Source organism: Puma concolor, chromosome B1 (assembly GCF_028749965.1).
Source record: "Puma concolor isolate L17-30 chromosome B1, mPumCon1.1.hap2, whole genome shotgun sequence".
Classification (NCBI taxonomy): Eukaryota; Metazoa; Chordata; class Mammalia; order Carnivora; family Felidae; genus Puma; species Puma concolor.
This window is the reverse complement of record NC_141670.1, coordinates 73,127,290-73,271,468: the sequence shown is the minus strand read 5'-3', so window position 1 is coordinate 73,271,468 and position 144,179 is coordinate 73,127,290. Positions and strand designations below refer to the sequence as shown.

The 144,179-nt window shown below is 37.7% G+C and overlaps 2 protein-coding genes, 1 long non-coding RNA gene and 1 pseudogene across 9 annotated transcripts; 3 read left to right on the top strand and 1 right to left on the bottom strand.

Annotated features, from left to right (window-relative positions):
• Positions 1 to 39,809: 39,809 nt before the first annotated feature.
• LOC147581691 (uncharacterized) lies at positions 39,810 to 52,382 on the top strand. Its single transcript, XR_015250165.1, has 6 exons — positions 39,810 to 40,119; positions 46,597 to 46,694; positions 47,504 to 47,603; positions 49,617 to 49,764; positions 49,927 to 50,052; positions 52,182 to 52,382. It is a non-coding gene; the product is annotated as an uncharacterized LOC147581691 (long non-coding RNA).
• LOC147581690 (uncharacterized) lies at positions 49,335 to 130,133 on the bottom strand. 7 transcript variants are annotated; one of them, XM_086704027.1, is made up of 6 exons: positions 129,558 to 130,133; positions 128,773 to 128,892; positions 124,100 to 124,192; positions 96,776 to 96,895; positions 95,971 to 96,035; positions 94,066 to 94,469 (listed from the first exon to the last, which is right to left on the bottom strand). In XM_086704027.1, the coding sequence occupies exons 1-3, from the start codon at positions 129,978 to 129,980 to the stop codon at positions 124,178 to 124,180; spliced, it is 558 nt and encodes a 185-aa protein (XP_086560153.1). In that variant the 5' UTR covers positions 129,981 to 130,133; the 3' UTR covers positions 94,066 to 94,469; positions 95,971 to 96,035; positions 96,776 to 96,895; positions 124,100 to 124,177. The 7 variants fall into 7 exon arrangements, with proteins under 7 accessions (XP_086560157.1, XP_086560155.1, XP_086560152.1 ...); XM_086704029.1 differs by lacking the exons at positions 94,066 to 94,469; positions 95,971 to 96,035; positions 96,776 to 96,895 and adding exons at positions 78,952 to 80,225; positions 80,624 to 80,738; XM_086704031.1 differs by lacking the exons at positions 94,066 to 94,469; positions 95,971 to 96,035; positions 96,776 to 96,895 and adding an exon at positions 49,335 to 49,409.
• LOC112858513 (large ribosomal subunit protein eL21 pseudogene) lies at positions 95,936 to 96,448 on the top strand (annotated as a pseudogene).
• Positions 128,875 to 137,922, top strand: NPY2R (neuropeptide Y receptor Y2). Its single transcript, XM_086704024.1, has 2 exons — positions 128,875 to 129,851; positions 134,772 to 137,922. The coding sequence occupies exon 2, from the start codon at positions 134,781 to 134,783 to the stop codon at positions 135,927 to 135,929; it is 1,149 nt and encodes a 382-aa protein (XP_086560150.1). The 5' UTR covers positions 128,875 to 129,851; positions 134,772 to 134,780; the 3' UTR covers positions 135,930 to 137,922.
• Positions 137,923 to 144,179: the final 6,257 nt, after the last annotated feature.

Genomic DNA, 144,179 nt, shown 5'->3' with positions numbered 1-144,179 from the left:
ATATATATACATATATACCACATCTTCTTTGTCCTTTCATCAGTCAATGGGCATTTGGACTCTTTTCATACTTTGACTATTGTCAATAGCGCTGCTATAAATGTTGGAGTGCATGGGCCCCAATATAGTACTCCTGTATCCTTTGGATAAATTCCTGGTAGTGCAATTGATGGATTGTAGAGTAGTTCTATTTTTAATTTTTTGAGGAACCGCCATATTGTTTCCCAGAGTGGCTGCACCAGTTTGCATTCCCACCAGCAGTGCAAAAGGGTTCCTCTTTCTCCAGGATTTTTTTTTTAATTTAGGTTTTATATTTTCTGCCTTGGCTAGTTTCATTAATCGTTAGGTTGATGTAGTTGAAAATAATTTAAAGAAGTATTGAAAGGAGCTCCTTAACATTAACTCAGATAATGTAATTAAGAGTTTGGTTCAAATCAGTATATCCTTATTTTTGTGAATAATCAGGGTGTTAATCACATTACTGCTTTATAGTAATCCAGTATATTCAGGATTACCTCTTTAAATAAAGATGATGCTTCGCCCCTGTCCTTGGAATCTTGTATCCCACATGTGATTCCAGCCACACTATTGGGAACAGTCTCTTCTGCTATTCCTCCACCCACCCTCTTCTGACGTCTCCCAAGAGAGGGCTAATTATCTATTAAACTAGGCAGATCTGGGAACATGGATTGGATTCTGTTTTATTGGCTGGGATGGGTGCATTGCTGTGGCTCCGTGATTAGTACTTGCGTGTGACTCTCCTGCTCTTTGAGGGATACCCAACAAGGTTGCTCTCTGTCGTTCTCTTTCTTCTGGTTATATAGCTGAGCATCCAAGAGGATCCATGTTCCATTGGTTCCTAGCTCTTTATGCTGAATTAGCCTAGTCCTAGGCATACTGAAGATTTACTTTTAGAAGAGTGAAGAATGTAAGAGTCCTACTTAGGTTCCTGTCTGAGTCACATACTCCAACTCAGCTTTCAACAAAAGGCCCTACTTTGACAGTCTGTAATACTGGCTCACTTGTAAATAAATACTTGCTTCACCATATGACTAGTCTTACTTTCCCAAGTTCCCTGGGACACATAAGGATGAGTAATAATAGCTCAGCACTCAGATATTCCTGATTCTCTGATAGAACATTCTCAGAATAATATCATTTTTTTAACTCACAACAGCAAGTGTTCCACACCTTGCTTGTCTGACTGACTTTTGCTTTTGTCTATATTACAACGGAAAGCATACTGACTTGGCTGTCCTTCATTCTATTCTCTTCCAAGCTAAATCTCTTACTCCTTCTGTATCTTTGGCCCTTAATTTCCTTAACTGTAGAATGAAGAGGTTGAGCTGGATTCTTTCAAGGTCATCTTTAATCTTTGACATTACCTGCTACTGAAAATGTCCCTTTTGTATGTTCAGAGCCCATTTAGAACATTTATTTTTATTTTTAATCTTTCCTCGGAGTTTCCTTTTGAGTCTCAGTCTCTCTTATTCCGTCTCACTCTCTCTGTATTTTTCTGACACACACACTCTTAAATATCAGTGAATTAAATACATTTTCTGTGAATGGAGAGCAAAATTTACATGACATGAAATGCTCATGGGGAAATGGAAGAAAACAGCCAGAGTAATGCAGGTCTCACCATATTTAGGAGAGCTTTTAAAAAGCAGCTTCAAGCCAGATCTCCTGGTGCCAGAGGAAGTAGATCAAGCAGCCTCTAATAGGCCTCATTTATAGCTTTTCACATAACCCAAGGTATCATATTCTTTAAAAGAATGAGCCATGCTGCACTCTGAAAAGAGCTTAATGTTTCTGTGAATAACATAATTAAAATGAAGATTCATATCAATGACTTAATCTGGGCCATTGCTTTATGAAGAAGTTCAGCAAGAAGGATTTATTCAGAAGGCCTGTGGAGAGGGGAATAAAAATGAAAATATGACTCGGCTCTGGAGCTGGAGGTTACAGGGTCGTGGAAGATAGTTGCTGCATCCAAGCTGGATGAAACACCTCTGCTTGGAAACACAAGCCAAGTGGACAGGAGAAAAATTGGACAAGCAAAGAAGAGCAAAATCTGAGACAGGAAATTGAGTATCTCAGCACCAGTCCATTGGGCTCCACCTCCATACCTGTAGAACCCAAGAGGAGAGCTGGCAGGAGCTCAGCACCTGTGACATAACAGAGAACAGAGCAAAATGAGTGGAAATTCAGCAACTATTCTATGTGGGCCTATGCTATAAAGTCTTCTTCTCCTTTTGTCTTTGCATCTTTCAGCCAAGTAGTATGAATGCCATCTTTCAGACAAGGAAACCAAGACTTGAGGACATTGCGTGGTACCCTAACATCACAAAGTATTTAAGGAACAGAAACAAGGTTGAACATTTAGGGTCTGACCTCAAAGACTCCTCACTTGACATCACTTTCTGTGCATTAGAGGGATGGCCCAGCTAGAGGCGGAAACTGTCCTTCCTACTTGGCCAAGAAGAGTATGAATTTGATTCTAGAAGGTCTGCTTTTGTAACACAACACCATTACAAGGGCTAAAAGTAGAGCTACCAGACAACAGGGATTCGTGTGTGTTTAACCCAAGAGGTTTCAAGGGATTAGAATTGGTGGTATTGTTTGTGTAGATCTTCAATATTATCTTCATACCCTGGGGGAAATATCATTTGCTCTGTCAAACCCTTATTTGATTTCACACCACGCTCTCTGTTGAGTACCTGGTGCTTTGTGTGTTTTGCTGCATCACCTCATGTGGAGGGGAAAGGTCAATCAGAAGTGGTACAAAACGAACCAAAGTTATCACCAACTTTTATCATCCCAGAAGAAGTTCTATTTCATGCACAAATTGCTTGGCACACATTATTTATGGAGTTACCCAATGAAAATGACAAACTCAAAAACAAAATAATGACTTCTATTCACACACGGAATTTATCTTCCAATTCTAATTATTATTTGGAGAATTTAAGGGAGTTTTGGCCCAAGTCAGTGAATGTAGGTTTTTTACTAAATTCTTTTGCATGTTTGGGAGATCATTTTCCACGGATCACTCATATTTCTGTGTCTTATGACAGAGATACTAAATGCCCTCTCATTGTTAGCTATCTTTTACTGTTTGTATAGCAAACAGCCTTGAAAAAAATAGTGTCTTTCTCCAAAGGCATACTGAACTATAGAGGGAAAAATAAAGTCTCTGTAGAGCAAAGGACAAGTATACATACTGCCAATTATATAAGGTTAAGGCTCCTTTTCTTTAATGCAAACCACTCTGGGCACAGCCGTGTATTTGGGCCCATTCGTGTCCCTTCTGGGGGACTTGGAACAAGGGGGGGAAATGTAAATATGCTAATACTCATGCTGTCTGCTATGCCATGAGTAAATAGAGTCCTTTGCCTCTGACCCAGAAATCCTATTTCTTCTGCTAGCATCCATGAACTGCTAATAAGTTGTGGCAGCTTTTTAAAAAATGAGCACTAAAAAAATATAACTTCTCGAAGCAGAAGTTTTAAAGATTTACATTGCCTTCCATTGTGATTATTGAATTTGAAATGAGCTCTGTGCAGATGTGAAAGATCAGCTTATTAAAAGTGGAAACAGGTAGAACTACACAAATGCAGAAAACACTGAAGTCCCAGGGAATATCTGAGTGGCAGTGTAAATTATTTAAAGAAATTCTTCAGGGCCAAACCCTTACCTAAAGCTCAGTTTGATCTAATATGTAGTAGAAATATCACTGATGTTTGTTAAGCTGAATGAAATAAAAGCCATTTTGCTTCCCTCAGTACACACATGATACCCGTGGCCAGCATCTAGTTAAACATTTACAAAATTTGTCAACTTCATTGATGGAAAAAAATCTAGATTTTAGATATGGAGAGAGAGACGGGGAAAAAACAATATTGCAGAAGGACTTTGAAAGGCTGGGAAAATACAATTCTGAAGAAGGACTTCCAGCACAAATATGATTTAACAATAGAATAATCAATTTTCTCAAAGAACATGAAACTTCTCTGAACTATTCTTATCATTTAACAATAGGAGGAAGAGGGTGATATATGTGCATGTATATCTACCCACATATGCTTCACATTTGCAGAACTAGACTCAGACGTGTTATCTAGGCCTGGAGTTGAGGCTGATAAGCTAGTGTGCAGGCAGCTGGGCTTGCCAAACCTTTAGGTTAGGGCTTTTTTGCAGAGCCTGTTTTTATTTGTAAATGTGCACCTTTGCTAGGAGTCTGACTGCTTGTACCCGGAAAAGGTTCCTTCCAGCTCCATTCCCATCACTCAGTTGATGCACCCCAAATTGGTCTCATTCTTCATACTCCAATAAGGCTATCCATATAGTTTAGGACTTTTATAGAAAGGGCTTCACCTTATTTTAGCTGCTGTTTATTATTATTTTTATTGTCCTTTATGCTAATGGATTTATTATTTTCTTCATTAACTTTTATGCTTATTAACTGTCCATGTCCCAGGTCTCTACCTTATTTTTTAAACTTTATCTTTTATAAAAATATAATTTCTCACACACTCACATATATGCATATATATATGTAACATGTTGTATACAGATGCGTGCAATAAAAATGTCTGTGTAGTCATCAAACAGATCAAGAGAATTCTGGAAAATTCTGGAAGCCTCCTTTATACTTCCTTCCAATAAGTACCCCTCCCTCCTCTCAAAAGTAGTCAGTATCTCGAGTTCTTACATCAGATAGGAGTTGGTCTTTTTTGAACATGATGTAAATGGAATCAGACAGTATGTATTCTTCTATGTCTGGTCTCTGATTTCAAATTATATTTGTGAGATTTATCTGTATTATTGCATATAGCCATTGTTCTAGTACACACACACACACACACACACACACACACACACACACCATGCTTTTTACAGTCTACTGTTGATAGACTGTTGGGTTGTTTCCAACATTTGGCTAGTATGAATAATACTGCAAGAATAACTTTTACACATCTTTTGGGATACATATGTATATCATTCTGTTGGAAATATAACTAGGAGTGGAACTGGTAGGTAGGGTACATACATGTGATGTTAATTTTATGTGTCAATTTGACTGGCCATGGGGTGCCTATATTAAATATTATTTATGGGTGTGTGTGTCAGAGTGTGGATGAGATTAGCATTTGAATCAGTGAACTCAGTAAAGCAGATTGCTCTTCCCATTGTGGGTGGGTGTCATCCAATCCACTGAAGGCCTGAATAGAACAAAAAGGGACCTAAGGAGGAATTTGCCTGGCCTTGCTTCCTGCCTGCTTAAGTTGGTCATCTTATTTCATCTTCTCTGGTTCTCAAACTGGGGTTTAAACTGCCAGCCTCCCTGGTTCTCAGGCCTACCTATAAACCTGGACAGAATTAAACAACGGGCTTTCCTGGGTCTCCAGTTTGTAGAAGGTGGATTTGGGAACTTCTCAGGTTCCATCATCATATGAACCAATTCCTTATAAATTTCTCTCTCTCTCTCTCTCTCTCTCTCTCTCTCTCTCTCACACACACACACACACACACACACACACACACACACACAGAGTTAACTTTGGTCAAGTTTCTAACCTCTGCTAATTCTGGTAATATGTAATTAAATACTGGAAAATTATAGAGATAATTTGAGGTTCTAGAGATTTTATATTTCTCCAGCAAGAATTTATTTTTCCTTCTATGAGGCAAGTGTATATTACTTTAATGCATTTAGCATTTGAGATGATCTGAAGCTCTTTGTGAGGTCTGGCTTGTTTTTGCTTCATTACTACTCCTAGAGTATAGATTTTCTGAAGTCTTATCTAAAAACCTTGACTGCTTAGCATAGTCCTTCCTTTTGGAGCTGCCAGAGTTCATAACAACAAACAAAATGATAAATAAACAAACAAAAAGACTGCCCAATTAATTTTGAACTTTGAATTTTTAAAAAAATTTTATTTTTGAGAGAGAGAGAGAGAGCACACACACGTGAGCAGAAGAGGGGCAGAGAGAGGTGGTGGGGGGGCGGGCAGAGGATCTGAAGTGGGCTGTGCCCTGACATTAGAGAGCCTGATGTGGGGCTTGAACTCAGGAACTGTGAGATCATGACCTGAGCTGAAATCAAGACTCAGATGCTTAACTGACTGAACCACCCAGGTGCCCCTGAACTTTGAATTTTTAATATTATATGAGACATGCTTATACTATCTTATATTATCTTATGATTTTTTTAAATCTAAAATTCAAAGCTAGCTGGTATCTTGTTTTATACCCAGCAACCTTACTTCCCCTTTTTCAATTTCCCATTAGCCAATGAGACTTTGAAGGTTCTGTTCAGCTTCTCTCCTACCAGTTTCTATTTAGTTTCTGAAATAGTGTTGGAAATAGCAACTACCTCAAGGGGAAATGTGGTGCTGAATATTGGACTCATTCGTGAGCTTCCCTTCTTTCTTGATCTTAATTTCTAAAGTTCTCACACAAATGTACAAATGTAACTGCCTGATATTTTCTAGAAAATGTGTAAATATTTTTAGATACCAGCAATTGGAATGCAACCCCCAGGTTGTCCACGATTCAAATTTTAAATATATTTACTAAGGTAACTATTTCTGGGGTGCCTAGGTAGCTCAGTCAGCCAAGCGTCTGACTCTTGATTTCAGCTCAGGTCATGATCTCACGTTGGGAGATCAAGCCCCGCACTAAGTGTGGAGCCTGCTTGGGATTCTTTCTCTCCCTCTCTCTGCCTCTCCCCCACTGTCTCTCAAAAATAAATAATCTTAAAAAATAAAGTTGCTATTTCTGATTTATGGCTATCATTAATAATAGCAATAATAGTAATAATAACAATAATAATAGAAGATAACATAGTAAGCACAAAATGTGTGTCTGTCAACATTTTAAGTATTTTACATTAATTGACTAATTTTCATAAAACTCTTTGAGGCAGGTACTGTCATTGTGTCCATTTTTCAGTTAAAGTTTTTAGCAAATCTGCATCTGATGTCTGTTAGGGACCAATAAGCACAGCCACAGAGAATTTATAAAACATTTACTGCTCTCACTTGGAGCTTGGCACAGTGCCTAGTATTCATAATCACCCCATAAGTAAGAAATTACGGTCACTGGACAGTATGCTACTCAGGTGGTACAAATTATGTTAGCTAATTGAATTTAGTTGGCCTTAGGAATGCCCACCTCATTTAGGATGCTGGTCTTTCAACATCATTATACTTTTGTTGTGTGTTTCCTCAGACAATTTTGGAACTACGTTTTTCATACCCTGTTTCAGCAACAGTAACCCAATATCCCGACCACATCAATGTTATCTATTCTGGGTGAAGAAAGTTAGAGTGACAGAACCAACTCAGTTATCTTTCTTTCTCTCCTTTGTGAACTTAAAACTGTCTAGAAATCTCCAGAGCTCTGGGGAAGCATGAGTTTTTGAAAAATGTCCACTCTGACTCCAACCTGATTGTTCTAGAAGTTTCATAATACTAAAATATGATTCCAGCCCATGGGCATGGTTTATTGATCCAGTAGTGGAAACCTGGCACAAACTGAGTTGATTTGAACTCTTCTCTAACATTTTGGGAAAATCAGTTGAGGAAGAAGCTGAGCTTTAAGATATAAAGGAGCCATTTCTTGGTCCCATTGCAGATGGCCTGGAGTTTTCTCCTAAATTTGGGAGTTTCCTGCTTGGAAACATTGAATCTTTATTTATCCTAAGAGAATTTAAGCAGAACTCTGTTATGAAGTATTTTGATGGGTTTTAAGGTTCGTGAGGGCCTTGACCATGACATTTTGCCACTCGCAACCTTTGCAGTGATGATCCTAATTGCACTCATGTTTGTTGAGGACAGAGCAGGAAGTTGGAAGAGGTGACTTTGTATGGCTTACTTAGGAACAACTGGTTTAAACACATAAATTCTTCTTTACCAGTGCACTGGTTCTTCAGTGAACTTCAGAGGGTGTCATGTAATCTCTTTGGACCAAAAATCCTCTTTTTTCTTTGCATTTATTTACAATGTAGAAGAAAGATGACACAAAATCAAACAGAAAACAATATAGGTTCACAGCTGCAACAAGTCAAAAAAAATCTCACCAAAACAGTGACATAAACAGGGACGACTGAGGGTTTTTACAAGAACCATAAAAAGAGTGTACATAGAAATCTGAATCTTTCATGAGACCCAGAGCCTCCATCCAATACAATTTTTCTTACCTAAGAAAGTCTGGTCGCTGAAAAGGAAAGAAAGACAGAAGGACAAGAGAAAGAGTGACAGAAAGGGAATGGAGGCAGTGAGGGAAGATATACAAGTCTTATAAAAGTGTCATGCAGAGAACTTGAGAAATCGTCAAAGCAGAGGTGACTTGAAGTAACAGGTGATTCAAGCAGGATGGTTTCAACACACAGTAATATCATCAAAGTGAGGGACACAAGTAAAAGTCAGAAAGAAGACAGCAATTCTGCTCTCCGTCAGAAAGTCACCTTGGGTACATAGATCCAAAAATGCAGAGGGCAGAGCTGAGGAACATTGCTCATGGATCAATATGACTGCATCATTTAATCAATGACATTTATAGGTGACATTCTGATGGCCATCAACACGAATTTGGAGCCAGAGAGACCTGAATTTAAAACCCAACTTTCTGCATGTTTTCTTATCTGCAAAATGTAAATAATAAAGTTTATCTATTTCTCCGTCTCCATCTTCATTTTGTGGTCAGGAACCAGAGTAACCAAAGACATGAACCTGTCTTGAAAACAACATTCTGGGAAGCAAGGGGTGGATCTTTGATGCTGTATGTAGTAGGGTCCCATTCTCTCTGCTGGTATTGGGGATATTGAACACAGTGTCCCTTGGTCCTTAAAGACTTCACTTCTAATAGTAATATTATGAGATTCTGATCATACAAAACTTTTCATATATGAAGTATATATGTTCTGAAGTGTTCAAAAACTGGATATAAATAAAGATGACGGGATCTATCAAAATGCAACAGTGCAGACACACCTGTGTCTAATGCTACCTTTTTTTCATGCTTTTCTATTTCTAACTCAGTAGAGCATTTTTTTTTTTTAAATTTTTTTTTTCTTTTTTTTCAACGTTTATTTTTGGGACAGAGAGAGACAGAGCATGAACGGGGGAGGGGCAGAGAGAGAGGGAGACACAGAATCGGAAACAGGCTCCAGGCTCTGAGCCATCAGCCCAGAGCCTGACGCGGGGCTCGAACTCACGGACCGTGAGATCGTGACCTGGCTGAAGTCGGACGCTTAACCGACTGCGCCACCCAGGCGCCCCAGTAGAGCATTTTAAAGTCAACTGCATCCAAACAGTACCATTTCATGTCACAGAGGCTAAGTCAACTCTCTAAAATAGAGAGTGCCACCTCAAAAAAAAAAAAAAAAAAAAAGCTATTTGGGAGAAAGATTAATTCTACTTGAAGAACACTGGACTAAAAAAATCAGAAACAAGACCAAAAGAAGGTAAATGTATTTCCTCAGGCAGACTCTGTAGTGCATTATTTATTTTACTTCCTCTTTCAATAAATAAGGAACTTGCCAAAGAAGAGATCTGCTTTTTACACTTGACCTTAAGGACTGTGTATACATTTAAAATGAACACACTGCCATCTTCTTGAAGGAATTCTAGTATGATCATCATTTACAAATGTTTTGCTTAGAGAATAAGGCATGGAGTGGTGTTCTGTTCACTGAATAAACCTCTGTTTATTTTTGTTTGGTTGGCTGGTTGGTTTTCCCCCATTGCTTCTTCCACAACCACCTACCAATTGTAGTAGAGATGTTCATGTTGCATTTGCGCCTACAGAGACTTCCTGTCATTGGATAGCATGGAAAGTCAAGAATATTAACTCAAAACGTTACACTTTTACAGCCTATTCATTTCTCAAATTTGTTTTTGGCAGGAGACAGCAACATTTTCGCCATTGCTTCAGTACGAGACTGAGGAAATTACTGTTGAGTGCATCTCTGTTGTCCAAGGTCATTTCCTAGGTGATGGTATCCAATTTAGATTATGCTGTAAGCAGCACAAATGTTAACTAAGTAATAATTCATACAAAGGCATGTATTAAGATAGACAGATGGAAGAGAAGAAACTCATGCCAAAGAAATAGCTACTAAGCTGCTTATTGTGGTTCCTTTTTCTAACTCATCCTGGAAACACTGAAATGTGGTTTGAGGCTAATGTCCCAATTAATAGAGGGGCCTTTTTATTGGCATTATTAGCTATCTTGCAATACAAGGATAAGCATAGAACACAAGGATAAGCATAGCTGGGTGAAATTCTACAGTCTATAGCAGGAATAATGGTAAAGGTGTCAATTTGCTGGCAAAAGCAGGATAGTGTGTGACTGCATCTTTTCTTTATGTGCTTTTATTTTAAATTAAAAAAAAATTTTTTAGTTTTTTTTTTTTTTTTGAGAGAGAGGAAAAAACGTGCATGCGTGTGCATGCATGAGCAAGGGAGAGGCAGAGTGAGGGGGAGAGAGAGAATCTTAAGCAGGCTCCACACCCAGGATGGAGCCCAACCCAGGGCTCTATCCAAACCCAAGATCATGGCCTGAGCTGAAATCAAGAGTCGGCTGCTTAACCAACTGAGCCACCCAGGTGCCCCTCTTCGTGTCGTTTTATGTCCTTTACTTCTTTTCTCCTACTATCTGTGTATTGAGAAGTGCTCCCAAAGAGGCCTACGATCAAATCAATTTAGGAAATTGCATATGCCAGGCTCCTCTTGGATATTTGGAATGAGCAGAATGTCAAAGGATTGAGGAGTTCTGTGTAAAGAACATATTTAATCCAGCTTTGTCCTCAGCTGTTTGACCATAAAACAGTTTTGATTGCTTTTTGTCACATGACATTTACATGAATAGTAGAGTGGGGAATCTTTGGGTTTTTTTTTTTTTGTTTGTTTTTTTCTTTTTTTTTGTAAACTAAAGTAGCAGTCAAAAGCTATGGATTTTTAACTGTTTTTTTTTTCCTTCTATTTTGCTGGTTATGTTTTTTTTGTTTTTGTTTTCTGCTGGTGAGACAAGAGCTCCAGTAGTGGTATTAAACATTGAGTGAGCCAGTGTCTCTTTCCTGCCAGGTTTCTCCAGGTCTCAGGGTTTGTCCATGACCAAAGCTCTCCTTTTCTCTTCTCATGGTGCAGCCCCCCTGCTCCCATGGGCACCCACTAAGGCAGAAGGTGAGATACTCTATTGTTTTGTGTCTCCTTAGTGCTCTAACCCAGGGATCAGAAGTTGGCTTTGGAGGCCTGAATGTAAATATTATATATTATTCATTTATTGATGAATACAAAGAAAAATTTTCCAATTTTTTTTTCTGGTATTTATCTCTGCTCCATCTCCCATGTTTTTCAAGTCAAAATTAAAAAAAAAAAAATTCTGGGGGCACCTGGGTGGCTTAGTCGGTTGGGCATCCGACTTCAGCTCAGGTCACGATCTCACGGTCCATGAGTTCGAGCCCCGCGTCGGGCTCTGGGCTGATGGCTCAGAGACTGGAGCTTGCTTCCGATTCTGTGTCTCCCTCTCTCTCTGCCCCTCCCCTGTTCATGCTCTGTCTCTCTCTGTCTCAAAAATAAACGTTAAAAAAAAATTTTAAAAAATAAAATAAAAAAAATGCTGGATTGCAAGTAACTTGTTCTGTGAGTATTCTTCAAGACAAGCAAACATTTCTACTAAATTTTAACTTGACAAATGAGCGATGTCTTGCAATACCAGTAGTACGTGATGCTGAATGTCACATGATCACAACTGAGTCAATGGTTCTTGAAACTCGCTTTGCTATACAAGTGCTTTGGATTGCAAGCATGTTTCTGGAACATATTATGCTCACAAACCAAATTTTTACTGTATTTATAAGTTAAGGTAATGCTCACTGCAGTAACAGGAAAACACCAAATCTCATCCACTAATCCAATACAAGTTTACTTCTCTATTCATGAAGTTCAAAGTAGGTTCTACTATGTTGTGGCTCCATGATCCCCTTTGTTTGGCTTCCAAAATCTTTGCAAAGGGAAAAAAGAAAGGAGGGTCACATTTGGAGGTTTTACAGACCAGGTCTGAAAGAGGCACCAATCACTTTAGCAGTCATTATATTGTCATGGGCTACAGTTCAGTCACACAGAACACACAACTGTAAGGAAGATCAGGAAAGATAGTCAAGCCATCTGCCTGTGGAAGAGGAGGAATGGGTCCATTTAACAGCAACCTAAACACTGTCATGACATTGAACATCTCTAACCCCTGGGGGAGATTGCATTTCAATTATTTTGGGAGGAATTTCTAGCTGGTAGCAGAATTAAAATGAAAGGCAAAATATTGTATTTCACCAATGCCAATGCCCTTACATGTTTCCATGAGCATAGATCTTCTAACCCAAAAAATTTGTCAAGAAGACAAATGTGATAAGCAGTGCAAAGATTACGTTGTGAGCTTGATCCCGGTTCGATAGGAAGATGAATAATGGAGAAAAGACAAATATTCATGAAGTTTACACAATCCTCTGAAAGAGTCATCTTTATGTAAGCAATGATCGCACTACATTTGTGTTTCATTAAAATTTTAATGGACAGTTTAGGCTTTTAAAGCTTTGTCTTATTATTTTTATTACAAAACCTGTACATCTTACTTATAAGCCAGTTTCCTGACAGCAATAAACTTTAAAACCTTGCAAACGTTACATTCCATTTGCTATACATGCCACATTGCATTCTTAGGAGACAATTTTGTAATGAACCTCATAGATTTAATATGCTTATTAAGAGGGAAAAGTTTTCAAAGTCACCACCTTTTCGAGTATCCAAAACTTTCTCTAGATTCAGAGAAATAAAGGAAAGCAATGTTATAAATATCTTCATAAAACAAAATATATACAGGATAATGTGTTCTCTCACTGTAATTGATAGTATTAAGAATAGCAATTAATGAGGAAAATTGGGGTTTTGGTTTTTAGGAAACTTTACTCAAGGTTTAGATTGATTTTTTCTTTTTTTTTCTTTCCAAGTTTTTATTTAAATTCCACTTAGTTAATATATAATGTAATATTAGTTTCAGATGTATATTTTTGTGATTCATCACATACATACAACACACGGTGCTCATCACAAGTGCCCTCTTTAATACCCATCACTATTTAACCCATCCCCCTGCCCACCTCCCCTCCCATAACTATCAGTTTGTTTCATATAGTTAAGACTCTGTTTCTTGGTTTTCCTCTCTTTCCCTCACCCCTAGCTTGTGCAATTGTTTTGTTTCTTAAATTCCACATATGAGTGAAATCATATGATACTTGTCTTTCTCCTACTGACTTATTTTGCTTAGTAAATACTCTCTAGGTCCATCCACATCTTTGCAAATGGCAAGATTTCATTCTTTTTATGGCTGAGTAATATTCCATTGTGTATATATACCACATCTTTATCCATTCATCAATCGATGGACATTTGGGCTCTTTCCATAATTTGACTGTTGTAGATAATGCTGCTATAAACCTTGGGGTGCATGTATCCCTTTGAATTACTATTTTAATATTCTTTGGGCAAATACCTAGTAGTGCAATTGCTGGATTATAGGGTAGTTCTATTTTTAACTTTCCAAGGAGCTTCCATACTGTTTTCCAGAGTGGCTGCACCAGTTTGCATTCCCACCAACATTGTAAGAGAGTTCCCCTTTCTCTTCCATCCTCGCCAATGCCTGTTGTTTCAGATTGATTTTAATAACTACTGGTTTAGTTGCTTTCAACAGTTTATGGTTCAATTATGGAAATTACTTTTAAAAAATAATGATGCTTACAGGATTTTTGCTTGACATTTTCCTTCCTTGGTTCTTCCTTCTAGATTCTTCTCTTCCTTCCAAATTTCTACTAATTCCTTTCAAAGTTCTTCCAAATTTCCTTTTCCTGACCTCTTAACTAAAAGGTGCTGAATCTTTCTCTAGGAAACATCTTCATATTCTAGGCTCAAGCATAAAGTTAAAAAACAAAAAAAAGCAGAGTATATGTGATTCCTTATGGTACGTTGACTAAATTAAAATTTGCTCATTCCATTTTTTTCTTAGTTTGTTCATACATTGGCCATACAAAGACCAAAACACTTTATTCCCAGGCATCTTGGCTTTTGCAATCATTATGACTATGTTTTGTCTATTTGGATGGATAGTCTTAGAAATGTTATAGCCATTTAAGGCCAAGTTGTAAAGTTGTCCCTTTTTATGCTCCCCCTTGACACTCTGTGGTTTATGCAGAATACAGACTGGTATTACCAATATGCCATTAGTTGACCAGTGCTATTCACTAAGAAACTTACCTAGAGGCTGACATTTTACTATTACTTATTATTATTATTAACCAGGATTAATCTCTCTGTATGGTCCATGTTGGGAAAAAAATCAAATTCCCTTGGGAAGTTAAACTCTTCCAAGAAATGGATAAGGAAACAGCTTAGATTTATTTTAATCTTCACTTCAACCTCAAAAAGAATGTTTGTTCTATGTGCTTCATTTTAATGTCTCTGCTTCTTCTTGCTAGGTAGAGTGTTCAAGACAAGTCTAAAATTTGGTATTTTTTAATAATCAATTCTGAATGCAGGTATAATGCTAATGATCATTTATACAATGATAATTCTCTAAACAGAACTAATTAGGAATTCAATTTTCAGATGATACTTGACCTATCAGAATGTAAGCATGCTATTCTTAATTACCTTATCTCTTAAAATCCAAAAGGAAATGGAATTTACCTATGCAGGAACACCTCTTCACAGATAATTGGTTCAAAATTGAGAAGGGACTAGTGGTTATAGGTGGGAGATTTTAGGCAATGTGAATGTTCTAAAAAAATGTTCTAAAAAATGTTCTAAAGATACAGTGTCAAAACATAGCAGAAAAATGATTGAAGGCATTTTGACTGTAAATTATTTTAGAAAATGTGGAATTCTCTTTGTTATGAGTAAAATATTAAATATTCATAGCACAATGCTCATTTATCAACTGTAATCAGCACTCTATAAAAGTGTTGTGAAATGATCAGAACATGTTAATTACCTAATTAAATACAGATTTGACTAAAATGAAGTATAGCATGTTTAATTTAGACCAATTTACATGTAATTATGTTAAGTTTAAGGGCGCTTTCACCAAATACAGATTTCACAACTCATTTATTCGCTCATCCATTTATTACACAAGACATTTTGTTTTGCATGAGATCAATATGTTAAGTTTTCTTTGATCAATCTGTGAGCACCCATCTATGGCACCAGGCACTGTGCCAGGGGCAGTTGTTATAGAGCAGTTCAGACAAAGGAAAGAAGGAACTAGCCCTTTTTGGACTTTCAGATTTCTGTCCAAATGTTCCCTCTGTGGGCTTCGCCTGACTGCCCATATAAATTAGGTTTTGCAGTAATTGCTACGTTAGTGCTTGTATGATTTTTATGTAGGACTTATCGCTACTTGTTAATTTGTCTACTTACATATTAGATCTCTGTTCTCTGCAATGTAAGCTTTATGAAGGCAGGCTCTTTACATGTCTTATTTATATCTTCAGTGCCTAAAACATATTAGATGCCCAACAAACAAAATGAATGAAAGAGATGTATTAGTTAAGGTAGCATGAGGTGGTTTAAGGTAGGAGTTTTTTTCTCAGTGGCATAGAGTACAGTTAAAATAAAAAATCTGCCAGTCTATAAGAACTAAATAATGTAAACCCATCCAAATGCAAGAGTACATATTCATAAATGTTATAGACATATATTTTAATGCATGTTATTCATGTCCCCCCCCATTCATATGTTGAAACCTAATCTTTTGGGAAGTGCTTAGTTTGTGAGAGTGGAGCCCTCATTAATGGGATTAATGCCCTTATGAAAGAAAACTCATTGAGCTACCCTACTTTTTTTGCCATGTGAAGACACAGCAAAAAGATAAGCATCTCTGACCCAGGAAGTGAGCCCTTGCCAGACACCAAATCTGCCAGCACCATCATCGTGGACTACCCAGTACCTTGACCGTGAGAAATAAATTCATGGTGTTTAGAAACCACCTAGCCTATGTTATTTTTGTTATAGTAGCACAATGGACTAAAACACTGAGGTACATATTAACACGTTATGGAGGTACACATTAACTCATGCTGTAGAGATACATACTAACCTACATCATGGACAGACATATTCACAATGTCATAGAGGTGCATGTTAACACATGTTATGGAGGTACATGTGAAGAGCTAAGGAAGCACAGGTATGGATCAATTAACTTTACTTAGGAAAAAATAGATGACATTTTATTTGGGTCTTAAATGACAAATTCGAGTTTTTCAGGTGAAAAGCATTAATATAGAGCACAAAGTTGAAAATAATCTAACGGGCTAAAAGTGTGATAAGAACTAAAAACAAAGGGCTTGTAGACCTTGCATTTCAAGTTTGAAAGAGACACCATCAAAGCCCTGCTGGTGGGTAAGATCATTTCCAAATTGCTGTTATTGAATCAACCAGAAACTATTCTACATTTTGTTTTCCTTAAGAAAAAATTTTTTAAGCTTCTCTGTATAACCATTGCAATTTCTTCTTTTTGTCTATATGTGGCACAAACCTGCAAATCCTGGCTATGGTGAGATTTATCGGAGAGTGGCAGAGGAAGTACTGGTCAGGTTTTGGTCCCCGAAGTTTGAATGGGAAGCACACTGATGACCAGGGGGAAGAGCAGGGGAGAGAAAGAACATGATGGTCACACTATAAAGAAGGTAGTAGTAGTAATTATGAAGGCAAGAAACAAGGGTACTCTCCTGGAGCCCTGTTTCTTTAAGGGTAACTGCTGATATCACACAGCGGGTAGACAGCAGCTCCGTGGAGGGTATAACCAAGTCTCTGGGAGGACAACCTGCCCTTGTCCATTTGGGCCATTGGCTATGAGTGAATAAAATGAAGTGAGTAAATGAGTGTTTGGACTTTGAATGATAACTGGGATTTTCTAGAATTTAGATCTCATAGAATCTTCAGGTTAAGTATATACAGTTTTTCATAGTGAGTACACTTCAGCCTTTACCAGTATCCTGAGGATGCATTCAAGTGAGGAATATTTGGCTTTCTATGGTAGTTTGTATTGCCTTGATTGAGTTGAGACACATTTAAACAGTGACCTCAGGCCTTGTGTTAGAAAAGATTTAGGGGCGCCTGGGTGGCTCAGTCTGTTAAGCGTCTGACTCTTGATTCAGGCTCAAGTCATCATCTTGTTGTTTGTGAGACTGAGCCCTGCATTGGGCTCTGTGCTGACAGTGTGGAGCCTGCTTAAGATTCTCTCTCTCTCTCTCTCTCTCTCTCTCTCTTCTCCTCCCCCAACAAAAAACCTTAAAAAAAAAGAAAAGATTTATTATGAGGTTTACATATATGTTAAACACAATCCCAAAGACTGAAGTACTGTTAAACAATCAGTCAGTCCATAAGTATTTTTTGAAGGTATGCTCTTCATTCATTTGTTTATTCATTTAAATAATTTTTCAAATTCTAGACACGCCTCTATATTTTTTTATGTTCAACACTTTACGGGTTTTTTTCTTAAAGGATAGGAAGTGGCCATTAATAATAGAGGATTTAGTCTCATAATTTTGAGGCAGTTATTGACACATAAAGTTGGTAATTATATATATGTTTTAGCCAGAATGTATTTGTGAGCATGTGTGGAACCAGTGTAGAAGGCATTTCAGCATCTCTCTCAGAGCAAATAATGCACAGAGTTCCTCTAGGACAAGAAACTTCAAAGAGGGAGAATGTACCAGGAGTGGTTTGGAATGACCTGTTTGATCTAATAAGTTTTAGATTTTGGTAGAGACATTTTTTTGAAAAAAAGAAACATGCTATTGTGTCTATATATATATATATATATATATATATATAGTAATGCTTCATATTGATGTAATGTAAAACTAAGCTCAGAGCAAATTGTTTTGCCATTACAAAGTGTTTCTTAAATTTATTATTAATACACAATGAGTTTATTGAGGCAGATCCTGGTGATACTCCAAACATCACATAAAAAGAACTGTACTTGGCACTGCAAAATATACCAAAATACTGCAAAACTTGTTTTCTACTCTGAATTAGGTTCATTATAGAATCCTGAAATGTTAATTAACTTCGGTATTTGATGTTCTTTGACCACATCAGAACACAATTGCATAGTGTATAGTGACATTTCTTTCATAGCCAGAAAATTGTAATAAAAAGGATTTAAAAAAAGAACTCTTCCGCGACTTAATCTAAATGTTAGAGCAGCTCACTCTTCATTCTTGTCTGATTGTGCAGAGCAGTAACCAGACACCCTCCTGCCTCATATGACACCTCCAGTAACACGTAGACACATTCATCAATAGTTGTTGACCACACATCATTTCAGTCAAGTACGGTATGCTTCAGGCATTCTTGCTCTCAGCTGATCTCTCTCTTCTTTTAGTTTTGCCTTTGTTATGGGTCCAAAAACCGTAAACAGTTTACTTGGCCGTGCTCTTTGGTTTCTCTTCAAGGTTGTGACTGTTTTTTTTGAGAGACAGAACAAGAATGGGTGGTAACAGGAGAGAGAATCTTAAGCAGGCTCCATGAACCCAGTGCAGGGCTCAGTCCCACTACCCTGAGATCATGATCTGCACTGAAATCAAGAATTGGACACCTAACTGAGCCACCCAGGTGCCTCTTCAAGGTTGTGATTTTAGATTTGCCTGTGAATGTTCAACTTTTGGCTACCTCAGATAAATATTCCACCTGAACCTCTCTACACCTGACAGAACTCTTTACCTCTTTCTCAAATTTGTCACCTGGTGAGGCTACCTGGGCAAATGTTTCCTCTTTGCAGTTCAACACATTACCAGTGTGTTGAATATTGGGTGTTTTCAATTTCTTTGGGAATTTTAGGTTTTGTAATCATGGACATAATAAAAGATGAGTAAACTAAGTGATATCTAAAATGTAATTATTTTTAAAAAGGAGCAATACTAGCGTACTTAAAACCTTGAGCTTCGTTAAAAAAATATTTGATGAAAATGGAAGATCACCATGATTTTTCAGGATACAGTGTCACTGAGGTTTATGCCTCTTGAAGTTCTCAGGTAACTCCAATAGAACTCAACGTATTGCTTCCACATTCTTTCCCAACTAAATTATCACTACAAATAAATGATATTCCACATATGAAGTAAAATAGTAAAACTGGGCCCCCTGCTTTCTCATTCTGGGAGACTTCATGTTGCCACTAAGAAAGTTACTCAAGGTATATATCAGATTTATTGGACTGAGATAAACTGGCATGAAATCTGATCTGAGGACCATGAAGGATTTACTAATGTCTTTGGGTGACCACAGTCTCTGGGAGAAGCTTTTGCAAGTTCTTGCAAGTCAAGAGCTGGAGGCAGGAGAAATCATAGCTGCATGGTTACAGATAACCACAAAGCCTTCCTTCCCCTGCATGTCAGCAGTCTCCTTGGCAACACATTTTCTCTCGTGCCTTTGAAAATTGTTTTCAAGTAGAAACAATTTGGGTTGTTTCAGCAATGAAGATGACTAAAACTAAGGACAAGAAATAAACGTTTTTCTCCCTAGTAGGAAAAGAGCTCTCCAACGAATGTAAGTTAGTCACTAATTAAGCATTTCACTCATATTTAATACATTCTATAGCTTTGTAGGGGCTCTCTTGCTGAAGTCTTATAAGCTAAGCTTGAAAATATTGTGGGGGCACCTGGGTGGCTGAATCGGTTAAGCTTCTGACTCTTGAATGCAGCTCAGGTCATGATCTAATGGTTTGTGAGATAAAGCCCTGTGTCAGGCTCTACACTGACAGGGAGGATCCTGCTTAGGATTCTCTCTTGCCTTCCCTCTCTGTCCCTCTCCTGCATTCTCTCTCTCTCTCTCTCTCTCTCTCTCTCTCTCTCTCTCAAAATAAATAAATAAACATTTTTTAAAAAAGAAAGAAAATACTTTGGAAAACCACGTGACTTCTTCCAGGAAAAGGGCAATTCAAGGTTCATTGTAAGAACTGATTCTAGCGGTGCCTGGGTAGCTCAGTCGGTTAAGCGTCCGACTTTGGCTCAGGTCATGATCTGGTGGTTCATGAGTTTAAGGCCCACGTCGGGCTCTGTGCTGACAGCTCAGAGCCTGGAGCTTGCTTTGGATTCTGTGACTCCCTCTCTTTCTACTCCCTGCCCACTCACGCTCTGTCTTTCTCTCTCTCTCAAAAATAAATAAACATTAAAAAATTTTTTCAAAAAAGAACTGATTCTAGGGAAAATAAATCAAGAAGGAAGTATGGCCCATTTTCTGCTTCGTTTTCTGTTTAGTGGAAGAAACCATAATCTTGTTAGTTACCCCCTAGAAAATGGAACAGTGTAGCATCACAATTGTTTCATATTTTTAAGAGAACACAAATTTGCTGAGTCTACATTAAAGTTGAAATTACTGATATAAAAATACCGTGTCAATCAAACACTTCTCTTGGAGTCTTGAAAGTAAAAGAAGTAAAGTATTCAAGTAGATGATGATTATTTACAAAATACTTGCCAGCCAAGAGTACAAATCAAGTGTCACCAATATTTCCCTGGCTCTTGGACTCACCTGGTAATGCATCAACTTTAACATTACCTAAAATCTCTCACAGAATTACTGCTGAGCATCTCTGGGCACATACATGAATGTACATTTACCCTGAATGTATTGTATATCATGTTCTGCTTTGACTCTTCTCAGATACTTATTTGTCTTTATGGTCCGTGAGAGCACCTCACAACTACTACATCTGGTAGCATCTTCCCTGGGTGTTGAGAATGTTGTCTGTATCAAGGTTTCTAGTTCTTCATGTTCCTGCGAAACCTCTTCATGTTCCTGATAAACCTGTGTATATTGGGCTCCTCCATGCACAGAAGCATGATGCTTTGTCTTGGGACAGCAAGGCTCCCACATCAAACAGAATCCATATATAAACAGCTATTTCAGATTCTATCTACAGGCTGTCTTGTATAGATTCAGGCATTGTTCCATGAGGACCAATACAACTTTAATTTAATGATGCCATGTTTCAACTCCTGAATCTCATCCCTCTAATCGTGCTTATGCAATAGACTTCCCTCCATTTCCTGTTTCAGCTGTTTGGTTCCATAAGAAATTTCTTTATTCTTTTTTATTAATTTTTTAACGTTTATTTATTTTTGAGACAGAGACAAACAGAGCATGAGTGGGGGAGGGTCAGAGAAAGAGAGGGAGACGCAGAATCTGAAATAGGCTCCAGGCTCTGCACTGTCAGCACAGAGCCCAACGCGGGGCTCGAACTCAGGGACCGTGAGATCATGACCTGAGCCGAAGTTGGACGCTTAACCCACTGAGCCACCCAGGTGCCCCGAAATTTCTTTATTCTTAATATAAATCCTTTGGAAAATTAAATAATGTAAATCAGTGGTTCTGAACATGTAGTCTATGTACCTCTTGGGGTCCCTGGGGCCCTTTTAAGTGGGTGCATCAGGTCAAATTAGTTTTACATACAAAAGGCCTCCTTTCATTTACAGTGTTCTGGATCTTTAGGAATTTTAGATTCCCAGCATGAATTGAGCCCCATTTATGTCCTCACCCATACTAATCCCTCTAAAAACTGAAAAATATGTCAGCGTTTACATGAGCTAAAAAAGATCCCGGTGACCAGATGAGAAACCCAATGTTAATGCTCAAAAGGTTTTCATTTTGTATAGGATGAGGTGACTGCCTGTTTTACAGGGCATGGAAACAGGCCTGTGATAAGAGATGGAGCAGTTAGGACTCATTTGTGAGCTACAGTACTCCCTCCTTGTGTGAGGTTTTCCTTTCTGTGGTTCCAGTTACCCAAGGTCAACTGCAGTCTGGAAGCAGATGATTGTCCTTTTGACATGCCTCAGGAGGTCAGTTGTAGCTTAACGCGACATCACAATGCCTACCCCATTCACTTCACTTTATCTCATCACAGGGGCATTTTATCATTGCGTAGCATCACAAGAAGAAGGTGAGTATAGGGACAGGAAGATAAATTTTGAGAGAGAGATCACATTCACTTAACTTTGATTACGGCATATTGTTGTAATTTTTCTATGTTATTATTAGTTATTATTGTTAATCTCTTACTGTGCCTAATTTATAAACATTATCATATGTAAGTATGCATAGGAAAAAAACATAGTAAATATAGGGTTTAGTACTATCTGTAGTTTCAGACATCCACTGGGGGTCTTGCAATGTATGCCACATGTATAAAGGGGGAACATTGTATTTGTCTGTGTTGCCCATGGAATGAGACCTCATGGTCCTGGCTGAGTGAGTCCTCCCCACATTGCCCAGGCAGAGCTGGCTGACTTAAGCTGGGCAAGCCAGAACCTTGGAACTGGGACAAAGAAGATATAACAAGTGTCCACTCGTGACTAAGTTGGCCATAATTGTGTACATACAAGAACAGTAGAGAATGCTTGTCTGCAAAGAGAAAGAGGGTTGAAAGGTATTCAGTGGAACAGAGATAATTGACTATGTGACCTTAGAAAGAGAGAGTCCCTGGGCATCTTGATATTTGATTGCCTTTCAGGTCCTAGTTCCAGGCTTTCACGAAGATGGGCTTGATTTCAGTTCTTTCATTCTAAAAAAAAATCCCCTTGTCCTTTAAAAATTTTCCATTTTAACTTAAACTAGTTGAGTAAGTTTTGTTCCTTAAGAAGCAAATAATTCCTGATGAAGACAAAATTTGATGAGTAAAGCTGCTCATCAACCCACATGACATTTTTGAGTGATTTTTTAAAAAGCACCTGTTCCTCAAATAAAATATATCTTAAGTCAGTATATTACTTACATAATAATTACATAAATTGTGTATGATTGCAGCAATTGTGTAATTATTATACAGCAGTTACAAATGGAAAAGAATTCTGGAAATACAAATACATTTTTTAATGTAAAATTTAATCACAGTAATCAGAAAGTCAAAGTTGTCTAGATATAATAATCATCACCATAAAAGAGTTATACATCGGGGCGCCTGGGTGGCGCAGTCGGTTAAGCGTCCGACTTCAGCCAGGTCACGATCTCGCGGTCCGTGAGTTCGAGCCCCGCGTCAGGCTCTGGGCTGATGATGGCTCAGAGCCTGGAGCCTGTTTCAGATTCTGTGTCTCCCTCTCTCTCTGCCCCTCCCCCGTTCATGCTCTGTCTCTCTCTGTCCCAAAAATAAATAAAGGTTGAAAAAAAAAAAATTTAAAAAAAAAAAAGAAAGAGTTATACATCTGCTTTTGTAGATAGAAAATTCTTTATGATAGTTTCAATGCTTAATTGCTCCATTATTGGATTTTTGATATAAATGAACCTTAATAGTCTTTCTTGTGATATTGCAGACCTTATGCACCTTTTCAATAATATTTTTGAGAGCTGTGTTCTCTACTGTGGACCAATTTTGAAAAGTTAGGTACAAATGAAACCTACATAAATATTTCATAGTTCTAGTGAACTATTGCAGTAAATATGTAAAATACTTCATTGGGGACCTTACTAAAATTTAAAACAATATTCTTTTAAGTTCATTATACATTGATGTACTTCAATAACATATTCTTTACCATGTTCACTAATTTTAACTGTTAATTTTTATATTATTGCACTGGCTTACATTCATTATAATTCTATTATATACTTATATCATGTATAACATGAAAAGACCATGATACCTTTTCAGATCATAAACATAACATTAAAAATGGTATAATTTTAGAAGCATCTGGGTGGCTCAGTTGGTTGCGTGTCTGACTTCAGCTCAGGTCACAGTCTCATGGCTCATGGGTTTGAGCCCAGCATCAAGGCCTGTGCTGACAGCTCAGAGCTGGAGCCTGCTTCAGATTCTGTGTCTTCCTCTCTCTCTGCCCTTCCTCTGTTTGCACTCTGTATCTCTCTCTATCTCAAAAATAAAAATAAACATTAAAAAAGTATATAATATTATACAACATAGAAAAAAATGATTTTAAAATTTAGTTTTAGATTAATGATAAACTGATCTTGGGATATGTAGTTGAAGTGAATTTCAACATTTTTTTTTCCAGCATTTTCTGTTTGAAAGCTAACTAAACATTTGGCATCAATTTGTTTTAGCCTCAATAATATACTTTCACAATATCACTTAAAATGGTTTCTTATTCCTCTCAATGTTTTGAAGGATAGTATATATATTGGATTTTTTTCATCATAAATTTGCTTAAAATATTAATTTTACTTAAAATATCATGTCAAATTGGTACTAAGTTAAGAAAGTCACAGTGGACATTTTCTAAAGTATATCTTATTTGCGGTCTAGAATTGATATCTTACTATCAGCTTCTCTAAAAGTAGGACCAAGCATTCAACTAAATTAACTTTTAAGAACTTGATGGTATCATCTTGGTTTTTCTATCGTACATTCTATGGTGGGTTCACATTGCCAAGTAAATGCCTTTCAACAAATACCAACGTTTCACTGGATAGCAATAAAGAATATCAATGATGGGGCGCCTGGGTGGCTCAGTCGGTTGAATGTCCAACTTCAGCTCAGGTTACCATCTCACGGTTCTTGACTTCGAGCCCTGCGTCGGGCTCTGTGCTGACAGCTCAGAGCCTGGAGCCTGCTTCGGAAGCATTTTATAGGAGTTCTCTTATATCTCAGGCTGGCATAGCCTCAATGTTAAAAGGGACCCCTGAACTGGGATTCTCCCACATCCACTGATGGATAAGGAGAACAGGAGGATCCCAACAACCTTCATCACTGAGGGCCCCTGTAGGAATGACTATACTTAGATAAGACACAAAAGAATTTAAGACAAAAGCTGTCTCTAGAGACAATGAAGGTAACTATATAATGATAAAAGGTCAATTCAATAGAAGGGTACAACAAATATAAATATGTGTACACTCAACATCAAAGCACCTAAATATATAAAGCAGATATTGACATATCTGAAGGGAGAAATTGACAGCAATACAATAACAGTAGGAGACTTCAATGACCCACTTTCAAAAATGTATAGAACATACAGACACAAAGTCAGTAAAGAAACAACTGACTTGACATCATAGACCAAATGCACCTAACAGACACGTACAGAACTTTCCCCTCACAGCAGAAGAATACACATTCTTCTCAATTGCACATGGAACATCCTCAAAGGTAGATCACATGTTAGGTCACAGAACATGTATTAAGACATTTAAGAAGATCAAAATTAATCCAATCAGAATGGAATACACCCAAAATCAATAACAATAAGAAATAGAAAAATTCAGGTAAGTGGAAATTAAATAACTATGTTATACTGGAAATTATAAAACACTAATAAGGAAGATTAAAAAAAAACACAAGTCAAAATGGAAAGACATCCTGTATTCACAGAATGAAATAATTAATGTTGCTACAATGTCTGTACTACTCAAAGTGATCTGAAGATTCAATGCAATCCCTATCAAAACCCAATGGCATTCTTTATAGAAATAGAAAAAACAATCATGAAATTCATTTGGAGGTACAAAAGACCCTGAAGAGCCAAAACAGTCTTGAGTAAGAAGAAGAAAGCTGAAAGAATCAAACTTCTTGATTTGAAAATACATTACAAAGCTACAGCAATCAGAACAGTAATATACCAGCATGAAAATAGGCATATATACCAATGGAAAAGAATATAGAACCCAGAAATAAATCCACACATGTACGGTCCACTGATCTTTACCAAGGTGACGAAAACACACAGCAGAGAAAGGATAGTTTCTTCAATAACTGAGTCTGGGGAAAACTGTTTTTCCATATATATAAGAAGGACATTAGACCCTTGTCTTATACCATATATAAAAGTCAATTCAAAATGGATTAAAAACTTAAACATAAGGTCTACAATTGGAAAACTACTCTAAGAAAACCTAGAAAACTTCTTACCATTGGTCTGGGTGATTTTTATAGATATGACACCAAAAAAAAAAATCAACAAAAGCAAAAATAGACAAATGGGACTATATAAAAATAAAAAGCTTTTGCACTGCAAAGGAAACAACCAACAGAGTGAAAAGGCAACATATAAAATGGGAGAAAACATTTACAAACCACATATCTGGGACAAGAGGTTAATATCCAAAATATGTAAGGAACTCCTACAACTCAATAGCAAAAAACCCCATACAAATAACCCCCTTAAAAATGGAATAGGATCTAAATAGATATTTCTTTAAAGAAGGATATAAATGGCCAACAAGTACACAAAAATGTGCTCAACATCACTAATCATTAGGAAAATGAAAGCAAAACCACAATGAGATATCACTTCACACCTGTTAGAATGGCTATTATCAATAAGACAACAGATAACATGTACTGATGAAGATATGGAGAAAAGGGAACCATTGTATACTGTTGATGGGAATGTAAATCAGTCATTATGGAAAAAAGTATGGAGTTTTCTCAAAAAATTAAGAATAGAACTACCTAATGATCTGGCAATCTTCCTTCTGGCTATGCATCCAAAAAATGCAATCAGTACCTTGAAGAGATATCTGCACTCCCATGTTCATTGCATTATTCACAATAGCCAAGATATGGAAACTGCCTACATATCTATTAACAGATGAAATGAATAAAGAAAATGTGCTATGTATATATATACATAATGGAATATTATTCAGCCTTTAAAAAATGAAATTCTACCTTTTGGAAAAACACGGATGGACTTGGAGAACATGATGCTAAGTGAAACAAGCCAGGAACAGAAAGGTAAATACTGTATGATCTTATATGAGGAATCTAAAATAGACTCATAAAAGTGGAGAGTGGGATGCTGGTTACCAGGATTGGGAGAGGACAAAGCATGTAGATATTGATGAAAGGGCACAAAGTTTTAGTTATGCAAGATGAATAAAGTCTGGAGATCTAATGTACAGCAATCTGACTATAGTTAAGAATACTGCAATGTATACTTGAAATTTACTAAGAGTGTAGATCTTAAGTTCTAAGTTTTTGTGTTCTCACCACAGAAAGAAAGAAAGAAAGAAAGAAAGAAAGAAAGAAAGAAAGAAGAAAGAAAGAAAGAAAGAAAGAAAGAAAGAAAGAAAGAAAGAAAGGAAAAAGGAAAATGATAACCATGTGAGGTGATGGATATGCTACTTAGCTTGGTGGTGGTGATTATTTAACAGTGTATACTTACATAAAAATACCAAGTTGTGCACTCTACGTACATACAATTTTTGTCAATTTTACCTCAATGGGGAAAAATAGTCAAAGCTGTTGTTGTTGTTATTTAAGGTGTCTTAAAACAACACAAATTTCTTATCTCACAAATTTCATATTTGGTCATCTAGACACAGGTTAGTTGTGTTCTCCACTCAGGGTCCCTTGAGGGAAAAATCAAGGTATTAGCTGTGGCTGTGTTCTCATGCAGAGCTCAGGACACTTCCGACCTCACTGGTTGTTGGTTGTCAGTTTCCTACAGTCAAGAGACTGAGGCCCTCAGCTTCTAAAGTCAGCCCCATTCCCTGCCACATGGCTCTTACTTGTCATGATGGTTTGTTTCTTTAGAATCTGTAAGAGTAAGGGCGCCTGGGTGGCTCAGTCAGTTAAGCATTGGACTCTTCATTTCAGCTCAGGTTATGATCTCTCGGTTCATGAGAGCCCTTACTCCCCCCCCCCCCCCCCACTGATGTGCGTGCTCTGTCTCAAAAATAAACAACAACAACAAAAAGAATCTATAGGAGTATATCTGCTGTCTCTTCTCTTTCCCTGACTTCTACCATCTCTGATTTCTAAATCCTTTTTTTAAAGAGCTTACTTCATTAAGTCAGCCCTCCTAGGATAATCTTTTTGGATTTTACTTTTTTTAATCTTAAGACTTTATATATATAATATGTAATGTATATTATATATATATTATTAGAGAAGTTTTATGTTCACAGCAAAATTGATAGGAAGGTACAAAGATTTCCTATATACTCTCTGTCCTCCCACATGCACAGCTTTCACCATTAACATCCCCCTCCAGAGTAGCACATTTGTTATAGTTGATGAGCCTGGTTGACAAATACGTATATCAAAACATCAAGTTGTACAATATACAATTTTGTCAACTAGATCTCAATAAAGCTAGAAACAAAAAAGATATTCTTTCTCCTGGATTTATAAAAAACATTTAAAGGGCGCACTCACCAAGAAATACAAAATGCCATAACGGTTTTTATGATAACTTTTCATTCTATCATTTTTTTTACAGTATGTTAACAGCATTGGCATATTCCTGGTTCCTCAATTTTTTCTTATATTTTTATCTAGATAAGGTTTTTGTAACTGTTTACATAAATGTGTGCAATCCTGCTTCTGCTGTGTTATTAGGCAAAATTCTTCACATTATTCTCAGATGGAGTCACTTGTATTTTGGAAGTTATAAGTCTAACTCTAATTATGATCTCTTTCACATTACTTTGCTCAGGGATTGTATCTACAAAATTGAGAAATATTTAGAATCTTTCACATTTTCAAAATAAATTTAATATATCATATCTTCTATTTAAATTATTCATTTTTATAATTTATTGCCTGCAAATATGTATATTGTTTGTTGTTGATTTTTGTATTCTGCACAACTGTTTTTCTATACCATCATCAAATTTTGATATAGTTTTTGCCTGGTATTGGCTAAGCATTTCTTGAAATAAGCAACCACGTAATCTCAGTGTTACACAAAGATAAGCATTTATTTTGCTCTAGTGACTCTGGATTCACAGGGGTGACCCAAACCAAAGTTGGACATTAAACCAACAGAGCCACCGAGGTGCCCCAAGATGTTATTACTTCTAACTTGTGATGGAGAACTTTCAACAAGACTGTCTTTTAGTTGAGAATCCCAGTTACATGGTTATGTATCTGGGACAGGAGAAAGTACTTTGGAGTAAATAGGTCATCCATTTTTTTTTTCCTTTCAGTTTTTCTCAAACTCATTAGATATAGTTGGTATGGAGGTAGATGGTAAATTTACATTTTACTCTATCAGTGACATAACTGTGCTATAGTTTTCTGAAGGTAATAGCTCTGAATTCTATTTTATTTTCCCCTGGCATTTCATCAAATTTCTCCAGAATGTCTTTTAATGACACAGAATAATATTCTTATAATTCTATTCTAACACCTCTGCTTTTCTTTAATCTTGACATCTGCAGTGAAGTGATATTTAACAATGTAGTGTTTTATCTTAAATTTTATAGCATTTTAAAATAATATGCATCTAAAGTTATTTAATTTGAAAGCAGTTTTATTTTAAATAGTGAAGTAATCGTAATAACAAGCAAATAATGCTATGCTATACTAATCAAACCGTTACAGAGTAATTCCTAATGTATTTACATAGAACACTTTAAAAATGAAAAAAAATATACCTTAGCCATTAAATAATGCTTTGTATTATTAAAGTACTTATATAGTTAATTTTAAAATTCAGCAATGTAATTATAACACAACTAAAGTAGAAGAGTGTATGAGCTACAATATTAAATATCAAATTTCGACACTGTGCTAAGAACAATGCAGGCTTCTAAAATTTTTTTAAGATATGGTAATTAGTATATTAATTTAAAGTGCAATTTCTTTGTTTTGAAGCACAGATTGAGATGTTAGATCAACAATGTCTTTTGTTTATCATATGTGTATATTATAATATTGGAATGTGTACATATATAATATTAGAACAAAGCAGTTTACTTCCTTCTATCTAAAAATTGTCATAATTTACTAATTTATTAGAAAAAAATTTTGTTGATATAATCTTTAGAGTTAAAAAACTTAATAATAAATCTCTTAACTTGAAAACATTAACAATGTGCACACCGTGAATTGCAACCTCTAACATGGCACTTTGATTTGGGGAATAACTAAAGCTTTCTCAGTAGTTTGATGTTTCACTCACTTCATAAAATATTTCCTGTGTGATTAAAATGAATCAATGATTTAAAATGATTAAATTGAATGAGAATTTTTTTGTTAGGTGTATATATCTAACAAGGCCAACAATGACAAGTAGTTCAAGTTTACTGATTATAGGTCTGCTATTTTTTGCCTCAGTTTTAGAGTGGAATGGACTGAAATCTCCAGGTACCATTGTTTTATCTATTCTTTTCCTTCAGTTCTGCAGTTGTTGTTTTATATATTTAGGAAGTATATCATTAGGTGCACATATGTTTATGATTGCTATAGCTTCCTTTTCTGTTACTCCTTTACCACAATATAAAATTTTCTGTATTAAGGTAACATAAGCTGAAGTTATAGATAATCCACAAACAGCGCTAATTTAACACACACACAAAATATTTTCTTCCTCACACAAAGCACATTCAACTCCAGGGGGTATGGTCATTCAGGGACCCAGGGTGACAGAGTCAACATTGCCTCCAATACGTAGAAGCCAATAACAAAATTATAGATCTAAAACTCCAACATTTTCCTTATTTTCAATTAGTGCTTTTATCTACTTTAGGAATTCAGGTTATAGAAGCCTTATAAAATGAGCTGAGAAGTTTTTCTCTTCTACTGTTTACTGGAAACACTTGTATTAGAGAGAAATTAACTGTTTCTTGAAAGTTGGTAAACTTATCTCTAAAACTGCCTTAACCTAGAGTTTAGGGAGAAGATAGCATTTGGTGAGTATTTTTAATTTCTTTCAATTATATTGACTATTCCAATTTTATACTTATTCCTGAGTTTTAACATTAAAAGTATTTTTCTGGAAAGCTATTTATTTAAACTAGATTTTTAAGTGAATTAGCATATAATTGTCCACAATATGTGTGCATTTATGGTTGTGTGTTTGCTTTTGTTTTGGAACATAATTGTGTGGGATTGAGTTAATCATACTTCCTCGGTTCCAGGTGCTGTGTCAGTTTATGGCCACACCAGACCACTCTGTTTTACTTCTTTATGTAATCTATTTTACCTTTTTCCCTTAACTATCTACCCTGCTCACTTTGACAACAATTCAAATGTGTTTATTAAGTATATATTTCTTTGTATGTTTTTTGCAAAATATATATTGTGTGCATACATATTTTAGTTAAAATAAACAGTATCATGTCATATAGTTAAAAGTTCTCCCTGAGCTCAGTGTTTTCAAGATACGTCCATACTAGTGCACAATAATCCATGATGTATTTCCACTGCATTTTACCTATCTACTGTCTTTTTATGGACACTCTAGAGTCTCCTACTCCCTGTCATCTCAAATGGCACTGTGATAACCATACTTACATGTGTCCTCTGAAGGGTCTATGTGAACATTTCTCAGAGTAAATGCCCAGGAGAGGGTGGGATATGGAGAATGTGTGTGCTTAATTTGACTAAGCATTTCCACATTGCTCCTACTGTATATGCACAATAGTTGTATCCGCACATCCCACCAACACTTAACATTATCAAGCTTTCTAATTTTTGACAATTCTATAGGTTTAAAGTAATCTCTTATTATAATTTCAGATATCTAATTATTAATGATTCTGAATATGCCAGTCATGTAAGTTTGGCCCTATTTGGGTCTTCATGTGTCATGTGTCAAGATTCAGGATAGATAGCGAAACATCAAATAGAACAGATTGAAGAACCATCTTTCTTTAAGGAAAAAAGGAAACTCACAAAACCAAGCCCAGAAGAAGATAAGGGAAAGTGTGGATTCCCCACCTGTTCTGCTTGCACAGAAAAAGAATATGCCAAGCCTGGGTGTTGCTAGACCCTCTGTAGTTCTGTCTTTCAGGGGAAGACACTTCCCCTTGTTATAATGCCAGCCTGAAGCAACCTTGTCAGCAAGGGACAGTGATCTAGACAGTGGTCTGGATTGAGATGGTAACTTTTTACAGTTGTTTGGGAACAACAGCTGTGTAATAGAGCCCTCGTACAAATCCATGGACTTGTACAGTGATACAACTTGGTCAGAGACTTAAGATAGAAAATTCATGAACATCATTCTGCTGATTCATTTCCTAAGCAGTGAATTGTGTTCTCTCCATTCTGCCCAATGAGTGATCTTTTCTTGACCAGCGTTATTAACATCAACTCTTGAGAAGCTATGTAGCAATCTACTGGTATCCTTTGTACTTGGCCCTGGAATGCTGAAGGGGCCCCTGTTTGCCAGGTATATTCGTCAGGGTCCAGTCAGGAAAAGAGAAACCAATTAGGTATTTTTTTAAGGTATTTTAAATGAAGGAATGTGATACAGAAATATGGCACTTTGAATTCACATTCTAATGTGCCAAGACATAGCTCCCAAATTGCTTTGGCCATCAATATTACCAACATATAGGGGATAGAAGGATCACATATTTTATAAGTTAGGCCTGGAAGTGGCATACTTCTTCCCATTTTCCCTTGGCCAAAATATAACCACATACTTACACCCTACCTCAAAGAAAGCTGGGGAAGGTAGTCTTGCTATGTGTTTGCCTCACATTTAAAAGGCAATCTGGTTGATTTAAAAATTATAGGTTCAGGGGCGTGTGGGTGGCTCAGTCGGTTAAGCGTCTGACTTCAGCTCAGGTCATGATCTCATGCTTGTGAGTTCGAGCCCCACGTCGGGCTCGTGCTGACAGCTCAGAGCCTGGAGCCTGCTTCTGATTCTGTCTCCCTATCTCTCTGCTCCTCCTCTGTTCAGTTTCTCTCTCTCTCTCATAATAAACATTAAGAAAAATTATAAAAATTATAGGTTCAAAGTTTATTTATTTAAGCACTTAAAAAATATTACTCCATTATCTTTTTGTCATCAAAGTTAGTGTTAAGAAGTCTCACATAAGTCTGATTCTTATTTCTTTGTGGAAAGCCTTTAGAACTTTCTGATGTCCTTATATATCATTAAAATTCCTATTTTTATTTTATATTTTTATAATGTTTCTATTTTCTGTATGTTGGTAGTTTTGTTTCTCTCCTCCATATCTCTTCATTTTTCTTTTATATTTTATTTCCTTTTGCCTTTCATGCTATCCTCAGGAAGTTTTCTTCTACAGGCATGCTAAGTTTTTCTACAGGCATGCTAATTGATTTCTCAGCTATTTCTACGCTACTATTTATTTATCTTAAACCGTTGAAACTGTCTTATTTTCCAGAACTAACATTTCTGCTTTCTGTTTATGACTTCATCCCACTAAATATTACTAAACATTCATTTTAATATTTTTGAGAACATTTACCATGATTGCTTAAAATTATTTTTCTATTCATTGTTGGTTTTGCTTTATTTGTTGAAAGGATTCCTTTAAGAGTCTAGCCATGTTGGCTTGTATGTTCATGTTCTCTTAAAATGGATTCCTGCTCTGACTTGAAATGTGTAATGGGGAAATACCGAAGCCCTGGAAGAACCTGTTTTCTCTGAGTTTTAGGAAAGGGCAGGAGGGGAAACCAGCACGTCCAGGCACTACAGAGCCACTAGGTGGGCCATTATATCTAAAAGATTCACCTTTAAAACCCCCTTAGATGGAGGCAGCTTTAGAAGGGGTCATTTCTTTGGAGTGACGTGAACCTTACTGTTTGGAGGGAAAGGAGGCAAATAATGAATGCCTGAGGGTAGCCAGTGTGCCTACACCTGTTTCTGCCAGCTCCTGGCCCCAGTGGGATTTTTGTGCTACCGTTGAATTCTCTTCCACATTCATCCCTTTCCTCAAAATCAGGTTGCCTAGAATTGAGGGAATTCCTGTGACTATGGGGCAGGCAATAATTGTCCAAAGCAATGTAAAGAGAAGAAAAAAACTTAATGTATTTCCTCCAGTGTATTCCCTCAAAGCTGGATGTTCGTAGCCAGATGCTAAAGCTTCCTTCTTTCCTTCCAAGATGCTATCAGTCTTCCCAGAGCTCTCAAAGGTTTTGAATAATTTTTTCAGCTTGATTCTTGTTTTCTGTGGTTTCTCTAGGGCTGATTCAAGGGAGGGAGTAAGAAGTAATCTAAATCTGATTGTTATTTGATTTAAATTATAATTTTGATATTTTTGCTGAATAAATTTTTTGAATGTTAATGTAATCAAATATTTTGTTCTTTTAATTTAAATTCTCTCATATTTTTTCTTCATTTCACCCCATTCAAGAGATACGCCAAGAGCACATTAGTAACCCTTTCAGGTATTGGTTCTCTGTATGTGAATAGGACAAAAGATCTGCCTAGGGGCACACACACATCACTCTGTGTGTGTGTGTGTGTGTGTGTGTGTGTGTGTGTGTGTAAAAGGTCTTGCCTAATTTTAGTAAAAGGTGAAAGATTTATACGATCTGAAGAGAAACCAGAGTATTGCCTAATTTTAAAATATTCTGTTCTGATTCAGGATGCTGTATACTATCTACCCTACTAGGGAATTTGATAATTACTAGTGTTGAAAGTCCTTTCCCATACCAAGGCTTGAGTTAAATTTAATATGGCCAAGTGAGTTATCCACAATGTATACACAGTTCCTGAGAAAATCACACAGGTAATGAAAAACAAAAAAGTTCATTAAGAGGTAAAAATAAAAGAATTAAGTATTCAATAAGAAGACTGAAAAATGATAATAGTCAAGTGATTTTGAGAGATTACTCCTCAAACCAGCCTATTTTAGTCATTCTGAGTGTGTGCGAGGTGGAGAATGAGGTGAGATGAAGAAAATAGAGGTCCTTTTTTTCAAAAGACATGCCATCTAGTTTGAAGGAGATGTGCATATATAAAATAATGAGAACGAGTCAACAGTATATAATTATCTGCCCCTCACATAGTATTGACCTCAAGGGCAAGAGAAATCAGAGATGAGAGAAAATAAAGTTATTATGAGTAGTTAGGGAAGTCATAAAAGACGTTCTCAGAATAGATTTTGATATGGGTGTGATAGATGTGGAGTGAGGTGGAGAAATGTTTCAGTTAGGGTTTGTGTGTGTGCATGTGTGTGTTTATTTGTGTGTCTACTGTTGGGGTTGTGAAGAGTAAAAGATTTAAATAATGAGTAATTGAATAATGAGTAACTGAGCAGAAGTATTTGGCATTTATTTTCTGGACAGCAGAGGGCTATTGATATTTTTTGAGTAAGGGACTGATGTGAGAATTGTAGTATTTTTGTCAGGTGTCAGAGTGCCGGATAAATTGGACAAAAAGATGATAGCGGATAGGAAGGCCATGTAAGAGACTATTTTGACAATCCAGATGTGAGTTAATACAGGTGTAGACAAGGGCAATAGCAATTCAGTAGAAAAGAAAGAACCGAATGAAATTCAAATACCCCTGACATTAGCACTAGGATGATTTGTGATTATATGTGAAGAAAAAATAAAAAGCAGTCATCATTTTACCAAAATAATATAAATATTAGGATGAGAGAACAGTTCTTGATGAGAAATGGTGAACATGGTATAAAATAGAAGAACAAGTTTTAAACGGTGCTATATGGATTATCATAGTTCCTTAGAAGCATGTCAGGATTTCTGAAAGCCACAGAACATAATTTAAAAATTAGCTATTGACACATTTTAATATAAAACAACACACTCACTTAAATGTGCAATAGATAAATTTTATCTCATTTGTGGACACCAATGGCATAAATAGGAGCCTCTGTGCTGACTCACTCATTGTACAGAACTTGTTTGTCTGTGTACTCAAATTCAAAATTCTTACAAAAGAATTGCTGAGAATTTGCTGCTTTTCAATGTCTTTTTATGAATTTAGACCATGGAACAGAAATGCAACCCAACTGTTACCCATAGCTTTTTATGTATATATGTATGTATGTAACAAAATGACCCAATTGTCACATTTAAGGATAAGTGTTTGCTGTTCTGTTAACTTTAAAGTGATAAAATATTGGGTTTCCATTTAAGACATGTTATAAAAAGGAGTCTGTTTGTAAAAAGTTTGAAAGCTACTGGTTCAGAACATATTAAGTTTGAAATTTTAGTGGAACACAGATGAAAATAACGTTTAGAAAACCGGGAACGTGGAATTAAAAAATTCTGTTGACAACCTTGAGTCTGGTGGGCAGATCTGAAAATAACTCACGCGGTTGAAACTGAGAGTGATTGAATTCTCTCAGTACCAAGAGTGTTTTCAGGAGTTTCCCGGGACGTGGAGTGTGAGAAGGAGCAGTAGCCAAGGCTAGAAAAGAAGGGAAATCAGGGGGTTGGAGGTGTACTGGTTCTTAAACATATTAGATTATTGGATCTTATTCTGAGAAACCAACCAAAAGAGTCTCAATCTCAAGTGAAGATTCTAAAAACTATATATGTAGACAATAAAAATTAAATTCCATAAGGAGCTGGTGAAGAAGAAATCTAAGATGTCTGGTAGAAGTCGAGGCCTGCCCAAAGGAAAGTAAATGCATGGCATTGCTTCTATGAAGAAACCATGGTCCAAAACAGTGTGGCTAGCTAATATAACATCTTTTCTAATTGATGAGAGGGAAGGAGAAAGACACGCACACACACACACACACACGCACACACAAACACAGCAAAAGAGAGAGAGAGAGAGAGAGAGAGAGTAAAGGAGAAGAGGGAGACACAGAAAGAGAGGGGTAGAGAAGGAGAGACGAGTGGGAAAGAGAGAGGGTGAGAAAGAGCGGCGGGGAGAGAGGGAAAGGGCGAGTGGGAGAGACAGAGGAGATAGAGGGGAAAAAATAATGAGTGGTATTCTACTTTACAACAACAAGTTAAAAGCAATAGAAATGAGGGAAAGAAAACTGGCAGATCTGACTGGATACAACTAAAAAAAGAATAAATGGAAGATAAGTCAAAGGGTAATTGAGCACATAAGAAATTTATAATAACTATAGTTCTTTTTGTAAAGCATGATGGAAATGGAAAGATGAACCAGGGGAGAAACAAAAGTGGATGTTCGGGTCTCCCACAAGGCATGTAGAAAAGGAAGGGGAATTTCTTTTTTTTTTTTTTTTTTTTTTTTTTTTTCAACATTTTTATTTATTTTTGGGACAGAGAGAGACAGAGCATGAACGGGGGAGGGGCAGAGAGAGAGGGAGACACAGAATCGGAAACAGGCTCCAGGCTCCGAGCCATCAGCCCAGAGCCCGACGTGGGGCTCGAACTCACGGACCGCGAGATCGTGACCTGAGCTGAAGTCGGACGCTTAACCGACTGCGCCACCCAGGCGCCCCAAGGAAGGGGAATTTCAATGAAATGAGCCTGTTTCCATTTTTCATGCTGTAGAAATGACTTTTATTTCTGCCCCAGATGTTGGGAACACTTATGCTCCATTAAGGATCCCAGGCAGCTCTTGTGAGAGTTTATATTTTTTCGCTCTCAATTTTTCTTCCTGATTGGAGGAAGTGTTTTATCTTCTACTTTAATAAACTGTGTAGAAGACTTGCTATTGAATTCTGGCCTCTTTCCTGTAAAAGGCTAAGAAGGGATTGCTTTGAGCTTTGGACAGAAGTAAACGCTTCTCTTTCTGTTTATTTAATTTTAGGAACTTGTTGCATTTGTCCATATTGCGTGAGAGTTGGCTTTCACGATGTACGTACGCATACAGACTCAATTCAAACAAACACATATTTTTCTGTACAGAGAAAGGAGAGTGCACTTGCGTAGAGCGTGTCTCTGTGTGTTCGTGTGTGTATAAAGATAAGGTCTGAGGGGCTCCGGTGAAGACAAGAATAGGTTCTTAAGTTCAGTAAAGTTCCCCCTAAGAAATGTGCACAAAAATAATCTCATCTTGAACTGGAAAAATCAAGTCAGAGGTGATGAATAGTTTTTTTTTTTTTTCAAGGACCTAATATAAATCTGAAAGTACACACTAAAAATCTCCACTAAGTTCCTGCTTTTTTGAATCCACTTACAGTTTTAGCGTACCCCCAACTGCTAGAATCATTTCTGATTTCAGGCCAGAAGGATTTACTTAATGCTATGATCTGGCACTAAACACACTGGGAGCCAATCAGGTGCTCACTCTGTGTGCTAGTTCTGATAACATTTCCGAACTGAACTTCCCAGAACCTTCAGACCCCTGCTGTGCCATTCTCTGTTTCCCTCAAAGACTGAGTGGTGGTCTTGCCTTGAATCCCAGCCCTGTGTGTGGGTACCCAGCTTCCTGCCGCCAGACCTGTAGCCAGCAGGCTCCACGTTAGCCCCTGTGTTTTGTTCTTCTCTCTCCGGGGGAGGCATGCTGCTGCGTCCATGCATGCTATGTGCCCCCAGTGATTGCTTGTGTGATCCAAAGCCCTCTGTCCATCACCCTAGTCCACCAGAGCAGTGGTTTCAGAGCTTTGGCCGCACTATCCAGGCTCACACTTCCACTCAGTTGTGCTGTGGGTTTCTGCATTCTCCTGGGTGCTTCCCCATCCTGCATGGCCTTTCAGTTCACCCAGTATCTCCTGATGTTGATGGAAATTATAACTGAACCAAAACAGTATTCATTTTCTGACTTTCCATTCAATTCTACAGATTTAGAATTCAGGATAATTGGAAGAGAGGTGAGCCTAAACTTTTATATTGTGTTAATTAAGGACAAAAACCTGCTAAACAAAATACTAAAGCATCAGGTAGAATACTTAAATTTCATGAGAGAATGAATTTTCCAAACACATTTAAACTCTTTTCGCCTATTTATATAAAATACTAACACATTATTTGGGAATCTCATGTATTCAACAAGGCATTCCCCCTAATGAAGGCTTTGCAAATAAATTTCACTTACTTTATTGATTAATAAGATTGTATGTCACTTAAAATTGTGAGCAAATAACATTTTTATTGATGCTTTTCAAACAACCTATTTCTCTTCACTTAGATAAAATTAGCAAGACTTGTGGAAATAGTTCAAAAATGTTAATCATGCTAACATTTATACATTTGTGAGTTTATGGAAGCACATGTAATAGAAAATCCAGAGGAATTAAAGCCTAAAAATGACGCAACTGCCAAAACAATATTTTTCCAAGGTCCATTGAAAACTTGTAGTATCTATGCAGTGTTGAAAACATATGTAACCGAACTGTGTGAGGGTTAGAATATGGCCAACTTAGGGGTTCTTGGGTGGCTCAGCTGGTTAAACATCTGACTCTTGATTTCAGTTCAGGTCATGATCTCATGGTTCATGAGTTCGAGCCCCACATCAGGCTCTGCACTAACAGTGCAGAGCCTGCTTGGGATTCCTGCTCTCCCTCTTTATCTGCCCCTCTTCTCTCTCTCCCTCTCTCTCTCAAAAAAAATAAATTAATTTAAAAAAAAAAAGAATGTGGCCAGCTTAAAATTCAGCTCTCTTTTCTGCATATTCTTCCTGGGCTCTATTTCCTTGCTTTTGAAACTGTGCATTAAGACGGGACATAAGGAAGTAAAGAGCCCAAGGAACTGCATGTGTGTGAATGAAGCAGCACACGAATGCCTGGTCTCATGGAGCTCTCCCAGGGACCCCCTGCATTTTATAAATGAGAACCTTTCAATGAAGGGCCCAGAACTAGACAGAGGAAACCAGACATGGAAGGACCTAGCCTACCTTGAACTCAGGCCATGTGCCAGGTGCTTTACAGACAGGGCTATTTACTCAGCTTGCTAGACTCCGTGTTGGACAATGAGGAAGAAGCTTTAGTATCGTTTTCACCACTGTCCTGAAAACTAGCTCTGCTGGTTTTTTTCATCTCTGAAAGTTAATCTTGCATAAATACCAGAGATTTGGGTTACTCAGATCTCCTTTTCCATTATTACAAGTCTGATGGATACTGAAGTTTCAGTCTGTCTTCAAATTAAAATCTTCTCCTCTCCTTGCTCTTAGAATTTCTAGGTGAGGTGTAGGGTGGGGTGGGGGGGGAAGTTCTGATTTTAACCTATTCTCCCAGGTCTTCACCCCCAGTTCTCACCATCCGGAGTCATTGCAAATTCACCACGTGCAGACCGCCCTCTTGGAAAGGATATTTTGTGCCTGAATCTGTCTGTGAAGTGTTCTGGATTACAACGCCTTCTTATCAGTTTTATCAATTAGAAAAACATGCCTCACCTTTAATTGTTTTGGATCATATTCAATTTTTCTTTTTAAATAAGGAGGAGAGCATTTCATTAACCGGCCCAAAGCCATAGCAAATGGCTTTCCTGGGATTTGAAACCACATATTTGGAATCTAGAATCCAAGCTCTTCTCATTGCCTTATAAAGCTTCTCTGTGAGTATAAACACAAATGAACAAATACGTTTCATACCTTTAATTTAGCTTTTTCTCTCATCAGAGGTTGAATTATTAGATCAACACCTTTTGGACAACTAATACCATTAAGGAACCAACAACAAAAAAGTGATTTATAAATACATAAATAAATAAAATGTTTATTTCTGTTTACTAAAAAGCACCCCCAAATATTAAATATTATAAATGAAGTAGATTTATATGATATTCTCTATTTAAGGGTAATAAAAATAAAAACTGGTTTTCTATGGATCAGAAAATAGATTGAGAGCTTTTAAAGCTTTGGATGTTTGGACACGTTGAGGGCAATCCAATAATTTTCAAACAAAAATAAAAACTTATGATAATTCCAGGAAGAAATATCAATTACTGAGGTGTTCTTGCAGCTGTTCGGGGCCATTAGAACATTGCACACATGCAGCCTGGATCTGAAAACTGAAGCGTGGCTGGAGGTGGAGAAAAGCAAAATCAGAGGTGGCTGAGAGACAAGACTATTGCTGATTTACCCCCTTTCCATACAACCCCCTGGGATTTTATTTGAGCGCTCTGCCTGACCTAAAGTAAGACACTGCACTGCCAGTGAAGGAGTGGTTACAAGTAAATCAGGGCTTTTCAAAACCATTTCCTTTGGATTCTTTGAAATCAGAGAAAAGATTTTTGAAAACCTAGGAAAACAAACAAACAAACAAATTTTGAGGGAAATTAATTGCATGTTCAGAAGACAGCTGAGTGTTAGGTTAAGTCAGATGCTTCCTAGCCTTCCCTTACTTCTCTGCCGAAATCCCCAGCCTCACCCCTTTTAGTCCAATATTGAAAGCTGTTTTACGGGCAAATAATAAGAGGGTGAGGAGGAAGGTGGTAGTGACCTATTAAATTATCATGACCTGTTTTAGAATTTTGGCTGTGAGTAATGGTCCCAAACTATAAGTGTTCCCTTACCGGTAGTATTTGCATGGGGGTAATCTTCAGATTAGAAATCTTTGCTGGAGCATCAGTTTTCCCTTGGCTAGCTAGGAGGAATTCAACAGCTATGCGATCATTTGTGACCACACTGGGTAATAAATTTAACCTAGTTTGTAAGGCTTCCAGAGCATCAGATCCTATAAGAAGTACCCTAAAAAGAAACAGATACTATTAGGAATATACATAGTGTTTATATCAACAGTAGTGGGCCAATCATTGTTCCTTTAATGTGAGCAGATTTTGTTTGTTTTTTTGTTTGCTTTGGCTGGAGGGTCCTGAAAAGAATACTGAAGATTTTAGCTATGATGGTGCCAACATTAGTTCCCATACCCGGTGCACTAGATTTTGTTGATGTGGAGTCAAGGTTCCTGTTTTATAAGGCTGAAGTGTGGCATGCATGATGTGATAGAAATTTAAGGACCAGAGAAGCCTGTAAGATGAAATCTACCTTCTGAAATGTTGAAAGCAAAAACTATTAATTTTTTTGTAGACAGGATCAGGTGGAGGTACAGATCCAGCAATGAATTTAATTCAGGAGAGTAGTTGTATTAGTCATGTTTCTCCAAAGAAATAGAACCAATAGGATATAAAAGGGGATTTATTTATTTATTTATTTATTAAAAAAAATTTTTTTTCAACGTTTATTTATTTTTGGGACAGAGAGAGACAGAGCATGAACGGGGGAGGGGCAGAGAGAGAGGGAGACACAGAATCGGAAACAGGCTCCAGGCTCCGAGCCATCAGCCCAGAGCCTGACGCGGGGCTCGAACTCACAGACCGCGAGATCGTGACCTGGCTGAAGTCGGACACTTAACCGACTGCGCCACCAGGCGCCCCAAAAGTGGATTTATTATGAGAAATTCAGCATGCAGTTCTGGGGGCTGACAAGTCCCATGATTTGCAAACTAGAGACCTAGGGAAACCAGTGGTGTAATTCAATCTAAGTCTGAAGGCCTGAGAACCAGTGGAGTCAATGATGTACTTCCCAGTCTGAGGGCAAGAAAAGATGAGATGTCCCAATTCAAACAATGAGACAGAAAAGAGGCACAAATGCCTCCTTCCTCCACCTTTTTGTTCTATTCGGGCCCTTAACAGATTGGATAATGCCGACCCACACTACGGAGGGCAATCTCCTTTAGTGAGCCCACCAATTGAAATGCTAGTCTCATCCAGAAACACCATCATAGATACTCAGAAATAATGTTTTACCAGAAACCTGGGCATCCCCTGATCCAATCAAGTTGACACAGAAAAATACCTATCACAGTAGCTAAGAGAAAAATAAGCAAGAGTTTGTTTTTCCTTAAGTGGCAGAAGACAGAAGATCTTACGGGGAAAAAAACAACAGAATGAAAATAATGGAGAGTATCTTGAAAAACCTTCATTCAGCTAATAGAAAGTGTCAAAGTATAATAATAAGCAATATTAGAAGTGAGCAAAGAAAAGTTATGCCAAGGACTCAGAAAATCTTACACTGTTGCCTTGGACAGAAGTAGTCTATCTCTGCAGTAATCAGAGAGTTTGGGAAGATACTGTTTACCCTCTGTAGCTGTCTGTTTCTGGGCATTTTTTTATATCAAATATAATTTATTGTCAAATTGGTTTCCATACAACACCCAGTGCTCATCCCAACAGGTGCCCTCCTCAATGCCCATCACCCACTTTTCCCTCTCCTCCACCCCCCATCAACCCTCAGTTTGTTCTCAGTATTTAAGAGTCTCTTAGGGTTTGCCTCCCTCTCTCTGTGTAACTTTTTTCCCCCCTCCCCTCCCCCCTGGTCTTCTTTTAAGTTTCTCAGGATCCACATATGAGTGAAAACATATGGTATCAGGGCAATTTTTAAGAATCCTCAGTTTAAGGCCTACTGATGGCATGGGCATCCAGTGATCTAGAGATAATGGTGTATGTATTTTTTTTTTAATTAAAAAGAATGTTTATTTATTTTGAGAGGGAGAGACAATGTGAGGAGGGGAGGGGCAGAGAGAGAAGGAGACACAGAATTTGAAGCAGGCTCCAGGCTCTGATCTGTCTGCACAGAACCCAATGCAGGGCTCCAACTCATGAACTGGGATATCATCACCTGAGCCAGAGTCAGACACTTAACTGACTAAGCCACCCGGGCGCCCCTGCTGTACCATATTCTTAATTAAGAAACATGAATCAGGGCACCTGGGTGGCTCAGCCATTAACTGTCTGACTTTGGCTCCAGTCATGATCTCCCAGTTTGTGAGTTTGAGCCCCCAGTTGGGCTCTGTGCTGACAGCTGAGCCTGGAGCCTGCTTCGGATTCTCCCTCTCTCTCTCTCTCTCTCTCTCTCTCTCTCTGCCCCTCCCCCACCTTTTCTCACTCTCCCTCTCTCTAAGATAAACATATGTTAAAAATTAAATTAAAAAAAAAGAGACCTGCATCTAAGGATCATCTTAGAGTTCTGCTGCCATGTGAATTGTTAACAGTATATGATAATGTTCTTTCCATCATGGTTAAGGGCAGAGTTCTCTGATGTCTGTCCCTGGAGACCAACTTTTCAGGATTCAGATCATGCAGGGGCTGCTGAAGCAGCTGTTCTGATAATGGAGCTTGAACCTGTTGGTGATAAAGCTGGAGGTACTGTATGAGTCCTTTGCAGTATTTAGTCATATTGGTTTGCAACTGGCAGAATGGGAGGCTGGAAGTGAAATTTCCCCACACACGGGATGGCTTCTTACTAACCCTTAGAAATATTTTAGGTCCCTAGAGGGAGTTGGCTTTGGGGCTGTCAAATCTAAACGGCCTAAATTTTAAGGATTTCTGAGAGTTTTTTTTTTTCTTAAGAGTTTTAGAGTTTCATTGGTTCTACTTGTTGGTTTTAGAAGAAAGGGACAGTGGAGTTTCAGAATAAAAGGCAAAAATTTACAGTTATGTAATGGCAATACCAGTGAAATGTGTGTCCCTGTCCCTGGAGAGCTAAATGAATCCCTTGACTCCACCACACCCCAGATCAGGAAAATAAAATCAACCAGCAATTATTATTATTATTATTATTATTACCGTTAGGATCATAGCTTTCTGGCAAGGAAAGCCCTCAATTCGCTCAGAGTAAGGAAACAATAACTGGGACATAGTCATAGCTCATTGCTCCTGCTATTTGTATAAAATCCATTTGGGGGTGTTTATAGGGGCTTCAAGGCTTTACTTCTTTTTTGGTTCCCACTTTACTAGTTTTTCAGGGATCATGTCATTACCAGGTAGGGCATCTATTAAAGGTATTCTCAGTTCGAGCCCCGTGTCGGGCTCTGGGCTGATGGCTCGGAGCCTGGAGCCTGTTTCCGATTCCGTGTCTCCCTCTCTCTCTGCCCCTCCCCCGTTCATGCTCTGTCTCTCTCTGTCCCAAAAATAAATAAAAGTTGAAAAAAAAAATTTAAAAAAAAAAAGGTATTCTCAGCAGTACCCTTAACATCAGGCACCAATGTTATTTTTGAATGGTTTACTATTTGTCTCTGCCACTGTGGGGCATTTTTGCTTAACTCAACTTGAAATCCTTTGGTTCAAGAGGTAGCCATATTTTGAGTGCTGAAGTTCTCTCCAGGTACTATGCATCTTAACCTTCGAGCGTTTTTTCTCTGTATCATGGGTTTGTCTCTGACAGTCAAAAATCACGTCTCTGAGTCCCTTTCATGTGTGTCTTCCTTAAGTGTTAATAGGCGTAATTAGTCAGATAAATGGTGCTTGTGAATCACAGTGGTCAGCTGCAGTGTTTAGTTGTATTTGTCCAGTCAGAAGGTTCCCAATAGATGACAACTGGATTTTGGCCAAGCTGCAGAGACATGAGGTTGTACAAGCACCGCTGAAATTTTCATGTCAGCTGCTGAATTTGAAGCTCTGCCTCCTTCAAGCTGAGCACCTGCTCCGTTTGGGATTTCTCAATTCACAAGAAATCTATTAGCCCTTAGGTCACACATCAGGGGGAAAAATTAAATTTCAACTCACATACACATTTTGTTGTTATGGTGGTCAACAAAACACTTAGAATCATAATAATGTGTTATCTTGAGATAAAACTGTCTGGAGTTAAAGGAATGGAAACACAAGGTCAAGGATTAAAAGGAATGATATGAAATTTCTGACTGTTAAAACAACGTTAATGGATTATTTAAAAGTGTAAATATCACACTGCTGTGTTCTTTAGATTCCTCCAGATACATTTAGAATAATACAATAAAATGTTTTAAAATATCAATATTTACAGGGTACCAGAGATTACATCTTTTATAAATATTTACATTTCCAATAAAAATTTGTAGGTCAACTTTCAAACGGGTCAGGCAACAGTTGCAAAATTCTTCTAGAGTGTTTAAAACAAAAAACTTTGGAGGCTTCAAAATCTAGAGCACTGATTCTCAATGCTGGCTATGCACTAGAATCATTCAGGGGGTGGGGAGGACATTTACGAAACACCGAAGACTGGATGCATTAATAGCTTCAGGGTAGGGCCCGAAGCCCTGGATCCGAACGAAGGATCTAGAAGCAGCCCTAGTGCTGCTGATATCACTACTGCAGACTGCAGTTAAGATCATTCTCCTGGGGCACCTGCATAGCTCTCTGTAGGTTAAGTGTCCGTTTTCAGCTCGGGTCATGAGTTCGTCAGTTGGAGCCCCACATCGGGCTCTGTGCTGACAGCTTAGAGCCTGGAGACTGCTTTGGATTCTGTGTCTCCCTCTCTTTCTGCCCCTCACCCCGCTTGCACTCCATTTTTCTCAAAAATAAATCAACATTAAAAAGAAATTAAAAAACAAAACCAAGATCATTCTCCATCAGCCACTAAAGCCTCTGCCTGGCTGGTGCAGACGTATATTGCTGCCTGCTGTCCAAGAAATTCAGGAAATACTATTAATCGAAAAGTAAGCTAAAATGGTTAGATGATAAAATTTTGACTAGCTAAATGTGTGTTTTTGGAAATGCAAGTATTGAAAGGAAATATACTGAAATCTTCACAGCGATAAAATTACCTCTTGGGATTGCAGATAATTTTTTTCTGTTTCTTAATACTTTCCTATTTTTTGTAATAAACATGATTTTTTTCCTAGCCAAAAAATAAAAAATAAAAAGAATATACTCCAAATTATGAGTGTTCCCTTAAAAATACATTTCCTGCATTTAGTTCCACCCCAAAAGCCCAGTCACAAATAGAAAATCACATTATCAGAACTGCTGCTTGTCTTGCTTTGTGTCTCATACCATATGATCCTACATTAAGCAAGCATATAAAATGAATAACATTAAGAATTTTTAGGTATTTTCCTTGGGTTTCTTTGGGATCATGACTTGATTTACTAATTAAGGATTAAATACTCACATAAGAAAAAATATAATAGGCACCACTTGTGAAATATGAGTCCTTATATTTATCAAGTTGTTACTATTCACTGTGATTATTTCAAAAGAAAATTTCTACCTTTTTTTATCTCCATGTTTTTCTATCAATGAAATTATTTTCCTTTCATCTAATTCCAAGAGGTTGTTTCTTCAAAGGATGAGTTTTCTCTGCTTGCTGCTCATGAGGACATTATCTCTATGGAGACCCACACTTGGAACCTGGAGGTTATGAAGATAAGGTTGTTTTCCTTGGAAGTGACCTAGTCTCCGCATGGCCCTCTAAAGATATATTGGATTTTGTTTACTGAAACAGAATATAAATCAGGTTCTTTGAAGATCGAGCTCTCTGAAATAAGTCAAAATGCCTATTTGGTGTCCTGATCTTAAATTAATGTGGTTAAATTTCTGATTTTTCATGAAAGTAAATAACAGTGTAGGATATATGTGCATAACATGGACACACACACACACACACACACACACATATAGTAAGACACTGTGAATAAAGGCTACCAGCACTGTCACAGGGACTTTGTGGCTAGTCACTTCTTTTGGTCTCAGTTTCTGGGTTCTGAAACTTTCTTTGTGAGGGCTACTACCTTGAAATTATAGTCTATGTCCTTAACGCATTTTGTTTTCTTGTTCCCCCAATTCTAGCTTTTTCATGACCCTACGTACTTCTTGGTGTATACATTACTCTCTTGAGCTAGAGGAAAAGTGTGAATGGGGTGAACACATGCTTTGGAGTCCTACATATGGGGTTAAAACTGTTTTTTCATAACTTAAATTAAATTAAATTAAATTAAATTAAACAGCCCTGGGAAAGTTATTTATGGTGCTTGAGGCTCCATTTCTTTATCCTTAATATGAGAACAGCAAAAATGATTATCTCCTAGAATTCTGAGACAATTCTTATGAAGGACTTAGTGAGTACGCAGAAAGCATTCAGTCCTTCTTTCTCTCACCCTGTCTTAGTCTGTTTGGGCTGCTACAACAAAAATCCAATAGACTGAATGGCTTATGAAAAACAAAAATGTGTTTCTTACAGTTCTAGAGACTGGGACGTTTAAGATCAAGGTGCTGGCAGATTGGGTGTCTGGGTGTCTAGTAACAATCTGCTTCCTGCTTCATAGACAGCTATCTTCTCGGTGAGTCCTCACACAGCAGAAGGGATGAGGGAGACTATGGAGTTCCTTTTATAAAGGTGCTAATTCCATTTATGAGGGCTTGACCCTCATGACCTAATCACTTCCCATAGGCCCCAACAGATACCATCAGATTGTGTTAGGATTTAACATATGAATTTGGGGGGCATACAAACATCCAGTCTATAGAACCCTCTGCCATTTTTATAAACACACAGACTTCAGGTCTGTTATGTTTTAGGCAATTAAAGGTAAGAGCGTTGGCTCAGGTATTCAGAGAAGGGGTGGCATGGGGAGCAGGAACAGTTCTTACCCCGTGATGATGGAAAGGTCAGGAGACACCCCAACCCTCTGACACAGGTGCTTCCAAGTTTCACCTGCCTAATTTTAACTTCAAAGATGGGAACGGTCACAAATTGGATGGAAATTTTGTCTGGGCGCAGGGTCAGAAATAGAGACACTCCTAGATTGGCCAATTCTTCCACCATAATTCATAGACTTCTTCTCTCATTTTGCAAATCCTTTTCCTTTATGCTTCTCAGCCTCACCTATTAAATTTCTTTTGTCTTCTCTAATGCATGTTTACTGTCAGAGTAACATAATTCAGAAGCATAATTACAAAAAAACCAGAGACATTTTAGATAAATAAGAAGCAGGATCCATTTAATGTCCCTTGCATCCTGCTACACACTGACTTTAATATAAATATTAAAAACATCTCAACCGTAGCATGACAAAGGCTCAAACATATGAGGCATGAGATGAACATTATAATTGTCTCGCCTTATTACTTACCTAGAGCTTAAACTTTCTTTAATTTCACTCCAAATAATTTACCCAGGGGTGATGCAACCATCAGTGGAAAAACATGAATCATTTAAAGACCTACTGAAGAACCTGAATAGAGATACTGTGAAAAACCCTTGAGGTCCTTTGGAAGAAAGAAGCAATATCAATCATAAAGTGTATCATCATTAAAAAGATTATCCAGGGGGAAAATTATCAATATTAATATTTCTATGACAGACCCATAAGTATTTTTTTCTGTACTACAACATGCAGTATGTTCCCATGGCTACCTTTTGCTTGCCTGAAAAAAACCAGCTGATAAAGGGTGCTTTTCATATTGCCCAGATTATTTAAATGCCAAATGCTAAATTATAGATATCTAAGTGATCTAAACTTTAGGAGTTGGAAGCAGCCTCAAAATTCAATTAAATCCTAATCATTTACTTTACAAATTGCTGAAATAAAATGTTTTCTTTACAAATGAAGTCACTAATTGGGGAAAATGAATGCTAGCAATTTATTTTGATTTAGCCATATTTTTACATGGAAATAGAATGGTGGTTTTAAAAAGTTGACAGTAAAGGTTCTCCCTTCATTTCATTTTTTAAAACATTGCGATTTCATTTCTATTTCATCTACAAAACGTTACATAGTGAACATGAACATGATACTTAGGTTGCATTTGGGTTCCAATCCCAATCTTAACTGTAGGTTGTTCAAGGGTAAAAATGGATCTCTTGTTTTCTTGCCTTTCTTGCTTATTGCTTCTTCATTCCATTGTTCATGATATTGGAAGGCGAGAAAGGAGAGAGACTCAAATGGTGATTTTTTTTTAGCACTTCTGGCTCAAATTGAATGTAAGGGGACATTGAAAACAGTAAAGATACGTGTGAAAAGATGGTAAATGAGGGAGGCTGAGGACTGGGACCTGGATCATACTCACCAGTGGGTTTTCTATGGATGAGAGGAGTTATGTCAGAAGTGAAGTTTTCAGAAGGCAGAAGAGTATAATCCAGGCACCTATGGGGGAGAGAAAAAATGAAATAGGACAGTTATAGACTGAACTTTGTCTCCCCCACTCCCTTCCCCAAAATTCCTCTGTCAAAATCCTAACTCTCACTACCTCAGATGGTGAGTGTCTTTGCAGACAGGGTCTCTAAAGAGGTAATTAAGGTTAAATGAGGGCACTGGGGTGTGACTTAATTCAATGACTGGTGTCCTTTTTAGGGGGAGATTAGGGCACAGACAGACACATAAGAATGACCAGGTGAAGACAGGGAGAAGACACATGTCTACAAGCCATGGAGAGAAGTTTCAAAAGAAACTAGCCCTGCTAACACCCTGATCTTGGATGTTTAGTCTCCAAAATGGTGAGGTAATGAGTTTCTCTTGTTCAAGCCAACTGGTCTGCATTACTTTATTATGGCAAACCTAGTGAAGTGATACAGGCGTCATTTACAGTAGCAAATTGTTACATATTCTTTGATCGTCCCTCTTTCCATAACTGTCACCCTAAACCTGACTCTACAAATTTTAGCAAAGTGACTAAAGTCATGAAGTGTTTGGATCCAGTGAAGCAGAGGAATGAAGATGAAAACACCATGAAAAATGAAGTTACACGCAATGCTACCCAGAGACAAGACAATTGCAGACAATTCTCAAGGTGGGCATTTCAACCTTTGGAGAAATCCAGAGGCCCTATTTTTCAATCAGAAAATAAAATGGGAAACTTCCAAACTCTTTGTGAAGTCACAGCTTGAGATTTATGTTTAACTCATGTTCCATTAAAGAACAACTTCTTAAGGAATTGGGATCCTACACATACAGACTTTCCTGAAGAATTTTTTTCTTGTGGTAAAGGTTATTGTCCTGAACTGAGGCATGACTTGTGGAGCAATGAGAAGGAAGGAGACAGGCACCTAACCCGCCAGATCAAGGAAGTGGACCTTTGACATCAAAGGAAGCTGAATTGTCATGGCCTGCTATTCTCGACCTTATTCTGGAGTAGGGCTTTTGGGCTTGATATTTGAAAGTAAGGGGTAAGATTTTTATTGATCTAGTTATTGGCTTGAAACAATATTCTCTTGGCTGTCCCAACATTACAAGGTGGGGCATAAGAAGAATCAGCTCCCCACAACTCCCCTTTCAGTAAAGAATGAACAGAATGAATCTCAAACGATGAAATATCCATCCTTGGGTCTTAAGCCAGCTGTGTCTCCATGACACTGAAATGCAATTGTTGTAAACTAGGTTTGTGGTCTGAATGATTGTAGGAAGCATAGCCTCCACATGGAAATTGGTTTGACCTGAAAGAAATTTGGGTGAAGCATACTGTGTCCATTGGAATGGTTAGGGACGACAGATTTATGATACACCAGACAAATCTGTTCTGCCGTACTCTTCTCAATGTGATACTATATACATCATACACTGTAAAGCCTGACACAGGGCTCCTTGATGAACCCAACAAACAAATTGGTAGGCAGCAGCTCCATTTAGAGCATCAGGGTGACAGTGTTTGCATATGCGAATGTTTTTCAATTCTGCTATTAAACCAAACTCATGAAAGTCAAAGTCACCAGTTCTCCCGGATTTGAGGACAACTGAGTAGAAACAGAGCAGCCATAGCCATTAGATGTTCAGGGTGTAGCAAACATTGATTTAATTTTTACCTCGAGCTTCTGTTAGCTTTAACTTGGAGGCCTTTATTTTTAGAGATGAATCTGAAAGTTTGCTATCCCTCCCCTATTCATTTTAGGGTACTCTCTGTGTAGCCAGGGGCCTATAAACATTCCATTTTCCTCTAAGTAAATAAATTCTTGTAAACTTTGAAAGGAAGCAAAGAATAATGGGAAAAACAAAGTAGGTTTGGAGTTAGAAACACCACTGTTTCCCAACTTTGCCACTTGTGGGTTGAATTTGAAATGTACTTAATCTTATTTTCTTCATCTGTAAAATGAGAATAATAGTCATCCAGTTCTTCGGGTTGTGATGAGGAACATTCAGTGATGTAATGTTTGAAAGCACTCAGTGTCATGTTGAGCACATATTAAATATAAAATAATTGATAATTGTTATCATGGACTATTGGCTTGGTCCATTTCAGTGTACCAGCAGGTCTGATTTGGGGGGTTTCTCTTATTCTTTTTGATTTGATACAAGCAATGTTTTCAAATTTTCTCAAATTATAATGCCCTTATGTTGTGGGTGAAATAAACATTAAAGTTTTCTCTTAGTCTATATCACAGCAGAGGAACATTTGCATCATTATTCGGAACTGTTTATTCAGTGTCAGTGAAGACAGTTATGTCACATCTGGTCTCTGCAAGACGGGAGATGATGGAAAAGTTGTGTGTGATCCCTAAGGTTAGGTAGCATACGTTTTGTTTCTGCTTGCCTGCTGTGTGTCCAGACAGGCAGCATTTTGGTAGTCTTTACATTTGTCTTTAAAGAAGGAATCTGGCTTAAAAGGCAAAGCAGAGACACTTAAAATAGCTTGAAAACAAGAGGAAAGTTAACAACAGCAAAGCACTACGTTACAAGAGAAATGTAAGTATCAAAAGGAGACAACAAAACTCCGAATCTAAGAGATTCCTGGAAAGGGTCGTTTGAGTCGAATTTGAAACAAGTGATAAACGTGGACTTGTCACAGAAGAACATAAATAACATTATTGAGCACCTTTGAATTGAGAGCATAACGGTAGGTCTGTTCCTTCACTCAGTCATTTCATTCATGGTTTATCTCATGTGCCAGTCACTGCTCGAATATGGCTTGTTTTGTCTTTCTTTCAGAAATTGAAACTCTGAGAAATAATTAACTTGGTCAAAGTTTCACACTATGTGGCAGATCTGGAATCGAAACCCAGCTGTTTGACCATAAACCAAGCTCTGCTTCGTAACATGTGAGCTCTTTGAAAAGAAAAAAAGTGATAGACCAGTGCCATAAAGAAAATTTTCCTCTCCTTAGTAAATCCTTCGATCTTCCAGTGATAAGGAGGTCTCTTTATGTTTTTACTTATTGGATATATTAGAGCTAGATCTGAAGGGTGAGAATCAGTGGCACAAGATTGGTGAGAAAAATAAATTTCCTATGATAAACACGGTTTAAAAAAATGGAACTAAAACAGTTTTCTACAAAAAAGAAATGCTAACACATATGCTTTCTAAACAAAATTTATAAATTTCGGCACCACAAGTCATCATTTTATGGAAACCTTTTGATCATAGTATTCAATTTTATGGGAAATTCTTTGTATTTCTCCAGTAAACAGACTTAGAAACTCAGCTTTGTGAAAAAATAGCAAATAAGTATACAAATAAGTATAGCTTTAATTTAAGTGCCATGGTAATTGGTATGTAAACACTCTCCAATGTTAATTTCTTGACTCTCTACATAAGTATAATGTTTAAGCTAACACTTTATCTTCTCTAAGCACTAGTACAAATAACATTATTATCATAATATCTCAGTAAATTTTTCTCATTGACTGTTAACTGAAACTTATGACCTTTGGTTCACATAGAATTTTGATCATGAATGAATGAAACATGTTTGGGCTTTAAAAACAGGCTTATAACATATACTATATGTGTGTATAAATAAAACTATCATCCATCTATGTATGTATGTATATATGTATATATGTATGTATGTATGTATGTATCCATCCATCCATCCATCCATCATCTATCTATCTTTCTACTTATCATCATCTATCCTGTCTCCTCCCTTTCCCACTTCTCCCTACAACCCCTGTTTTCCTACTCTTTAACATCCTCACAAATGTCCCTCTTTCTCCCATTTTCCTTTGGGTTTCCTCCAGGGCTTCAACTCTCTTTTTTATTTTTCCTTTCTTATTTTTACTTTTGTTTGTTTCTTATTGATCCTTCTCCCTCCTTGATATAGATTTACTTGAGAGTCTTCTGCTCTTATTTATAATACTATGAGGTAACAATGCAAATATTACCTAACGTGAGTTAACTAGATCCTTTTATAGCTTTTTGTTCCATAAAAACTTTTTGGCATTTTTAGTAAAGAAATATAATTCTTATATCAAAATTTCCAAAGATAAGAAACTCCCCTCAACATAAAACATTTTCACAAAGGATAAGGAATTACATAATTTGGTAAGCAGCAGGAGAGATAGGCAATTTGGAAAGAACCGTCTAATTCTTAAATGGTTTTATACAGCTTATGTCTGAGACCTGCTGGGTTTACAAATTGGTTCACGCATTCAGAGTCTAACCTTAGAAATCCTTCTAGAACAAAGATAATCAGATGCCAGACCTCCTGGACTGTCCAGGGTCAGTGGGTGAGATCTAAATTCTCCATATATTGACTTTAATTAAAGGGCAATATGCATTTTATTCTTAATTTAACTCTTATATGAGATGCTGATATATGGAATTATTACTGTAAATAATATGAGTACTTGAGAAATTTCCTAACATCCCCAAGCTTTATTGCTTCATCTCCAAAATTCGACACTATGGGGTTGTTGGATGACTAAATTAGATAATGTATGTGGATGGCTCAATTAGTTCCCAACTTATCAGTAAATATCACCAGTACTGATAATGATGATGATAAAAACAAATTCAAAGCTCTGGTACCCATGTTAGGTCTTCATATAATAAACATTCCATGCTCTTAGTTTCAGATATTCAGCTTCCCAGATATCTCATTGTGGATGCTCCATTGGTATCAAAGATTCAAGTTTATTTCAAACAACTTGTAAACTTCTATCCCTCCTTCCAGAACTTTTCACCAGATGATACTCACCCATCATCTCCCCCTTCCCAAACCTGTGCACCTGATTGCATTCTTATCTTGGTGCTTGACATCCCCACAATGCCATGAATCTGCTCCTTCACTCAGAATCATGGTGTCCTCCTAGGTTTCCCATGGCGTTTCCTCCCATTACCCACCCCTCCCATATAAGATCTGCCTAATCTACCTGCACATGAGAAGAGTGACGACTTCCTGGATTCTTTTTCCTTAGTAGGCACTATAATAGTTATGTTAGCTCCATATCACACTTAATCTTTTCAATAGCTCTTCGGTTTACAAGTGGAGAAGTAGTTCACAAAGCCTCCAAAGACGGCTCATTCCACAAAGCCACACTGCCCCTTGTAAAAATCTCTTGCTATCTCCTGCTGTTCTCCTTTGATGTCCGTTTTTATTTCCATTGGCCTATTTCCGAACTTTTCTTTTCCCATGTGGCCTTCTACCATAGACTCTTGATGGGTGTCCTGCAATTTTGCCTTCCTCCAGTCCATGCTCCACAAAACAATTATTCAGATGTGCACTTTATTTCTTGTCACTTTCCAAAGTCTACTCTGTAGTAGACCTTAACTGCTTAGGGTTCCTAAACATCCACCCTCCTACCCCCCCCCTTTTTTTTTTTTTTTTTTTGCTTTTTGGGCTTCTAGAGTTTTGCATGTGCTGTTACCACTTACCGAAATGTCTAATGTTGCTCCTGCTCTGCTCAATATCAGGTGATCTCTTTAAGAGGTTCTCAGCTCTGGCTGTATGTACGGATCATCAAATATCCTTTTTAAGGTATTTTAAAAATGCCTATTCCAAAAAACAATGTGATTTAATTGTCTAGGGTGGGTCTGATCTTGGCATTTGTTCCAAACTCCCCAGATGATTCTAATGTGCTCAGATGCTCCTTCCTCTTATGTTCCATTTATGTACTGTGATTGCCTCTATTATAATATTGATCACTTCTTATTATAATTTATTTTCAAGTTTAATTTCCCAACTACAACATGAACTTTTAGAAGGCTTGAGACCACGTCATTCATCTTTATGTTCTCTGCACTTACAAAACAAATATTTGTTGAATTAATGATTCTGTTGTCGGGCTCTGGGGGATATATTTATTGTGCCAGGTACAGACAACACCTACAAACCTTACATTTGTGCATTAAATGAATTTTTATTTTTCTCTCCTTTGGTACCTTTAAATTTAAAAGCAATTTAACTTATGTCAGATTCTAGAAATGTTAATTATTTTGAACAATTTTTGTTTTTAAAGCAATAGAAAAATAAATCTTAAGGAAACTAAAGTAAGTAATCAAATGTGTTTTCTGGGTGAAAAAGTTGATTAAAAATTATACATATTTCTGTGCAAAAACACACCAGCAGTTATTATTGTCCGCTCATCTCTGCCATGTTACCTAGAATTTATCACTGTCATATTGATCCTTTTTGAAGCCTCTACATCCAAGGTGTTATAAAAGCGACTCCAGAAGCACTTATTATTCATTCATTTATTTTTAAGCTTTAATTCACACTTGTGATTATATATTAAGAATTATATGTCAGGGGCGCCTGGGTGGCTCAGTCATTTGAGCATCCGATCTTTGATTTTGGCTCAGGTCATCATCCCAGGGTTGGGGGATTGAGCCCTGCTTCGGGCTCCATAATGAGTGTGGAGCCTGCTTAAGATTCTCTCTCTCTGTCCCTCTTTGTCCCTCCTCTGCTTGCACCCATGCATGCATGCTCTCCCTCTTTCTCTCTCAAGTAATGAAAAAAAGAATCAAACTTCATATTGGAGATTCTGAATTTAAGACCTTACAGTGTACTTCTAATGCTTTCAGTTCTAAACTGAAAAAAACAAAAAACAAAACAAAAAACAGCTCATCATTAGCTATGTTTATTGCAACACCATTCTTAGACTTTAAACTCAGATTTACATTTTAATCCATTTGATAGCAAGCTAAGTAATATGCCATCTTCAATGAGGACTGTGACCTCTGGATGTTTTAATATGCAAAATGCAAATTTCAAAGAGCATAATTTTATATTTATTTTCTGTGCTTGCTTATTTTTGGAAGTAGTTAATTTTAGTGCAGATACGTATTTTTCCTTAGCTCTGCTGTACCTCAATAAAAAAATGTTCAAATGCATTTCTAGTAGTTAAATTTGAACAAACAGAATCTTCTCAATTAGAAGAAAATACCATGTATGTTGTTATAAAAATGTCTTGCTGTTAGAAATAATGATAATTTATCAATAATTAAATTTTTCAGGGAGACAGCAGGACAGAGCCACACAAATTATCATCCTGGGTTTCCTGATAATGTTAACTTTTGTTTCCCTGTGCACTATTGGTGGGAATGCTAACTGGTACAGCCACTGTGGAAAAGAGTGTAGAGTTTCCTCAAAAAGTTAAAAATAGAGTTACCCTATGATCCAGTAATTATACTCCTGGGAACTTACCCAAAAAATACAAAAACACTAATTTCAAGTTATACACACCCTCCTATGTTTATTGCAGCATTATTTATAATAGCCAAATTATGGAAGCAGCCTGTGTCCATCGATAGATAACTGGATAAAGAAGATGTGATGTATACACACACACACACACACACACACACACACACACAGTGGAATATTATTCAGCCATAAAAAGAATGAAATCTTGCCATTTGCATTGACATGGATGGAGCTAGAGAGTATAATGTTAAGTGAAAAAGTCAGTCAGAAGCGGACAAATACAATGTGATTTCGTTCATGTGGAATTTAAGAAATAAAACAAACAAGCAAAGGAAAACAAAAGAGAGAAAGAGACAAATAAATAAGTAGATCTTAACTATGGAAAACAAACTGATAGTTACCACAAGGGAGGTCGGGAGGGGAGATGAGTGAAATAATAGGGAATGGGGATAAAGGAGTACACTTAACACGATGAGCACTGAGTAATGTATAGAATGGCTGAATCACTATATTGTACACCCCAAATAATATGACACTGTATGTTAACAATGGAATTGAATAAAAAACTTAATAGAGGGGCACCTGGGTGGCTCAGTCTAAGCGTCCGACTTTAGCTCAGGTCATGATTTCACGGTCTGTGAGTTCAAGCCCGCATCCGGCTCTGTGCTGACAGCTCAGAGCCTGGAGCCTGCTTCGGATACTATGTCTCCCTCTCTCTCTGACCCTCCCCCGTTCATGCTCTGTCTCGCTCTGTCTCTCTCTGTCTCAAAAATAAATAAACATTAAAAAAAAACTTAATAGAAAAGAGCAAAGTAATAAAGGTAATAAAAAAATTAGGCCAACTGAGCCTTAAGATTTATATTGACTCTAGCCATATTCTCTACAATCTCCTCTTTCACCTCGGGCTTTTAAGTTTATTTTGCCAATATCATTTATTTTTGCATGTAATTGTTTCCTTGCTGACCATAACTAAAGAAAACATTCTAATTTTAAGAACCATCTCAGATCTTATCGCATACATGAAACTTCCCCCAACTCCTCAATGTAGGCAGAGTGGATCATTTCCTCCTCAATGCTCTTACACCACTCAGTTCATTCTTTATTGTAGAAACTATATAGTTTCGATACGGTTATTGGTTTAGGTGCGTCTCCCCCTCTTGGAACATAAACTATTTGAAGATGGATTACTCACCTTTGCACAGCCAGAATCCAAAACATTGTCAGAAACATGGTAGTTGACCCAAACTAAAAATAATTATTACATTCAAATATTCTGCAACACCCCTCCCCACAAATACGCATAAAAAAGATACCAAATGCTGTTTTTACCCTATTTTTTCTAATGTCCTGAACTCTTTAGTTTATGGAGTTTAGTAAATGGAGAAGCCACTTAATTTCCTACCTGAGACTGAAGTCACTGCTAGGCTGAAGTCACTACAAAAGGGCAATTGCTAGAGTGGGTTTTATTTCTCTGGATGGAGCAGAGGGTAATCATGGCATAGTACTGGTTTCCTAATTTATTTTTTGCCATGTGAACTGAGAGCTATACAAGGTGGAGGGCTTCAGAATCTACGTTGGTTGACAACATACACCATGGGAGTGAAATGATCCCTAAATCATAAATGTAATAATTAAGAGGTCATTATTGTACCCTATTATATGCCAAGGTCTATAAAAGATGCTGGATGATAGTGAATATCTCTCCTTTTTATTTTCTTTATTTTTTCACCCTTGTTTTAGTAGTTTATTCCATATTCCTTCTGGGTCTTGCCTTAATTTTTTCTCTTCAGCTTATATTAATAAAATAATCCCATTTGATTTATTTTCATGCTTTATTAAATAAAATTAAGACATGATAACGCTGGCATACTGAAAAGCTGCTGTTTCCCTTAGAATTTTGAAAACAAATACATTTCTTAGGCTTGTTAGGCTCTTGCATTTAAGTATTTAACAATTATTGGGGCGCGGGGGTGGCTCAGTCAGTTGCGCATCCGACTTCGGCTCAGGTCATGATCTCACAGTTCGAGAGTTTGAGTCCCACATCGGGCTCTGTGCTGACAGCTCAGAGCCTGGAGCCTGCTTTGGATTCTGTGTCTCCCTCTCTCCCTGCCCCTCCCCCTCTTACACTCTTTCCCTCTCTGGAAAATAAACATTTAAAAAAATGTTTTTGAATTTTAGCAATTATTTAATTTACAAGTCAATTTCTCCTCTCAGCAAAACTGCTTTCTGGTGCTTTCCTATCCCATTCCTTCCAAATCTTATCACCAAACTTGTTACTGAGTACAATTCTCTACCTCACATACAGTGGGTAATGTGTGAAGACATACTTGTGTGAGGATCTTCAAAATCAATTCTTGTTGGCTGAATATAGGTAAAGGTAGTAGGGTGTAAGTTGATATTTATAAATGCCCCAGTTGAAATTTCCATGGAGGCATGGAGGGATTCTCCTTAAACCAGACTGAGGCACTTTTGACATCAAGGCTAAATCTTGAAAGATAATCAAAGACTCAATAGTACCAGGGAGCCAGTCTCTTCAGAAGAACCTTACTGAAGATAAAGGAGAAATCCTGCACCTACATACTTCTAAGAGTGGAAGTGAACCAGGATATCAGAAGTGTTTAGGAATTTAAGAATGGCTGACCAATAAAATACCTCAGAAAGTCACCCATGGGAATGAACACTGCTGTATCCAGGATGCATTAATGACAGGATTTGGAATGTGTGAGACTGAAGATAGGCTGGATAGGGAGCTGCTCTGAACGATGTGTCTCCATCTCACGTTGTGCATATGAGTTGTGGTTTGTGGCTAGTTAAAATGAATGTTTTAAAACTATGCTGACTCCAGTTTATTGTACTAGCTCTCTATTTTGCTGAGAATTTGTGCTGTAAAACCTTATGTGGCTTGGATTTGGTCTTACTCTAGTAGCTAGTCAATTTCTCCTTTCTTTTCTATTTGCAGTCTTCTTACAGTTTATGGTAGATTTTTACAAAAATAGTTACCGTAATTTCTTATCCTATGTCTATACCTTTTGCTAGTGCCTTTCCACACTGACCCTGAACTTGCCCATGTGACTTAGTGACCCATAGAACATTAGGTAACTTGAAAGAAACATTATGTTGAAAGTGCTTGTACATCGGGGTTCACCCTCTTCCTACTCTTGGAACTCTGCTATGTGTGGAAAACTATGCTAAGTGTCAGTGTGAAAGGCCATCCTTGGTAATACACCCACCAGCTGCCTTTCCAACTGAATGCAATGCTTGAGAGGACTCAGGAGAGATCAGTTTATTTTCAGTGTGTCATAGATTGCCACCCCAGATCAAAGAACCACTAGCGTCGTCTACAAAATAGTGAGCTAAAGAAATGGCTTTTGTTTTGAGTGACTATGTTTGGGGTAATTTTTTTTTTTTTTGCAACAAAAGCTAACTGATAAAGAAAGTGATACCTAGACTTGGGGTGTTTCCATAACCACCACCACCGACAACAACAAACACGTGACAGTGGCACTGGAAAGCATTCAGGGGGCAGAAGCCATAAGATACTTTGCGAAGTCTGGAAGATTGGCAAGCCAACTGCTAGTGGAAGATGGAAAGATTGTGACATGTGTTACGTAATCTTATGAAATAACTCATAAAACTCTTGCCTAGGGTAATTTAGAAAATAAAACATGGGAACCTTGGCAGGATCATTTTCAGAGAGAGTTTAAAATTCCATTGGCTTCTTTTAGTTGTCTTTGAAAGTGACAGGGAAAGAAAGATGAGCTCTAAAGAAAGAACGGATCAGCTTGCAAGAAGAACTTATGTAGAATGTAGAGGAGGTAGGGTGTGCTGGATTAATTGGTTTTCATTTGCAGTCTCTCCAGCCAGTAACAGTCCCAATGCAAATGAAAACCTGAGAGTGTTTTAAAAAGTCAGGACACTCCCAGTAAAACATGGTCTCTTCATCAAGATCAAATCAAGAATACATCTGTAAGAACCTTGTTAGGACTCTAAGAAAAATCTAAGGTGATGTCTAGTGGAACTTGTCAGGTAGATAAAGGACTTCAAATAACTCTAAATAGGACTCTAAAGAGACTCTAAATAACATTGCCTCATAAGAAGCCTGAAGTAGAGAAAGGCCTGTCTTGAAAATAATTGTGGGAATGACTTTTGTTAAAAGATGCACAAAAAGCACACAAATGTTTGAAGGAAGTTGTATCAGCAAAAGGACTGCTAACTTAGACTAAAAGAAATTGAGTCACTTCAAATGAAGAAGAGGTCTCTGGACTCTCAAATTTCTATTGGAGGCAGACTTAGAAAGTTACTCAACTGCCAACTTGGGCCATTTACTTTTTACAGAAAAGGAGGATATATCAGAAGGAGAAGCCAAAAGCCAAGAGGGCAGAGCTAAGAGTCATAGAGAAGAGATTGTTTGCAAAATGACGGCTAAAATTCCTATTCCACTCTTAGTTCTTCTTGGTAGTTCTTCCCACACTGCCTTGGGGCTTGTCATGTGACTTCTTTTAGTGGATGTGACATCAGAAAACTTGATCTAAGTAGAGGCTTAAGAGTGCTTATTCACTGGGGCCTGTCCTTTTCCTGATCTTGGATCTCTGCTTCGTCTACATAAGGAAGTGTGGCCAACCTATTTGATGAGTAACATTTGGCCTAGACCCTTGTCACTCTACGTGCCTCCACCAACCACTAGACCTCTGAGTGAGATTCTATTAAAATATCAAGTAATGGTCAGCTACCCTCTTAACTAACACATGGGACACTCCTGGGGAGGTAAGCTAGAACCAACCAGGCAATCTACAGAATCACAAGCTAATAAATGGTTATTATCTGAACCACTAAATTTTAGGGTAGCTTGTTATACAGAATAAGCTAGGTGAAGCACACTTTGTCTAAGGCATTTATATTTTATATTTCTCTTTTTTAATCAAAGTATAGTTGACACACAGTGTTACATTAGTTTTAAGTATATGACATAATGATTCAAAAGTTTATACATTATGCTATACTCAGCACAAGTATAGCTACCATCTGTCATCATACATTATTGTTAACACAGTACCATGACTATACCCCCTATGCTGTACGTTTTAAAAAATTTTTTTAATGTTTATTTATTTATTTATTTATTTATTTATTTATTTTCAACGTTTATTTATTTTTGGGACAGAGAGAGACAGAGCATGAACGGGGGAGGGGCAGAGAGAGAGGGAGACACAGAATCGGAAACAGGCTCCAGGCTCTGAGCCATCCGCCCAGAGCCTGACGCGGGGCTCGAACTCACGGACCGCGAGATCTTGACCTGGCCGAAGTCGGACGCTTAACCGACTGCACCACCCAGGCGCCCCTATTTATTTATTTTTGAGAGAGACAGAGACAGAATGCTAGTGGGTTAGGGGCAGAGAGAGGGGGAGACACAGAATCTGAAGCAGGCTCCAGCCTATCAGTACAGAGCCCAGACGCGGGGCTTGAACCCATGAGCTGTGAGATCATGACCTGAGCCAAAGTCAGACGCTCAACCGACTGAGCCACCCAGGCACCCCCACTATGCTGTACTTTTTATTCTTGTGACTTATTCATTCCATATCTTATTATATTTTAATTGCTTAGAGGTCTGTAACTACTCCTGTGCTATCGTCACCATGCTTTAGTAGAGCACATCATGTCTTCGTCACCCCTTTATCCCTAGCAACTGGTATAGTGTCTGGGAGATAATTAGGAAGGGAAATGTGATTGCCTTTGAAAAATATAAAACTGATTATGTTGCTTCCCTAATTAAAATTCTAAGCTCTTTGCATATGCATCCAAGGTATTCAATGCACACTTTTAAACACACATGTTAAGCTTTTAACATGCTTTTTTTGTTGACAACTATTAATGATTCTTCTCCACCTCCATCTTCCCCCAGCTCTAAGATGCTTACTTTGAATTCATGAACAATTTATTAACAGCTACTATATACCTGGCATATGATGTGCTAACATTCTAACAAAGAAAACAGGATTTAAAACAAATGCATATACAAACATAAAAATATGTATTACTAATGCAATAATGAGCGTATATATTGAGTACATTGACCAGCACAAAGGAGTGCTCTCGGAGGAAGTGAGAGGAAATACCTCAGCTGTGCTCAGTGTTGCATTATGACTCTGTACCAGTTGGAGAGAATAAGTGAGAGGAGAAGCAGCAGCATGGATAGACTCCAAGTGGCAGGAAACTGCAAGGAACACAGGGATATAAAATATTTTGTATGGTTGCACTGTAGGGGTGAGAAGGTCAAGTGCAATTCTTGCCTAGAGAGGTGAGGCAAGGACAGTTAGGACAAACTGCTTCTGACATCAAGGAGCTTGGGAACACTCCAACAGGCTTACTTGGAGGGGAAGGAACAGAGGTGAGTCATGATAAAAAGTTTGTGTTATAATAAGTAGTCTCAAAGTCGTAAAATATGGCAGTGGTCCTATCGTCTTCCATCCATCCAGATGTAAATGCTAGAATAAATGGGAGGAGTATTATGGATTCTGTTGCCTTTTCTGAATGAGACACAAGGACTAAAACTTTTTAAGTATGCACATCAGTTCAGCCTTGTTCATAGTGGAATGGATCTAAGTTCCCTGGGAGAAGGGAAGGTAGTTTTGCTGATGGATTATCCTCGTTGAATGCTTAAAGCTATGGTATGCGCCCAATGACTTCTCAGTTCAAATTTGTTGCTCATGACATACATGTTCAGTAAACTTATATTTCTTTTTTTTTTTTTTTTTTTTTAATTTTTTTTCAACGTTTATTTATTTTTGGGACAGAGAGAGACAGAGCATGAACGGGGGAGGGGCAGAGAGAGAGAGGGAGACACAGAATCGGAAACAGGCTCCAGGCTCTGAGCCATCAGCCCAGAGCCCGACGCGGGGCTCGAACTCACGGACCGCGAGATCATGACCTGGCTGAAGTCGGACGCTTAACCGACTGCGCCACCCAGGCGCCCCAATAAACTTATATTTCAAATGCAACATATGTTTTTGTACTTACTCTCTAGGCATGGAGAATGCTTAGACTGAATAGATTTTTAGAAGTTCAGTTGTGATAGAAAATTCTTCCTCAATTTTAAACTGCATTTAAAGGGAACATAACCTGTGACTCTCTTAAAGGTTATTTCCAGAGCTCATACTTGAAGGAATTTATTGTGCTTTGTGTTTGTACAACCATCATTTTGTTTAAACATGGTCTTCACTCTGTTCCATTTTGTATTTCTCTTTCTCCTTAAAAATTCAATCTTAAATGTGTTGAGTGAAATCAGTATTTTAATAAAACTGACAGCTCAGATCGGAGAGTGGAAGGTCTCTATTGCCACACCTATATAAAGAGAGCACTTGCCCTCTCAAGTGTGACTAATGACCACACACAACACAAAGAGAACTGATTCCAGAAAGAGCACTGCAAATCTTATCTTTATGAACAGGAATGCCTAGCCATTAACAATGTTTTGCAGTAGATACCCCTGCTAAACACACCCTCAGATGTCACCCTTTCATTATAGGGAAAGCTCCTTTCATTTCCCTCTTCCATTTAATAAAGGTAAGCTTCCATGTCCTGAATTGCATTCCTGAAAGTGTTGATACATAGGACCAGATACCACAGTATAAAACTGACGTCTCTTAGCTAAAATGTCACCATCGTGGGTCTGCCTTATGCTTACTAATTGCCCATGAATCTACTTCCAACATTCAGGAATCTAAGAAAGGTAAAGGTAGAGAAATTTTCAGTGGACCAGGAAGAAAATATGTATGTGACCAGAGATGGGATCTGTTGATGGAAGGGAGAAGCCTGGTGAGATAAAAATGGAGATGACAGATTGAAAGCAGGAGTCCTGGGGTTGAATCGTAGACGTAGACTGAAGGAAATGTAATTTTCCCTGGTTTAATTGGGCATGGAGGCAAAATAAACAGGAAATGTTTTTATGTCCTGTACCAACTATTATACCTACTGTACTGAGAACAATGTCAGAACACAAAGGTGAAACATATTTAAGATTGGTAGCAACATCTGGAAAGTTCAAGTCTCAGACTTCTAAACCCTTTTACTGGATCACTTATATCTCTTTTTGGTTACTGGACCATCATTTAATTTAGTTAAGGTCCCTGTATCAAGTCAGAATTTTTTTAGACCATGTTTTATTAATTTTGTCAATTAATCATCCATTAACCATGGATGATTTTTGAATAACTGGAAAGCAAGTTATTCAAAGTCAGGATTTTTCCCTGCAGTTTCCTACTTTGATGAAAACTGACTTCCTAGGAACAAACAAGGAAAACGTGCACATTTATGATACAACAAGGCAAAATAGAAAGCAGTGAGAAGCAAAAAAGAAAGTTTAACATAAACTATGTCGTTCAGCTATGGTTTTTATTTAAAAAGATTATAGAGCACCATGGGATGGACTTTTACAATCACATCATCACCCTTGGAATACTTTACCAGTAAGTTTCAAGATGGAAAAATTAACTTTGCTGTCCATTATGATTATGATCATCTGTCTTTGTTTACCTTAGCCTGGCTTTAAAATGAAAAAAAAATATTAATGAAAAGGAAGTATTTTGGAGTTATGTATCACCTTGTTTTTGGCTCCATTTACATATATCATAGAACACAAAAGTTACTGATTCTTCTTGTATGGCAAGGTATTTGCCAGTCAGTAGACAAAGTAGGAGTGAGGACGTGTCTGATCAGTCTATCCAGAAAATACAATCCGATGGTGCAAAATAGTTTTTTATGAGAAAGGGGCTCAATTTTCAAATCCTTGAGTATAATGAAACTTCGAATTTGCCTCTAAAAAAGCCTGGTGGTGATCCATGCCGCAAGATTAGTTATCCTCTTCCTAAAGAAGGAAGCCTATCCTCAAAATGAAGCCCCAGTTACAATCAATGTGCTTGTGGGTTGGGGCAGAAGAAGAAAATGAAAGCTGTCAGATCATAACATACACCTAAAAACTGCTGTTCTTGTTTTTTATATCTAAACGAGTCAGGACAAGGAGGAAATGATACTCGTTAGATTTCAAACCGGTAATTGAGTGAACTCCAGGTGCTCCTGTGTAGAGCAAGCTTCTTTCAATTCCTGTTTTCAGCAAATATCTGTGGAATAAATAAAACTGCAAAGGTCACAGATATTAACGACAATTTTTATGTTATATAAATACTGGATTTAATTTCCTCATATTCGGTGAAGAATTTCTGTACCTATTTTCATGAGAGTCAACACACCAATAATTATTTTCTTTAGCAAGTTCGGGTAGTGAGATTATGTATGATTCATGATCTGAGCTGAAATCAAGAGCTGGATGCTCACCTGACTGAGCCACCCAGGTGCCCCAGTTCATGATATTTCCTTAAACCCTTTTATTTTTATTTATTTATTTATTTATTTATTTATTTATTTATTTATTTGAGATAGACAGTGTGAGCAGGGGAGGGGCAAAAAGAGATGGAGAGAGAGAGAGAGAGAGAGAGAGAGAATCTCAAGCAGGCTCCATACTGTCAGTACAGAGCCTGACGTGGGGTCAAACTCACAAAGTAAGTGAGTTTGTAAGATCATGTAAGATCATGCCCTGAGCCAAAAGTGAGTTGGACGCTTAACTGACTGAGCCACCCAGGCATCTTTTAAACCCCTTTTAATGTGTATAGAATTTGTAGTGATAACTCCACTTTCTTTTCTGATACTGGTAACTCGTGTTTCTTTTTTTCTTAATCCATCTAGTTAAAGTTGATTAAATTGATTTTTTTCGGAGAATCAGTTTTGGGCTTTGTTAATTTCCTTTATTGTTTATTTTCCATTTTGTTAGTTTCTACATTTTATTATTTTCTTCTATTTAAATCGGTCACTAATACACCATAGTCTTTTTTCTAATAATTTAAAGCTGTAGCTTTCTCTCTGAGAACTACTTTAATAACACCAATTTTTTGATATGTTGTATTTTAATTTTCACTTAGCTTAAAAAATGTTAATATCTGAGTTCTTCTCTATGAATTATATAAAAGGTTAATTTATAAGTATTTGAAGTTTTCTAGAGATTTTATTGTTATTGATTTCTAATTTTATTCCACTGTGGCCAGTGAACATATTCTGGATGATTTTCATCCTTTTTTAGTCTATGGAGACTTCCTTAGCCCAACATTGTGGTCTATCATAGTGAAAATACCATAAGCACTTGCAAACAATGAGCATTCTGCTGAGTTTAGAGTTCTATGAATATCAATAAGGTCAATCTTGTTGAGAGTGTTCAAATCTTGCATATCTTTACTGACTTTTTTGCATAGTTATTCCACCAGTTTTTGAGAGGACTACTAAAATCTATAATCACTAATACAGATTTATCTATTTTTCTCTTTAATTTCTATCACTTTTAGCTTCATGAACTTTCTTTTTATTTATTAGTTTCATGAACTTTTTTTCATGAGCTCCATGAACTTTTAATTTCTGTTATTACTATAAACCCATTTACAATTGCCTTTCTTGTAAATTAACTCTTGTACTGTTATGAATTATTTCTCTTTATCTCTGATAATAATCTTTGCCTTGATATTTTTTCACTTTATTTTATTTTAATATACACATTCTGACCTCCTTAATCTTAGTTTGCTTGGCATAACATGTATCCATTTTTCAATAACTCAGTTTTATTACATAGAGCCCTTATGTGTGGGAGCAAAAAAAAAAAAAAGTATTCTTTTATCTGAAAAATTTTCTTTCTTCATTTTTGAAGGCTATCTTCACAAGGGTGTATAATTTTAGGTTGAAAACTTCTTTCCTCACTTTAAAGATGCTGATCCATTCTCTTTTGGTCTCTATTGTTTTCATGAGAATGCTACAGCCATTTGAATAACTGTCTCTACATTTAACATGTTTTTCAAGATGTTTTTCAAGATGTTCTCTTTATCATTGCTTTTCAAAAGTTTATCACTTAATTGGGCATGTTATTCTTTGGCATTTACTGAACTTTTCAAATATGTAAATTCATATCTTTCACCAAATTGGGGGAATTTTTGGCTGTCGTTTCTTCCAAAGTATCTTTTGCCTTGTTCTTTCACCCCTTTCCTTTGGAGACTCCAATTGCACCTATGTTAGACATTTTGATATTGTCCCACCAAGTACTGAGAGTCTGTTTATTTTTAAAATATTTTTCTCTATCAGGTTGCATAATTTGCATAATTGATAGATTTTCAGGTTTACAGAATCTTTCCTCTGTCATCTCCAGTCTGCTATTAAATTCATTATTTGAACACTTTTACTTTTGGTATTGGATTTTGCAATTCTAGAAATTTGGTTCATGTCTTCAGGTTTTCTATTTTTTAGTTTTTAGTTCTTTCAAACATAATTTCTTTTACGTCCTTGGACATGGTTTTACTATCTTCCTTTAACTCCCTGTCTCCTCATTCTAACATTTGGATCATCTGGAATCTGTGTCAGTTGATTGTCGTTTTTCCTTGAGAATCAGTTGTGTTCTCCTACTTTTTGGTATGTTCATTAACTTGAACTTGTAAACGTTATGCTGTGAAGGTTTTGGATTCTATTAATACCCCTCCAAAAGAATGAGATTTTTTGTTTGTTTGTTTAAGCAATTAATTTGGTTTGTGTCAGATAGAAGACCCGCTCCTGGGAAGGAGCACACACCTCAGTTCCCTTCTTCTAGTCTCAAACACGGTGATTGCAGACGGACACACACACAGTGAAGATGTCAGCAGGGACTTAGGCATAGCTTATATACAGAATTTGAGACTCCTTTCTCTGCCTGTCTTGTTTTGGTGATTTTGCCTCTCATTTTTCAGTGGTTCTGGTTGCCCCAAATCTGGTCTTCTGGTTCTTCAAGCAAGAAATATAGTGGGTTTCCTACTACATTTTTAACCATCCTACCTGGCACAGATTGTGAAGGCCCTGCAAAGTAGGGAAAATTTACTCAGTGCTTTTCCCTTCTCCCCAAGTGATGATTTCCCTCCAAAATTTGCTGCTGCTTGCTCCTCCATTCCCCTCTCCGTCTTTCTCCTCTTCTTCTTCGTCGCCTTCCAAAGAACTTCCATAGTTGTTTTTATAATTATTGCAGCATGTGTAGTTGTTGTCTGAGGAGGATGAGTCTAGCAAAAGCTTACTTGACTATTGTTGGAAGTGTAATGCATAGAATTGATATCACAGAACAAATTCCGTTCTCTTTAGAAAGAAAAGAGATGCCTGTTCATAGAACAAATATTTTGGGAAGCATTTCATCATTATCTAAACTCTTTTTTTAAAAAAAGATTTTACTTTTAAGTAATCTCTACACTTAACGTAGGACTTGAACTCACAACCCTGAGATCAAGAGTCACATACTGTACTGACTGAGTCAATCAGGTGCTCGCTAACTTCTTGGCAAATATTTTCTGTCAGATACTGTGGTAAACGTGTCAATTCCAGGTTCCTATGGTCACCATTATGGATGCTGTTGAAAAATGATGGTACCTTGGCCAAGCTGTTACTTCAGATATAGCGATTGGGGGTGGAGAACCATAAGTATTTGTCTGTACTATATAAAGTGCTGCTGTAAGTGGAATGAATGTAAAATAAAAACTACTCCAGAGAGGAATCTGAAAACATCTGCATGCACCTGGGAAAATTACCATGTCAAAGATTAGATAACTAGTACTCACCAAATATCTATGAAATCCCTACATTTCTCCTTTCAATTATGCTAGGTTTATTTAACGAATTCTGGATAATGAAAAGGAAGCACAATGACACAAATCTCTTCTAAGCCAATGTATTTAAGAATTGGTGAGCTACCTCTTCCTCTATTTCTCAATGCTGTGGGACCTTAGAGACCACATACTATATGTGACAGGATTTATATTGAAGAGGGTTGCCTGGCCTGTAATGGACTTTGCAGGAGGAAAAAATAAGCCTTGTTTTATTAAGCCGCTGAGATTTTGGTGTTTTCTGTTGTGTCAGCTATTTTTTATATCTGAACATACCATTCTACAGTTTAAATTCCTATTCAAATTATAATTAGCAACCTTTTCATTAAAGTTTCCCTTGGAAAATTTACTGAAAATTTACTTTTTATTTTAATTACATGATTTTTTACTCATATGTGGTACTTTCTGTTTTTTACCTTAAGAGTAGTCAATTTTTGCATTGAAAAAGGAGGACAAGAAGAAGTATTTGTACATTTTGGACTCTTAGACTAAAATGCATTTCCAATGTGAACTATTGGGACCTCATGAAGATGAAAAGCTTCTGCACAGAGAAGGGAACAATCAACAAAATCAAAAAGCAACCAACAGAATAGGAGAAGATATTTGCAAATTACATATTAGATAAAGGGTTAATATCCAAAATCTATAAAAAACTTATCAAACTCAACACTCAAAAAAAGCAAATAATCCAGTTAAGAAATAGGCAAAAGACATGAATAGACACTTTTCCAAAGAAAACATCCAAATGGCTAACAGACTCTTGAAAAGATGCTCAACATCACTCATCATCAGGGAAATAGAAATCAAAACCATGATGAGATACCACCTTACACCTGTCAGAATGGCTAATAGTAACAACTCAGGAAACAACAGATGTTGGCAAGGATGCAAAGAAAGGGGAACACTTTTGCATTGTTGGTGGGAGTGCAAACTGGTACAGCTACTCTGGAGAACAGTATGGAGTTTCCTCAAAAAACTAAAAATAGAAGTACACTATGACCTAGAAATTGTACTACTATGTATTTATCCAAAGGATACAAAAATGCTGATTTGAAGGAGTACATGCATCCCAATGCTTATAGCAGCATTTTCAACAATAGCCAAATTATGAAAGAGCCAAGTGTCCATCAACTGGTGAATGGGGTAAAGAAGGGGTGCCTGGGTGGCTCAGTTGGGCATCCGACTTCGGCTCAGGTCATGATCTCACCTCGTGAGTTCGAGCCCCGCGTCAGGCTCTGTGCTGACAGCTCAGAGCCTGGAGCCTTCTTCAGGTTCTGTCTCCATCTCTGTCTGCCCCTCCCTCACTTATGCTCTAATTTTCTCTCTCTCTCAAATATAAATAAACATTAAAGAAAAAAATTTTAAAGATGTATATATGTATCATTAAATACATAATTATATCTATAATTATATATATATATATATATATATATATATATATATATATATATATAATGGAATATTATCCATCAAAAAGAATGAATTGCAACAATGTGAATGGAACCAGAGTATACTATGCTAAGAAATGTCAGTCAGAGAAAGACAAATACCATATGATTTCACTCATATGTGGAATTTAAGAAAAAATGAGGTGAACATATGAACATAGGGGAAAGGAAGGAAAAATAAAAAATAAGATAAGATAAAAACAGTAAGGGAGGTAGGCCATAAGAGACTTAATAATAGAGAACAAATTGAGGGTTGATGTAGGGAGTTGGGGGGATGGGTTAAATGGGTGATGAGCATTAAGTAAGGCACTTGCTGGGATGAGCACTGGGTGTTACATGTAAGTGATGAATCATTAAATTCTACTCCTGAAACCAACACTACACTGTCAGTTAAGGAACTTGAATGTAAATTTTAAAAAATGAAAAAAAATTCATTTCCAATGGAATAAAAATCGCATTCTCCCATTATATCATTGATTTATTTAACTTGGTCATAGCAATGAGGTTTCTAAAAGTCTTTATGCATTAATTGAAGGTATTAGATAATTAAAGTGCTGATAGCTTCTAAGGCTATGTTACAAAAGTGGATGTGTATCTACTTTGATGCTTTCTCTTTTTTTTTCTTCAAAATATGAAGTTTATTGTCAAATTGGTTTCCATACAACACCCAATGCTCAGCCCAAAAGGTGCCTTCCTCAATACCCATCACCCACCCTCCCCTCCCTCCCACCCCCCATCAACCCTCAGTTTGTTCTCAGTTTTTAAGAGTCTCTTATGCTTCCACTCTAACCTCTTTTTTTTTCCTTCCCCTACCCCATGGGTTTCTGTTAAGTTTCTCAGGATCCACATAAGAGTGAAACCATATGGTATCTGTCTTTCTCTGTATGGCTTATTTCACTTAGCATCACACTCTCCAGTTCCATCCATGTTGCTACAAAGGGCCATATTTCATTCTTTCTTATTGCCACGTAGTACTCCATTGTGTATATAAACCACAATTTTTTTTTTATCCATTCATCAGTTGATGGACATTTAGGCTCTTTCCATAATTTGGCTATTGTTGAGAGTGCTGCTATAAACATTGGGGTACAAGTGCCCCTATGCATCAGTACTCCTGTATCCCTTGGGTAAATTCCTAGCAGTGCTATTGCTGGGTCATTGGGTAGGTCTATTTTTAATTTTTTGAGGAACCTCCACACTGTTTTCCAGAGTGGCTGCACCAATTTGCATTCCCACCAACAGTGCAAGAGGGTTCCCGTTTCTCCACATCCTCTCCAGCATCTATAGTCTCCTGATTTGTTCATTTTGGCCACTCTGACTGGCGTGAGGTGATATCTGGGTGTGGTTTTGATTTGTATTTCCCTGATGAGGAGCGACGTTGAGCATCTTTTCATGTGCCTGTTGGCCATCCGGATGTCTTCTTTAGAGAAGTGTCTATTCATGTTTTCTGCCCATTTCTTCACTGGGTTATTTGTTTTTCGGGTGTGGAGTTTGGTGAGCTCTTTATAGATTTTGGATACTAGCCCTTTGTCCGATATGTCATTTGCAAATATCTTTTCCCATTCCGTTGGTTGCCTTTTAGTTTTGTTGGTTGTTTCCTTTGCTGTGCAGAAGCTTTTTATCTTCATAAGGTCCAAGTAGTTCATTTTTGCTTTTAATTCCTTAGCCTTTGGGGATGTGTCAAGCAAGAAATTGCTATGGCTGAGGTCAGAGAGGTCTTTTCCTGCTTTCTCCTCTAAGGTTTTGATGGTTTCCTGTCTCACATTCAGGTCCTTTATCCATTTTGAGTTTATTTTTGTGAATGGTGTGAGAAAGTGGTCTAGTTTCAACCTTCTGCATGTTGCTGTCCAGTTCTCCCAGCACCATTTGTTAAAGAGACTGTCTTTTTTCCATTGGATGTTCTTTCCTGCTTTGTCAAAGATGAGTTGGCCATATGTTTGTGGGTCTAGTTCTGGGGTTTCTATTCTATTCCATTGGTCTGTGTGTCTGTTTTTGTGCCAATACCATGCTGTCTTGATGATGACAGCTTTGTAGTAGAGGCTAAAGTCTGGGATTGTGATGCCTCCTGCTTTGGTCTTCTTCAAAATTACTTTGGATATTCGGGGCCTTTTGTGGTTCCATATGAATTTTAGGATTGCTTGTTCTAGTTTCGAGAAGAATGCTGGTGCAATTTTGATTGGGATTGCATTGAATGTGTAGATAGCTTTGGGTAGTATTGACATTTTGACAATATTTATTCTTCCAATCCATGAGCACGGAATGTTTTTCCATTTCTTTATATCTTCTTCAATTACCTTCATAAGCTTTCTATAGTTTTCAGCATACAGATCTTTTACATCTTTGGTTAGATTTATTCCTAGGTATTTTATGCTTCTTGGTGCAATTGTGAATGGGATCAGTTTCTTTATTTGTCTTTCTGTTACTTCATTATTAGTGTATAAGAATGCAACTGATTTCTGTACATTGATTTTGTATCCTGCAACTTTGCTGAATTCATGTATCAGTTCTAGCAGACTTCTGGTGGAGTCTATCAGATTTTCCATGTATAATATCATGTCATCTGCAAAAAGTGAAAGTTTGACTTCATCTTTGCCAATTTTGATGCCTTTGATTTCCTTTTGTTGTCTGATTGCTGATGCTAGAACTTCCAACACTATGTTAAACAACAGCAGTGAGAGTGGGCATCCCTGTCGTGTTCCTGATCCTAGGGAAAAAGCTCTCAGTTTTTCCCCATTGAGGATGATGTTAGCTGTGGGCTTTTCATAAATGGCTTTTATGATCTTTAAGTATGTTCCTTCTATCCCGACTTTCTCGAGGGTATTTATTAAGAAAAGTTGCTGAATTTTGTCAAAGGCCTTTTCTGCATCGATTGACAGGATCATATGGTTCTTATTTTTTCTTTTATTAATGTGATGTATCACATTGATTGATTTGTGAATGTTGAACCAGCCCTGCATCCCAGGAATGAATCCCACTTGATCATGGTGAATAATTCTTTTTATATGCTGTTGAATTCAATTTGCTAGTATCTTATTGAGAATTTTTGCATCCATATTCATCAGGGATATTGGCCTGTAGTTCTCTTTTTTTACTGGGTCTCTTCTGGTTTAGGAATCAAAGTAATACTGGCTTCATAAAATGAGTCTGGAAGTTTTCCTTCCATTTCTATTTCTTGGAATAGCTTGAGAAGGATAGGTATTATCTCTGCTTTAAACATCTGGTAGAACTCTCCTGGGAAGCCATCTGGTCCTGGACTCTTATTTGTTGGGAGATTTTTGATGACTGATTCAATTTCTTCACTGGTTATGGGTCTGTTCAAGCTTTCTATTTCCTCCTGATTGAGTTTTGGAAGCGTGTGGGTGTTTAGGAATTTGTCCATTTCTTCCAGGTTGTCCAGTTTGTTGGCATATAATTTTTCATAGTATTCCCTGATAATTGCTTGTATCTCTGAGGGATTGGTTGTAATAATTCCATTTTCATTCATGATTTTATCTATTTGGGTCATCTCCCTTTTCTTTTTGAGAAGCCTGGCTAGAGGTTTATCAATTTTGTTTATTTGTTCAAAAAACCAACTCTTGGTTTCGTTGATCTGCTCTACAGTTTTTTTAGATTCTATATTGTTTGTTTCTGCTCTGATCTTTATTATTTCTCTTCTGCTGCTGGATTTAGGCTGTCTTTGCTGTTCTGCTTCTATTTCCTTTAGGTGTGCTGTTAGATTTTGTATTTGGGCTTTTTCTTGTTTCTTGAGATAGGCCTGGATTGCAATGTATTTTCCTCTCAGGACTGCCTTCGCTGCATCCCAAAGCGTCTGGATTGTTGTATTTTCATTTTCATTTGTTTCCATATATTTTTTAATTTCTTCTCTAATTGCCTGGTTGACCCATTCATTCTTTAGTAGGGTGTTCTTTAACCTGCATGCTTTTGAAGGGTACTTTGATGCTTTCAAACACCGCATCACTCAGGGTCATGGGATAACTAACAGAAACACTCTTACTTTCAAAATGTTGCTTGCAATAATGCAAAATTTGTGGTACCACGGGCATAACTTTAAGGAAAGTTTGGGTCAAAACGTACATTTGACCAAGGTGTCTCATTTTGATCTAGGCTTTTATAATTTAGGCCAAATAATTCTCTTATTGTGATCCTTCTTCGGTTCTACCTGTCGCTTTTTCTCCCAAACTGCCAGGTATTATCAGTTGAGGAGTCCCACCATCACTGCTGTTGCCATGAATCTGTAGATATTTGGCCTCAGAAGTCTTCCCTTCCCTTGGGCTTTTGACATTTATGGCATATAGCCTTGCTCAAGAGCACTGAAGAATTACACGATGGATCTAGAACCTCCTGTCATCTTCACCTCAAAGGAATTACTAGACTGTCTCTTAAAGAAAGATAAAAATCAAGTAAATCATACATATCAACAAGAAAAATGCCAAAAGAGCACTTCAAAGGTGACAAGCCCAATATCCAAATTCTCAACCTATTCTTTGCCCATCTATCCAGTTTCATATCCAGGCAGGCATGACATTCTCCCCTACCCCACACATCTAGTAACTTAACAAGTCCTATCAATTTTACCTCAAAATATCTCTCAGGTGTGTACCATTCTTTCCATTTCTGTTTGCAGCCTTCCCTTTCAAACTACTGGTGTAACTGCCCCGAGATACTGTGACAATCTGTTCCCAGCAGCCTCTGTTGTGTCACTCAAATTCCCACTTCAGAACTCTATACCCAGAGTGATGGTTTTAAAGAGCAATCATGTCATCATCTCTCTGCTTAAAACCCTGTTAGAATTTTCCTTTGTTCTTTTGAAGAGCAAACCTCACGAAATAGCATACAAGGCTGTTAGTCTGCCCTCCATGACCATTCTGGTTATTCCACACCTGTTCTCTGTGGTCAGTCTTGATGATCTTCTGAATCTTAATGACATTCCTTTGGCTTTGGGCTTTCTTCATCAAGTTAAAATTCACTCATCCTTCAGGTTCTGGCTCAAATGACACTTCCTAGCAAGTCACAATGTCATATCTTTTCTTACCCTTTCACACTTTATTTTTCATAGTATTAAATAAAGATTTCATGTATGCATTCACTTCTGTGACTTTTTTTTTCAACGTTTATTTATTTTTGGGACAGAGAGAGACAGAGCATGAACGGGGGACGGGCAGAGAGAGAGGGAGACACAGAATCGGAAACAGGCTCCAGGCTCTGAGCCATCAGCCCAGAGCCCGACGCGGGGCTCGAACTCACGGACCGCGAGATTGTGACCTGGCTGAAGTCGGACGCTTAACCGACTGCGCCACCCAGGCGCCCCTCTGTGACTTTTAAAACATGTCTCTGTTCTAATAGATGGTAAGTCCCGTAATGCAAAGGGCTATGCCTATTCAAGCTTCCCATTTCATCCCTAGAACTTAGTACCCTCCCTGTACTTAGTTGGAGCCGAAGCAATATATATTTCGTGAGCGTATAAATATATAAGCAAATAAATAAATAGCAATGGAAGATTATCTGGCTAGATCTACTTAGTGGAAAATGAAATGCAGGAATAATAGAGTGTTGTAGGGTTGCCTAACCCTAGGAATCAATTAGACCAACTTTAATTCCAGATTACCCCAGTGTAAGTGGCAATTCCAGAATGAACCTTTTTCTTATTGAAGTCCCGCTTAAACATTAAACTCATTTTTTTCATATTATGACTGCCTCTGCTTTCCAATTACTGTTTTGTTTCTAGCTCACTTGTGCATAGCATTTCTAGTATTAAAGAAAAGTTAGAATGATTGATTATTATGTCTCATAATTAATTTTTCAATAAATAGGCTAGTCCTAGAAAGGTATGAACTTTACAGTGCATATCATTTATACAAAATAATCTACCATATTTTCCATATTTATCTTATCCCCAAATACCACCTTTGTTGCAATGTTATGAGAACCATTATTTCCAAAGTCAAATCTAGCTTGCCTCATGCCTCACACGTTTGCAACAGTTTTCTTTTCAAATTTTTATTTAAAAAATGTGTTGTATCTTGAAAAGAAACCAAAGACTCAGCAAACTTTCACAAAACAGAATTTCTACAATTGTTGCTGCAGAGGAATAAATAGTGTGTTTTTACTCGTGAGCCACTGCTGTTCTTAGGACCTTCATTCCCCTTTTTGTTACATTTGCCAGATTTAGAATCCTGCTGTTTGGGTCTATAAGCAAAATGCTGCTTTTATGCAAAAGATTGTTGGGTGCTGGGTAGATGAGGTGCCTGAAAGTCGATAGGTCTGGGAAGTGATGTCTCAGAAGCCTTATGATGTCCTTCTGGCTGGGAGTGCCAAGGAGTACTGCCACTTTCCTGTTCTGGAAGCATGTTTCCATTAGGGATATGAAGTACTGAATTGAGAGTAGAGACGCATAGTTTCCAATCCCGCCTTGTGACCCGCAGGACACTAGCACCACATTTTGGTGACTTAATGAAGACGAAATCACATTACATGACATTTTAATGCTTTGCTCAAACTGAGTAATTTGGTAATACCTACCAAAATTTAACAAGCAAATACTCTTTGTTTCCGTATCTAAGATAGCGTTGTCAGCAGAAGGAAATAAAATGGACTCACCCAAACCCCCTAAAAGCAACTGGTTTAGTCCTTTTATCTCCACTCAGAGGGAGGGCACTTTGTGGGCTGTGTCTGCTCTTCTAAGGCAACATTCTCTCTGGTCAGCTGTTCCAAGGTCTCTATTGGGGAAGAAGTTATTAGAAAGCCCTTTTGGGTCTCACATTAAGCTAAGTCCTTGTGTTTTTCATCAGCGTTAAACCTGGTTCTTGTGTTCTCCATCTGGTGACTCTTGTCACATCTCAATTGGTTCAGAAGTCTGGTGAGGAAGAGTCATGCTCTTTATTAGATCCTGTCAAAACCCCAAAGCATTGATATGCAGTGATCCTCGAGATATAAAATTAAGTGAAAAAAAAAAAAAAAAGGTGTAGAGCAGTGGGTATAATTTGTGCTGAATAGAAGGATTTACATATATTGTTATATTCATTTAATATTTCTGAAAGTTTATACTGTGGGTGCTCCTAAGGAGAATTTTCAGGCAAAGGCAAAGGAAAAGAGAATGGCTTATTTTTTACTATACCCTATAATCTTTTTGTCATTCTAAAACTGTGTGTGTATGTAACTTTTTCAGAAAAGCCACCTTAAAATATAAAAACTTAAATGCATTCTAATTTATTTGAGCACAATCTGTTCTTTGGAAGCAACAGGATTAATAATACTACTAGAGATCACTGATTGAGAAATCTGCTATGTCAGGCTCTTTGCTAAGCCTTATGATTGCTGTCTCATTTCACAGTCCTATCAGCCCTATTGGGCAGATATAAATTGGAGATGAGGAACTTGGGCCCAGAAAGGTGATTTATACAAGGTCACACCATATGTATTAGAGCAAAAGTGTAGACTTAACCTGTGTCATTCCAAGGCCCATGCTTACTTCATTCTATCACACTGGAGTTCAGCCTTATAACTCATTTCATTTATTCACCCCGGAAAAAATGTATTTTGACCTGTTCTTTACTAGGATCTAAAAGAGATACAATTTTTGTCAATTATTGACATACAACTTGCATACAATAAAGTGCCAAATTTTTAATATGATGGTGAATGAACTTTCAATCAATGATTACACTGGTGTATGAAATGTATACACCTGTGTAATCATCTCCCAGGTAAAATACAGAAAACATCAAGCATTGCTGAAGGCAGAAGCCTCCCTCCTGCCTCTTCTCAGACTATCTCCTCTTGGAAAGGTACACATTATTCTGACTACTATACCCACAGATTAGATTTGTCTGTTTGAAAACTTCATGTTAAGTGAATCACGCAGTATATACTATCTTGTACATAGTTTCTTTTGTTCAACATTACGTCTGTTAGATTCATTTAAGTTGTTGAATGATACCTATTTTTTTTCATTGCTGGGTAGTATTCCATATATATATATATATATATATATATATATATACACACACACACACACACACATATGTATATGTACGTATATACACGTATATATGTGTATATATATGTGTATATACGTATATATATGTATATATATGTGTATATACATATATATACGTGTGTATATGTGTATATACGAGTATATAGATATATAATATTCTTCAGAATATTTATTTATATTTCTCCAATTTACTATAGATGGGTTTTTCCAGTTTTTAGTTATAAACAGAACTGTTATGAATATTTTTCTATATTTTTGATGCAAATACTTATTACTGTTGGGTGTATATGTAGGAATATTATTACTGAGTCATAGTGTATATTTGTAGTCAGCTTTGGTACACACCATAGACTGAATGTTTGTGTCCCCACCAAATTAGTATGTTGAAACCCTACCCCTCAACGTGATGGTATCGGGAGGTGGGGCCTTTGGGAAGTCATCAGGATTAGATGGGCTGTGAGTCATGAATGGTGGGTGAATATACTAATTTATATCCCCACCAGCTATGTATACAAGTTCCATTTGTTCCATATTCTGAGCAGTATTCAGCAGTATTATTCTGGAGAATGTGTGGGAACATCTCTTTTTCTTATGTAGCTTTACATTATTTTGCATTGTTTTACAACTTTATTCAAGTTATATTTATATAGTATACAACAACCCATTTGTAAGTGCATAGTTCAATGATTTTCAGTAAATTGTGTTGCAACAATCTCAATAACTCAATTTTAGAACTCTTCTATAATCCCCCAAATTTCCTTCCTACCTGTATGCGATCGATCCTTTCTCTTTCCTCAAATTCAGAAAACCACTGATCAGCTTCCCATCTTTATAATTTGGTCTTTCTCAAAACTGCATGTAAATGGATTCATGCAATTTTTAGTATTTTGTGTCTGTCTTCTTTCACTTAGCATAATGCTTGGAAGCTTTGTACCATAATATGGAGGTTCATCTATATTATTTTGTGTATCAGTAGTTGTTTCTTTTTATTGCTGAGTAGTATTCTTTTGTGTGTATACACCACATTTTATCTATTCACCAGTTGATGGGCATTTGGATTATTTCCAAATTTTGGCAATTAAAAATAATGCTGCCATGAACATTCACGTACAAGTCTGTGTAGAAATAGGTTTTTATCTACTCCTAGATCACTAGGAGTAGAATTACCCGGTTGTGGGGCATACTTTTTTTTTTATATTGCTGCATAAAAAATCACCAGAAACAGCAGTCATTTATTTCCTCACAGTTCGGTAGGTCAAAAGTCTAGACTGGCTTACTTGGGTTCTCTGCTTAGGGTCCCGTAAGATTAGAGTCAAGCTGAAGGTCGGCTGGGCTCCTACTTGAAGATTGGAGAATTCCATCCAAACTCATTCAGATTGTTGGCAAAATTAGGTTCCTTTCTGTTGTAGCACCTAGGTCTCTGTTCCTTGTTGGCTGTGAGCCAGAAACTGCTGTCAAGTTCTAGAGATAATCAACATTCTTTATCAGGTGGCTCCTTCCATCTTCCACCCAGAAATGGCATATCACTCTTCTTTTGTTTCAGATCTCTGTGAAATTCCCTTATTCCGTCAGTTGGAAAAAATGCTGTTTTTAAAGTGCTAATGTGATTAGCTTGAGTGGACCTGTACAACCTCCCTTTAAACTTCAAAGTCAACTGGTTAGTAACCTTAACTATATCTGCAAAATCTCTTTTGACGTATAGCCTGCTGTAGACTTAGTGGGTACTCCCAAAATTCATTTGTTGAAACCCTAAAGCCCAAAGTGAGGTTGAGAGTTAATTCTTTAAGAGTTAATTAGTTCAGAAGGGTAGAACCACTGGATGGGATTAGTGCTCTTATGAGAGACACAAGAGAGCTTACTTTCTGTGCTCTCTCTGCCGTGTGAGGATATAATGTTCATCTGCAAACCAGGAAGAATGATCTCAGCAGGCACTGACTCTGCTGATACCTTGCTTGAATTTGGATTCTCCAGCCTCTAGAACCAATACAAATAAATTTCTGTTATTCAAGATATTTCGATCTATGGTATTTCTTTCTTATAGCAGCCCAAACTGACTAAGACATAACCTAACATAAACAAGTTTGATATTTCCTTATATTCACGGTCCTGGGGGTTTGGGGAAGAAAATCTTGGGGGACTCATTTTGAAATCTGCATACCTCATATGGCCATGCATGTTTACATTAAAAAAACAATGGAGCACCTGGGTGGCTCAGTTGCTTAAGCGTCAGACTTCAGCTCAGGTCATGATCTCATGGTTCATGGGTTTGAGCCCCGTGTTGGGCTCTGTGCTGACAGCTCAGAGCCTGGAGCCTCTCTTTCTGCCCCATGCTCTGTGTGTGTCTCTCTCTCTCAAAAATAAACAAATGTTAAAAAAACAACAACAACAACACTAACAAGTGCCATACTGTTTTCTAAAGTAGCTGTAGTATTTTACAGCAGTCATACCACTAATTTATAAGGATTCCAGATTTTCCATATCCTTATGACAATTTCATCTTGTCATTTTTATGCCCATTATGTTATGTATATATGAATGTATAATGTGGTGTATCATTGTATCTTGACTTTTACTATGGATAATGATGCCGAACTTCTTTTCATATGCTTCATATTTTTTGGTAAAATGCCTATTTAAATATTTTGCCCATTTAAAAATGGTTATTTTTCTTCTTAGTCATAAGAGTACTTTATATTTCTGAATATGTCATCATCAGAAAAATTACGTAAATATATCCTATGATTCTAGCTTATATTTTCACTTTCTTGATAATTATTTTAAGGAAGAAAATGTTTAAATTTTGATAGAACCCAATTTATGTCTTTTTCTTTTATGGATCACGCTTTTGATATCAAATGTAAGTAACCTTTGCCTAACCAAAGGACACAAAGATGTTCTAGTTTTATACTTTTAAAACCTGCATTTAGGACTTTGATCCATTTTGAATTAGTTTTTGTATATTATATGAAGTATGGGTCTCTACTAATTTTCTATTGCTGCCTAACAGATTAACACAAATCTAGGAGCTTAAAACAGCACACGCTTACTGTCTCATAGTTTCGTTGGGGCCAGTTTGGGCACAGGGTAGCTGCATTCTCTGCCCAGAATCTCACAAGGCCACAATCAAGATGCCAACTGGGCCACATTCTTATCTGGAGGCTTAATTAGGGAAAGATCCATTTCCAACCTCATTCAAGTTGTTGGCAGAATTCATTTCCTATGGCTATGTGACCAAAGGCACTGGCTTTCTTCTGGATGTCTGCTGGAAGCTGACCCCAGGTCCTAGAGACCACTCACAGTTCCTTGCCATGTAAGCCTCCTCATTATGGCTGAATACTTCATCAAGTTAGCAAGGAGATTCTCACTCAAGCCTGCTAGGAGAGTCTTACACAATACAATGTAATTACGGGCATCATTCCCCATAACTTCTGCTACATATAACATTACCTAATTAAGGAGTGACATCCCATCACTTTTGACACTTCTTATTAGTCACAAATCATAGGTTCCAGCAGCACTCGAGGGGAGAAGATTACACAAAAGCATGGACACAATACAGTGAAAATATTGGGGGTCATCCTAAGGTTTATCCAACACAGAATCTAAGTTGATATTTGTTTCTTGATTGCACCCTTTGTTGCAAAGACTATCCTTTCCTTATTGGTTTATAGCGGCAAATTGTTGAAAATCAGTGGATCATAAATATTATAAGGGTTAATTCTTGGACTCTCAATACTGTTCCTTTGAGCTATATGTCTATGTTTATTCCAGTACCAAAGTTTTAGCCCTCCAATTTTGTTTTTCTTTTTCAAGATTGTTTGAGTTATTCTGAGTTATTTTCATTACCATGTATGTGTTAGGACAGATTGTAAATTTTTCCAAAAAAATATTATTCTGGGATTTCAACAGGGATTGTATTGAAATACAGATGAAATTTAGGGCGAATTGCTATATTAATATTTTGAATTTTCTAATCCATGAACATGGGTGTCTCTCTTATATTTATATCTTCTTTAATTTTCTCCACATTTTTTTTGTAATTTTCAGAGTACAGGCCCTGAATTTATTTTATTAAATGTACTCCTATATTATTCTTTTTGATGCTATTGCAAAAGTCATCATTTTCTTAATATTGTTTTCATACTATTAATTGCTTAAATAAAGAAATACAAGGGATTTTTGTGCATTGGTTTTATATTCTGTGACCTTGCTAATCTTGCTTATTAATTCTATTATTATTTCTGTGTTTACATATAAGATCGCATTGTCAGTGAATGAAGACAATTTTACTTTTCTTTTTTAAGTTCTAATGATTTTTCATTTCATTTTATTGGCCTGTTATACCATGTAAAATACCCAGTGAACTATAAGTGGTGAAACTGGACATATTGATTTATTTCTTACTTTAGGGGAAAAGCATTAATTCTTTCACTATTATGTATGATCTTAGGTGCAAATTTTTCATAGATCCCTTATCAAGTTGTGGAAATTTTTTTCTATTTATAGTTTGCTCAGAATTTTTATCTTGAAATTATGTTGGATATTTTCAAATACTTTTTTTGGATTTATATATAAAAACAATAGTTTTGTTTTATTTTTCATTCTATAATATGGTATATTAACTGATTTTGGATTTTAAGCTAATTTTGCTTTTCTGGAATAAATCCCTCTTGGACTTCTTTATATATGTTGCAGCAAACACTCTTTGCTAATATTTTGTTAAGGTGTTTTGCATTAAATTAATGATGCACATTGGTAATTTTTTTTACTTGTGATATCTTTCTTTGGATTTGGTGTCAGGGTGGATGGCCTAATAATATTACTTAAAAAATAGTTCTTTTTTTATATTCTGAAAAAAAATGTGTATGGTTAACATTTTTTTTCCTTAAATGTTTGGTAAAATTCACCAGTGAATCTGTCTGGGCCTGGGTTTTTCTTTGTGAAAATATTTTAAATTACTTAATTCAGTTTGCTTATTTCATATATGTTTATTCAAAATTTCTATTTCTACTTGAAAGATCTATTTTGTGTCTTTGTATTGTAGTTATTTATCCATTTTACCTAAATGGTCTAATATGTTGTCATAAATTTGTTTGTAATACTCTATTATAATCCTTTAGTTGCTTTAGAATCTGTAGTGGGGCTTCCTATTTCATTTCTGCTTTTGGTAATTTGTAGCTCCTTTTATTTCTCTTTTGGTCAATTTACGTAAAAGTTTATCAATTTTTTAGATGTAAATTTTTTGATGTTTATTTATTTTGAGAAAGAGAGGGTGTGTGCACATGGGAGTGGGGGAGGGGCAAAGAAAGAGGGAGAGAGAGAATCTTGAGGTGTTCCATGCTCAGCACAGAGCCCAATGCAGGGCTCAATCTCACAACCATGAGATCATGACCTGAGCCGAAATCAAGAGTCAGACACTTAACCTACTGAGCCAACCATATGCCCTAGATTTTTAAAACCTAGCTTTGTTTTTATTTTTTTCCTAGTTTTTAAATTTTCTGTTTCATTGATTTCTGGTCTGATATTTATTTCCTTTCTGCCACTTTGGGTTAGATTTACTCTTTTTTTCCTGGGTTCTTAGAATGAATCAGGATTATGGGTTTTAGATCTTTCTTCCCTTCCTATATAAACATTCAAAGCCATAATTTTCTTTCTAATCACTGCTCTAGTTCCATCCAATAAATTTTTATGTCATATTTTATTTTCAGTCAGTTGATTATGTTTTCCCTTTCTTTTTGACTTCTTATTTAGCCTATAAAGTATTTAGAAGAGTACTATTTAATTACTAATACTTGATGTATTTCCATTTCTTTCTGTTGCCAATTTCTAACTTGATTCAGTTGTAGTCAGAGAACTTACATTGCATGATTTCAGTCTTTTCAAATGTATTTAAGCTTGTTTTATGCCCTCACATATTGTCTATAATGGAGAATGTTCTATGTGCACAAAACAAATGTATTCTGTTTTCTGTGGGGTAGAATGTTCCATATATGTTCCATATATGTCAGTTTGATCAAGCTGGTTGATAATGCTGTTCAAGGATTGTGTATCCTTACTGATTTTCTGTCTAGTTGTTATGCCATTTCCTGAAAAGAGAGTATTAAATTTCCAGGTGTAAACTTGAATTATATATTCCTCTTTTTAATTTGTCATTTTTTTGCTTCATGCATTTTAGGACTCTGTTTTCATATATATATATATATATATATATATATATATATACATACATATGTATGTATATGTATTTATAATGGCTATACCTTCCTGACATACTGCCCTATTGCCATTTTTATTATTATGAAATAGTTCTCTTTCATCTTGTCATAGTTCTTGTTTTAAAGTCTTGCTTTATAATAATGTAGTCACTCCATTTCTCTTATGGCTAATGTTTCCATGGTAAATATTTTTCCATCTTTTCTTTTCAACTTATTAGTCTTTGATTCTAAATTCTTAGAATGATGACTAAATTCTTAGCATTCTGTTCTCAGAAAATGGAATAATATCCATTTATGGTTATTCTTCACTCTTGAGATTTCAACAAATAAATGGCCATTTCTTTGGAATTTTTTAGATATGGAACTACTGAAAGGGATAGAAGGACACTAGGTAGAAAACATAAATAAGCTCCCCAAATTTTGGGCAGGCAAATTTCATAAAGCTTGGAGAAAACTAAGTATATCAAAAGTAAAAAATGCTAAAATACTTAGTATAAATGTAGTTAAATAGTAGTAGTTTGCATGACTAATTAAAGGAGACCAGACCTGTAAAGCCATTATATTCTTCATAATGTAGGAATTTTTGTATGTTTTATTTACAGCTATATCCCCTTCACCCAGAACTGTGGTCCGGGAAAGATTCTCAATATATGTGTTTTGGATGAATGAAGGCTGCCCCCAAAGAAACATTTTATAAGAAGAAACTATAGGAATATAACCAAGAATAAACATTAGTGAATTGTTAGAGGGATGCTCAAACACTAGTAAGGTGATTCTTATAAAAAGTTGGAAAGCTACACAAAGATTTCTGATCTCCAGTGAAAGGAAAGAAAAATCACACTATTTGGGACCAGTAGGTATCGACAACAAAGATTAAACAGAATACTAGAATTATAGTTAACACACGTGTTCTAATCCTTGTTTTTTTCTTTTTTCTTTTCCTTTCTTTTCACTTGGACAAATCAACCTAATTGTTGAAATGTAGAGACTGAACAACCATGTTTATGGTTTCCTCTGCTTTTCACATTGAAATATTTCTTAAATAGAATATTACTTTTGCCTTTTCTGCAGAAGGGAATTACTTTCAATAGAAAAAAAAGATAGAATGAACATTTCCATGGAAATACAGTACATATGAGAATCACTTAAGACGCAGCCTACAAATGCAAATATCCGGAATCCATTGCCCGTTCCATATACTGATTCACTAGGTTTCAGATGGTACCCAGAAATCTACATTTTTACTGATCAGTCTAGATTATTCTGATGTAGGTGCCCTGAGGGTTAGACGTTTATAAAGTATAACCTTGGTTAAGAACTAAGTTCAGCCAAGGGTTGGGGAAGAGGCTATCCAAGAGCATCTAGATGCTCCAAACTAAGACTGCCTTCCAGCTGAGGAATACAGAAGGAGAAATTAGTGGAACATATATCATTATGGAAATATTTTTTGTAAATTATAAATTTAAATATTTAAAATTACTATGAATACTTTATATTATTATTATTGGAGATCATAGAAAATATAAGAGGAGTATTAAAAGTTGGTGAACTTATATTAGGGCAAAATGATGTACACATAATAAAAGCTATTACATGAAAGAATATATTTTGGTAGCTCCCTGGGTAGAATTAAAATTTTTTTAATGTTTGTTTATTTTTGAGAGACAGAGACAGAAAATGAGCAGGGGAGGGTCAGAGAGAGAGGGAGACACAGAATCCAAAGCAGGCTCCAGGCTGAGCGGTCAGCACAGAGCCTGACATGGGGCTCACCCACAAGCTGTGAGATCATGACCTGAGCAGAAGTCCGATACTTAACCGAGCCACCCAGGCTCCCCTCCATGGGTAGAATTAGAGCTATTTGATCAAATATACAAAGAGAGAGATTTTATCTTTGAAAAATAACTTCTTGAATATCAAAAATGTTTATATAGGTAAAAATTCAGGAATCGTTTTGACTTCAAGGATGGTTTCCGGTTATACACCAGAGATCTCTATTCTCAATTCTGTTCTCTGTAGCATTATTTATTAGTCATAAATGATAGGCATTACTATAATATTTGGAAATATTAGCCTGAGTATTTTCATCTGATACCTCTAGTTTTTCTCCTACCCAGTCAGCTGAGTGAGTAATCCTGTATTCGTTGCTATAGGGAAGGAATGTAGAGCAGGGAAAAAGTATTCTTTATTGGCTCCTGAGTTTAAAGTTTAGGTCTTACAGTATTCTAACAAGATAATGCATTTGTTTAAGTACACAGAAAACATGGATTCTGGCATCTAAGATAAAGGTTCTGGTTGGAGAAGGAGAATTGGGTGAGAAATAGCGATGTGAGTTTTGATGATGGTAGCTTCCTCATAAATGGTGCCTGGGCCCTGACTTCATGCCCCACCAGGATGAGTGGAGGGAGATATGGCAGTGGGGAACTGTGTGCCATCTCCTGGATACAGTGGATATCAATAGAGTAGCTATAACTGCCTCTTGTGTCTAGACAGATAGAAATTCCATGGAATCTTACCCCAGACTCCACGAGCTCCGTATTTGCAACAGAGTCACAGTTTGAACTGTGTGCAGGGTCCAGTGTGTCACAGAAAAAGAAGTGGATCTGAAGGGAACTTTTAGAAGGGAACAAAGTATAATATGGCAGGACCTGCATGTTACAAGACCTAAGTTGTCATGAGCATGAGAAGGGCTCAACAGATTCCAACATGGTCAGATGACAACCTGAGATACATTCTTTCCTGCCAATCCCCCACCATCTGCCTCATATCTCACTGGCGTCATTCAAACCTTCCTGGAATTTAAAGGCAATTCTAGATAATGTCAGCTGGGTAATGTCAACTAGATAATGTCAATGTCAATTACAAAGATGCGATTTTTCCATTTGGAGGAGAGGGTCAACTTAAGTTGGGTGATAAAACCAATAAAGAGGCTCACATTGGCTCCACTGTATATGTATACAGTGTATGTATATGAAAGTTAGGTATATGATGTATATGAAAGTTAGGAAAATAACAAAACCATGTGAGATTGTAAATGTGTGGGTGTTTGGCACACGATCCAAAAAGTAATAAATAGTTGGAACTATGGGTCAAAGCCATCAAGATGATATGTTATGGAGATAATGTGAGCATAATAGAAATATTCGTGTAGAGCCTGAGAGCTTAGCTGCAGAGAGTATAGTTAAGAGCTCCAGGGGCGCCTGGGTGGCGCAGTCGGTTAAGCGTCCGACTTCAGCCAGGTCACGATCTCGCGGTCAGTGAGTTCGAGCCCCGCGTCGGGCTCTGGGCTGATGGCTCAGAGCCTGGAGCCTGTTTCCGATTCTATGTCTCCCTCTCTCTCTGCCCCTCCCCCGTTCATGCTCTGTCTCTCTCTGTCCCAAAAATAAATAAACGTTGAAAAAAAAAAAATTAAAAAAAAAAAAAGAGCTCCAATGAACATTACAATGCATTAATAAAATTATAATGACTAAAGAAAAGGATGGCCCTAATCAACTGCATTGGAAGGATAGTAGTGAAGTGTGTGTGTCTGTGTGTGTGTGTGTGTGGTGGTGGTCATTCTTTGTAATGTAATTTACTTTAAACTGGTTTGAGTTCAGAGAAATGTAATAAATGGAAAATTTTTAACTGGGTCCTGTATTCTATGAATAATATGACCATATACTATATTTATGATTAGCTCAGGGCAGTTCCATTAACACCTGTTGTCTTAGTAGTTTTCAGGTTTTACATAAAGCAATTGGAAGAATGGAGACTTGTTTTTATCTGTAGATAAGAATTGGTCCAATGGGGATAAGATACTGACTCATTAGGTGGCTGTCTTCAAACAATAAGGGCTATCACATGCAAGAGGGATTAAACTTTTCTCTGGTGCCAGTGGGTAGAATTAAGACCACTTAGAAAATATCAAAGAAGAGGTATTTTCACTTTGAAAAGAGAACTTTTTATATATCAAAACTCTCTGAAGATAGGGAGGCTTCCCCAAATTGAAGTGTTTCCTGTCACTGGTAGGGAAATAAAAAGGCCAAATGGTTTCAGTAATGATATTGCAGAGAGAATCATATATCGAATGGTGGGGTCAAATGAAGTTTTGATCTTTCCCCAAACTGATATTTTTATAGTATTTAGGTTTAGAATCATGTGGGCAATCAGGAAAGGATTTGAAGAATAGAGAGAGAATGATTGTCAGAAACCATTATAGGTTACAAAGGGAGTTTCTAGAATAGAAACTGTTGAAAAACCTTAAGTATTTTCATGTTCTCATTTGTTATAAGCCAAATATATTATTTCCTGTGCTGCTCCTTCTACCAAATAATATAAAAATCTTGCCAGTACACTTTGCATAAAATAAATAATCTGAAATGGGGAAATTTTGATTTCTATAAGCCAACTGGCATCCTCTAGCAGAAAACACAGCCACTCTCTGGAATTGTAGAGCACCAGTGAAAGACGGCCCCTAGGCACTGCCTGCCTGTGAACAGTAGAATGAGAACACGGAAAATCTGGCACTTTCTGTTGCCTTTACATATGTATCTACTAGCATGCTTTCAGGAACACGTAACAGAAGATCCAACTAAACAACAGAGATACTGGGGCACCTGGGTGGCTCAGTCGGTTGAGCTTCTGACTTCGGCTCAGGTCATGATCCGATGGTCTGTGAGTTTGAGCCCTGCATCGAGCTGTGTGTGGAGCCTACTTCAGATTCTGTGTCTCCCTCTCTCTCTGATCCTCCCCCATTCATGCTCTGTCTCTCTGTCTCAAAAATAAATAAACATTAAAAAAATGTTTTTTAAATAAAAAAATAAACAACAGAGATACTATGTGGCACAGCAGGAAGCCCAGAATAAGGCAGTTACAGGTGTGGTGGATTCAGTGGTTAAGGCTGTCCAGAAACCAGGTTGAATTCTCTCGGTGATTCTTTTTGGTTTTCCCTTCATAGCTGAACAACATGAACAACCGTATAAACTGGATGAAGCTGCACAGATATTAGATATCGTTGTCACATTATAATGTCCAAAGGCGGGGCGCCTGGGTGGTGCAGTCGGTTAAGCGTCCGACTTCAGCCAGGTCACGATCTCGCGGTCCTTGAGTTCGAGCCCCGCGTCAGGCTCTGGGCTGATGGCTCAGAGCCTGGAGCCTGTTTCCGATTCTGTGTCTCCCTCTCTCTCTGCCCCTCCCCCGTTCATGCTCTGTCTCTCTCTGTCCCAAAAATAAATAAACGTTGAAAAAAAAAAAATTAAAAAAAAAAAAATATAATGTCCAAAGGCAAAGAAGAGTAATATCTGTTTTATGTTGCTTACTAAGACAAAGTAAACCTTCCCAGAAGCCCCACAGCAGATTAATGCAACAGCAGACAAGTCATTGGATAGTACTGCAAATGCACTCATGGCAAGAAAAAAAAAATTACTTGTAAAGGCAATGGAATCACTGGGAGTGGCCAGGTACACAACGGATATTCAGTGTCTGATCTGATTCGTGTTCTCTCAGCAAGGAAGAAAAGTGATGGGAACCAGATGGACTGTGGCTAGGTAACTAACAAAGTCTGCTACAACCCTCTTGTGCCAGGTTTCAATGCCCGCTTTAATATGAAAATGGCTGTTGTATTAGGTTCCTAGGGCTGCCATAACAAAGTACCATGGGGATGCTTGGAAGGGAGGCTTAAAGCAACAGAAATTGATTGTCTCACATTTCTGGAAACTAGAAGTTTGAAATCACGGTGTGGACGGGTTCATGCTGTCTCTAAAACCTACGGGAGAATCCTTCATGGTGTTTTCCTAACTTCTGGTGTAGATACATCATTCCAATCACTGCCTGCGTTATCACATGACTGTCTTTTCCCTGTATAAACACCTTCTTAATAAAAACACCAGTCACATTAGATTAGGGCCCCCCTTAATGATTTCATCTTAATTGCATCTACAAAGACTCTATTTCCAAAAAAAGTCATATTCATAAGTGTCTGGAGTGAAGACTGCAACATACCTTTTTTTTATGTTTATTTACTTATTTTTGAGACAGAGAGAGAGAAAAAAAGAGAGAGAGAAAAACGGGCAAGGGGCAGAGAAAGAGGGGAGACAGAGAATCCTAAGAGACAGAATCTGTACTGGCAGTACAGAGCCCAATGCAGGGTTTGAATTCACAAACCATGAGACCATGACCTGAGCCAAAATCAAGAGTCAGATGCTCAACCAACTGAGTCATCCAGTCGCCCCTCAACACATCTTTTTGGTAAGACACAATTCAAGCCTAACATCTATGTCGTGATGCTCTTTTAGGGATCCAAAAGCTGTAAGGTTGCTTCTTCTGAGTCTTCCTATATGAAACAAGGTTTAAAGTTCCATTCAATGAGACAGCATGCTACAATATATTAGAGCACCCAAACAAGATTTGAAGACTTTCATACTATTTAGGTCATCTTAAGAAAGTCACTTATTTTCTCTGAACCTGTCAGTTTCCTCGCCATGTCAGAACTTCCCAATATGATACTCTGACCCAAAGACATTACTTATCTGGTCTCTGAGGAGCTCTCCATGGAGATGATCATCTGATCATCAGTTGTAGGACTTCATGATCTTCCCTCTATTAAAGCAGGTTCTATGAGGCAATGTGGCATTCTCATTTTCTATAATACATAACATCTTCCCTTGATGAGAAATTTGCAGTTTGAGGTGTTGGTGGTTTAATAAGAGAAACATAGGGGCGCCTGGGTGGCTCAGTCGATTAAACATCTGACTTTGGCTCAGGTCATGATCTCGCAGTTTGCTAATTGAAGCCCTGAGTCAGGCTGTGTGCTGCCAGCTCAGAGCCTGGAACCTGCTTCAGATTCTGTGTCTCCCTCTCTCTCTGCCCCACTCCTGCTTGTGCTCTGCCTCTCTGTCTCTAAAAAATGAATATACATTAAAAAAGTTTTAAAAAAATAAGAGAAACATAATTATCAGCTGAGATATTAAATTATGAGAATAGGAAAGTATAGAGGCAAATAAAGTCAAGTTACTGAAGATGGAATTTGTAAAGAAAAATACCCTGACCTCCAGTTACGGGAGCAGGATGGTTTAGAAGAAAAGGGGGTTTCTTGAATTCCATTGGCCTCTTTAACAAAGTTTGAAGAGTCCAATTGTATGAGTAGGCAAGCCTAACACAGAACCAGCTGAGATGAGATGGCATAAAGTTAGGGGAATGGGCACTACATGTATGAGATCGCTTATCCTTATACATTCTAGGAGAGTCACAAGGATTTAAAGAGCTTCAGGAAAAAATAGTGAGAGTTGGCTCTGATGCTGGGTCGGACACACACTCATGCTTTAGTGACTATAGTAATTAATATTTCTGTCTGCCTGCTACCTTTTTCTCACCTTTCTCTAATTGAACATACCTCCCTGTCCTCAGGAGTGTATCTATAATATAGCTGAAACTATCATATTCCCTTACTCTGGTACACTGGATTGTTTTTTTGGTTTTTTTCAATGCAACATCATCCTCTTGGGCAGGAAACAGGCTAATAAACCTGGTTGGTCTTCAAGGAGGGCATAGACCACAAGTATCTACTTTAGATTTGGCTGAGGAGGATAACGGACAAAGAATAAACTCCCAGAGGGTTGGGCCAGCCAACACACAAAACAATGGAGAAAGACTTACAGAGAGCAGGATCAGTGTCTATTCAAGGTCCGGTTATTTCTGCTATAATATGACATATATGTTCTTAAAATTCACTGCGCTATGCAAAATCATGCTACAAAAACTATAGAGCTTATGGGGAAAATGAGGCTAGGGGCATAACACTCAAAAACTGTCAGTTACATATAAACATAAAAAGGAGCATAAGAAAAATGGCAGCACAGTTTTATATATACTAAATGGTTAAGGAATCCATAGATATTATAGTAAGTTCATCACTTTACCCTGAAAAAAACCCAAAGTATGCTTGTCTTAAGGGGGCATTGGAAGGCGTATGGCTTGTGAGTTACTGTGAAGTGGTAGAAGAGGGTTATCTGGAATTGGCCACAACATTCTAATGCCAGTGGGGATGGATGTGGTTTATAACACGCAGTGAATGGTGCTAGCTGGTAGATGTTTAGAGATATGTGTATGTGCTTGTGTTTGTGTATTTCTACTCATTTTACTTCAGCTAGCTCGTTTTCTGTGTTCGTCCAGTGTTTTTTCTGGACTCAGATTGCACATAAGTAAACACGAATTTAGTGTTATGTTCTACTTGTTTCCTAACGCATCAGTCCTTTTGGAACACTCATATTTTTAAAACCAGGATTATGGTGGATTGGGTTATATTTCTAGAATAAAAGCCCATTGTCTGTCCATCTAAAGGTGTTTCACGGCAACATATTTTAATAAAACCTTTTGTGTTTGATAATATAACAGTGTTTAAAAAACTGATTTTCACCCCAAGTTTGTGTGAAAGCCACAAAACCAATAAACTGGACACATATTCTGAGATCCCATTTTATTGTGTGACCCTGCTATTGATACACCTCTTGCTTCAGTAAAAGTAGGACTTGGAGTGCTGGCTGAGTATTCTATAGAGCCAGCTTAAATCAAGATTTATAATGCTGTTGCTGTGTGTTTAAAATGCATCTTTGTGCTAAATCACTTTCTTTCTGAGGGAACATAAATTAATCAGAACAGAAAAAGGAGAAAAATCAATTTTAGTTGGCATAGTCAAAGATCAGTTCAGCATTTCCCTTACAATGCTGATTTCCACACATTTCTAAATCAACTAGAAAAATTCTCCTTAGGGTGAATATTGCAAACATTGAATTTTGGTGTTTTTGTTTCATTTTTTTCATTTAATTTTCTTTGTAAATATTATTCTTTAAATAATTTACCAACATAATATTTTTGTTTTCTTCATTCTGTCTCAGAAAAGTGGTAATCCCAAATAAAATGTGTATTCATCTCCTAGGGCTGGCACAATAAAATACCACAAACTAGGTAAATGAACAGAAATGTTTTCCTCACAGATCTGGAGACTAGAAATCCAAGATCAAAGTGTCGGGAGAGTTAGTTTCTTCTGAGGTCTCTTTTCTTGGCTTAAAGATGGTCATTTTCTCCCAGTGTCTTTACATGGTCCTTCCCCTGTGCGTGTCGGTGCCCTAATTACTTCTTATAAGGACGCCGGTCATATCGGATTAAGCCTCCCCATATGACATTATTTTACCTCAGTTACTTCTTTAAAGGACCTATTTACACACATAGTTACGTTCTCAGGTACTGGGGGTTAGAATTTCAACATCTGAATTTTGAGAGGACACAATTCAGCCATAAAAACACGTCGAAGTGAAAAACATGGATAGGTTAAGTATGAAGTGGACTTAGAAGGGCTTGGGTCCCAGTTCTTTACTCACCAACTCTGTGATTTGGGGTAGTAATCTAATATTTCCAAATTGTAGTGATTCTGATGGAGCAGGGTATCTCTCCCAATTCCCAGGAAACAGTCATCCACGTGTGAGGTTCTCATCCTCCTTCCCACACTATTCCTTTCAGTCTGAAAACCAACACAGTCAATACAGAGAAAGGCAAATGTCTTACTGGAAGGTGTAGAGTAAATTTATTATTAAATTTTTTTAATTAATTTTTTTTAATGTTTATGTTTTGAGAGAGAAACAGGGCACAAGTGGGACAAGAGCAGAGAGAGAGGGAAACGCAGAATCCAAAGCAGGCTGCAGGCCCTGAGCTGTCAGCACAGAGCCCGACGCAGGGCTCGAATTCACAAACCCTGAGATCATGGCCTGAGCAGAAGTTGGATGCTCAACTGACCAAGCCACCCAGGTGCCCCTAGTTTAGAGTAAATTTAAAAGAGTTACAACTTAAGGAGAAAGAAATTAAAATCCTATTTTGCACTTTCCCTTGAATCTCAAGAAGGAAAGCACTTAAATATTTGTGTCCTTTCAAAGAAGGGTATGCCCCATAACACTTTTCTTTATTTCTGTCTTTTTTTTAAAAAAAATTCTTATGTTGATTTATTTTTGAGAGCCGAAGAGACAGAGCACGATCAGGGGAGGGGCAGAGAGCGCAGGAGACACAGAATATGAAGCAGGCTCCAGGCTCTGAGCTGTCAGCACATAGCCCAACACGGGGCTCAAACTCATGGACTGCAAGGTCATGACCTGAGCTGAAGTTGGCATCTTAACTGACTGAGCTACCTGGCGCCCCTCTAAACTTCTGTCTTTACACTCAGCCTTAAGTTCATGTACTTTGTCCACCAATTCCTCCTTCTTCATTGCCTTCTGCTCTTGTCTGAAGCTCCTTTGCACTGCAAAATTCCACTTTATCCACAAGGGTGAACCCACGCCACTCACTCTGCCATCATGCCCCAGGAATCAAGCAGATTCAGGAGCAAAACAGAACTTTAGCCATCAGTCTCTAAGCTTTGCAGAGAACTGAGGTGGAATGGAGATAGTCAGTTGGGGGATGGTTGTGGGAAGGGAAATGTTCAGCCTCATGCGCAGAGATAGACACTGATTCTTTCAGATAGTCTACTAGTGTGCTACCCTCAATGTGTCTATTCTCCCAAGGAGAGATATCCATTCATTTTTCCCCTGGAACCAGGACAAAACAAAACAAAACCCTACTATGAGAAGATAAGCAATGCCTCTCCAACTGCTATGCAGAAAAAATGTTTTCCTTCTTTGGATTTTTTTCTGAGGGAAGGCAGGGGGTAGCAGGAAGAAGGTGACAAGGGGAGGAGGAAGGGTCCTGCAGGAGTTGGAGTCTAATGGCTGCTATCTCTGTGGCCCTGGGAAGTGTTTCAGTTTCAATTACATTGCTAGGATTCAGAGTCAAGCAGTTTGAATAGGTGACTTCTCGCTACTTACATGTAAGTTTTGTGTAGTTTTTAGTGCAGACTAAAACTATACAGTACTTCAAGGTCTGTAAACCCTGTTTTAGGATACATTTACGTTTTTCAAATGATTACCTTTTGGCTAGAACCACTATTTCCAGTAATTCACCAAAATGACCAACGCAAAGGGAAAGGGGAGAGGCACCTGCTATATGTTCTCTAGGCCTTTTAGAAACATGGAGTTAATCCTTTGGCCACATCCATGTGAATCTACAAGAAAAGTGATATTGTGGACATCAAGGAAATGGGCCCTTTTCAGAAAGGAGTGCCCCACAAATGTTGCCATAGCAAAACTGGAAGAGTCTACAATGTTACCCAGCATTCTTGTTGGCATTCTTGTTGGCATTCTTGTAAACAAATAAGTTAAGGGCAAGATTCTTGCCAAGAAAATGAAGGTACCTATTGAGCATATTGAGCACTCAAAGAGCCAAGAGAGCTTCCTGAAATGTGTGAAGGAAAATGATCAGAAAAAGAAGGAAGCCAAAGAGAAAGAGACTTGGGTTCAACTGAAGTGCCAGCCTGCCCCACCCCGAAAAGCACACTTTGGGAGAACCAATGGAAAGGAGCCTGAGTTGTTGGAACCCATTCCCTATAAATTTATGGCATGATAAATGCAAAAAATAAATAAACCCTCAAGACTATAAAAAAATAAAAAAACAAAATTTCAAGTGATTAGAGATATCTTTTTCATGCCATTCTGATCCTATCCCCCCCCCTCAACGATTTATTGTAGAGTTATTGCTTTTTAGGAAAGAATGTATTTAAATATTAAATGTCGAGTAAAAATTACTGACAACCTAAATTTTCCCTATAATTATAATCTCTGAATATTCACTTCTGATGAGAACATGTAAAGTCTAATGACAGGAAGCATTATCAAAGATACAGAAATATTTCATAATAAATAGTTCAACCTATTAGATATCCATAACAATTCTAATTGTACATACCTAATAGTTTGGCCAGAGGTCAAACTATTCAGTTATTTGAGATGTGCACCTTCCCTGTGTGGCTGTTTGCTTCCTCAAATCCAGAAAGGAAGAGTCTCCTCTCAAGATGGATGCTATAATCTGATATAATATAATCATATGCATGTAATCACATCCCTCATTACTTTTGCTACACTCCATGGGCGAGAAACAAGTTACAGTTCCCACCCACACTAAAGGGGAGCGTACCATAAAAGGCCATGAACATCTTGGTGGGGATTATGGGGGTGGGGGCCACCTTTCCTCCCCAGGTACATACATATTTACATGGGCCATTTCACTTACTCTCAATAACTCTGTGACATAAGTACCATAAATGCCTTTATTTTACAGATGAGAAAATTGTGGCCCTAGAAAGATTCAATAATTTGTCCATGTATATGCATTGGAGTTTTGATTCAAGTTGCAGGATCTAAAAGTTGAGGTTGCTTGCCTTTTTTGGGTTAAGGTTTATTATTTAATAATCAATAAAAATTTCATAATAAAGTATATTGCAAAAGGGGAATGTCTTTTCAACTACTTTAGAAAGAATATATTTTAAAAGATTATTAATGTACTTACTCCATATTATTATTATCTATTCAAATAAGTAGTAAATTCCCTCTCAAGGTTAAAAAATTCTGAGCCTGAAATGATCTTCTGTTGGATTATTTGGACTATATTGATGAAAAATACAGATTTCTAGTATTTTATTCACATATTCATATTCGTTACAAGATTGTGTATTTTAGTGATAAAGTTCTGCATGTCAAAGATATATTTAAACCCAGATATTGAACTTAATTAAAATTTTCATTAACCTTGTTTCAGTACACTTTGAACTATTTTGTTTTAATCACATTTCTAAAAGGAAGGTGAGAGAGAGACAGAGAAAACGACCTGATCCTAAGCATTTAGTTTCTAATTAGCTGTAGGTTAGCTTTAAAGTGATGCAATGGTACACATAGGTCATTGTAATCATGAGCGGTGAATTCTTACCATGTTATCATTTAAGTTCTCTGAAATATAAAATAAATGGCAAAACCTCAGGACCCCTGGGTGGCTCAGTTGGTTGAGCATCCAAATCTTGGATGCTCATGATCTCATGGTCATGGGATCCACTCCCCATTGGGCTCTGTGCACTGAGCATGGAGCCTGCTTGAGATTCTCTTTCTCCATCACCCTTTGCCCCTCTTCCACACACTTGTGCACATGCATATGTACTCTTTCTCTAAAATAATAAAAAAAAAACAAATGCAGAAAGTGAGGCCTTAGCAGACTAAATAACATTTGTTGCAAAACACCCAATTTACCAAGATACCAGGCTTATTAGTGGACAGATTATAGGTGTTTTGCCCAAACAACTAAAAATGGAAAGCGATGACCACAGTCTCTAATGTTAGCTTTCACTGAGTGAGAATGCCCACCAGTACTCAGAGCCTGGGAAACATATATATTGACAGGTCAAAGTGAAGGACTGTCTATTAAATATCTTTAGGAAAATATTTCCTAAATCAACAGCCTTGGAAAAAATCAGCATCTTGTCAAGCAGTGAGTAATAACTTATGTATCCTTGAAAGTAAATCTTGGATTGGTCAAGCAATTTTCTCGGGATTACACAGCAAGTACAAAACAGAGCCAAGATTGAAACCCTGGCAATTGGACCCAGTAATGCCTTCATCTAGTGCTTCTCAATCCTGGTGCCCATAAGAATCACCTGCATGGCTGGGGTGCCTGGGTGGCTCAATGGCTTAAGCACTTGACTCTTGATCTTGACTCAGGTCATGATCTCACAGTTGGTGAGATCGAGCCCCATGTTGGGCTCTGTGCTGACAGTGAAGAACCTGCTTGGGCTTCTCTTTCTGTCCCATCTCCATTTGCTCTCTCACGCTCTCTCGCACTCTCTCTCAAAAAAAAAAAAAGAAAGAAAGAAAAAAGAAAAACAAAAGAATCACCTGCACAGCTTTCAAAAATTATAAATACTTTGGCCATATATGAGACTAATTTAAATCACAATCCCAGGGTTTGGAGCTCAGGCATTTATATAGCTTTAAAAAGTATTTCTGGGGATTTTCAGTAAGTAACGAGGGTTGCAAAGCATGATTTTATGCTCTATTATCATCATTATATGCTTATTCATATCAGTAAATTTTAGTACCACATCAAATTCTCTCAGCTATGTCTCCTGGTTTTATTGTTTGTTCTTATTTTTTTAACTTTTATAGTTAAGAGGACATAAGTATTATGTATTTTGGGAACCATATTCATTCAGATGAAGCCACAGACACAAATTCTCATAGAAACCTATCAAACATAAATGGGTAACAAAATCTGATTTTTTAAAAAGCAGTGTTATCTTAGTTTTGATTAATTTGTTTTTACCTCTTTATGTTACTTAAAAGAAGACTTCGTTTTTCCTGGGGTCTGAATTCATTCCAGTAAATGGATGTTTTTCTAACCCCTGTGCTCATGTGCTTTAATAAATGTTTTAAAGCTTCACAAAACATGGATTTATACTGTTCAAATCATTTTGGGATTAGGTCCAAGTTAATCATTTGTTCAAATGTCAGTACAAGCTGCAATTTTAGGGCAACTTTAGGTAGTTCATTTATTTCCTTTCTGAGCATTAGATAACAGGGTTGTCCTCACCTTCTTTTTTTTTTTTTTTTCAATATATGAAGTTTATTGTCAAATTGGTTTCCATACAACACCCAGTGCTCATCCCAAAAGGTGCCCTCCTCAATACCCATCACCCACCCTCCACTCCCTCCCACCCCCCATCAACCCTCAGTTTGTTCTCAGTTTTTAAGAGTCTTTTATGGTTTGGCTCTCTCCCACTCTAACCTCCTTTTTTTTTTCTTCCCCTCCCCCATGGGTTTCTGTTAAGTTTCTCAGGATCCACATAAGAGTGAAACCATATGGTATCTGTCTTTCTCTGTATGGCTTATTTCACTTAGCATCACACTCTCCAGTTCCATCCATGTTGCTACAAAGGGCCATATTTCATTCTTTCTCATTGCCACGTAGTACTCCGTTGTGTATATAAACCACAATTTTTTTTATCCATTCATCAATTGATGGACATTTAGGCTCTTTCCATAATTTGGCTATTGTTGAGAGTGCTGCTATAAACATTGGGGTACAAGTGCCCCTATGCATCAGTACTCCTGTATCCCTTGGGTAAATTCCTAGCAGTGCTATTGCTGGGTCATAGGGTAGGTCTATTTTTAATTTTTTGAGGAACCTCCACACTGCTTTCCAGAGTGGCTGCACCAATTATGCATTCCCACCAACAGTGCAAGAGGGTTCCCGTTTCTCCACATCCTCTCCAGCATCTATAGTCTCCTGATTTGTTCATTTTGGCCATTCTGACTGGCGTGAGGTGATATCTGAGCGTGGTTTTGATTTGTATTTCCCTGATGAGGAGCGACGTTGAGCATCTTTTCATGTGCCTGTTGGCCATCCGGATGTCTTCTTTAGAGAAGTGTCTATTCATGTTTTCTGCCCATTTCTTCACTGGGTTATTTGTTTTTCGGGTGTGGAGTTTGGTGAGCTCTTTATAGATTTTGGAGACTAGCCCTTTGTCCGATATGTCATTTGCAAATATCTTTTGCCATTCCGTTGGTTGCCTTTTAGTTTTGTTGGTTGTTTCCTTTGCTGTGCAGAAGCCTTTTATCTTCGTAAGGTCCCAGTAGTTCATTTTTGCTTTTAATTCCCTTGCCTTTGGATAACAGGGTTGTCCTAACCTTCTGATAAGAGTTTCACATTGATCTTATTCAAGAAAATCAGGTTTACGATCATGGTAATAGTGAATTTCTAGCTGTCATTGGTTTTGAAGAAACTAAGAACTAAGTTTGCCTTAATTAACTCCAGATACAAATTAACTAAAATATATATTACCAGGTACTCTGCTAAATAATTTTAACTTATTATTATTCCTCACAAATATTTTATTCTTATTTTTCAAAGGCTGCTATTTCTTTTTTATGCGTGAGAAAACCTGGCTCCCCAAGCTGATGAGCAACAAGAGCTCATCTCTATCTAGACAGGGATATTTGAGATATCATATGCCACACTCAAAAATATATATAGTTTTTCAAATCCCTACATTTAAATCTGTTTTAAATCTTTGGATCAAGATATATGTAATTAAATATACAGCCTAAAAAGAATACTTTTGTCATGTAAAGCATAAAAAGAAGACTGGGGATTAAGAAAAATGCATTTTGGAAATTGAAACTATACTAACCCATTCTAAGAAAAAAGTTCTCCTTCAGCCTTAAATACCCTGGGACATAATCATAATGGAAAAGAATTTTGAGAACAACAGCAAGAGTCTGGAAGAGTCTGTCTGAGAGTGTACAATTTGGGAAGTTCAAGAGACATGAGGATATTAATGAGAACTTTCTGATATTAAGCCACTGCCATGATTTAAATGATTAATTATGATAACATGAAAATCATCCCACGATACTAAATCTAGCCATGACCGATTTTTGTTCATTATGACTATTTTATTACAAAGATATGAAATTGCACAGAACAGAACTGAGTTATTCTGAAACTATTCTCTAATAGGCAGAAAATTTAAAAATCTTTAAAAATGGAATTGGATCTTAATCTTCTACTTCTACTTAATCTTTCTAATGAGAGGGAAGAGATACCTCATTCTATACCAATTTCCCATAGTTAACTTGACAGTCTTCTTCAGAAGTAATTTTAGCGTATCATTAAGGCAAATATGGTTAACCAAGTACCATTTGCAGATAAACAAAGTGTGGCTTTACATAATAATTGCAAGGAATATGAAGAAAGAAAAAGAAGGGATGTGAACTTTTGTGACATCTGCACAAGTATTTGTTAATGCACAAGGAAAATGCAATCAGTGAAAATGGCATTATTTTAAAAGTTTTTCAAAGTTGAAAAGAAAATGAGATTGCTCTAGATGAATAACAGTTAAGCCCCAATAAAGAAAATAATTCTATCTCTATTAAAGCCAACCTCAGCCCTGCTGTGTAATCATGTCTTTAAATACCCAGCCCTTATAGCCTTGTCTTCAGTCTGTTTTTCTCAGTATTGCTGAGGAAATGGAGAGATCATTTTGCTTCATATACAACTCATAAATTTTAATGTTGGTAAAGACAGTTAATTGCAATATCTAGATGATAGTGCCTTGTCACTTTTTATGCATAATTTTTTATTAAAGGGCTGGTCTAAAGTGTAGTTGCCACTAAAAGTGACAAGATGGTAAACTACTAGTTACTGCTGGGTTGCATTTCCAAGAAATGATGTAAATTAGTTTTCTATTTGTTGCAAGTAATGTAATTTAAACTCAAACCAGTTTAAGCCAAAAAAAAAGAGAATTTAACTGGTCACTTACATGAGAAGTACCAAGGGTGATGCCTCTCTCCCTCCATCTCTCAGTGCTACCTTCAGCTGGGTTGGCTTCATTCTCAGGCAGTCTTTCTCTGGTGAATGCCCACCAGTAGTTCAAGGAGTACAGTGTTCCCATAGTGATCATACATCCTGGTTCACTTAGGATCGTCTGAATTTGTGCCTATTGTATTGCAATATCGATAGTCTCCCCTTTCACTCTCAGAAGTGTCTTTCTTGGACCATAAAGCATACGGTCACCTTCCCTTATAGCCAGGGTAACCACAAAGCTTGTGACATCTGCACAGTACAACAGAGTTTTGTCATGCGGCATCTCTTTAACATTTACTCAGTGCCAGTTCTCTCTCCTACCTTGGTTGGAGACTTAGCTTCTATGAATTTTTTGCTCACTGTAAATGATAGGCAGCTCTGTGGTCATATGTAGTCACAGAATGGCTTCAATTCAGTTATAAGAATGTGTCTACTAGGAATTTAGCTTCTCGTTTTCTTTTTTTTTTTTAATAAAGTTTCGCATTTTAATCTTTCTGCAAATGTTCCACCTCTCTTCCCCTTCCACCAAGAGGTTAGCAACTGACTACCTTTGAAGAAAACTGGGGTCATCTGATTTTCCCCTCATTCACATCTTTCCTATTATGGTACCTACTGTTTCAAACACACCAAGATGAATGTAAGGAGATAGAAGAGAGGTGTTGGGTGAGGATAGCTCTTAAGAGGCTGGATGTCTTCACAGGCTTTGTATATGGCAGCTGGTTAAACTTAATCTTTTGTCCTTGAGGCACTTCCAGTTTATTCGACTGGGGCCCACTGAAGTTTCTTTTATTTTTTTTTTAATTTTTTTTGGGGGGCGCCTGGGTGGCTCAGTCGGTTAAGCGGCCGACTTCGGCTCAGGTCGTGATCTCGCAGTCCGTGAGTTCGAGCCCCGCGTCGGGCTCTGTGCTGACAGCTCAGAGCCTGGAGCCTGTTTCAGATTCTGTGTCTCCCTCTCTGAGACAGAGGGAGACAGAGCTTGAATGGGGGAGGGTCAGAGAGAGGGAGACACAGAATCTGAAACAGGCTCCAGGCTCTGAGCTGTCAGCACAGAGCCCGACGCGGGGCTCGAACTCACGGACTGCGAGATCACGACCTGAGCCGAAGTCGGCCGCTTAACCGACTGAGCCACCCAGGCGCCCTTGAAGTTTTTTTTAACCTGGTAGATGGGTGTCAGTTTTAGGTAGTTACTAGCAAATTCTTTGACAGCCCCTAAAGGTTCAGCATTCACATCTCACTTCTTGCTGCTAAGGTCTCTGCACCTTTCTAGGCAACCATGTTGAGCTAGACCCTTAAATAACTCTGAACTGCCTCCATTCTTCTTTGTGATCCATTTTGGTTCTCAAGAGACATTTATGAGTCTTCTGCCCCGTTATACTCTTAGAGTTCCAGATGACCCCAATGCAGCTCCCTCTCTCTTGTTAGCACAGGCTGCTATAGCTATTTTAGAAATGAAGCTACTATAGTCCTGTGTCTCCCAATTGCAGGAATATATTCCAAACTCTCTGAGAGGTCCCATGGAAGCCTTCTCTAGAGGCCTAGAGGTGAAGATCTCATACCTTCTCCCTCTTAGGTGGATTTAAGGACTCACAGGATGGCAATGAGGATCCCCAAGGAAATCTTACAACATCCTACTTTTTTTAACACTTTGAAACTTTTGCAGAATTTATCTGGTGAAGGGATCAAAGTATTGTTTGGCCATTTCTTTTATATAACATTCTAGCTTTGGTTTTTCACATTTCTTGCGTCTTGGTGTCTCTGTGGAAATTCCACTTAAACCTTCTATTACCTTAGTGATCCCAGAAAGAAAACAATTCTCTTTCCTTTAATGTCCAAATAATCACCACGAAAGGATTATGTTTGATCTTGCTTGGGACACATGCCCATGGAGAGAGGCTAATTTGATGGTCAGTCTAGGTCATATACTTATTTTTGTGATGGGGGAGATGGGTCTGTGTGAGTAGCAGCTCTACCAGAAGAGACAGGGTGGTAAAGTATCAGCTTCGAGACAGCAAAAAAGTGGCAGTTGCTATATATTTCTTTTGTTTTCAAATATAATTTCATTTTTTTCAGAGAGTATTTTAGTTCTTTTAAGCTAATTGAGACTTGCTTTATTGACCAGTGTATGGACTATCTTGATGTACGTTACATGTATACTTTATTTTTTTTTAATTTTTTAATGTTTATTTACTTTTGAGAGACAGAGAGATAGAACATGCGTGGGAGAGAGAGAGAGGGAGACACAGAATCTGAAGCTGGCTCTAGGCTCTGAGCTGTCAATAAATGTCAATAAAAACAAGCTGGTTGATGTTGTTTGAGTCTTCTATAAATTTATTGGTTGTCTCTCTACTTGTTCTGTAAGTACTGAGAATGAGGTTGAAATAGGCAACTATAACTGTATTTTTCATTTAGTTCTTTCTGTCAGTTCAACTGTCTCATCTTAGTTCTTTAAGTTTTTGTTTCACATCTTTTGAAGAATGTTTGAAGCATATTATGCATTTAGGATTATCATAACTTCTTGGTAAATAGAACACTTGACATACTTATTTTAGAAGTCCCTCTTGTCTATGCTAATATTTTGTGTTCTAAAGTCTGCTTGGTCTTAGTTTTCATTAACTTTGGAAAATTTTCAGACATCATTTCTTCAAATATGTGTGTGTGTGTATGTGTATGTATATGCATATACTACATATACATACATAAATACATATACATATAAGTATTTTTCTTCCTTTTGGCTAGTTTTGCTTGCTTTAACTTCAAACTCACTGTTCTTTCCCTACCCCACCCCTTATAGGCTCTAACTTGCTGGTAAGTTCATCTAGTAAGATTTTTATTTCCAATACTGTATTTTTCCTATCTAGAAGTTTCTTTTTTCATATATTCCATCTCCCTCTTAATTATGAGCATTAAGATGTACCCATTTACGTACCTGAGTATATTCAAACACTTAGGGTAACTGTGTTAATGTTCTTAATCTGCTAATTTTTATTATAGTTGCCATTTTGGTGTCTGTTTCTATTATCTGATTTTTCTCTTTGTTATGAGCCACTTTTTCCAACCTCTTTGCTTATTTATTTATTTTTGACTGGATGCCAGATATTATAATTTTTACATGGTTGAGTACTTGATTTTATTGTATTCCTTTGAATAGTGTTGGAATTTGTTCTGGTAGGTAGATGACTAACTTGTGGGACAGTCTGATCTATTTAAGGTTTGCTTTTAAGCTTTTTTCAGGGTAGTTTTTCTAGTATCCTCTAACCTTGGGTTTATTTAGCTCTATTTCTTAGCCATGACCATTTTTTAAATCTCTACTGATTGCCCTGTATATCAGGTGAGCCCTCTCAACTCTAAATAGTGAGAATTCAAAAGATTTTCAGCCCCTGTATGAGCTCTTGGAGAGTTTCTGTCTCACATTTCTCTAGTAATTGTTCTTTCCAAGGAAGTGTTATTTTTCTAGTCTCATGAGGACCTCCCTTATGCATTCACAGATTAGTGTTCAATCAAAAATTCAAAGGACAGGTTTTATAGTTCTTTTTTTTTTTTTTATATTCTGTCCTGTAAATCCTTGACCTTATGACCTCTCCAAACTCTGATCACTGTCTTCTCAACTCAATGAGATAAATGAGCCATATTTAGAATTTCATACTCTTCTCTTGAAATGTTCTCTGGGAAGAAAGCTGGTTGAATTATAGACGTCATCTCATTTGTTTATTTTGTGCCAGGGACCATGGTCCTGCACTGTTCTCTTATCTCTAAGGATAGCTGTTTTCTATATCTTGTTCAGTTTTCTAGTTGTTTACAGCAGGAAGGTAATTCCAAACTCTGTTACTTCCACATGGAAGGAAATGCTGCCATCACTGATTTTAAAAATAACATTTCCTCTGTGATTTTTTTTTAAATTGCTTATAAGCCCTACGTGTGCAATTGGGGAAGTGGTTTTCTTTAACACAAAAGGTGCTCATATCTACTTGTCCTAAAAATTTGCTTGAATGAAATTCATTACACAGATGATTTTCTACATTTTTCCTCATCTTGAAACAATATAACTGCTCAGTGGAATACACAGAATGATTTTAATTTGGATTTTCTTTCATCGTTGTATTACTCATACAGCTGGCTAGATTGATTTTTCAGCAATTTGTATGGCTTATAAAGTTTGTGATTCTTTCTGTTATTTTGTAAGAAACAATGAAATCCTTACCTTTATGCCTAGATTATTTTTAATATTCTAGGGAAAAACAATCTTCCTTTAAACCTGGGAACTCTAATTTATATATTTGATTTTTCATATTTTTTCTTTGCAAAATGTTAAGCTTTTTGTTTTCATAGTTCCTGTATTAGAGTAGGAATGTTAGTAACTGTCCATTTTTATGAAAAATTTAATATTAAATAATTACTTGAATATTGACACGTTTAAAACTATGTGATATAGATAGACAAATAGATAGAAGCATGTACAGATGAATAGATAGATTCTCTGTGATAGCAACACCTATAAATTTGGACTCATGAAATTATTTTGTGATAATTCAAATGATATAAGTAGCCGACTAGTGATGAGATTTACAAAAATGGTGAAAGACTCTTAGTAAAGTTAAGCATTTAAACAAATTACAGTACCCCCTCAATTTATATGTCTCTGTATTACTAGAAAAGTCAGAATGTTTTAAAACTGTGAAAAAACACTTTGCACTTTTTATAAGACAAGGAAATTAATTCCTAGGCTCATCTAAGTTTTCACTTGCACAATTACTTCATGGTACATTCAGAAATTATATGTACACAGGATATTTGTAGTGAGGATTTGTCCTGATACTTGAAGACGCCTAGAATCCCTTGATCTCACCCAATAAATGGCAGTAGTACCTTCTCAATCCCCATCCTTGTGGCCTCTAAATACCCCTCACAACATTTTTAAGTGTATTCTTTAGGATGGCATCACCTGTAGATTGAAATATTATTCAAAGAGTTAGGAAGAAATAAATCTTGGTATTTATAATGCACCAACCATTTATCTGTCCCTTTAAGTATCTTCTCTAAAAGAGAATGGAGAACAGTCTCCTAACCAGAACACTGAGAAAAACACTGGTGAGAACAGCACAAACTCCCTTGAGAAACATGGTGGAGGCTGTTCTTCGTAGAGTTTATCATCTCCAGAGAGACATGGAGAGGCTGCCACTAAAACAGGCTTCCTGGTTTCAGTAGGGGATGATGGGATTCCCAATGGAAGAAGCCAAACAATAGAATTTAACCGTTTAAGGTGGGTGTGATTTCCATTATTGTGGAAACTATGGCATTAGTCCTAGAAGAGTAAGTAGAATGTTTTTATCCACCTAATAACTAATGGCTAATCAGTATGGGATCCCTAGGGCCAAAAGAGTTGTTGTCCCTCTCATTTATTGCCTAAGTTAAATTATATAACTTTTTAATCTCTGCCACATTGCTCTGCTTCCCACCCCCCACCACAAAAAGAAAAGAAACAGGAAAAGAAAACCGGAACTTATTTGAGTTGTCATGAGGGAAAACCATGGAACGTCACTCAACTCTTGGGTCTGAATCAGTTCAAAGACCCATAATTCTTCAGTGAAGAGCAAATTAGTAATTCTGGCTCAGGATCCAGAAACCACTGTGCTTCATTAATCACAGTAAAGGGTAATTAGAGTGATTTGGTTTAAGGAGTTTGGGTCATAGTCTGTGACTCCAGAATGTAGCAATCATCCCAATTTCTGAATGTATGGTTCGTGTTGATCTACTTGGCAACTCTCATGGCAGCCACATTGCTTGTCTCTTCTGTGAAATGAGAGATCTCGTGAAGTACCAAGTAATAGTTTGTGGGACCCTCTTTCCTTGCCAAAAATGAAGAAAAGGAAGTCTTAGGAAATCACAGATGTTAGTGTCACCATCAAACACAGATTCAGAAGGAGTGATTCTTGTATTTCCCCCCTTAACTCCCCTATTTAGTCTATACAGAAATTCAATAAGGCAGTAACTCCTTAAAGGTGATCAAGGTATATTTCATTTACTATTTGGTTTAGTAAACCAAAACAGTTCCTGGCACCTGGAATTCAGCTTTCGATATCACATATTTCATAATTTAATCACAGTGAGTAGAAAACATCAGAAGAGGTTTGCTTTTGCCTGGCAGATACAGCCAGGCCCCATCACCCTCTGGCCTTTCAAGACTGTGTCAGGTCCCTGACTCTGGGCCATAAGTAAATCAATAGAAACTTTGATTATTTCATCATACTACAGGATTATACATGTGTTGACTTCATACCGACAGGACCTACTGAGAAACAACATGATGTACCCTAAATGTTCTAGTAAGAATGAGAAATAAATCCCATGAAAATTCAGGGTCTGTTACTTTAGTAATGTTTGGGGGGGGCAGTAGTGGTCTTGGTTATGTAGAAATACCCCATCGGAATGTAAGATTAGTTGCATTAACTACCGCTAAAAGTGATGTACATCAGTCACTTGGTGGATATCTTTGGAGTTTAGGGATAACAAAAAACTACATTTGGTCAGAGTCACCCAACTAATTTACCAACAACCTAGAAACCATTAAATTTGAACAGATCCTAGAGAAAGAGAAGCATTTGTGACTGGATGACAGAGAAGTGTAAGCTAATGTCACTTGGCAATTTGATCCAACAGATAATGATGCTTTATGTATGTGTGTTATGCAAAGCCTCTCCGAGGCCCCAACAGGAGAATCACAATGACAGCCCCTTGGGCTTTAAAGTAAAGTCTTCTTGGTTAGAAATATTATTTTGAGATACTGCTGTTGGTTTTCAATAGGAGCTTTGAAGAGAGTGACACAGGACACCAGGAGAACATGCAGTCCGTTTCCCATCATGACTATTTGGGTTTAACTAATATGCTAAACCATAAACTTGAGTACCCCTAGTGGCATTCCATCCCCAAATAAATGTATTAAGAGCAATTCCATGGCCTGAAAAATTCATGAATCTACAAGTTGCATAAGCAATTGGCTCACATTCTTTATGTGTTGTGCCTACTTTGCCAATGGATGCCTCTTTTCTTTTTTTTTTAAATGTTTTTTAATGTTTTTTTTTAATTTATTTTTGAGACAGAGAGAGACAGAACATGAGCAGGGGAGGGGCAGAGACAAAGGGAGACAGGCAGGCTCCAGGCTCTGAGCTGTCAGTACAGAACCTGATATGGGGCTCGAACCCACAGACTATGAGATCATGACCTGAGCCGAAGTCGGATGCCCAACCAACTGAGCCATCCAGGTGCCCCTGAATGCCTCTTTCAGTACATATTTATAATCTCTGGGAGAGTTCTCTCTGACACAGTGATGAAAAATGTGAGTTTAATTTCCAAATTCTTTTGCATAATAAACTGGCTCCATCCAGGAGTGAAAAACTGTAGCATTCACCAGCTAAGGGGTGGCCCTGAGAGACAGTCTAGGAGGAATTACTTCAAGTTGGGCATAATTTCAAATGGAACCTCTAGTTTTCCCAAGATTTTCTGGAAGAGGAGATGGCCAGAAGCATGGGTTTACATACATTTACAGGAAATTTCCAATGATTATTTGAAGGATTAAAGGAATAGAAAGAAGCAGGCTTGCAGGAGGAAGGGATCGTGGATATCTGAGAGATGTCCTAGAGTGAGGACACTTGTGAACCATGTCAATGCTTGCTCCAAGACTAAAAGTACTCAGTAATCAGGTGGATAAGAGGACCTACTCTGTAGAGCGATTCCTTACTGGGTGCATGAGCAAAGCACCAACAGTGATGGGATAGAAGTTACACAGGGACTCAACAACATAGACTACCTCTGCAAAGCCCAAACCTCTCCCAAAGCCCCTAACTGAATCCCAAACCCACATTAAACAAGCCAACATGATGTCTACTTCATAATTAACATAACAACTATTGGGAACCTGGGGGGCTTAGTGGGTTGAGCACCTGACTCTTGATTTCAGCTCAGGTCAGGATCTCAGGGTTTGTGAGATGGAGCTCCGCATCAGGCTCTGCACTGACAGCACAGAGCCTGCTTAGGATTCTCTCTCTCTCTGTCTATCCCTCCCCCACTCTCTCAAAATAAATAAATAAATAAATAAACTTATTAAAAATCTATAAACTTAAAAAAATCTGTAAAATAACAGCAGTTAATGTACATCTTTAGTAAATTCCACTCTCTGCCTACAAATGTATTTGTATTTGGTAATACAAATACTTGCCTTGTAAATGTATTTGGTATTTCATACCCAGCTAAGTCTTATGACAGAGTGCCTAACTCATCTATCATCACTGTCTCAAGTCTCCCTTACCCTGCAGATCCAAAGGTCATCCTTTGAACCAAATCTTACTGGATAAGAGCCATGTAGAATAATTACTGGTGCCAGAGAAATAATTTCTACTTGGAAATGTTTTAGGGTATTTCATGTTGGACTTTGAAAAGCCCATGCTATTTGCTTTCATGTCAAGGCTAAGAAACAAAGCCCAGTAAACCTTCTCAACCTATAAATAAATTTGAGTACATTTCTCCCTCTTATAGATCCTACAACATATACTTTCAGAAATGACTTTCATTAAACTGTGAAGTAGGGACCCCCCCTAAGCCATAAAAGAGTTACCAGATCTGTACTACTCAGTTGGCTTTGTAGGTACTGGCTCCACATATAAAGTACAATCCTTACTTCTTACTGTTGAGCCTGCCATACTCGAACAAATGAGATTCATTCTCAAATATTGTACTGTGTGATGGCCTTCACTGCATAACCAATTTTTCCAGTTGTGCCCTGGTAAAATGTGGGACAGATGATGATGACGATGATGATGATTGTTAAAGTCTACTTACTTATAGGGCAAGGTGCCTGGGTAGCTCACCCTGGGTGAGCCCGGGGTGCCTGGGTAGCTCAGTTAGTTAGGTGTCTAACTGAGAGACAGAGACAGAGAGAGAGAGCGAGTGAGCGCATGATTGGGGGAGGGGCAGAGAGAGGGAGAGAGAGAATCCCGAGCAGGCCTCGTGCTGTCAGTATGGAACCTGACACAAGGTTCCAACGCAAGTCTAACGTGTAACCAATTGAACCAGCCGGGCACCCCTAGATCCTATTTTTAAAAATGCAAATTAATATTCTCATCTTCTGTTTTTTTGTTTTTAACTAATCAAAGGCATGATACAATATGGAACACAAAATATTATTTACCATCTGGGTGGATTGCATAGAAGGTAAAACAAACATACTTTTACTATACATTGTTATGGGCAGACTAAATACTTTAAACAAAGTTTTCCTACCAGAAAGGAAACTGTTCTAGATGTGTTCATACAATATCTGGGAATAAAAAGGTTATAAGATCCTCAAAATAAATAAATAAATAAATAAATAAATAAATAAATAAATAACACCTGAATAAGCCCATCAATCTGGGTGAATTTTGCCAAGAGTTGAACATAATTCTTTTATATCTCAGGTAATATAATCAAAGTAAATAAATTTCACTTCTCTCAAACCTTCTTCAACTTACTGTACAAAATTAAGTTTTGCCTTTCAGTATGTTCTTTCAGGTTTTAGGACAATCTTATACTTTATTTTAGGACAAAACTTTCCCATTGAAAACAAGAGAAGAACCTCATATTTCATACACTATTCTATTTCATATACATATATGCTCCTGCCCTAGGCTCAAATTACCCATAAAAACTACAAAATTTAACCAAATTAACTTCTATTTAACTGGGAAGTACATAATGGATGATCATTTATCACATACAGGCCATTCAGCAAACAAGCAAAACTCACCAACTAGAGCCCCACACATCACTTTTATATCTCTGAAATGTGACAAAAATAACAGTATATATTTATGAACAAGACCCAAGAAGATAGCCACTCTGTAATATACTGAACTAAGGACAAAAGTTTTGTATACTAAAGACTATGCTTTATGACCAAGATATCAATATTCCTTCTTACTTAAAAAGTTATCTAGGAATTCAAAGATTATTTATTAACTAAGTTTAATATTAGTCTGAGGTTGTAAAGTTAACTAACAATCCTGGATATCATGTTTTAAGCTTACAAATTAGAAAACACTATGACTGCTGATACAAAACAATTTTTCAGCCCTGTGATCCAATTTAGAGGGACACGATTTTTACATTATCCATAATTATAAATATTTTGTTTTTGATCACTGAAGCAGTATAAGAAATCTAGGCAGTTTAGATGAGCTAGTATAAACTAGTATCAAAACAAAGACAAATCTGGTAATCACATCAGGGAAAAGTCATATAACTGTGCTTTTAAATCACACTTATTTAAATAATCTGATCTATCTCAGGATTTACCTTGATTACATGAACTTGGATTCTTATTTTTTTAAATACTGGCTTTACTCTTATTTTTTCATTTTTCTTTTTTTCTTTCTTTCTTTCTTTTTTTTTTTTTGAGAGAGAGATGTGAGTGGGGGAGAGGAGAGGAGCAGGGGGAGAGAGAGAGAATCTTAAGCAGGTTCCGCATTCAGCATGGAGCCCCACCCAGGGTCTCAATCGCACAACCTTGTGATTATGACCTGAGCTGAAATCAAGAGTCAATGTTCAACCCACTGAGCTACCCAGGTACCCCTGAACTTGGATTCTTACATAAAAATATTTCTTAGGTTTCAGTGAAAAGGAAATTTTTTCCTAAAAGTCTAACATATGGAAATATGAATAGTTCAACATCTTTATTTTGTACAAACATGGGGAAATATGAGATTTACATTATTATTCTTATTAGTCTTATTATTCTCTGAAAACCAGTTACAACAAAGCTCCTTTAATTAGAGGAACTTCAAAATCTAATTAATTACTACCTAATGGAAATAGGAAATATTTTACACTCTTACAAAAGATAAAGACTTTGCCTTATTATTGACATCTAAGTACACAACTTTCAACTTCACTCCCATAACCTCAGCTATGGGTAAAGTGAACACAGAAACACAAAAATACACTATTCCAGACCTCAAAAAGATGTTCTCTTTTCTAGTGGGCACAGAATGATTCCTTAGTTGATTTGTGTATACACGTAGATAAATGATCACAAAATAATGAGAAAGTGAATTCCCTGTCACTTATCACGCAACAGAGAATAGATCCCCATCATCTTGGTAGGGATCATCCAATGGCCAGATCATTGTTTTCTGTTCATTGTTGCCATTATTGAGGAATAACATTTGCTATGTGCAAACTGAAACCAGAATCTATAAAAGACAAGAACCGGAAACAAACAAACAAAAAATCAGTAGAAATAATAAAACCTAGGGTATCAAAGAGTCAGCAAAGGTAAAGTTTGATTGCAAGTTAAAATAATTTCAGAAGGAGAGGAAGTGACAGAAAGAGAGAGAGAGAGATCTCTTGGTTGGCCAGTACAGTGTAATTGGCTCCATTAAGAGTTTGGTTGGGGGGCGTCTGTGTGGCTCACCTGGCTTTGGAGCAGGTCATGATCTCATGGCTCGTGGGTTCAGGCCCCGTGTTGGCTCTGTGCTGACGGCTCAGAGCCTGGAGCCTGCTTCAGATTCTGCGTCTCCCTCTCTCTGTGCCCCTCCCCTGCTCATGCTCTGTCTCTGTCTCTCAAAAATAAATAAATGTTAAAAAAAAAATTAAAAAAAAAAAGAGTGTACTTGGGCATCTTGGTGGTACCTCCACAATCACTAAAGTATAAATTTCAAAAAGTCAAACTAAAGTAAGAAACAAGAATCACACAAATATAAACGTGTCAAATATTTTATTCAACTTATTAAAAATGGCCGAAACAGTGAGATGATAGGGTTGATTCAGAAAGCATTTGAGGATCTAGTTATTAATAGACAAGTTGATGAAGAAATATTAACATAAGATTTCTAATTTGGTAAAGAAAGCACTTAACGTCCTACAGCAAAATAAGCTACAACCTTTGGGTTATCTCTTGTACCAGAAAGAAATCATTTGCAACTCTACCGGTCAAAAATATATAAGTTAACGTGTAACCTAACTAAGTCTGGGAACTTTAATCAGTTGTAAATAGAGTGTTGAACAAAGAACATTTTCCTAGGTAATAAATTAAACCTTTGGAGGGCCTGGTAAACAATGCCACTGTATATCATTGAAAACACATGCTACTCACTTTTTTTTTTCTGGCCATATTTCACAGTTGTAAATACTTTTTCATAACATCAACTGATGGGCACATCAACTCCAACAGATCTAAAACTAACTCAACTGTCATTCTTTCAAGACAGATTTCTTTCTTTCTTTTTTTTTTTTTTTGACTTCTTATTTTGATTAAAGCCATCACTATATCCTCAATCATCAAGTTCAAAGTTTGATAATCAAGCTATCCCCTACATCCCTACAAATAATCACCTACTCTAATTCTTTCTTTCTTTCTTTCTTTCTTTCTTTCTTTCTTTCTGGTCTTTCTTTCTTTCTTTTTGAAAGAGTGGGGTAGGGGCAGAGAGAGAGGGAGAGAGAGAGAATCCCAAGGGGGCTCCACACTGTCAATGCAGAGCCCGATGTGGGGCTTGAACCCATGAACTGATGAGATCAGAACCTGAGCCAAAATCAAGAGTTTGACACCTAACTGCCTGAGTCACCCAGGCAACCCTAGATATTTCTTTTCCAACCTTTTGAGATCTCCCCTCGAAGTTTCATCCTTGCCATGTTTTTGTGCATATTCCCTAAGTCTCTAGGTCAGTGTTTTCAAACCTTAATGAGTATCAGAATCACATGGAGAGTGTCAAAGACAGACTCTAAGGTGTCTCTCATTTTCCCTGAATCCTGGTATTCAAGCTCTGTGAAATGTCCTACTCTTGAGTATGGGCACCATGTGGATTATTTCTTACCAGTAGAAGAAGGCAAAGGTGTTGGAAGGTCCCCTCAATGATTATGTTACATAAAATTGTAACTTCCCTCTTGCTAGTAGACTCTCTCCCTCCCTTGGGAGGCTTTGATGAAGTAAGCCTCCATGTAAAGAGGCCCATAAAAAGGAGAGAAAGAGAGAAGCTTCCAGGCAACAACTAGCAAGGAGTTGGGCAATCAGTCCAAGAACCCACAAGGAACTGAGACTTGCTAACAGCCATCTGAGTTTAGAAGCAGATCCTCCCCCAGGAGAGCCTCACATGAAACCCCAGCCTTGGCCAACATCTTGATGGTAGCTTTGTGAGTGACTTGAAAGCGGAAAACCTGGCTAAACCACTCTCCAGTTCTTGATCCACAGAAACTCTGAGATAGTAACTGTTGTTTTAGCTGAGAAGCTTGTACTAATTTGTTATGCAACAAGGTATAACAATAAGGGCACTTTTAAAAACTACAGGACCTAGTCCCATGTGATTCTGTAAGTTTGGATGAAAACCCGAAATCTGTAGAGTACTTTGAAATTCTCCATGTAATTCTTTTCTTAGAATCTGTCTCTATTGTAAATCACTGCTCTAAGACATACCCAACCCTTCCAAAAAACTTTCACATAGCTACCAGAATGTTATCAACTCAGAAAATAACACTTTTTGTGTGCTTTAAATCTCTCAGTGACCACAGATTACCAACACGATAAAATCCAACTATCTAGCATAGAGTACAAAGCCTTCAATTACGTGGCTACTACATGTTTCCCCCTATAATTTCCTAGTCACTCCTATAAAAACATACCAAACTTCCTGTCAGATCCTTTCATATCTCCATAGGTTTGTGACTGATGTTTCAACTGCTTAGAATTTCCATCCTCTATCCCAGCTTCCGTCAAGTAGCAAACTATTCATTTGTATCTGCAGGATACAAATAAAATTTCATCTCCTCTATGAATCACACATCTATTATAGGACTTATCACCTTGCAATACAATTAACTTTAATAATTTGTCTCTTGTGCACCAGATTGTCAGCTTTTGTATGGCCAAGGCCTGATTTCATTAATCTCTGTTTATAGCAGCATTGTTAAAGATTAGATCTCAATCGTAGGCACACAGTAAAATTCATGCCACAAACTCGTTGCTCAGTGAAATCCAGAAAGAATAAAAAATATGTGTTCAGCCCCAGTTGCTTATAAACTACCAGACCCACTGTCTTGCTGTTGCTCTTATCCTTAACATATGCATTTTTCCTGGTAATTCAAGTTTTTATAAATCAAATAATATGGTTGACTTTCACTACCAAAAGGAATTCTTTAGCAAATATTTTGTTAAGCAAAGAATCCTTTTGAAAGCACAAAGTTATTATCTATATACTTTAGTCTTTCTTGCTCTTAAGTTATACTGAGTTGTCTCTAAAGCAGAGCTCATCTGAATTTTGCCTTTCAAATTGTATATCTGAACAAAGGCTTTTTTCCTCTGTGTTAGTCTCTGAATACACATCAGGACTAATACCTTGGTTTTTAGATCCCCAGAGGAGAAGATGCAGCTCAAGCTTGTACAGAAACTGATTTTAGATGAGTTTCGAAAATGAGGCAATGACAATACAAGAATTGCATGGGTCACATTTGAATGCAAATAAAAGTTTTAAAAATTCCAATTTCAAGCGATAGAAAAAGCCATCTTTCTGCTGCCCCTAACCAGGAAAATACTTAGAAGATTATAGAATGATTCTAGTACTTGAAAGTGGCTTAGATGCCCATTTTCAAGTATTAGGTCCTTTAAGTGAAAGGGTCAAGAACATGGCTATTCAGTTTTAAGCTTTTAAGAAAAGCAAGGTATTGAAAACACATTTTGTAATCATGAAGTGGATTAAATAAAGGAGAGGCTACTCAAGAACCAACAGGCAACAATTTCTCTGCCACTTTCCTATTATTTGTGGCCTTACCCTGCCTCTGTCTCCTATTGGTGAGGAGGGGACAGATAGTTAATCAAATGAAGACGCTTGTCATATATTCCCGTTGTCTTCGCAGATATTCCTATGTAATTTTTAAATTAAACACTTGTAATTTGTGCTATCTGTACAAAAGGGTACACACGGTATAGGAATTGGGAAAATGTAAATGAACATTCCATGCATAATTAACCCAGAAATTCATTGAATGACCTAAGTCAGGATTGCCAAATATCAATGGCAATTTACCTGGAATTTATCTGAGTGTTCGTTCAGAACTTTAAGATACAAGGTTACATCTACATTGATCAAATGAACAAACAGGTGGGTCAATATCCAAGCCACTTACTTAGAGGAAATAAAGCAAATTGGTATTTTCCCCCCATTTTAGTTCTTTAGTTTTTTACACAAAAAGCATTAAAAATGAGTATTGTTTGATTTTTGTTTCCTTCAGGGTTTCAAGGTGGGAAGACAGGTGTTCATCAGGGAGTGAAATAATCACATAAAATGTAAAACTGAAGGTATTCCAAGTGTCGGGAGAGAGACACAAGTGGGTAATTGCTCTCTGACAAATATTTGACCTGCGAGGCTTGGTGAGGTACTATTTCCCTAAGGAAGTAACTTCTAGTTCGTGACTTCTAGCTAGAGAATTAATTAAGCAAAGAGATGTATTCCCACGAATTTACACCGGATAATTTATATCTACAAATAATTTTCTCTATGGAAACAAGATGCATTGACACATTAAATCTATATGAGCCATGGGAAGTGAAGCATTTCCCAGCAATCTCTGAAGAACAGAAAAGTCTAAATAATTCAGGTACTACAATTCTATCTCTCTCTCTGCCATTATTACTTATTCATTTCTTTGTTCCCTTACTTATTTGCATATTAACAAGATGCTCCTCTAGATTAGCGCTGGTCAAAGCTAGATATACGTTCCCATGATCTGGGAAGCCTGCTGATTGCTGATCGTATCCCTCACTCCAAGAGATTCACTGGCTGCAGAGTCTGGGGTGAGGTCTGGGAATCTGCATTGCTGTGAGGGACCTCAGATGACTTTGATGAAGGGAAGCCTAGCACCATGGTTTGACAAACATAGCCCTGGTTTATGTAATTGTATTCCACATCTGTATTGTCTCCACTATGCTCATCCAATCGTAATCTTAGTATTATACCTATATAATCCACTCAACAGAAGGCATATTTGCATTTTCTGTATGCTTTCACTGTGACAGGTAAACTTAAGTTAGTAATTGGCATCTCCAAACAAAACAATTTCTTTATCAGATTTGATGTGCTCACAAACCAAGAGCAAGATGAATGAATCAGTCAAAACCCTTATTAGAGCTATTTTTTATACTGCCACATAAGAGAAAACATTTTAAAAAATGCCAGAGGACAGATCGGCTAGAAGAGTATAATACTCTGTAATATTTGCTCTTGCTTATTAGTAGTGTTGAGGGAATAACTCAGTGGTGATAAAGAAAACATAGATTAAATCCCAGGAAATGGAATTTTCACTCAAGTGTGGTCTAAATGTTAAAGGATTGAATTGAACATTGAACATCTTAGTAACTATTTCTAAGAGTTAACGCAAAATCCTGAATGATCACCCACACGTGACCATGTGATTTTCAGAAGGTCAGGAGGTTCTGCTGCTAAAATCTCCAAATAGAAACAAAAGCAGAAGCACATCCCTTCTACACACTGGCTGGTGCTCACCATTCCACCATTAGAGCACCTTTCTCTCTGCTGCACCTTTCTGGTAAGGTGGCAGGCAACCCAACACAAATTACCTCTAAGGCTTTCCTGAGAGTAGGTTATGATGGAAGGAAAGAGAAGGAAAAAAACACCAAAGAGAAAATTCACATCCTTTATCTTTTAAACTTTTAAGGGGTTGTGGAAGAGGGAAAGAAAGACAGTGAAGAGAAAGGACATACACTAACATAATTATCTTGAACAGAAGTTGCACAATCGCGGCCTCAAAGAAAATGAAATTGAGGGAGATTATAGATTGAATTCAGGGGAGTTTGGAATGGCTGGAGTGACCGAAAATAAATAGGAGTCTGAGAGAAAGGTGTCTATGGCCTTTTAGTGTGTGATTGTAATTGGTTCTAGATTCGAGTTTGGAGTAGCAGTTTGAATTAGGGAAGAGACAAAGGTAACCACGCCACTAGATCAGACCCTCTCATCTTTGTATTTATAAAGTTCCATGTGCGATTCTAATGTGGGCTCCCTGTTGAGAAGAGCTACCGTGGGCTGTGGTGTTTGAAGAGCACTCTGTGGACAGAACAGTAAATCTATTAACCTTGAGAGATTTCATGAATATCTGAAGAACAGATGCTATATGTTTCACTTTGCCAGAACCACCTCTGTTAAAATAAACTTTATATGATACATATTTTCATTATTCAAAATAATAAGGTTAACTTAAAAAAATGCGAGAAGAGGGGTGCCTGGGTGGCTCAGTCGGTTGAGTGTCCGACTTCGGCTCAGGTCATGATCTCACAGCTCGTGAATTCAAGCCCCGCGTCGGGTTCTGTGCTGACAGCTCAGAGCCTGGAGCCTGCTTTGGATTCTGTGCCTCTCTCTCTCTCTGCCCCTAACCCACATACATTCTGTCTCTGCCTCTCTCAAAAATAAATAAACATTAGAAAAAAAATTATTAAAAAAAAAAGAAAGAAAATGCAAGAAGAAAGACAAAAGAAAAAAAACCACATATAGTTTGTATGGCATAAATATAGTTAGCTTTGGAGTATATTTTCCTTCCAGTCATTTTTCATAGTCGTAATTAAAAATATGTGGTTATACTTTAGAGACAGAGTTTTTGCATTTATTTTATTTTTATATTTTAAATTTTATTTATTTCATGAGAGAGAGGAGAGAGAGAGCACGCATGAGCATGGGAGGGGCAGAGAGAGAATCCCAAGCAGGCTGCACACTGTCAGCGCAGAGCCTGATGTGGGGCTCAAACCCACCAAGTGTCAGGTCATAATGGGAGCCCAAACTAAGAGTCGGGCGCTTAACCCACTGAGTCACCCAAGTGCATTTTTTGCATTTAAAAATAAATATTTGTTTGCACTAAAATTTTCCACGTTATCATATGGTTTTCCTGGTAATGATTTTAGTAGAACTATAATACTTGTGTTATTATTATATTGTATAGATATCATATTACTGGATAAACCTAGTCACAACTTGGAGTTTAAGTACTATGCATGATTTAGTACTCACCAGACAAAGTTTTAGTCAACCAGGATGAATAAGCTATATAACTCTACTGTACAACATTGTACCTATAGTCAACAATCATGTATCATATACCTAAGAGAATAGACCTAAATTAAATGTTCTTACTACAATATCATACATACATACATGCTACTTATGATTTCTGTTATGAAGTGTACCCTCTCTACTTTCTTTTATGTGCCTATGTCTCTTCTTGCCCTCCTTCCTACTTTCCTGTCTAGGAGGAGCTCTCTGTTGTCCATGCTAGGGTGGGATGAAGCAGAACAATTCCAAGAGCTCTGTAAAACATAGGCGCTGCATTCCTACACCTGCACACAAGCTTTTATTAATTCCTTTTTCTGTAAGTGAACGAATAGTTTCCCAATAGTATCTTTCACTGAAAAATAGCTTTCAAATCAAATGTTTCAAGTATTATGAAACTAACATGATTAACTAAATTAAATGAACTCCTCCTACATGAACAAAATGTTACTCCCAGATAGACAAGGCCCGAGGGCAGAAATTTCATGATGACTTCTAGGCCAAAACACAGCTAACAGTGCCATTTATCAGGTAGTTAGGTACAAATAACTTTATAAGCTTGTATGTTCTAAAAGTTTAATAGCCTTTTGCAAGAAGAAATTGCGCATAAATGGAAAGAATGTAATATGTGTTCACCCTTGAATATACTTCTCCAAGACCAACTTGTGTGCGTTACTGAGCAATAAGGCCATGTAGAGAATAGAGGTCTCCAGTCTCTCCTGGGCTATATTGGTCAATGAAAGCAGTGTTGAGAATGTGGTAGTTAAATGTTGGGATTGGCTATCAGGCAATGTTATGCTGTCATATTACCTGGGGTTTCTGAGAACAAGTTTGAGTACTATTTGCATTAAGTAAATCATTATGGGGGAAACCTACCTAAAGTTATTTATTTGTATCTATCACAATCACTGTGTTCACTTAAGTGCAGATGTTGGAAGCACCTCTTCTACTTCTATCATATATTCTTGCCTTAGGGCTTCCCTTGGCAGAGATGATCTCAGATTTTGCAGTCTAAGATCTCGGATAATTGCAAGCCAAAACAGAAAAATTCACCGTGGAATTTCTGAGGCTGCTGTTCTTTTCCCAGAAAAGCCCCTCTTTAATGGACGTATTGCACACACATGCATGCACACACACGCGTGTGCACGCACATACACACAAATACATCCAAAATAGTATAAGGCAAAGGGATGTGTGATGACATTTCTCTCAGGTCATTATCAATTCCTTTCCTCCTGGTGCACACATGCCTTTCTCTCATGCAGAGGTGGAGTATATGCCTCTTCTCCCATTTTATAAGCTGACCCAAGAGACTTGCTTCAGCAAAAGAATGTAACCAAAGAGATGTTCTAAGACTTGGGAGATTTGATCATAAGAAGCCTTGCAGTTTCTTCCTGGGTCTCGTAGAATACTCTCTTTTAGAAAGTCCTCTCTAGGGGAAGCCAAAAGCTATGCATTAAGTCTGGCAACTCTGAGATTGCCATGTGTGAAGAGAGATACATATGAGGCATCCTCCAGCTACTATGGCAAAGCCAGCCCAGATCCAAGCATGTGAGTGAAGGTACCATCTTAGAAGAGAATCCTATGTCTCCAGCTGAGGCCATGTCGGTCGGAGATGAATTACCTAACTAAGCATTTCCCAAATTTCTGACCCACAATGGAGCAGCATAAAATAACTGTTTTATGTCACTAGGTTTTGGGGTGGTCAGGCAATGAAAAAGCAGAGTGAAACGATTGTATGCTTTTTCAATGTCAGATTGGAGCATTGCCTTAGGAGCCTGAAGATCAGTTGACTTGTCAGGTGATGGTAACTTACTTAATTTGACTTATTATTTACTATTGATTAGAGCCCAGGCTCTATAAGTTTGCTGCAAACTTACAGAAAATTAAGTTTGATACAAATTTTTAGAAAATTGAGTTTGATTATTGTCCAGTAGAGATGCAAATGATTTCTGTCTGGTGGAAAATATAAGTTTGTAACTTATTGCTTTATTGTACAGCAGGCTATCAACTTGTTTTTTTAAAAATATTTATTTTTGAGAGAGACAGTGTGAGCAGGGGAGGGGCAGTGAGAGAGGGGACGGGCTCAATGCAGGGTCCGATGTGGGGCTCGAACTCACAAACCGTGAGATCATGACCTGAGCTGAAATCAAGAGTCGGGCACTTAAACCAACTAGGCCACCCAGGCACCCCGATCAACCTGTTTTATATCTAAGATCTTAATTCTATGCAAGACTTTGTCTTACACTGGCTAGATATAGGCATCTACCTTTGCGATCCTACTTTAATCCAGCTTTACCATTGTGCTGGTGCTCTTATTAATCAATTAAATATTGGATATGTGCTCACTATATATTTTGAGAATAATGCTTTTAACTTTGAAAACTTCACTTTGACATGTGTAAGTGATTGTTCTTCCTCAGAAAGTTCCGCATTGTCTCAGTAGCACACATCCAAGTTAATGCAGTGGAGAAGAAAATGGCATCCCAGTGCTGGGTAAAGCCAAGAATCGTTTCTATCCAGGTTTACACTGAGTTGAGTCACCTCCCCAACAAAGCATTTCCTTATTCTCCCAACAAATAACTCTTATAAAAAACAAACAAAAAACTGACCATTCCTTCCTTGTGGCCCCGAATCTATAATGTCAGAGTCTACTAGAGAATCTTACTCTGTTTATGGTACTTTTTTTTTTTTTAATTTTGTTTTTAAATTTTTTTTAATGTTTATTTATTTTTGAGACAGAGAGAGACAGAGCATGAACGGGGAGGGTCAGAGAGAGGGAGACACAGAATCTGAAAGAGGCTCCAGGCTCTGAGCTGTCAGCACAGAGCCCGACGCGGGGCTGGAACTCACGGACCACGAGATCATGACCTGAGCTGAAGTCGGCCACTTAACCGACTGAGCCACCCAGGCGCCCCTTTTTTAAAAGTTTTTAATGTTTATTTATTTTTGAGAGAGAGAGAGAGAGAGACAGAGCATGATAGGGGGAGGGGCAGAGAGAGAGGGAGACACAGAGATGTTAGCACAGGGCCCGATGCGGGGCTCAAAGCTACAAACCATGGGGTCATGACCTGGGCCGAAGCCAGACACTTAACCAACTGAACCACCCAGGCACTCCTATGGAACTTTTTTATTTAAAAGTCTGTACACCTTTAATGGACTAGAGACAATCAGTGGCAGGTCTGTGTGTAATTCATGGTGGTATGGACATTGTCTAGTATAGTGTCTGTAACAAATTAGATACTCAATAAAGATTTATCGGTAGGAGTTGTGAGTAATAAAACATTTATATGGATTGTATATAATTTATTTTTATAATAAAGAGTAGTGAGTCCTAAGCTAAGTCTTACTTGCAGTATACAATTAATGTTTTAAAAATTTTACTTTGAATAGCCGTTTTACCATCTCCAAAATGATATGTAAAAATTATATAGAAATCTTTGGTTTCTCATCTGTCAAGAGATACCAAAAATAATTTCATATGAGAGAGAGCTTTAATTTTGCTTGGAGTTTTTTGAGAAAAAATTAAAAATTAAATTTGTTTTGAGGGTATGACTCAAAAAATATATATCAAATTATGTCTCTATATGCTACAAGGATAAACACTTATTAAATAAAATTGAAATTTCTAAGAGGGTGCATGTTTCCTCTCTAGCCACGGGCCTTCTGTGCATGTTTCAGATAATCAAATGAAAATTTGCATTGATTAAATTCTGAATTCCACATAAAAATCTCCCTTCCTTTGTTCTATGTTAAAATTTGAACTGTGAATCATTTGCATTTAAATATTCTTTTAGATTTGGTTCCTTACCAGTCTCAGTATACTTTGGATGATCACTGAAAGATAAAAATCTCAGCAAAATGCTGCATATAGTACTTACAATCCTGTTTAATCACGTTGAATCTGCAATTAAAAATTCAAAACAAAAATAACTCCAAATCCATAGAAATACAAATCATAGCAAATGATATTTATGCTCAACTTAGGATTTAGCATACATTTCACTTTGAATGACTAGTTGCTTTTCTTGAATGAGACACCTGTCTTCATAACATACTGCTGCCCACAAAATTTTTAAGAAAATCTAGCCCATCAGCTTTGTGAAACTATTTGTTGACCACTTCTTATCCATTCACATGTTTACTGGTCCACTTGTTACAAATGAACCAAGTTTGTAAGGATGTAGAAGGAAGTACAGCCTTTTCATCACAAGTGCGATTAGACTGACCAGTTTTTAAAAACTTACTTTATTTAAAGACTTATTTAAAAAGTTAACACACTTCCAGCTCCATTCATATAAACTGGTCTCTTTTTTCTATGTCAAGTTGATGCAACTTCCATCATATCTGATCAGTTATTAACTTCACTCCCACTGTGCTTTTTTCCTCCCTGAAAGGAAAGGTGGACACACATCCAATCAGAAATCTATTTACAACCAATTGAACATCATTATTATAACCAAATGGCCATTAGGATATCTAGGTTCCATAATTTTTACTACAAGGGAGTATTATTGAAACTTTACAAAGAGTTTCTGTAAGGACCTAATAAACCTGAGGATAAATAAATAAATAAATTTATGAGCATTTACTTTTTTTTTTTTTTTTAAGGTTTATTTATTTTTGAGAGAGAGACACACACACAGTGTGAGCAGGGGAGGGGCAGACAGAGAGGAGTCAGAGAATCTGAAGCAGGCTCCAGGCTCTGAGCTGTCAGCACAGAGCCCAATGCAGGGCTCCAACTCACAAACTGAGAGATCATGACCTCAGCTGAAGTCGAACGCTTAATCGACCGAGCCACCTAGGTGCCCCTATTGAACGTTTAAATAAAGCAAGACAGGGGCGCCTGGGTGGCGCAGTCGGTTAAGCGTCCGACTTCAGCCAGGTCACGATCTCGCGGTCCGTGAGTTCGAGCCCCGCGTCGGGCTCTGGGCTGATGGCTCGGAGCCTGGAGCCTGTTTCCGATTCTGTGTCTCCTTCTCTCTCTGCCCCTCCCCCGTTCATGCTTTGTCTCTCTCTGTTCCAAAAATAAATAAAAAACGTTGAAAAAAAAATTTAAAAAAAAAATAAATAAATAAATAAATAAAGCAAGACAGAATCATTTTCAAATATACTAAACACTGTAACTAACTGTTAAGTTAATGTGATTATTATTCCCTTACTAGGGACTTGTCACTAGGCTCTGTTTGTTTAGTCTGTGTTAAGTACATTATTTTATTAGCTTCATTGAGCTTTTCTTCCATTACTGGGGTTTAGAGAATTCCTTGCTTGGGCTTGCTACTCTCTTTTGGTGCTATAATCTTCTTCCTTTCCTAGGCTGCTGTCCTGACTTATGGAGCTTATTTCTTTCTTCTTCTGGAATCAGCTGCACCACACTGTTTTGTTCTGTGATTTAGGTTGGTTTGGTATGAGTTGAGAGTTACTTAATAGTCTTTCAGGGAAACTTGACATTAAGGTGAGAAAACAAACAAACAAACTAGCTTTCTGGCAGAAATGACCCCAGGAGGACTTTCCATTAGGAACCAAAACATACTTATTCTTCTTGGTGTTTTTGAAAAATTTTTAAATGTAAAATTCACTCTCTAAGTTGTACTAGCCACATTTACTGTACTAGCCACCCAATAGCCACGTGTGATTGGGTGGCTACCTTACTGGGCAATGCAGAGATAGAACATTACCATCACCATTACCATCAGCAGAAAGTTCTATTGGACAGTGATGTTTTAGATGATGTGTATTCGTTTCTTTGCTTTTTTTTCTGTTTTCTCTTTTTATAGTGTAAACAATGAAATTATTTACAACTTGGGGGAAGCTTCCTTGCTTTCAAAATGAATTTAGATGGAAGGAAATCCATATCATCATCATCCACATCAGATAAAGTAAGTGCATCACAAGTGGTTTTCTCTACTGATGTTATCTTTCTTTTTTGACAAAGAGTTTGTCTGAAATTTCTTCATTGTAACTATATAAATACTGATTGTTCAGTTATTGACCAGGTCCTTTACTTCAGAGTCTCATTGGGAATATCTATTCAATCAGAAGTGGAAAAGAAAAACACTTAATTGGCAATTAATCTTTGGTTGTATTCCTTTTATATTCATGTGCACTGAGGAATGGTCTGTGGGGTAGGGGAAATGATAATAGAGTTATGTTTTAGGTATTTTAGGAGGTTTATCAAACCTCACATACTAATATCAGATATTGGAGGCCCACAGGCCAGGCTGCAGGTTTTGCTCTATCTATCCGTGTCTATTTATTTTGGCCCACCTGGGGGTTTGACTTTTATTTTTAAAAAAGCTTTTCTTTCAATATTTTAATTTTAGAGAGAAAGAACATGAGCAGAGGAGAGAGGCAGATGGAGAGGGAGAGAGAGTGAGAGAGAGGGGCTCGATCCCACAACCCTGGGATCAATGACCTGAGCCAAAATCAAGAGTTGGACGTTCAACCTACTGAGCCATCCAGGCATCCAAAGGGTTTGACTTTTTTAAAAATTAGTTTCCTTCATTTAAAATTGGAAAGATTTTTAAGACTATGCATTTTTGTTCTCTTAAAATGTCAGATCTGACAATACTGGATTGAGATATTTGCAGGGCAGCTCAGTGGAATCAGCAGCCTCCTCCTTCAGAAAAGGCTTGTACTTCTGTGCTCTCACAGGTGTGGCAGTGCCCACCACTCCCCACCGTCTCCCACAACTCAGCTGGGCATTTATGTCACTGGCCCAGCCCAGGTAGGCATCTGAGTTTGCGTCTGTTCCCTATCTGGGAACAACCAACGTATATTCTTCTTAGCAGTGGAACTCGCCTGAGAAATTCCGTGATTTGACACAAGAGAAATCAGGCAGCAGTAATCCTGTCCTGTCTCCCTATGGATCAGTCCATATTTCACTACTCCTTCCACAAACTTCTACCAGTGTCTTGATAGGTTTTATTGGCATTCATCAGAGTGGTTCATTGTTATGATAGCTCACAGGGTATGCACATCAAAAGGTATCAGTGAGACTTGAATGCACAAAAATGTCATGAGTTCATTGCCAAAGCTATCCTTGATAATATGACACACAATAAAGCAACTTTAATTTCAGTAAATCCATTTTTTTCATCCAATTCTGTACTTTATTGGGAGAGAGAGAGGTCATTTAGTCTCCTCAAAGTTGCTGACGAGATGTCTGGGGAACTATGGGTGTTTCCTAAGACACGCATGTCTGTAAGGGAATAAGATAAATATTTGTATAAGACTGCGAGGCTGCTTTCAAAAGGCAGTTGTATGGGAGGCAAAGATGTTTGTAGAATCAATGTCATCGAAGTCAGTCAAACCCTCCGAAGCAATTAATCTGATTGCTCTTCTGTGCTTTCTATATGTTTTTGTGGTTGTTGTTTCAAGCCACTCCTACTCTTCTAAAATTACAACTCCTGGGTACAGAGTTCACTATTCACAGGTGCAAATATATTAGGAAGCATGGAACCTGTTGCACAAAACACAGGCGTGACAAGGAATATTTCCCCAAGTTAAGAAATATTTACAAAAATATTTTAAGTAGACTTATATGGAACATCTTGTATATTTCCAGTTCAGTTTACTTTTCTTTCATGGTAACTGAGAAGCCCAAGCTGCTTTGTTTTATAAATAATGTCTATGCTCCTGTAGGCATAATTTTACATTAACCAGATAATCAATTTCAGATTAAGCTGTATAAAGATACTTATACATGCAATATTATGAAGGTGTGGGCAAGCCCAGAAAAGACTGAAAATCCAATCTTCTTTAAGGGAAGCCATAACTAATATTTTTGCAAAGAATATTATTTTGAGTTGTTTAAACTGTTTTTTTTTTTTTTTCTACTTAAGAGAAATTCCAAGTGAACTGAGTATGGCCATCGTCACTTCAGAAATAAAGACACTGATGAATAGAGGGAAAGTAATGTGTGCAAAACCTCAACACGGGCTACTTAGGAAAGACTTTGGTTTCCAATTTCAGGCCTTTGTTTTCCTAATTTGGCAGGATCTGCTTCCCCCTCTAAAACTGAACAAGGGACAGAGAGGCTGGTTGCAAATTTCTATAAGGAATGGTTCTAACTAGAGTTTCTGGGAGGAATCCCCAGGAAACAGACCCCTCAGCGTCGTGGACTGATGCCACAACCCTGTTTTGCTCTGATCCACTAACTCAGCTTGATGGCTCAAGGCATTAACAAGGCTTCGCCACAAAAAGATTAGAGTATTCCACAGGCACTCACTCATCCTGGCATTAGTGGCTTGGGTCACGATCAAAGAGCGAAGGATCAGGAAGTCAACTAACTGGAGAAAGATTGTTTGTCACCCATTGTTTTCTCTTTCTATTCTACCTTTTGCAGGAAGACAGAGTGCACATCACACTCGCTGCCCGCCGGCTTTTGAATCTGAACTCGCAATACCCAACGTGTAAACTGTCAGCAGACACCCGTTAGGGGAATTGTCAGTGGTGGGCAACAGGCATCTCAACTCGTTTTACCTTCCCGTGGGAGCGCGGCGACGGCTCCAGCCCCTGGTGTGAGTGCCCTGGGTTTGTCCTTGGCGCAGTTGTGCGACGCTCCTCTGTGGTTCTGCAAGGGTCCGGGTCCCCACTCTGCTCCTATGAGCAAACAAACAAACAAAAACAAACAAGCAAAACAAGAAGCAACTCCTGGCTGGAAGTTGTGGGGTTTTCTCAGCCCTTCCAAGGCACGGCCCTCTGCCTCCACGTCTGCCTCCCTCCAGCTCGAGGTCTCCTGTTGCTCGCTGCGCCGTGACCTCAGCACCCTCGCCCGAACCTGAGTCCCCCCGCTCCGCCTTCGCCTTCGCCCTCGACTTTCCCTGGCTGATTTGGTGAACCCCGAATCTAGGAGCTTTTTGCAGGGCCATCTCTCGCGGAACGGAGAAGCGGAGAGCAAAGGAAGGGGGTCGCGGAAGGGAAAGGAGGTTGGAGTGGTGTAAACGGCCAAAATATCACAATTGGGGGTCGCCGGAGACAGGGGTGAAACTAGCAGTTGCAGGCGATAGTTGGGATCCGCGAGGGGGCGCCGCGCTGAGTCGGGTCCCTCTGCGCGGGCTTCGAAACCTGGAGACAGCGGCGACACCGTGGACGCTGTCCCCCTCCCTCGCCACGGAAACTTCCCGTCCAGCTTTCTGCGCGGCGGGACCCTCGCCCCCCGCCCTTCTGTACCTGTTGTTGTTGTTGTTGTTGTTGTTTCTCCCAGGGAAGGGCTGCCTCTCCCCGCACCCCCGTGCCCCCGCCCCCCACCAGCCTCGCATCCTCACCAGCGCAGCCGACTGCTCTGTGCCGCGCAGCGCGGTGCCCCAGCGCGCTTGGCCCCGGAGGTCGGCGGTAGAGCGGGGCAGCGCCAGCTCGCAGCGGCTCGACTGCCCTGCGGACGCTGCGCTCCGCCGCGCTTCCGCGCGCCGCTGGCGGTCCTGCACCATCGGAACGGACGGAACTGGGCTAGCGTCTGGGGACCTTCCAGTGCCTTCTTCAGCTCCGAGGGCTAGATAATCGTTGCACGGACGGGCCGTACACGTCTTGCTTCCACGTCTCAGCAGAAACGCCAAGACCGGGTAAGTAAGTGTAAGTCCTAACTCTGATTTCACACTGGCGAACGAGAATACCCCCAAACAAGAGCTCTGGTCCTGAGAAGAGGGTATGGGGGAGGTCCTCATGAGTGTGGGGACTTTTTTTTCTCTCATTTAGGCTGAAGGTGGGGGTTGGGGTGATAGCCATCCCCATTTTCTACTTTCGCTAGAATTTTCCCTTTCTGCTGAAGGTTCTTCACTATTTCCTTGACCCTTCTTAGAGAGAGGTTATCATCTTTCCAGAGCAGCAAGTTGTTACTGTTTCTCTTAAAAAAAAAAAAAAAAATCAAGCACCTGTCTAAAGCAAGAGGTCATCTGGAATTCTCCAAAGCTGTTCAAGAATGAATACATTTATTTAAGCACTCACTGGTTTTGCACCAGAAGGGCTCACCCACTGGGTAGGAGCATATGGTGCACAGGGAGGAAGCAAAAGTAAAAGCTTTAAGACGTTTTGCAATAGGGGCATGTCATTTACACGCAATCACATGAAATAGACCATGCTATTTGCAAGGAAAGGCCAGAAGTTCAAACATAGGGAAAGTGATTTATTACCAGACTCTTCAGTGGATATTTTCAACTTTCTGCTTGTAAACCAAACAGCCTTGTCTTATATGCAGCATTCTTGGAGTCCACTCCCCTCCCCCAGGACTAACCAGTATAGAGTATGTAGCATGATTTCTGGGATTTTTCCCTGGGACAAATGCCTGGAAGGTGTTGTGATTGACCAGATGTTAAGTTTTACTAAAGCCAATCTGTGGCAATAAAGGTACTGTTGCAAAAAAAAAAAAAAAAAAAAAAAAAAAAAAGCCCCACAAATTTAAACACGCAGTGAAAGTATAAACTGGTTTGTCACTCGGGTGATTTGAAGTTCTTTATCTCTGGAAGAAAAAAAAAGAAACTTGAAGTCATTTTCTTATTCTACAAACAGGAAAATATTTCTGTAACAGAATCTCTAAAGATTCACTTGTTCAAGAAAACTGCACCATTCACAGTTCTTAAAAGACCCGACTGATATGAATGCTTCATATTGTCTTGTTTCAAAGAAAGGGTTTTTCCCTCACCTGCTTATCTTTTAATGTTTGTGCTTTTGAGTTTAAATCAGTCAGCTCCCTCTATGTATCTCTTTTCCTCTTCCACTTTTCCAGAAGCCTAAACATGAAATGATGCATTCTCTGGGCAATCCTCTGCCCTGGCTGAGGGCCAGCAGTGTGCTTGAGAACTGTGATTGGTATCCATACGCTAATTGCCTGTAGATCAATAACCATTCCTGCCGAGAAGTTTTAAATAAAGGGGCTTTGAAATGAAGAAAATGGAACTGAACAGGAAAAGGAAAACAAGTTAATAAACAAACTCATATCCTTCCATCTCAGGCTTACTCTCAATTTAGCTTGTGGCAAATCTCAAACTCAGACCTCATGGAGTCTTGTTAATCCTGTTAATGACTTGTCAGCATTGATTAATTGTACTCTGTAAAGTCTCTTTTAGTTTAAGGGAGAAGGTGTAGCCTATTAAATATACACTCCGAGATTTAGATAATTAGTTGCACTTTTCCCCCTAATTTCTAAAGAATGGAGGCAAATACAAAAGAGAGTCAAGGCTCCTTGGAACATGCTATTTGAAATTTATGCAGACAGAACTAGGAAATATCAGTAAAGCAAAATCTGAGTATATGGAATTCTCTCTCTCTCTGCAGTAAGGCTCCTTGAAAGGTTGTGTGTGTGTGTGTGTGTGTGTGTGTGTGTGTGTGTGTGGTAGGCCCCTCAGATAGAAAGTTTCCTTGTGGTCTATACTGACTGGCAGTTTTTAATGCTCTAATCAGGGATTGATTTAAGAGGGATCTTGGAACAATTTTCTTGCAGGGGTGGTTACCTAAGAACAAGAAAATAAGCTCAAGGATGTCATATCAGAACAAGGAATTATGCTTTCCTGTAGCTTCTTATTTGTTTTGCCAAATTACTGGGTGCTGTTAACATGTTAGTGTGCTAAGGATTACACAATGGATGGAAAAGATCCAGTTTCTGTCCTTAAAGAGATTGCTGTGGTGGGGGAATGATTGCATTGGGACTTGTGCTTCTTGTAGTATTAGAAGTCAGCACAGATTGTTGGGTAACCGAGAGGCTTCCCAGGTCAGAACGGGAAAGCAGAGAGGCATGAGAAAAGCTGATGTATTGAAGGAATCCGAAGTAGTTTAGTATGACAGAAGCATAAGATACCTATTGGCGTGTCAGGAGAGATGAAGCCAGAGGGTAGGTAGGCAGGAATGGGTTCAAGAAGAGCTTTGAATGTCATATAATGGAGTTGGGATTATCTTCTGTAGGCTGGTGCAGAACCATTAGTGGGAGAGCAAATTAATGAAATCATGTATGCCTGGTATCAGCAGATCATGCAGAACAGAACCTATTCAGGAATGTGAGGGAGGGAAAATTAAATGTGGAGAATTGATTACGCAAGTGATGGAAGCCAAACAGAGGATATTGAAGCCACTCAAGGATTAGCAAGAACACAGAGTCATTAGTACCTCCAGCCAGAGAGACACAGGGAGTAGGTGGTGTGACCAAAGCCCAGGGACCAGGGCCAACCCCTGGAAATACAATCACTAGGATGGCACAGAGCCCAGTGTGGGGCTCGAACTCACGAACTGTGATATCATGACCTGAGCTGAAACCAAGTCTGATGCTTAACTGACTGAGCCACCCAGGTGCCCCTTAGACTGATTTTATACACCTTTCTCACGGGTCCTCATCATTCCTACCACATTGGCTTTGTCCTTGATTTCTTACCACAATTACTCTAATAGTCTTGTGACTTATCTCACTTCATCTTCTCATTCATTCATTCATTCATTCACTTAGCAATAATAATTGAGCATGTGCAAAATGCCAGGCATGGCTTCACCCTCATGATGCTTACACTTATTATAACATGCATTTAGCAAGCATTTTAAAACCTATGCCAGGAACCAGGATTTGTGCGGGGAGAGGGGAGGAATGACAACGGGGTAGTGCCTCCACTCTCAGGCTCTTGCCTTTTACTAGAAAGAGCCTACTCTGACATTAAAATGGTCTTTCTGAAATTCGAATGTGATCATATCATTTCCCCCATGTCTCCAGATTGCTGAAAACAATATCATATGTTGGTTTCTAATGTGAAATTCTTTTTTCAAGTTTGTAAAAACATCCAGAGCTCAACATCTTAGTAATTTTTGAATTCACAATGACAAAAGGCTGCTGTCATTAATTCTGAACCTCTTTTAAATAAATTTGGTTTTTATTAATCATAATAGCATCTACCTACATTGGTAGGTGAGTCATATTTATTCAGCCCACAGACAGCACCTAGTTGGGCCCTCAGGTCCATTCCTTACCCTTCCTCTAGAGGGCTGACTCCTGCAGACTAGATTTTCAGGCTCCCAAGTCACCAGGCACTTGGCTGAGTTTGGTCATAGGAGGCATTGGCAGGTAATTAGAGGGCAGAGGAATGGAGAATCCCCTGTATTCTTCTCCTTCCCTCTCTCTTCTGGGCAATGCCTCAGTAGCCTCTCTCTGGATCTCGTTCCCACAGGACTAGTCCATAGTGATTCTATTTCCAGTGGATAGCCCTGGTCACAAGGTACTCTGCATTTAATTTTCCCTCCCTTACATTCTTGAATAGGTTCTGTTTTGCACGATCTGCGGATACCATGCATACATGATTTCATTAACTTGTTTGGGATTCTCTCTCTCCCCACCCATCTCTTTCTGCCCCTCCCCTGCTTGCACTCTCTTTCTCTCTCAAAATAAATAGATAAAAAAAAAAAAAAGTCAGTCTGAGGGGTCTCTTAAATGTGGAGACTAAATGAGTTGACAAAGTCTAGAATGGTTACCTGCTTTTTAACCTTCCCCATGGTGTAATCAATGGGGATAACATTGACTGAAGTAGGGCATGCAGAAAGGAAAGTCTTGAGGGCGTGCGATTGGAGAAGAAAAGCGTCAAAACTTTTATATTTAGAGGTTAGAGAGAGAGATGCTTCAGATTTGGACATATTTTTTTTTCCATGTAGATCCTGTGTGGGATTCTGCTGTGTGTCAGTAGGAAGTTTATTTCAGATCTTCAAAAAAAGCAACCGTTTTACACAGGCTACCTAGTTTTAACACTAACCCAAACACTAGAAAAAATGGCTATAAAATGGAATATGCTCAGTTTATATTTATGTGTTCTATGCTATACTTCCAAAGTCCAGGCCCCACTCAAAGGGCTTTAATAGTTTTCTCTTTTCTGTGAAATTTGTTGCTATAATTATAAATTTGAAGCAGTTAAGATATTGAGGGTAATTTTCTTTGTCTACCTTAAAATAAATTTGAAGACTTAATAGAAGTTATAAAATTAATCGGTAAAGTTTGTAACATTTATCCCACTCAAAATAGATTGACTCAATTTGGTAGCATTCACACTGGATTTATGTCTACACTATAGGTATTACATTTTACTGTTGTAATATACATTTCAGGGACCTGGTTTAATTCATCCATATTTGTGAATAAACTATTACAATGGTCCTGCTTTATTAAAATGTTACACTATGCGCAGTTACAGGGATCAGGGGACATGTATTTTGAGCCCTAACCAAAATGAAACCAATCCATTTGTGATATTCCTTTGCGTCTCCCTTGTGTTTTCCTTGCTCCGTGTTATTTCTTCTCCTTCCCCTCTTCCTCCCCTTCCCCCTCCTCCTCCCCCTCCTCCCCTTCCCCCTCCTCCTCCCCCTCCTCCCCTTCCCCTTCCTCCTCCCCCTCCTCCCTTTCCCCACCTCCCCCTCCCCCTCCTCTTCCTCCTTTTCCTCCTCCTTCTCCTTCTTCCTCTTTTTCTTCTTCTTCTTCTTCTTCTTCTTCTTCTTCTTCTTCTTCTAATTGTATATTCTTGTGCTAGGTGCTGAAAATGGGCCCAGTAGGTGCAGAGGCTGATGAGAACCAGACAGTGGAAGAAATGAAGGTGGAGAAGTACCATCCACGGCAAACCACTCCTAGAGGTGAGCTGGCCCCTGACCCTGAGCCAGAGCTTCTAGACAGCACCATGCTGATTGAGGTGCAGATTATCCTCATATTAGCTTATTGCTCTATCATCTTGCTCGGGGTAATTGGAAACTCTCTGGTGATTCACGTGGTGATCAAATTCAAGAGCATGCGCACAGTAACCAACTTTTTCATTGCCAATCTGGCTGTGGCAGATCTTCTGGTGAACACCCTGTGCTTGCCATTCACTCTTACCTACACCTTAATGGGGGAGTGGAAAATGGGTCCTGTCCTGTGCCACCTGGTACCCTATGCCCAGGGCCTGGCAGTGCAAGTGTCCACGATCACCTTGACGGTAATTGCCCTGGACCGGCATCGTTGCATTGTCTACCACCTGGAAAGCAAGATCTCCAAGAGAATCAGCTTCCTGATTATTGGCCTGGCCTGGGGCATCAGTGCCTTGCTTGCAAGCCCCCTGGCCATCTTCCGCGAGTACTCGCTGATTGAGATTATTCCTGACTTTGAGATTGTGGTCTGCACTGAGAAGTGGCCTGGTGAGGAGAAGAACATCTATGGCACCATCTACAGTCTTTCTTCCTTGTTGATCCTATACGTTTTGCCTCTGGGCATCATATCTTTTTCCTACACTCGTATCTGGAGTAAACTTAAGAACCATGTCAGCCCTGGAGCTGCTAATGATCACTACCATCAGCGAAGGCAAAAAACGACCAAAATGCTGGTGTGTGTGGTAGTGGTGTTTGCAGTCAGCTGGTTGCCTCTCCATGCCTTCCAACTCGCTGTTGACATTGACAACCAAGTCCTAGACCTGAAGGAGTACAAACTCATCTTCACTGTGTTCCACATCATCGCCATGTGCTCCACCTTTGCCAACCCCTTTCTCTATGGCTGGATGAACAGCAACTATAGAAAGGCTTTCCTAGCAGCCTTCCGCTGTGAGCAGAGGTTGGATGCCATTCACTCTGAGGTGTCTGTGACGTTCAAGACTAAAAAGAACCTGGAGGTAAAAAAGAACAATGGTCCCAATGACTCTTTCACAGAGGCTACCAATGTGTAAGTAAGCTCTGGTGTGAAAATATGTTGATGAATTCCGACCAGAGCTATAAATCGGTTGAGAAGGGCTCCCGGGTGCATCCTGATTTCCCATTTCAAGGCAGGAGAAGAGGATCCGAGTGGAAGCAATTGCAGTGTGATCTGTGGAAAGAAACCTGGTTGGCAGAGCCTCCATGAAAATACTCCTATTCAAAGATAGGGCAGTGAACAGTTTGCTTATAGTTGCTTGGATGGTAGGTCAAATTATGAGTAAAAGCAGAGGAATGCTTTTGACTATTTCTCAGAGTGAAGGAAACCTGAACAAGGAATGAACATGACATCAGCATTGCTAGAAGTGGTTGGCTAAATAAATTGCCTTTCAAATCATATTAGGGCATGGACTGGGGGTGATGTGCTGCTCACTGCCCCCTCATCTGATGAAAGGACTACCCAACACCAATTTCCCTAGGGAGCTGCAGGCTCTTCTGTATTGGGTTTTTTTTTTTTTTTAATTATTCCTCCTATGGACCAATCCTTCAGGGAACGTTACCAGCTATTTGAATGACTTCCAGGTGATAAAGTGAAATTTGCTATATAATTAGTATTTTGGCGAGTGATGAGGGAAATCTTTAACACTGAGTTCACCAGGTGTTCTTAAAACCAAATACACATTTAGTGAAAAGTGTCTCCAACTCAAAATTGAAGGCTGAAATTCTCAGTTTTAGAAATGTAACCCATCATTTAGCTTCTCATTTCAAGTTGTTGCTGCTTTGTAAATACTATTTATGTGACAACAAATGAACATACAGCTCAATACTTTTAACCATTGCTAACTGTTATAACTTTCTGAACATGTATTATTCCTATGTTGGAGTTGAATGTGTCTTCACTAAAATTGATTCAGATTAAAAAATAATTTTTGTGGCATTTTGCCACATTTTGTGATTATTGGTAAACAGTTTTTGCACAGATACATAGCTCTATTGTGTTTACAGAACACCGTAGTGTTCTTTTTTGAAATTCATCTTCCATGGACGTGGAATTCATTTTCCATGGTTCATGATTAATAAAACAATATAATTTCATCAAAATGGAACCCATCTGGTAAGAAATATTAAAAACACTGCATGCATTCCACTTTGCAAATGTTCTATTTGGACCAATTTCAACATAAATTATCCTCTTCTCAAAATAATTAGCTATGTATTTTTGGATAACTTATGAATATATACATAAGAAAATTTTACCTATAAATAGTGGAGTGTAGACGCTATAGTACTCTTCATTGAATGAGTTTGTGAATACTATTTTTATTTCAATAGTACCCAGTCAAAGATGCTTAAAACCCTAGTATGTTTATGAAAACACACTGAGATGTGAAAATAGTTGTACTTCTTTGGATTCTGTTAAAGAAGTTTCATTGCAATCATATTTTTGTCAGTATGACTGAATTTGGGAATAGATTTCTTAAAGTTTAAAAAACTTCAGCATGAATATTACGTTTAGGTACAAACATGAGCTTCATGAACGGAGAGAGTTCAACTTTACGGATATATTTAAAAGTCATATTGTGGCTCTTGTTGAATTATTTCCGATGTAGAAGTAAAGATCTCGAAGTGCGCTGTACCTCTGGAATACTGAAAGAGAATGAAAACAGTGGAAGACTAATTAAGAAGCAAACAAAAAATAATATATATATATGTAATGTACCATGTAACGGACAAATTCATTTTTTTTTGTGGGACTCTACATAACTGTTCAAGGAAAAACTTTTTGTCCTTTAAAAAGCAATTAGTTTGCTTAACATGCTAATAGAGAATTGTGGTTACAATGTTTTGTTTTGTTTTCCCTCTTGGAGAATTCTTACCCTGTAAGGAATGCGTATGCCACTGTATTACCAGTTGTAGTAGTAAATTATTAGAATCATTTAATGATCCAGTTAATACTTGTGATGTAATTAATCTTTTTATGTTGTGATTTTATCTGTTGAAATAAAAGACATTGGGAAATTAGAGAAATTGCGTCATATTTTATATCAAAGTTTCTGTCCAAAGCGAAATCGTAAGCCTCTGATACAACCAAAAGAAGGAAAATAATGGTGGCTTACAGGTAGTTTAGCTTTCTTTCTTTCCTGTACTTGAACGTGAGTGAATGGATTCACTCCTATGGCTGCAGTTATAGTCCGTATTTTGACAATGTTTGAATCTTTAAGACCAGACCTTTCTTCTAAACTAACTTCAAACCTGTATGTATCCCTATCAGCTGACTGGACACATCTACATGGGTATCTCATCAGCAAATTAAATCCAACATGTCTACAACAGAACCTGCCATTTTGATCCACACCCCACCTCACCTCAACTTTGTTTTCCTATATTTCTGTCCTCTGTCCTAATCATGACACTGCTACTCATCTAGTTCCCCAAGGTCTTATACTTTGGGGTCACCCTTGACTCTTGGGTCTCTTTAGTACACATGTCCAAACAATTCCCACATTTTGTTCTAATTTCTAGATGTTCCTTGAATCAATTCATTTTTCTTCATCCCTATGCTCCCCACCATAGTACAAGTTGTGATTATCTTCTCAGACCTGTATTATCTCGCCTCTGGTTTAATGTTGCAGCTTTCTAATGGTCTCTATATCCAGTCATCTTCCTATCAAATCCAACTTTCACCCACTAGCCAGAGTGATTTTTCAGAACCTGAAATTTTATCAAATCACTTTTCTGATAAAAACTCTTCAATGTCTCCTCATCATAGTTATGATAAAGTCAAAATCTTTTTATGACTTGGAAAGCTATTTAGTACCTGACTCTACCTCTATGTTTTATCCCTTGCAAATTCTGTTTCTCTAATCTTTGCTGCTATATTTTAAGCATATGAGGGCAGGGGACAGGGACTGGTTTAATCATTGTGGTATCACAGGTACTTGCAGCTTCTGGCATCAAGTTTGTGGTCAGTAAAAAGAAACTAAGTCAATGAGTCAAGGAAATACTAAAGCCGAGATTTGAAGAAAGATTTTTAAGATTGTAAACCATAAACTTTTCCCAGTTTTATTATACAACTCGCAGGAGAGTAGAGTTTTAGCCATACAGGAGTCAAGTAAAGATGTATATTTGTTCAGGATTAGGTTTTTTTTGAAGACCATTAAGTATAGACACTTGCATAATTAGAAAGGGCTCTATACATACATATAATTTAGGGTTCACTAAAAATTATCTAGAACGTTGCACAAGGGAAGCATGGAAGGGCCAGTAAACTGTACTAGTCATGATTCAGATAGCTAAAGAGAAGCCATGCTAGGTATTTAAAGCAAAAAGTCATTTAATACAGGAAATTAAAGTCTTGGAAAATCACTGGAAGAACTGGAGAAGTGAAGGTTAAGAAAAGCTTCCACCGGCATTGAAGAAACCAGGAAGCACATAATTGTATGAAACCACTGCTAATGCCTACAACAGAGAGCTGATGATACACAGGAAAGAGTTCAGGTTTATTATCATATTGCCTGTTAATATCTATTGATAGATGAATGGATACGCACGCACAAACACACACAAACACACAATGGGATATTATTCAGCCATGAAAATTGATGAGATTTTTGCCACTTGTGACAACATGGATGGACCTGGAGGGTATTATTATGTTAAGTGAAATAAGTCAGACAAAGAAAGACAAATACCATATGATTTTACTTATATATGGAATCTAGAAAACAAAACAAATGAACAAACAAAAAGCAGGAGCAAACCCATAACTACAGGGAACAAACTGATGGTTCCCAGAAGGAATGTGGGTAGGGGAATGGACAAAATGGGTGAAGGGGAGTGAAAGGTACAGGCTTCCAGTTATGGAATGAATAAGTCAAGAGGATAAAACATATAGTATAGGAAATATGGTCAATGGTTTTGTAATAGGACTGTACAATGACAGATAGTAGCTACACTTGTGGAGAGCACAGCATAACATATAGACTTGTCAAATCTCTATGTTTTGAGCCTGAAACTAATGTAATGTGTGTCCACTATATTTCAATAAAAAAAAAAATATCTTATTGCTTCCGGATAAGCCCACACTCCTGCCCACCCCTGCCATAGAATCAATAATGTCTTTTGCTTCTCTTTTGCATCTCAGAATTCATGTGAGTATCTCTCATTTGTGGACTATAACTCTAGCCTTGCTGTCGGGTATTTGGGGAAAATGTAGTTCTTAGGTTTCTAGCCCCTAAGATATAGGGAGAGCATGGAAGGGAAAATACGGTGCCTAATTGCTATCAGACAATCTGGCAATCTTAAGAATTGCCCAAATGGTGTAATTTCTAGTTTCAGCCTCATCCCAGGTTCTTCAGAGTTACAATGATGCATGTTGACTGTATATTTTCTTTTTTTTTCTGTAATCAAGGCCAGTGTGTTAAAGATTCTCTTTAAAACTTCCCCATTAGTACAGATGGACTGAGGAGGAAAGTATAAGGAAGGACCATTTTCTTCCTGTGGTATGTTGCTTGGAATGGAGGAGTAAAGAATTATATCAAGATTTAATGATCTAAAATCCACAGAAGAATATAAATTCTCAATTAACTTCCTGGGATGAGCAAAAGACGTGATGCCTTATAGAGAAAATAATCTTTGACATTTTCAAGTTGATAAAGGGATGAAATATTAATATATATGGCTGCAAAAAAACAATGGATTTACTTTTCCATAGGAAAACAGAGAACCTAAAGAAACAACACAAGAGTAAAGAATGCAGACATCTTCATGATTATGTTTTATGACATCAAAGGTAGGAATTTTATTAAACAAAGGGTCACTAAAGATTGACTTGTGAGGATTTATAAAAGACATCTGTTAGATCATTGACCTAACAGTCAATGGGTGAACTTATAGGAAAGATGGAATGTGGGTTAGACAATTCACATGTTATCTGTAACTCCAACTCTTTCTTCTTAGTCCATGAATATGTAACTGAATGGAAGTAAGTGAAAATGACTCACTCTGAATCTACTGTCCTTTATGAATAAATCATTGTCAAAGTTTTTTCTTTAATGCTTATTTATTTAATTTGAAAGAGAGAGAGAAAGAGAGAGTGAGCAGGGGAAGGGCAGAGAGAGAGAGAGAATCCCAAGCAGGCTCCATGCTGAGTACGATGTGGGGCTTGATCCCACAACCATGAGATCGTGACCGGGGCTGTAATCAAGAGTCAGATACTCAACCTACTGAGTCATCCAGATGACCTATCACTGCCAAGACTTAACACTTTAACAAATTACTTGCCAAACACCACATAGCTTGTCATGATACAGGCATATGTTATCACATTAAAATTTTAAAATGCTGCATTATCTTCTCAAAAAATAAAGGAAAAAAAAACCCAAGTGAATAGTTTTTGTCATTATACTCTCAGACATGAAACAGATAATTAGAGTCATGAGTTTTATACTTAAAAAAAAAAAACAGGTCCCAACAGCTACTTTTTTAGTGGATATAATTAGAGAGTACAAGTGGAATTATGAAACTGTAAATATTGTGATGTGCTGCTACTTTTGTGCAAAGCATAGCTGAGCATATATCTTGAACAGTTGTGCTACTGGTACTAATTGTTTGTGCTAATATATTCACCATGTCTTACTAAATACACTTTGCCCACCAGCACATTCTTAAAGACAGTTGCATGAATGTGCAATTATGTCATTCTTGCAGAGAATTCATTATTTCTTATCATAGGTTCTGTTACTCCCAAGCCCATGTCCTTCTCATAGCTTCTCTCTCCTATCATCCTCCTCCCTAGTTCTGTTTTCCATTGCCAGAGACTGGCTACAAGAACAGGCAATGCAATGGAAATCCCAGGAGCAGGTAATGAATTCCATAATGCAGGAGAGGCCCACAAGTCAATCTACATCAGACAAAGCTTAGAACTGAATCTAGGAAGGTCAGAGCAACAGCCAAGTCCAAGGGAGCAGTGTCCATGGAACTAAGTGGCCGCATCTGGGCAGGGATTGGATTGAACCAGAAACAAGGAATGCTGAAAAGAGAGGGAGGCAGGAGCAAAGTAATGGCTGCACCACAGGGTCTGTAATGCTGAGCAAAGCGGAAAATCTTCGACAAGCATCTCCTTACCTGGATTGTGTGTACTTGTGAGACCAACACGGACTCTTTTTAATTAAAATCACCTGCAAGCTCTCATCATTCTCTGGAAGGAAACATATTTTAATTTAGTCATTGATTTTTTTTTTAATAGCTGGAAGTTCATTCATTCAGTAAATAATTACATAAGTTTTTTGAGCCTTAACATAGCAAATTCTTGTGATAATTGGTTCCTGCTTTTTACCAGGTAGGGATGAAATGTATGTGAGAGCGTGCTCTAGCGAGTGGTTTGTTGTTGTTGTTGTTGTTGTTGTTGTTGTTGTTGTTGTTGTTTTTGCTGTTTTTCCTGTGGGGAGAGGGAGATATGGAGGGGAAAGTAAGAATGGTGGGGAAAGAGCAGCAACATTTTAAAGAAATGGGGCAGAAGACCGCCAGTTCTGTTTCTCTGCATTGAGTAGATCAAATGGGTACCGACTCACTGGAAGATTCCCTGAATGTCTGCAGCATTGCTGAGATCCCAACCAGCCCCTGCACTCGGAATAAATCCTCTATTTTTATATTTTATATTTTAATTAAAATAAAATTTACAGTTCTATGCACAGATTTATATATATGATTTTATGAGTTTCGACCGGTATATACACATGTGATCACTTACCTCAGTCAAGAAGCAGGCTTTTCATCACTTTATGTCCACTTCCAGTCAGTCTCTGCCCCATCCTCATAGCAACCATTGTGCTAATTTTTGTTGTCATAGATTCAGTTTGTCTCTTCTTCAACTTTATACTCTTGGAGCCATAGAATATGTATCGTTTGGTATGTGGTGCCTTTTACATAATACAATGATTGGGAGATTCATCCATGTTGCTGTGTATATCATTAATTCATTCTTATTTTATTGCTGGGTCACATTCATTTGTGTGAATACACCACAATTTATTTATCCATTCTTTTAATATATGTTTGGATTATTTCAAGTTTTTGGCCTTTATGGCTAAATTTGCTATAAATATTCTTCCGTAAGTCCTTTTGTAGAGCTATATTTTTATATTCCTCAAGAAAATTAAAAAAAAAAAATAGATGAATTACTAGGTCGTAGCATAGATATATAGTGAACTTACTGAGAAATAGCCAGTGCATTTCCCAAATGGTCACTGTCCCACTTGAAAAGTTTGACAGATCTAGTTGTTCCACACTTTTGTAACACTTGGTTTTGGTAGTGTTTCTGTTTTTTTTTCCATCGTAGTAGAAATCCTATTGTGCCTTTGACTTGCATTCCTCTGATGACTAATGATGTTGATCACTTCTTGATATGCTTATTCATCACTCATATGTCTTCTGCAGAGAAGTGTCTGTTTATATCAATTGGCCATTACCCATGGGCCAGAAAGATATTGTGTGTTTTCCAATAAGCTTTAGAGTTTTAGCTTTCACATCTATGATTTGTCTCAATTAATGTTTGTATTTGGGTTTATTTACTTTTCATATATGTATTCAATTCTCCCGACACCTATCATTTGAAAGGCGTTATTTTGCCACAGTGCATTACCCTGACATCTTTGCTAAAATTTAGTTGACTGTTTAGAACTATTTCTGGCTATTTTATCTGTTTGCTCTATTTGTTTATCCTGATACCTATACCAATATCTTAAAAATATCGTAATTATGTCTGTCAGATTGGTCTTGTTTTGCAATATTAGTTTGACTATTCTCAGGTCTTTGTATTTCCATATAAAATTTAGAAGTAGCTTGTCAATTTCTGTAGAAAAATACTCTGGCATTATGATTGAGGTTATATTAATTATATAGATCAATTTAAGGAGAATTGCCATCCTAACAACATTTTCTTTTAATACCCAAACACGGTATATCTCTTCATTTATTTGTATTCTTTAATTTGTCTTAATATTCTGTTCTTCTCAGCATAGCTGTCTAATATATCTTTTGTTAAATTAATCAAGTATTTTGTGCTTTTAGATGCTATTAAAATTGGAATTGTTTTTTAATATCATGTCCCAACTAGGTATTGTTATATACAGTTATTTTTTTTCTAAACTTTGAAACTTCACTTATTAATTCTAGCAATGTGTTGCAAGTTTCTTAAGGTTTTCTGTGTAAACAATTATGCCTTTTGTGAATGAAGATAGTTTTCATCCTTCTTGCCAAATCTGAATGCTATTATTTCATTTTCT

Bases quoted from the DNA above. Each gene is read 5' to 3' on its own strand.
- LOC147581690 (XM_086704025.1), bottom strand. From the start codon at position 129,980: ATGAGAGAAAAAAAAGTCCCCACACTCATGAGGACCTCCCCCATACCC. The intron at 128,893-129,557 runs GTGAGGATGCGA...GTTTGCTCATAG, and splicing joins CAGAGCAGTCGGCTGCGCTG to GAGCAGAGTGGGGACCCGGA. The intron at 126,407-128,772 runs GTAAAACGAGTT...CCTACCCCACAG, and splicing joins CGCCGCGCTCCCACGGGAAG to ACCATTCCTCAGTGCACATG.
- NPY2R (XM_086704024.1), top strand. From the start codon at position 134,781: ATGGGCCCAGTAGGTGCAGAGGCTGATGAGAACCAGACAGTGGAAGAA.